Raw genomic sequence first — 144179 nt, 5'->3', positions numbered from 1 at the left:
GCGCATCGGCTGCTGTGCGACATGCCCACACAGTGGAATTCTACGCTCTACATGTTGGCCAGGCTGTATGAGCAGCGTACAGCAATAGTGGAATACCAACTCCAACATGGGCCGCGTAGAGGGAGTCAGCCTCCTCAATTCTTTACAGAAGAGTGGGCCTGGATGGCAGACATCTGCCAGGTCCTTGGAAACTTTGAGGAGTCTACCTAGATGGTGAGCGGCGATGCTGCTATCATTAGCGTCACCATTCCTCTGCTATGCCTGCTGAGAAATTCGCTGCAAAGCATAAAGGCTAAAGCTTTGCAGTAGGAACAGGAGACAGGGGAAGAGAGTATGTCGCTTGATAGTCAGAGCACCCTCATGTCTATATCTCAGCGCGTTTTGGAGGAGGAGGAGGAGGGGGAGGAGCAGGAGGAGGAGGAGGGGGAAGAGACAGCTGGGCCCAGTGCAGAGGGTACCCATGCTGCTTGCCTCCCATCTGTTCAGCATGTATGGCGTGGATTACTGGATGTACACCCTTCTCGACCCCTGGTATAAGGAGAACCTTTCCACTCTCATTCCTGAAGAGGAAAGGGGTTCAAGAGTGATGCAATACCACAGGGCCCTGGTGGACAAACTGATGGTAAACTTCCCATCTGACAGCGCTAGCGACAGAAGGCGCAGATCCGAGGGCCAAGTAGCAGGGGAGGTGCGGAGATCAGGCAGCATGTTCAGTGCATGCAGGGGAACACTGTCCAAGGCCTTTACCAGCTTTATGGCTCCCCAGCAAGACTGTGTCACCACTCCCCAGTCAAGGCTGAGTGGGAGGGAGCACTGTAAAAGGATGGTGAGGGAGTACATAGCCATGGAGAAGGAGTAAGCAGCCGATCGCACCATCGTCCTCCATGATGCCTCTGCTCCATACAACTATTGGGTGTCAAAGCTAGACACGTTGCATGAATTGCGCTGTATGCCCTGGAGGTGCTGGCTTGCCCTGCCCTGCCGCTAGTGTCTTGTCAGAGAGGGTGTTTAGTGCAGCTGGGGGAATCATCACGGACAAGCGTACCCGCATGTCAACTGACAGTGCCAACATGCTTACATTCATTAAGATGAACAAAGGCTGGATTTCCTAAGACTTCTCTTCTCCACCGGCGGAGAGCAGCGGAACCTAAAGATTCTTTTTGCTGCAACCGCAGATAAAAGCACTCTTCTCAGTCACCGGTAAAATGGGGCATTTAGCTTTGCCAATCTGTCTCTGACATTAGTCCTCCTCCTGCCACTCCTCCTCCAGAAACAACATGTCATCACGCTGAACGGCCAATTTTTCTGCGGCCCAAAAGGCTTACTACAGAAAGTTACAGGGGTCTGCCTATACTGCTGCCACTTAGATGTTACAGGGGTCTGCCTCTACTGCTGCTACTTGAATGTTACAGGAGTCTGCCTATACTTCTGCTACCAGACTGTTACTGGGATCTGTCTATACTTCTGCCACGTAAATGTTACAGGGGGTCTGCATATACTGCTGCTACACAAATGTTACAGGGGTCTGGCAATACTGCAGCTACATAAATGTTACAGAGGTCTGCCTATACTGCTGCTAATGAAATGTTACTGGGGTCTGTCTTTACTGTTACTACAGAAATGTTAATGGGGTCTCACTAGACTTCTGCAACACAAATGATACTGGTGTCAGCTTATACCTTTGCTACAGGAATATTACAGGGGTCTGTGTATACTATGGGTGCACTGAGTCTTTCCATCGCAGTGTTCTACCTATCTGGCCCGAAAAACAACCCAGACTGACCAGGGCATGGTGTGTGGGCAGCAGCCAACATGTATTTCCTCTCACGCAACCGCAGCTATCCGGGGCACTGCAATGGGATTTCCTTCTGTACCGTCTGTGTGTTCCTGCTAGCCACCCATGCTGTGTGTGCACACAGACTTGCCATAGCGGAGTTGTACCTGCCTGGCACTGTAAAAAAAAACACGAATGTCTAGGGCATGGCGTGTGGGCCGCAGCCAACATGTATTTCCTCTCACGCAACCGCAACTATCCGGGGCACTGCAATTGGATTTCTTTCTGTACCGTCTGTGGGTTCCTGGGGGGCCACCCATGCTGTGGGTGCACACAGACTTCCCATTGAGGTGTTTTACACTGAGCCCGAATTATTGCGCTAACTAATCTCTCCGGCGGTAAACTTTGGGCCGAACTCGAACCGAGCTATGTTAATAGCTGCCTCTGATTGAAAAGTGAAGAAATGTTTTATGTTCCTAAAAATTGCATCAATGTAGACTAGAGCTCATCCTGTACAAAATAAGCCCTCCTAGCGCTCCGTCGATGGGAGAAGAACAATGTTCTATCTTTTGTGATGCAGCGACACAAAAGCAAATCTTTAAAAAATATATTGCTTTAGTGCACACAAATAGCAAAACATAAACTATATAAACTTGGTATCGCTGGAATCCTGCAGACCCCGAGTGACGTAACAATGAAATACAAAAACCAATGGAGGAATGTCCTTTTATCTAATAGTATGGGTGAAGCTAATGGTGCTGTAAGCCTGTACAGAGCCCTCCATGTACTTGTGGCAGTGGCCCCTATACAAGCTCTATTAGTGGTTGTTCAGCAGTATTTTGCCACTGTTACGTCCCCTGCTACAGTGTTTTCCTCCTGCATGCTGGGAATTGGTCTTTGCACCAACGTACCAAACTGGGCCACATCCTGAAGGGGTTAAGAATAATTTACATGAGCCCCATAGCTCTCTGGCAGATTACACAAAATCTGCATGTTTATTAGTACAAGCATTGTATTTTAGTGAAAACTCACTTTTAATAACTCCCTCTTATAAGCCACGGAGGTGGACCACCCGAGCCTCGAGTGATGCAGCATTTCATCACAGCCCTCCAGCATTCCAGCACCTCTCACAGGCTGACATCGGTGATGAAATTCCAGGCTGCGTGACTCAGGGACCCAGACAGCCGAGAAAATCGTGCGAGATTTGTGCGTTGTGAGACGCACAAATATGAAACCCATTCTTACACATTATTAAAGACTAGCTGATATACCCACTGTTGTAGCTTGTCAGTCACGACAGCATCATGACATGGTGGCATCAACACAGGTCATGATCTGTCACCTTGTTATGCAGGACAAGGGTTAATGCACCATGTGCAGAGACTGCTGGTGCTGTCTGTCTTTGTTGTATGGATGCATGCTGGATTAGTCATGCCTGGAATTAGGGTGGAGATGTGGTTTTCCATTCACTCTGCCAGTTCCCAGGTGCTATATATTCTCACCCCTCCCTTTGCTCAGTGCTTCTTAATCTGTTCCATAGTGGAGACCCTAGAGTTCTTCTGTGCTGGGTGTATTTCTACTTGCAGATAAGTTGTTGCGGGTTCCTTTTCAGTTGCATTTGTCCTTTTCATTTCCACTTTGCTTTGCTGTTCGGTTCATCTCTCCAGGGGTCCTTTGAGGGACAGTCAGGGCCCAGGATGGAGATCGTGGGGCTGTCTCTAATGAGATGAATACTTCGCTTCTAGGCAGGGACCTTTCACCCCCCCCCCCCCCCCCGCTAGGTTAGGGTCAGGCTTCCTCCTCCCTGGAGTGGTGCTACTGCTCAGCATGGCATGGTGTGCAGCTAGTTCCTACAGTGTGTACGTTCCCTGTTGCCGTGCTGAGTGTTGTACTCTGGTGTTGCACAGACTTGTCATCTGGGTTACGTTTTTCAGTTGTGGTGCGCACTGTTCTTCGGTGCATATCTATCTACTACAGTAGTTGTGAACATCATCCTGCATCTGTGCTGAACGTGGTGCTTGTGAGCCGCACGAACGTGACACTCGGGCCTCACCCGAGTTAATTTGATACAGGTGTTTGCACGGAAAGATTTGCCAATACTTTTGCACTTAGCATTGGATTTTTGAGTTGTGACCCCTTTACTTTTCCTATTTAGGACCTAAAGAATGCTCCTGCCAAATTTCATGTTTGTACAACATCGGGAAGTTAGAGAATTAGATTTAGTACATTACACAGGGCGTCAATGCTTTTGCACTTGGCATTGAATTTTTGAGTTGTGACTTCTTTACTTTTCCTATTTAGGACGTAAAGAATGCACCTGCCAAATTTCATGTTTGTACGACATTGGTAAGTTAGAGAACTAGTGGCGAGTCAGTCAGTGAGTCAGTCAGTAAGTCAGACAGTCAGTCAGGGACTTAGTGAGTGAGGGCTTTCACCTTTTTATATATATATATATATATATATATATATATATATATATATAATTTTTACATTTTTCTTTAGTCCCCATAGGGGACAAGAACTTGCAAAACTTTGATTTCTTCTGTAGCATTGTGTAATGCCATAGCATTATATTATTTTGCAATTAAACAGGCATTCTATTAAGCCAAGCCACAGGCGTGGCTTGATAGACACTCTGCAATGGCTGCCCAAGGCCCCAGCTGCCATGACAACCGCATGGCAACCTGCAATCTCATCACAGGGGCCTGTACTAGAGATGAGCGAGCACCAAAATTAAATCAGTTACCTTTTCTTTCACCGCTCCAATGACTGGATTAGCCAGGAAAAAGTTCCACAGGCCCAACCTGGCGCAGTTGCAGTTCCCCCGGGACATAGGCCTCGGCCAACAGCTTCAGCAATCGTAGGCATGAAGCGGACTTCGATGCTAGCACAGCATTGAACGTCTCATTAATGGAGTAACGCTCCTCTTCTTTGGCCCAAACCAGTGTATCAGATAACTGTGGTAACACGAGAGCAAATACATGATGCCCAGTGCTGATTCCCTGACCCCAAGCAGGAGGAGGAGGTGGCCTTACAAGGCCAAGAAACCATGACCAGGACCCACTGTAGCCTGTGTGGGAAGTATGTGAGCAGGCCCTTGGTACGGCTTGGTTCCAGCAAACACACTGTGGTACCCAAGGTGCCGCGAGTTACATAGCAATGGGCAATCTGGGTCCCCTCACACTATTCATTCTGTGTTGGTGTCGGATAGCTCAATCGACACCGCAAGGGGAAAGCCATCTGCACTCTGCACCCTACCCAAGTCAGCCAGTGACTTTGTGCCTGACAGGTAAAACACCGCAATGGGAAGTCTTTGTGCACCCACAGCATAGGTGAGCAGAAGGAACCAAAAGAAAGTAATAAACATGAAGAAATGACAGTGCCCAGACATGGCAGACTTTCACTCTGCCGAGGACATAGGGCACTGCACACACCCACAGCAAACGCGGGCATAGAGCGGACTCCGATGCTAGTACAGCTGTGCATGTCTCATGAAAGCAGTAACGCTCCTCTTCAGTGGCCCAAACGAGTTTCACAGACAACTGTGGTAACACGAGAGAAAATACAATTCATGCCCTAGTCCGTGAGTGTTTTTGGGCCAGATAGGTAAAACACTGCGATGGGAAGTCTGTGTGCACCCATAGTATAAACAGACCCCTATAACATTCCAGTAGAAAAGGTATAAGCAGACCCCAGTAACATTTCGGTTGCAGTAGTATAGGCAGACCCCAGTACCATTTCTTTAGTAGAAGTATAGGCAGACCCCTGTAACATTTTGGTAGCATGAGTATAGGCAGACCCGTCTAACATTTCGGTAGCAGAAGTAAAGGCAGACCCCAGTAGTACCATTTCTGTACAAGTACAGGCAGACCCCTGTAACATTTATGGAGCAGCAGTATAGGCAGACCCCTGTAACATTCACGTGGCAGAAGTATAGGCAGACCCCAGTAACATTTATGTAGCAGCAGTATAGGCAGACCCCAGCACCATTTCTGCAGTAGAAGTATAGGCAGACCCCAGTAACATTCACGTGGCAGAAGTATAGGCAGACCCTAGTAACATTTATGTAGCAGCAGTATAGGCAGACCCCAGTAACATTCATGTGGCAGAAGTATAGGCAGACCCCAGTAACATTTATGTAGCAGCAGTATAGGCAGACCCCAGCAGCATTTCTGCAGTAGAAGTATAGGCAGACCCCAGTAACATTTACGTGGCAGCAGTATAGGCAGACCCCTGTAACATTTATGGAGCAGCAGTATAAGCAGACCCCTGTAACATGTACGTGGCAGAAGTATAGGCAGACCCCAGTAACAATCTTGTAGAAGAAGTATAGGCAGGCAGACCCCAGTAAAATTTCCGTAGTAATAGTATAGGCCAAACCCTGAAACATTGGGGTACCATGAGCGTAGGCGAAGGCCGGAAAAATTAGTTGGATAATAGTGTAGGCGTGGGCCCAAAAAATAAGTGTACCAAGAGTACAAGTGTACCTCTGAAAAATTTATCAACCAAGAGGGCAGGTGAAACCCATAAACATTTTTTGAAAGATACAGCTTGCTGGTGCTTAATTTGTAACAGAGCCTGTAGGCAGCCATGTTGAAAAAATTGGTTCATGTTATAAAGTATCAATACTTTTGAAACTGAAAAATTGTAAAAACATTGCTAGATGAGCCTTTTGGGCCGCAGAGCAAATTGGCAGTTCAGCGCAATGACATGTTTCTAGAGAAGGAGGAGTAGCAGGAGGAGGACTTATGTCAGAGACAGATTGACAAAGCTAAATGCCCCGTTGATCCGGTGACAGAGAAGAGTGCTTTTATCTGTGTCAGCCTTTATGCTTTGCAGCGAACTTCTCAGCAGGCATAGCAGAGGAATGGTGACGCTAATGATTGCAGCATCGCTGCTCACCATCTAGGTAGACTCCTCAAAGTTTCCGAGGACCTGACAGATGGCTGCCAACCAGGGCCATTCCTTGGTAAAGAATTGGGGAGGCTTACTCCCACTACGCGGCCCATGTTGGAGTTGGTATTCTACTATTGCTCTAACGGTCCATGGAATGCTTCAGCAAGGAATAATGGAATAGGACCCCAGTTGTATTTTGTTGGTTTTCGGAACTGGGGCCATGATTAAGAGGGACGGCTGGGGTCATTCGTATTGTGCCGGTAGAGGTGAAATTCTTGGACCGGCGCAAGACGGACCAAAGTGAAAGCATTTGCCAAGAATGTTTTCATTGTTGGAGGAGGAGGAGGAGGAGGGGGAGGGTTTAGAGGAGGTCGCATAGACCGCCGCAGATACCACAACCGAGGAAGGGCCCGCTATTCTGGGTGTGGGTAGGACGTGTGCGGTCCCAGGCTCTGACTCGGTCCCAGCCTCCACCAAATTCACCCAATGTGCTGTCAGGGAGATATAGTGGCCCTGCCCGCCAGTACTTGTCCACGTGTCCGTGGTTAAGTGGACATTCCCAGTAACCGCGTTGGTGAGGGCACAATTGATGTTGCGGGAGACGTGCTGGTGTAGGGCTGGGACGGAACACCGGGAAAGATAGTGGTGACTGGGGACCGCGTAGCGTGAGACCGCCGCCGCCATCATGTTTTTGAAAGCCTCTGTTTCCACAAGCCTGTACGGCGGCATCTCCAGGCTGATCAATTTAGCAATGTGCACGTTTAAAGCTTGAGCATGCGGGTGCGTGGCGGCATATTTGCGCTTGCGCTAGCAACAGCTAAACGCTGCGCTGAGAGACATTGCTGGATGGGGCCAAGGACAGCGGAGTCTGCCTGCTTATCTGTCATTTTCATGGTGTGAGGAGGCTGGGAGGAAGGAGGAGCAGCAGCCAGAGGATTCAGAGTTGCAGCAGTGGATGGCGTAGAAGACTGGGTGGTCGATACATTGCTGGATGCATTTTCTGCTATTAACGACAGGACCTGCTCACATTGCTTATTTTGTAATAAAGGTCTACCACGTGGACCCCAAAATTGTGATATGAAGCTGGGGACCCCAGAAACTTGCCTCTCTTAATCCCGCAGCTGCTGGCTGCGATTCACCTAGACCAGGAACTCTGCCTGTGCCCACACCCTCACTTGGACCACCACATCCTCGCCCGTGTCCACGGCCACGTCCTCTAGGCCTACCCCTACCCCTCAGCATGGTGTATTTTGAATACAGCAGACACAGAGCGGTGTAAAGAAATAGGCAATTATTGGCCTGCACTTGGAGGCTGACAGGAGTACTGTAACGCACACTGTAGGCCGAAAAAATAATACGCTGGCCTGCAGCAAGGCCCAGCTGTCTAATAGTGAGCCACTACAACTCCCAGCCGCCACAACAATAATGCACAGGTAGCCCTAAGCAGGATTTTTTTTCAGTTTTTTTTTTTTTTTTTTTTTTTTTTTTAACAGCAGCCTAGATAGCATGTATATGTCTTTCCCTCTATCAGCAGCTGGGGCTGTACGCTGTGCGTGAAGTTGACGGGACGAACGGAGCGGTGTAAAAAATTAGGCAATTATTGGCCTGCATTTAGAGGCTGACCGCGGTACTGTAACGCACACTGTAGGCCGAAAAAATTCTACACTTGCCTGCAGAAAGGCCAAGCTGGCTCATAGTGAGCCACTAGAACTCACAGCAGCCAGAACAGTAATGCACACGGTGACAGGTAGCCGTAAGCAGGAGCTTTTTTTGGGGTACTTGTTGACAGGATTCTACACTACCACTGTCCCTGCCTCACCAGTACTGCCCCTATACTCTGTATAATTGGCTGCAGACTGAGAACGCAATAGTCTGCAGAGCCCAAAATGAAGAAAAAAAATTTGGTGCAAACTGCTCCTAGCAGCCACAACAGTAATGCACACAGTAAGATGTGGCTCTAAGAAGGACCATTGGAGTTCTTGCAGACGCAAACATTAGCTTAACACTTTCCCTATAGCACCAGCAGCATTCTTCCTAATCTCTGCCAGCTTGTGTCTGAGGCGAGCAGCGGGCGGGATTGCCTTATATACTTGGCAGTCACTTGATCTCGCCAGCCACTCACTGCAGGGGGGTGGGATAGGGCTGGAACGTCACAGGAGGAAGTTGTAATGCCTTCCCTGCATTTCTATTGGCCAGGAAATGGCGCAAAACATGCAGGGAAGGAAATGGAATTGACTCGAGTACAGCGTGGTGCTCGTCTCGAGTAACGAGCATCTCGAGTAACCTAATGCTCGAGCGAGCATCAAGCTCGGACGAGTACGTTCGCTCATCTCTATTCTCTATATTTGGGTATTTTCATCAGGAATGTATTTATTCTCCAAGGTTTAGGATGTGAATACTGAGGTCCCAGACAAAGGGTGGTAACACTGGGAGCGTGGTCAGACCACATGCTGTTCCTAATTTAGAAGATGACAGAGCGGATAATAGTGCTCTATTTACAAGGCATAAGTCTATCCTGGAAAAGGATCTGTGGCGGGCCGAGTAATACGCTAATACTCGAGCGAGCATCAAGCTCGGACGAGTACGTTCGCTCATCTCTAGCCTGTACGAGACCTCTGAACATTGGTCGGAGCATTTAAATGCCGCTGTTAGAATTGATGGCAGCATTTAAAGGGTTAACAGCTCCGATCAGTGGCGTGGCTTATCAGAGCATTTTCGGGAGGGTGTTGGCTGTAAAAAACGGCTGACACTCACATTGTATGGAGCGTGATAGGCCCGCAATTTCCCTTCATACATACCCCGAACCTGCAGTATGTAACCGTACGTCCTGTAGCTTTAAGGGGTTAAAGAGCAGATAATATCCTAGAGTAAAAAAAAGCCACCCTTGCCTCCTCAGTCTCCCTGATCCAGCACAGATGCCCCGGTGGTCTGTGCATACAGTCGGCCAGCGAGAATTCCATGCAGGAAAAAGGGTCATCCACGCTTGCTTGCAGAATAAAATATATAATCTTCCTTTATTTAGACATATTTAAAATTGCCAGGTCTACACATCTCTAAACCAGACGCGTATCGGCTGCACAGAGCCTTCGTCAGTGGTATGATCTGAGTAGAGTGTGGGACCAGCTTAAATAGGTGGAACAGAATGAATTATTACAATGACTGTCAGCTGTACAGGTTATAGGGCAAAAGGGAATAACAGCACGTGCTACAGCTAGTCACCGACCGGAGGAGTCACCTGCTGTTCTTAGTGACATCTTTTTTAAACTACTGGACAACAACTTTACCAGGCAGCACCGAAGCTAGAAGTTAGAACACTCGTAGGCTATGGAGCGCTCCCTTGACTCTGTGTTCTTACTTGGTTGCACACAAAACCCTCAGCAAGAAGCCATCGGGAGGTAAGAAAATGACTCCAGAGTGAGCTGAAAAAGCACAAGCAGCAACACCTCAGTAAGATTGTATGTGTATACCATATATGGGGTGGCGCCATTTAGCTGTTCGCTTCAGGTTGCAGGAGGGGCAGGCGCACCCCTCTGCACATCCGCTCACAGATTACCCCCATTCCATGGAGTTTACCCTCGTACAGATCTTCTGATGCAGATTCCATGCAGGTTTTTATTCCACAACGCGGATTATAAATCGTTGTGTAGAAACCCGCGTCACATGAACTACGTCACCGATCCCAAGGACTTCTATGGGATGTAAAAGTGACTTGGATTCCAATGTGGATTTTGGTACTGAATCCACACAAACCTTCAGTGTGTTCGAGGTCTTACATTCAGTGCCGGATCCGTCATTATAACTTGTAGCATGTTCATTGTCTTGGATTATATAGCCAGCAGGTGGCGCTCTGTCACCAGTATTACTCAGTTATACCTTCAGCCACTTCATGTATCACATATAATCCCTGTACAGTCCGGTATCCGCCTCTTATATGTATATATCACTGAGTATTATGGAAGGGATATAGAGTCTACTATCTGTAACATTCAGTAGCTGGAAGATCCTGTGTGATGTGAACATGCCCTGCGTGCGCAAAAACTACAGTAAAATGTGCCGATGTGTTGTGCTTAAGCATGTGCAATTGTGCATACGTATCTATAAAGCAGCCTTTATGTAGGTGATTGTCCCATGAACACTTGTGCAGCTCCTGTACACACAGCACCGACACACAGACACGGCTGCTCAGCTGTAACTCCTTTTGAGTTTCCCTGGTCTGCAGTGTTCTATGGCTGGACGCTACCTGTAGTGGTTCCTTGTGTGACATCATTGGTGCAGCCCCTACAGCTTGCGGCAGCTGAGAAGTAACTACTGCACAGTAAGTGGGTTTCATCTATTCCTGCCCTCAGCCTGTTAGAGCCGTCGCTGTATCCTTGTATTGTCTATAACAAAGCTGCTGACTGATATTATGATTGCTGATCATTACAAATGGAATTACTGGTTAGATGCGTTCGCACTGACAGCTTGTGGCCGCTGCGCCGTCCTCCTACACACCCCATAGCCACCCGTCATATACAGCGTGCCGTCCTCCAGACACTGCAGAGTATTTGTATCTCATCCTGTTACAGCCCATTGCTGTATCCGTCTATCTGATATGTAACACGGCTGGGGATGTAGATCATACATGCACCCAGGAACTTAAAGATGGTATTACGCATAAAGAAATCAGTTTTCACCCCGCCAAGGGCCTCGGCCCACACCCTCAGCAATCGGGGGCATAAAGCGGACTTCGATGCTAGCACAGCTGTGAACGTCTCATTAAATTAGTTGCGGTTGCTTTCACCGCTCCAATGACTGGATTAACCAGGAACAGGTTCCACAGGCCCAACCTGGCGCAGTAACATTTCCCCCAGGACATAGGCCTCAGCCCACAACCTCAGCAATCGCGGGCATGAAGCGGACTCTGATGCTAGTACAGCAATGAACGTCTCATTAATGCAGTACCGCTCGTCTTCTTTGGCCCAAACCAGTGTCTCAGATAAGTGTGGTAACACGAGAGCCAATACATGATGCCCAGTGCTGATCCCCCTGACCCCAAGCAGGAGAGGAGGTGGCCTTACAAGGCCAAGAAACCATGACCAGGACCCGCTGTAGCCTGTGTGGGAAGTATGTGAGCGGGTCCTTGGCCAGGCTCGGTCCCAGCAAACACCTTGTGTGACCCAAGGTGCTGCGATTGACATAGCAATGGGGAATCCATGTGTCCACACACTGGTCATTCTGTTTGGGTGTCGGATACCTCATCGGCAATGCACGGACATAGAGCAGACTCCGATGCTAGTACAGCTGTGAACCTCTTATTAATGAAGTAACGCTTCTCTCCTTTGGCCCAAATGAGTTTCTCAGAAAACTGTGGTAACACGAGAGAAAATACCTGATGCCCAGTGCTGATCCCCTGACCCCAAGCAGGAGGAGGAGGTGGCATCAGAAGGCCAAGAAAAAATGACCAGGACCCGCAGTAACCTGTGTGGGAAGTATGTGAGTGGGCCCTTGGTCAGGCTCGGTCTCAGCAAACACCTTGTGTGACCCAAGGTGCCGCGACTGACATAACAATGGGAAAATCCATGTGCCCACACACTATTCATTGTGTGTAGGTGTTTGATAGCTCAATCGACACCGCAAGGGGAAAGCCATCTGCAGCCTACCCAAGTCAGTCAGTGTCTTTGTGCCAGACAGGTAAAACACCGCGATGGGAAGTCTTTGTGCACCCTCAGCATAGGTGAGCTGAAGGAACACAAAGACAGTAATAAACATGAAGAAATGACAGTGCCCAAACATGGCAGTCTTTCACTGCACCCTCAGCAATTGTGGGCATAGAGCGGACTCCGATGCTAGTACAGTTGTGAATGTCTCATTAATGCAGTAACGCTCCTCTTCTTTGGCCCGAACCAGTGTCTCAGATAACTGTGGTAACACGGGAGAAAATACATGATGCCCAGTGCTGATCCCCTGACCCCAAGCAGGAGGACGAGGTGGCAATACAAGACCAAGAAACCATAACCAGGACCCGCTATAGTCTATGTGGGAAGCATGTTAGCGGGCCCAGGGTCAGGCTCGGTCCCAGCCTCCACCTTGTGTGACCCAAGGTGCCCTGAGTTACATAGCAATGGGAAATCCATGTGTCCCAACACAGAAAGCTCAACACTACAAGGGGAAGTCTTTGCGTTCCTTGGGCTCGCCTATGCCGTAAGTGCACAAAGAAGGTATTAAACAGGAAGAAATCAGAGTGCCCAACCATGGGAGAGTTTCACCCCGCCAAGGAACTTGGCCTCGGCCCACAATTCTGGCCTAGTCAATCACTGTATTAATTGTGCCAGATAGGTAAAACACCGCGATGGGAAGACTTAGTGCACCCATAGTATAGACAGACCCCTGTAACATTCCTGTAGTAAAGGTATAAACAGACCCCTGTAACATTTCTGTAGCACAAGTATAGGCAGACCCCTGTAACATTTCTGTAGCACAAGTATAGGCAGACCCCTGTAACATTTCTGTAGCACAAGTATAGGCAGACCCCTGTAACATTTCTGTACTAACAGTATAGACAGACCCCTGTAACATTTTTGTAGCAGAAGTATAGGCAGATCCCTGTAACATTTCTGTAGAAAACATATAGACAGACCCCAGTGACATTTCTGTAGTAACAGTATGGACAGACCCCTGTAACATTTCTGTAGCAGAAGTATAGGCAGACCCCTGTAACATTTCTGTAGTAAAAGTATAGGCAGAACCCTGTAACATTTCTGTAGTAAACGTATAGAGAGACCCCAGTAACATTTCTGTAGCAGAAGTATAGGCAGACCCAGTAACACTTCTGTAGTAACAGTATAGACAGACCCGAGTAACATTTTTGTAGCAGAAGTATAGGCAGACCCCTGTAACATTTATGTGGCAGAAGTATAGGCACACCCAGTAACATTTTTGTAGCAGAAGTATAGGCAGACCCCTGTAACATTTCTGCAGTAACAGTATAAACAGACCCCAGTAACCTTTCTGTAGCAGGAATATAGCAGACCCCTGTAACATTTATGTGGCAGAAGTATTAGCAGACCCCTGTAACATTTATGCGGCAGAAGTATAGGCAGACCCCTTAACATTAATGTAGCAAAAGTTTAGGCAGACCCCAGTAAAATTTCTATAGCAAGAGTATAGGTGAACCCCTGAAAATTGGGGAACCATGACTGTAGGCGAGGGCCAGAAAAATTAGTGTACCAAGAGTACAAATGTACCCCTGAAAAATTGGTCAACCGAGAGGGCAGGTGAAACCCATAAATATTTTTTGAAAGATATAGCTCGCTGTTGCTTAATTTGTAACACAGCCTGGAGGCAGCCCTGTTACAAAAAATTGGTTCGTGTTAAAGTATCAATACTTTTGAAACTGAAAAATTGGAAAAAATTGTTAGATGAGATTTTTGGGCCGCAGAAAAATTGGCAGTTCAGCGTAATGACCTGATGTTTCAGGAGGAGGAGTAGGAGGAGGAGGACTAATATCAGAGACAGATTGACAAAGCTAAATGCCCCTTTTTTTCCGGTGATAGAGAAGAATGCTTTTATCTACGGTTGCAGCGAAAAGAATCTTTAGGTTCCGCTGCTCTCCGCCGGTGGAGAAGAGAAGTCTGGGGAAATCCAGGCTTTGTTCATCTTTATGAGTGTAAGCATGTCGGTACGGGCAGTTGACAGGCTGGTACGCTTATCCGTGATGATTCCCCAAGCTGCACTAAACACCCTCTCTGACAAGACGCTAGCGGCAGGGCAAGCAAGCACCTCCAGGGCATGCAGCGCAAGTTCATGCCATGTGTCCAGCTTTGACACTCAATAGTTGTATGGAACAGAGGCATCACGGAAGACGGTGGTAGGATCGGCTACGTACACCCTCACCATCTTTTTACAGTGCTCCCTCCGACTTAGCCTTAACTGGGGAGTGGTGACGCAGTCTTGCTGGGGAGCCATAAAGCTGGCAAAGGCCTTGGAGAGTGTCCCCCTGCCTGCGCTAAACATGCTGCCTGATCTCCGTGCCTCCCCTGCTAGTTGGCCCTCGGAACTGCGCCTTCTGCCACTAGCGCTGTCAGATGGGAAGTTTAGCATCACTTTGTCCACCAGGGCCCTGTGGTATTGCATCACTCTCGTACCCCTTTCCTCTTCGTGAATGAGAATGGAAAGGTTCTCCTTGTACCGTGGGTCGAGAAGGGTGTACACTAGAGATGAGCGAGCGTACTCGGAAAAGCACTACTCGCTCGAGTAATGTGCTTTATCCGAGTATCGCTGTGCTCGGGTCTGAAGATTTGGGTGCCTCTGCGGCTGACAGGTGAGTCGCAGAGGGGAGCAGGGGAGAGCGGGCGGGAGAGAGGGAGAGAAAGATCTCCCCTCCGTTCCTCCCCGCTCTCCCCTGCAGCTCCCCGCTCCGTGCCGGCACCCGACTCTTCAGACCCGAGCACAGCGATACTCGGATAAAGCAAATTACTCGAGCGAGTAGTGCTTTTCCGAGTACGTTCGGTCATCTCTAGTGTACACCCAGTATTCCGTGTTGGCCAGAATGCGTCTAACGCGAGAGTCACAACAAAGGCAGCCTAACATGAAGTCAGCCATGTGTGCCAGGGTGCCAGTACGCAAGACATCGCTGTCCTCACTAGGAAGATGACTTTCAGGATCCTCCTCCACAGCCCATACACGCTGAACAGATGAGAGGCAAGCAGCATGGGTACCCTCTGCAGTGTGCCCAGCTGTCTCTTCCCCCTCTGCCTGCTCCTCCTCCTGCTCCTCCCCCTCCTCCTCCAAAACGCGCTGAGATATAGACATGAGGGTGGTCTGGCTATCAAGCGACATACTGTCATCCCCGGCTCCTGTTCCAACCGCAAACCGTCAGCCTTTATGCCTTGCAGCGAACTTCTCAGCAGGCATAGCAGCGGGATGGTAACGCTAATGATTGCAGCATCGCCGCTCACCATCTAGGTAGACTCAAAGTTTCCGAGGACCTGGCAGATGTCTGCCATCCAGGCCCACTCCTCGGTAAAGAATTGGGGAGGCTGACTAACACTATGTCGCCCATGTTGGAGTTGGTATTCCACTATTGCTCTATGCTGCTCATAGAGCCTGGCCAACATGTGCAGCGTAGAATTCCACTGTGTGGGCACGTTGCACAGCAGTCGGTGCGCTGGCAGATTAAACCGATGATGCAGGGTCCTCAGGGTGACAGCGTCCGTGGTGGACTTGCAGAAATGTGCGCACACGCGGTGCACCTTGCCGAGCAGGTCAAACAAGTACGAGTAGTTTTTCAGAAACTGCTGAACCACCAGATTGAAGACGTGGGCCAGGCATGGCACATGTGTGAGGCTGCCGAGCTGCAGAGCCGCCACCAGGTTACGGCCATTGTCACACACGACCATGCCAGGTTGGAGGCTCAGCGGCGAATGCCAGAGGTTGGTCTGCTCTGTCAGACCCTGCAACAGTTCAGGGGCCGTGTGTCTCTTGTCACCTAAGCTGCGCCACACCGACTGCTGGCGACGGTGCTGCTCACACTTGATTTGAGAGGTAGAGGTTGCGTGGGAGTAGGGGGAGGGTTTAGAGGAGGTGGCATAGACCGCCGCAGATACCAGCACCGAGCTAGGACCCGCTATTCTGGGTGTGGGTAGGACGTGAGCAGTCCCAGGCTCTGACTTGGTCCTAGCCTCCACTAAATTAACCCAATGTGCCGTCAGGGAGATATAGTGGCCCTGCCCGCCAGTACTTGTCCACATGTCCGTGGTTAAGTGGACCTTCCCAGTAACCGCGTTGGTGAGGGCACGATTTATTTTGCGGGAGACGTGCTGGTGTAGGGCTGGGATGGCACACCGGGAAAAATAGTTGCGACTGGGGACCGAGTAGCGCGGGACCGCCACAGCCATGTTTTTGAAAGCCTCCATTTCCACAAGCTTGTATGGCAGCATCTCCAGGCTGATTAATTTGGTAATGTGCACGTTTAAAGCTTGTACGTGCAGGTGCGTGGCAGCGTATTTGCGCTTTTGCTCTAACGCTTGTGCTAGCGACAGCTGAACGCTGCGCTGAGAGACATTGCTGGATGGGGTTGAGGACAGTGGAGGTGAGGGTGTGGGTGCAGGCCGGGAGGCACTCGTGCCTGTGTCCTGAGAGGGGGTTGGATCTGAGTGGCAGGTTGGGGCACAGGGAAGGAGGCAGTGGTGTGACCTGGAGGCGGTGAATGGCCTTTGTCCCTCCTTGTGGGGTGCTTGGCCATCATATGCCTGCGCATGCTGGTTGTGGTGAGGCTGGTAGTGGTGGCTCCCCGGCCGATCTTGGTGTGACACAGGTTGTACACCACTGTTCGTCAGTCGTCCGCGCTCTCACTGAAAAACATCCACACCTTTGAACACCTAGCCCTCTGCACGGAGGCTTGGCGCGAGGGGGTGCTTTGGGAAACAGTTTGGGGATTCTTCGTTCTGGCCCTGCCTCTACCCCTAGCCACCCCACTGCCTCTTCCAACCTGTCCTGCTGCTGCACTTGCCTCCCGCTCTGAAGACCTGTCCTCAGTAGGCTTAGCAAACCAGGTGGGGTCAGTCACCTCATCGTCCAGCTGCTCTTCCTCCGAATCCTCTGTGCGCTCCTCCCTCGGACTTACTGCCCTTACTACTACCTCACTGATAGACAACTGTGTCTCATCATCATCATCCTCCTCACCCACTGAAAGCTCGTGAGACAGTTGCCGGAAGTCCCCAGCCTCATTACCCGGACCCTGGGAACTTTCCAAAGGTTGGGCATCGGTCACGACAAACTCCTCAGGTGAGAGAGGAACCATTTTTTCCCACTTAAGGCAGGTATCCGAGAACAGTTCCTGGGAGTCTGCCTGCTCATCAGAATATGTCATTTTCATGGAGTGAGGAGGCTGGGAGAAAGGAGGAGCAGCAGCCAGAGGATTCAGAATTGTAGCAGTGGACTGCATAGAAGACTGGGTGGCCGATACATTGCTGGATGCACTTTCTGCCATCCACGACAGGACCTGCTCACACTGCTCTGTTTGTACTAAAGGTCTACCACGTGGACCCATAAATTGTGATATGAAGCAGGGGACCCCAGAAACTTGCCTCTCTCCTAATCCCGCAGCAGCCGGCTGTGATTCACCTGGACCAGGAACTCAGCCTGTGCCCACACCCTCACTTGGACCTCCGCGTCCTCTTCCACGTCCACGACTCCTACCCCTACCCCTCATCATGGCGGATTACAAATAGAGCAGGGGCCAAATAAATTACCCCACTGTACAGCACTGACAACTGGGCCTTAATTCACTGCACACAGAGAATTGTAGATAGCGGAGGCTCTATGCTGCGACTAGGAAAAAAGTTACCTGCTGTCTCGCGCTGATACCTAGGGTTAATTTACTGCTCGCAGAGACTTGTAGATTATAGAGGCTGTGTGGATTGGGAGAAAACTGTAAAGGCAGTGGATAGTGCTGGTAACTGCGGCGATCTCAACCCCACCAACGGAAATGTTATTGTGGGACATTCTACACAGCGGCTGAGCTGAAATACTTAGCAGTGGCCCCGGTAATATTACAGTACTGTTTAGTGGTGAGACCGCGGTCTAATTCATTGCAGCCGGAGAACGGTATAAATAATTATGGAATTATTTCCGTTCACTTTCACGCTGAGAGTGGTATTGTAACGCAAACTCTAGCCAGAAAAAAATTATATGGAAGGCTGCAATCAGGCCTAGCTGCGTAATACTGAAGCACTACAACTCCCAGAAGCCACCCTGTAAAATGCACATGGTCAGATGCAGCCCAATGAAGGAGCTTTTTTAAAAAAAAAAAAAAGAATACAGGCTGTAAAGTGTATATCACTTTCCCTCTATAAGTGGCTGTGTTGGCCCTACGCTCTTCGCATAATTCACTGCAGACACAGAGCGGTGTAAATAATTATGGAATTATTCGCGTACACTTTCACGCTGAGAGCGGTATTGTAACGCAAACTCCACCCAGAAACAAATTGTACGGAAGGCTGCAAACAGGCCTAGCTGCGTAATACTGAAGCACTACAACTCCCAGCAGCCACCCAGTAAAATGACCACGGTCAGAGGAAGCCCTAAGAAAGACTGTTGGGGTTCTTGTAGACCGGATCCTACACTACCACTGTCCCTATCTCAGCAGCACTTTCCCTATACTCTGTATTACAGACTGCAGACTGAGAACGCTATAGCTGTAATAGCCTGCACAGCCCGAGATGAAAAAAAAAATTGTGCAAAACTGCTCCCAGCCAGCCACAACAGTAATGCACACAGTCAGATGTGGCCCTAAGAAGGACCGTTGGGGTTCTTGAAGACAGGATCCTACACTAACACTTTCCCTATCTCGTCAGCAGCACTTTCCCTAACCTCTGCCAGCATGTGTCTGAGGTGAGCCGCGGGCGGGACCGCTTTAAATACTCGGTGGTCACTTGATCTCGCCAGCCACTCATTGCAGGGGGTGGGATAGGGCTGGCACGTCACAGGAGGAAGTTGTAATGCCTTCCCTGCATGCCTATTGGCTAGAAAATGGCGCTAAACATGCGGGGAAGGAAATGGAATTGACTCGAGTAGTGGTGCTCGTCTCGAGTAACGAGCATCTCGAGCACCCTAATGCTCGAACGAGCATCAAGCTCGGACGAGTGTGCTCGCTCATCTCTAATAATAATAATCTAACTCCTTTCCAGGGCAATTTATACGGATGAACCAGGAAGAAAGTAGGTAAATTCTGATGCCAAGACTCAATAGCAGAGAGGACGGGTTAGTCTCTATTATGCTGTCTGTCTGTCCTACAAGACGACTTACCGTACTTCAAGTCGTGTGAGAGTTTCCTCAAAAATGTCAGAGAAACTTGTGGGTTTTATCCCTGAGAAGAACTGTCTGACTAATACATAAAACTTAACGTTTATTGAATGATTACCTAAAAAATATGGACGAATACACACACAAAGTATTTAAAATAATAATTACAGCACCCTAGGGTGATGGAGATGGCCTATTGTTGAGAGCCTAAAGGACTCATCTAGCCCCTTAAAGGCAAGGTGCATCTATATACACGCCACCTAATGCCTAAATTCCATACATTCGGAGTCGTGGGTATAGACACTATCCCGCTTATAGATAGTGGGTGCTAGTGCGATTGTTCCACTTTTTACCTCCAAGCGTATAATTACAATATATGGAGGGAAAAAAAAAAAAATGTCCAATGTCTTTAAAACATATAGATCAATAGGTTATGCCTTCCCCATTCTCCCTTTACTCGGGTGGGATATATCAGAATTCACTATTACAGGGTGAAGCTAGAGTCTTTGTCCCCTCCAACGTCCACGGTTAACAGAACATGGAGTGATTTTATTAGATAACAAATACTCCCAGACGTGGAAGGTGGATTTCAGTTATCTTTTAGTCCTTATGATCCACATCAACTGAGTCATCTAAAAATGCAGGAGTGTAACAGATCTAGTTTACAATTCCCCTGAGGTTTTCCACGGATATAGAACTCAGTCAGGACACCTATATCTAATATATCCACATTGAGTATGATTTTGTACTTTTCACACCTATGGGTATTTAGTCAGGATTCCTACATGTGATGTAGCCACATTGAGTCTGATTTTTAGCTCTCCACAACCATAGATCTAAGTCAAGATTACTATATGTGATGTGACCACAGACTATGGTTTTTACTCCGCCAACCCTAGATATCTGCACTAGTGTGATATTATGCGGTCTGATACTGCTGCATTGCATACACACATTCATATCACTGCACCTAATATATTGGTAGCTCTATCTTTCTGATAATTTAACACATCAACAGGTGAGTATGCCTGTTGTTTCATCAGGATTGAAATAGATACTGTAAGGCTGAGACTTTGATAAATGTCCTCTAAGCCTTAAGTAATTTTTGACCTAACTTCTAGAGTAGATGAAACTTATTTAGGTGCAGTGATATGAATGTGTGTATGCAATGCAGCAGTATCAGACCGCATAATATCACACTAGTGCAGATATCTAGGGTTGGCGGAGTAAAAACCATAGTCTGTGGTCACATCACATATAGTAATCTTGACTTAGATCTATGGTTGTGGAGAGCTAAAAATCAGACTCAATGTGGCTACATCACATGTAGGAATCCTGACTAAATACCCATAGGTGTGAAAAGTACAAAATCATACTCAATGTGGATATATTAGATATAGGTGTCCTGACTGAGTTCTATATCCGTGGAAAACCTCAGGGGAACTGTAAACTAGATCTGTTACACTCCTGCATTTTTAGATGACTCAGTTGATGTGGATCATAAGGACTAAAAGATAACTGAAATCCACCTTCCACGTCTGGGAGTATTTGTTATCTAATAAAATCACTCCATGTTCTGTTAACCGTGGACGTTGGAGGGGACAAAGACTCTAGCTTCACCCAGTAATAGTGAATTCTGATATATCCAACCCGAGTAAAGGGAGAATGGGGAAGGCATAACCTATTGATCTATATGTTTTAAAGACATTGGACATTTTTTTTTTTTCCCCCCATATATTGTAATTATACGCTTGGAGGTAAAAAGTGGAACAATCGCACTAGCACCCACTATCTATAAGCGGGATAGTGTCTATACCCACGACTCCGAACGTATGGAATTTAGGCATTAGGTGGCGTGTATATAGATGCACCTTGCCTTTAAGGGGCTAGATGAGTCCTTTAGGCTCTCAACAATAGGCCATCTCCATCACCCTAGGGTGCTGTAATTATTATTTTAAATACTTTGTGTGTGTATTCGTCCATATTTTTTAGGTAATCATTCAATAAACGTTAAGTTTTATGTATTAGTCAGACAGTTCTTCTCGGGGATAAAATTAGATTTTTTGTTTTGAAGTATACTGTTGCCACGGTGAGAGAAACTTGTGGATAGATCATTTCAGCCATTTCCAGACAATTCTTCATCCAAAGATGCTTGCTCAACCTACAGTTGGGACTTTGGGCAAAACTAAGCCTACTTAAAATCAATCATACCATTCTGACCTAAGAAAGCGTGATTTATAAGGTACTTGCTAAGAAAAATAGGTTTATCTGTGTCACATTGTGCTCCTGGGATCTGTAGTACTTTGGGTTTCCAGAATCACACTGCTGTAGGTATAGGTGATTTGGCTGGCTGATGGTGTGGAGCTCTCCAGCCAGCCAATCACCATCATGATGCACACATAAATATCAGCCTCTTACTAGCGGGTGCTGGTCATTTATCCACTATCCTTTTCCAACTCAGTGCTTGGTGTTATGCATGTTGCTATTTTGAAGTTGCTTTCACTGAAGATGGTCTGCACACCTGATCGTCTGTCTGCAGGTTCTGTGGCCCCTCCTCCCTTCCCTTTTATCAGATGTGGCCTCCAGACATCTGATGTCCTATACATTGTGCGGTGGGTGATATCTAAAATGTTCCTCTTACGTCAGTTTGGTGTCTGACGCTCTTGCCCCTTTCTTGATGTGTGAACACTTAAACTAACTCCTGTTTTATTTGTTAGGCCAGCTACCCGTGTCTGCCGCCCTCTTGCTATTCTGGGCAGATGCAGGCTTTGCTCTGCTCCTTCTATATGAATGGATTCTTAGCTGTGTACTTTCCATTGGCACTGCAGGAGGTAATCCTCCCCAGCGCTCCCAGCCCAGCTGCAGGGTAATAGGCTATTGCCCACCTATTTAGTGGAGCTGGAGATTCTCCTGCTTTGCCTGAGTGTTGTTGTCTATGACTTCTGTGTTCGCCCTGATTCCTTTTACCTGGATGTTTGTTCTCTGCCTGCCCAGACATTGCACCAGATTCTGCTTGCAGTTTGGCCTGTTTTGCGGAGCTTTGCACCGGTGCCTCTGACCTCCATGGATCAGCTGCCAACCACACCAGGACTACTCCAGGAAGTAGCAGTCTGCTCGGTTTCCTACAGTAAATTCTAGATCCCTGTACAGTGGTTAAAGAGTGAATACCGGGGAACCATCAGGATAATGCCCTTAGGATTAGCCCAGGCCAAGGCCAAACCGGTTGGTTGGCACAGTGGGTCCACACTCATTGTCCATAACATATTTCTGCATGCATGATGTTCTCAGTGGGGTTTTCCTCTGTGAGGTGAGCAGAGTTCATGTGGTAATAATCACTTCTTCAGTGTGGTCTGAAGGAGTGGACTGCTCTTGGTGTGTACAATGACCTGTTCTGTGTGGTGTTCCCTCTGTGTTGCAGTCACTTGGTGTGAACAAGGTCGTGTTCTGTGTATGTCTGTAGGTGTTGACTACACTTGGTGTGAATTGTCCTGCTCAGTGTGTGTTTTGCTGTATCTCCCCTGCCTGGTGTTCCTGTCTGTTACCATCTTGGATGAGCTGAGCCCCTAGGTTCCAATGTGGAGCCATCCCTAAAATAAAAAAATAAATAAATCTTGGTATTTGTATAGCGCCAACTTATTTCGCAGCGCTTTCGGGTAATTATTACTTATTACTCCCCACCAAGCTGGATTCTCATTTTACCGACCTCAGAAGGATGGAAGGCTGAGTCAACCTTGAGCCGGCTACCTGAATCATGCGGGGATTGAACTTCAGGTCATACACGAGAGCTTACACTCTGCACCACATGAGGCTCTTATTGAGACAATCTCCCCGATTTAAGACAATCGCCCCATTTTCAGGCAAGGTTCCCTAGGGACTCACAAGACACCGAAGACCCATGATGTGGGCTTATGAGGTTACATATTCTGGCCAAAATACAAACCAATATCTCGTACTTATTAGCAATTCCAGCTGCCTATGTGGGTTTGTACTATAGGTAAATATTTTGGCGTCTGTTGTTGTTTGTATGCATGTTTGATTTTTGTATGTTATTAGTGTTAGGGCGAGCACCCACTGGCGTTTTTTTACCTGCGTTTTGCGTTTTGCGTTTTTCCTGCACAGGCATAGAGATAACATGTGTTCCTGTCCACTGGCGTTTTTTTTGCGTTGCGTTTGCGTTTTTAACATAGGAACTGTCAGTTGCATATGTGTCCTTATTTTTCTCCATGGAAATTAATGGAAAAGCCGCGAAAAACGCCGCGAAAAACGCGCGGAAAAATCGCGGGAAACGCTGCGAAAACGCAAACGCCAGTGGGTGCTCGCCCTAAGAGTGCATATTCTTTCCCTCCTGTTTTATTTGGGTTACATTCATCTATGTCATTGTTCCCATGGCTTGCACAGATATAACAATCAGAGGTAGACACCTGAACAAAAGGTGCCTATACCTGTATAGCAGTGTTTCTCAACTCTAGTCCTCGGGACCCCCAAACAGGTCATGTTTTCACGGTATCCTATAGGAAGAACACATGTGGCAATGTCTGAGGAACTGATAATTAGATCACCTGTACAATACTGGGGAAATCCTGAAAACATGACCTGTTTGGGGGTCCTGAGGACTGAAGTTGAGAAACACTGCTGTATAGTGTTCATCTTCATAAATAGTGTGAAGGAGGAAGGCTTTTAGCAGAGAAAACCCATATTGAGGAGTGATGCTCCATATTCCACAGGATGGATTTGAGAAAGGCTAAGGTAAGACTTTAGCTAAAGACCCTTTGACAAAGTGGTTCATAATGGCCATTCAGAGACTGAAGACAGCTAAATCAACCCTTTCCCAAAATTGAAAGCTATGTGAGTACTCCTAACCTTTACAGGAAACGGACTTGCTATTCCTATCAGGAAAGGTGGAGATCCTGGTGTCACTTACATCAGCCAAACGGATCAGTGATCTATGGGCCTTGACTGTCAAAGAGCCTTAATTATCCTTCCATGAGGATAAAGTGATATTAAGGACTCTGTTTTTTTTTCAGGCCCAATTGGTTATTTTTTCTCAATATGAATCAGGTAATTGTCCTGCCGGCCTTCTGTGCTGAACCTACCTGGGAGGAGGAAAGGTGCTCGTAGACATCAGATGTGGGGCACTGTCTGAGAATAAACCTATCACAGCTGAGAGCTTGGACCGATCAGTTGTCTGTGCTCACACAGATCCCAAAGAAAGGGAGAAATCCCCCCAGCCCACCAGATCTAGGTGAACGAGAGACCCTGTTATCACTTCATATAAAAGTGAAGGTCTCCGTCCAGAAGATGTCAGACTCGCTATACCGGAGTCACAGCAACATCAGGAGCAGAAGATGCGGTATCCGGCTGAGAGCATCGGCACATGGAGCACACAACATACCTTCTGTGTAAGAAGAACCTCTCTATGGAGAAGACTTTTCCTCCTGTCCTTCAGTTTTTATTTCTGGTCCTTGCCACCCCTAATAAATCCTGCTCTCCCCCCGTATGTATATGGCTGCTGTGTGAGGATACCCAAGGAAGCCAGAAGTTATTATGCTATTATGGAGATCTAACAGCAGCACATATCTACCCAACCAATAAAGTATTTTTCTCTACATCTCTTTGTAGTCTTTAAAAACAGACAAGGGGGAGGAGCTTAGGTGCTCCTTATTATAGGGTTTGTACAGAATTTGAATTAACTCTCCAAAGCATGTGGTAGGGGAATAAATCCCCATGTCTATATGTGCTGCTGTTAGGACTACAGGAAAGAAGAACAGCATAATAAATCCTACCTGTCTGCAGTCACATTGACTGTAACAGGTCAGTGTAATGTAAGTATGAAGTCAGTTGTAAACACGCAGAGCACACGGATGTGAGAACTAGTCCGTCTGGATAAGTCCTTTATAGACTCCTCTATGAGCTCCACACATCAGCAGTCCTCCTATTACTCCTGTTCTAAACTCCTGGCTGCTACATTGTAACAAACTGCTGCTGTGTGAGCCAGACAAGAGGACGGCTTCTCAGCCTCTGAATGGCAATGTTTTCATTATCTGACAGCAAGCAGAGATCTTGAAATCAGTGAAGAAAGACAAAACATATCAGGAAGTTGTAAAATCTTTATTTCCATAAGATTCACAACTTCTTGTAGATCCGTGTAGATACCGCCGGATACTTTCTCATCTTAGACTTAGTTATTTGCTGTTTGGCTTCTTGCAGAAGTAACGGATATTCCCGTCCCTCTCACATGTAAGACCACTCGCACACGGGCAGTTAAATCTGTAGAACCCAATAGGAGGCTGAAGAAAGAGATGATAGGGTTAATGAAGACCCTTGTGACTCCTAACCACATCCGCTAGTCTTTAGTCCATGTAGACGGACTGATGTCGCTGTGGGGCGTCTTACATCAGAGTTTGTGTTTTTAACGCACAAATGTCATCTGATTGCAATCAGTGTTTTTAATGGGGGAGAAAAAAACGGAAGGCGGTCAAGATGATGTCATTTAAACCTCCCATTAAATTCAATGGGTGCGTAAATAAAGCAGAAGTTACTCCCTCGCCGTACAGGGGCGTTTATTTTAAATACATTCATTGATTTTAATGTGCGATTCTGGTCCGAGAATCCAAACATAAAGACTTGATAAAGACTGCTAAAGTCGGAGCGTCGCCTGCTGTATGGAGCAATAACACTTTATATTCCTTTGCTCCACCATTGATGCTGCCATTTGCTTCTCCACTGGATGTACTTCGCTGGGACTAAGGATCCGAGGTCCCTTAAGTGGCTGTTGCACACATCTCTTCCGTGGCCTCTTTTTTGTGCATACGGAGGGGTGCTGGGGGACTTTCTTTTTGTTACATAGAATCAAAAAATAAGACATTCAATCTGTTAAAATTCATATAAAAAAACCGCACATAAATAAACTCATCGCCTTTAAGGACTCCCGCGGGCGCACGCAGTATTAGCCCATGAAGAGCGCACCGTTGTTTCCTCTTGTGTATGTTGGATGTTTTTGCACGTTTCTCTGCTTGCATATTGCGTCTGTATTCACTGTGGTTTCCAGATGCGCAAAAAAACAAAACGCAAGAAAGATGAACTGATGTCATTTTTTCCGCACTTCCTTGCAACAAGTTTAAAAAACGCTCTTTCCTGGTGATTTTGGTCTGTAAATCGGGGTGACAGCAGGACATCCACATCACATATCTACATCTGACTCCACCCATGCAGATCAGCCATGTTGTGCGGACAGGGGATACGGCGGTGTGAATGGGCCCTGATTGCTCCAAAGTTTGTCCAAATTCTGTCCGTTTCACAATTGAACGTTAACCTCCTCCGTGTGAATAATATCGCGGCTCCTCAGCGCAGGTTTTGGCCGCGCAGCTTGTAGAGACGGAACACGAGGTTTTAGGGGGCGCCACAGATTGTGGTAATTTATAGTAGAGGCTCCTGTCACCTCACTGCTGCGGGTACAAGTAGTGTAGGTATTCATACACTGCCAGGAGCAGTAACAGAGGAACCGCAGCATGTAGAGCTCTAAGATAAGAGGCTGCAGGAGGCTTATTTTGTGGGCGATGCAAATATTTAGTAAAGCCAACAATGAAGGGAAATAACCGTATTTGTGCTATTAGGAGTGGAGGCTGAAGAATCACCACGTGTTCTATTTACGTGTCACATGAGAACAGGACATGTGATCTGTGGTGCCCGCACATCACACAACACACGGATGGGGCGCCCATGTGATGGGAGCGGCACCCGGGAATTCTGGGCACAACGAAGCGAGAAACGAATACAGCAGCTGCTTACAGATACTCACCAGAGGGTTACAGGTCGCATTTTTTGCTGCTTTTGGTTCACATCTACTTATATCAGTACCGTTCAGTAAGAATCTCTGACGACAACACCCACTGTCACATGCTGCACTTAGAGAACAGAAATCTCCATCGTCCTAAATATAAAAGAGAGACATAAATGTGATGTGATTGGAATTCTCTTTGTTTGTCTCGTTGTTCTCCTTCCTGAGATCGGCCACAATTATTACTTCACACCGGGAAGGAGAGGCTGTTAGGGACAGTTCAGGCAGTTGTTCCCCATCTGTGCTGTCCGTGTATTTCACGGCACACGGACCCATATATGACAATCAGGCTCTTCACATGAGTGTTATTTCACGTGGATCCTGTCCTGTTCCGGTCCGTGTCATGGATGAGCAGGATATGTAATGTCCGCTACCCGCCGCTCAGACATCACATGGACGTACATCCGCGTGCGGTCCGCTGCGAGTTGGGCCCTAGATTCTCACACACAACTCACAAACATCCTACCAATATATGTAGCAAGGTCTGCAGCACACCAAAAGCGTAAATGCCAAATAGGCTGAGGCAATAATAAAAGTATGCAAAAGCCAGCAGGAGGACAGAACCCCGAACCTCTGTAGGGGTCATCCAATGCGGTGATCAGCGAGTGGCAGCATGCATGGTGCAAGAATTAAAACTATCTTTATTCCTCCACTAAAATTGCGCCGATTCGACGGCCTTGGTCTTTGCCGAGCTCCATGTATGCCGCCACTCGCTGATTACTACATGGGATACCTCACAAGCATCCGTCTGAGCGCACACTTAGACCTCTATCATTTAGTGTTATGGCTCTTCTTTTCCTATAGAGGTTCTGTTGGGAACAACGTCTCCATAAACAGGAATAAGGCGCGATCACACGGGCTTTGTGGCGATTTTTTAATAGCGCAAAAGTCAATAGTACCTTTTAATGTTAAAAACACATTGCATAAAAATAACAGTTTTGTGCTTTGCGATGCAATAAAAAGGAGGCTCCATAGGGAAACACGGGAGGTTTAAAAAAACAAGAAATATATTTTTTAATGCAACATCGCAGAGTGAAAACCTTCCCAATATGAGGGAAACCATTGAGAATCATTGATTTCATAATTCTGCTATTTTACTCCCTCCACGTTGGACTGAAATCGTGCGATTTTACCGCCCATGAGAAACCCCACTAAGAGCTGTATGAGAACGGCACCCGGATTATTTTGTCAGGGCTTATAGCTCTACTGTTACTAGATGGGGGTCTCTAATACAGGGGCATTCGGTGCATAGTTATAACATAATGGGATTGGAGGAGAGATGCCTGTATACGGGGGTCATGGAGTAATGCTTCCCTCCAGCTGCTCCTCCGCCATTGTAAAACATAAGAGAAATACTCGGGGGCCGGACTCCGATGAGAGATGGCGGTGCTACATGGGTGGATGGTCCTAAGGAGCGCAGAGAGTATGGCGCCATATGGTACTGTGTGTAGAAGTAAAGGAAATCTTTACTAACAGTGCATTTCATGTTGTCTTGACAGCTCTATATGGGGGTTATTTAGTCCCCATATGGTGATATTAGAAGCTATATGGGGGGTTATTTAGTCCCCATATGGTGATATTGGAAGCTATATGGGGGGTTATTTAGTCCCCATACGGTGATATTAAAAGCTATATGGGGGTTATTTATTAGTAAAGCGGGTGAGCATGAAGCGAGAATGTCTGAAGAAAATTAAGACATAGTAGAAATAACAGAAACATGGCCTGATGATAAGTACGATTGGGCGGTGAATTTACAGGGTTACAATCTCTTCAGAAGTGACCATGGGAACCAGAAAGGGTGAGGGGTATGTCTGTATGTTAAATCCTACTTAATGCCGAGGCTACAAGAAGATATCGGTGTAGAAGATGATCTACTCCTGATCCCTGTTATGTAGGGCCTCCCCATTGGGCCCCCGATCCGGCCCTGTACTTACTTACTTTCACCATCGCTCAGCAGTGAACACTTATTTTATTTGCTTTTTGTGTTTTGAATTACTAAACAAAACTTTTACATCCATGTGTCATGTATGATAGAGCCAGTCTGTGTCCCAGATGCCAAGTTAGAGCGTTAGCCACAGCTAGAACATAGGCCATGAAGTGTTCCCCTGGCATTGTTCTGGGGCATAGCGCCACCCTGCGCCTTTCTTGACAGAAGAAGCTCAAGTTTTTCATTTTTTCATTTTGTTGTTTTAAGCATTAAGCTGTGAAATCCATATAGGAAATATATGGTGTAAAATGTAACAATTCAAAGCCCGTGTGAATGAGACCTTATACTGAATATGTGGAGGGGAAACCAGGACAGCAGCTGGTGACAGGTACTCACCGGGCCGAGACATTCCTGAGGTCGTCGTTTTGGTCCACATTCGGCAATTGCCCCGCGAGAGGTACTCCTGATACAACACCCGCTATTACACTGGTCACTAGAATAACATGAATCTCCATGGTTCTAAATATACAACAGATTTCCCTCCTGTCTACCATCAAGACAGGAGTTGCTGTTCTCACTCTTCTCTTCCTACTTTTTGCTCCGTCTCTAACCGGATTAGGGTTCATTTTTTTGTATGTGAGCAGCTTTCTCCACACATCGTGGAGTTGCTGATCTCCTGTGGACATTGTTTCCAGTCTTTCATTTTTATCCCTAAAACCCCCCCTTCTTAGGGGTTTAATCAATTTTTGGGGTTGTTTGGGACACTTTATCCTCTATTGGTGTCCCCTTCTTTCCGGTTAGGTCTATCTAGAGGAGCAAATTCCTCTTTTTCTATCTAGGAGGACTTATTTATTTAGGGAAGCTCAGGATTCAATATTTATTGCCTACTAACAGCATTACTTTTAGTCTAGGGCACCGTTATTGGTCAGTCAAATCGTGTAATAGAGAAACGTTACAACTATTAAGGACAATTCTTTTTCGTGTCTTATGACACCATTATGCATTACGGTCCCTGATGAGTCTGTGTATGACAGAAACGCGTCGAACCAGTATAAACGAACCAGTATGAATCAATTTTTGTAATAATAATTCTTTCAGAAGGGTTTTCTGAAACTTGTCCTGTATGGTTACTGAAGCCATATTCTGCATTAGAACGCATCAGTATTTTTATGGTGGTTCTCTGGTTATTTCTAGCAGAATCTGACTCTTTTTTTGACTAGTAACCTGTGGCCGATTATCCATCAGCCACTTGTGTACTCTTCCTCGGGAGGCATCAGCAGAGGCTTTGTGGTTTATCCACTCACAACTAAGCTATATACAGTTCCTGTTTCCATCATGGACAAAAATCTATCATAAACTTCTGCTGGTGTCCTTCTGTTTCAACATTTTTTACCCGGTGCTATTACCCAGATAGGGCAGTTACCTGGTCAGAACCAGACCTTTTCTCTTATCTAAGAGGTTTTGTGTACTAAGCAGACATAGACCTTATGGCCTTTTTGTCATTTTCACCTCTAATGAATCCTGGTCCTTTTTGATGAGACACAATAGACACCCGATTGCACGTCGCCATTGGAGGTGTTCTGTAAACCACTTACCTTGACGGAACGATCACCCTCCTTGTATCTTTTCGCAAAGGACGCATCCTAATATGGTCCTCTAATCTGTGTTGGGTGGCATCCATCCCCAATGGTGACTGAATAAGAGTGCATAATAGTGTCTCATTCTGCAGGTTACCCCTGCACTCTAATAAGAGGTGTCAATTATATACATTTTCTTTGGTTTCTCTCCAGGGTTTAAATTCTTGCTCTGTGTGTTAGTTCTAGTTTGTTTGCTTTTTGTGAGGCCCAATTATTTTATATTTATTTGTTAATAAAAGTTATATTTTAAGGGATATACCCAGTGAATATTTTGAAAAAGCCTTTCTTCTATATCCCTCTGCCTCTGTGAATTATATTTCAACATTTAAAGGGTTAACAGCTCCGATCAGTGGCGTGGCTTATCAGAGCATTTTCGGGAGGGTGTTGGCTGTAAAAAACGGCTGACACTCACATTGTATGGAGCGTGATAGGCCCGCAATTTCCCTTCATCCATACCCCGAACCTGCAGTATGTAACCATACGTCCTGTAGCTTTAAGGGCTTAAAGAGCAGATAATAACCTAGAGTAAAAAAGCCACCCTTGCCTCCTTAGTCTCCCTGATCCAGCATAGATGCCCCGGTGGTCTGTGCATATAGTCGGCCAGCGAGAATTCCATGCAGGAAAAAGTGTCATCCACGCTTGCTTGCAGAATAAAATATATAATCTTCCTTCATTTAGACATATTTAAAATTGCCAGGTATACAGATCTCTAAACCAGACGCGTATCGGCTGCACAGAGCCTTCGTCAGTGGTATGATCTGAATAGAGTGTGGGACCAGCTAAATAGGTGGAACAGAACAAATAATTACAATGGCGGTCAGCTGTACAGGTTATAGGGCAAAAGGGAATAACAGCACGTGCTACAGCTAGTCACCGACCGGAGGAGTCACCTGCTGTTCTTAGTGACATCTTTTTTAAACTACTGGGCAACAACTTTACCAGGCAGCACCGAAGCTAGAAGTTAGAACACTCGTAGGCTATGGAGCGCTCCCCTGACTCTGTGTTCTTACTTGGTTGCACACAAAACCTTCAGCAAGAAGCCATCGGGAGGTAAGAAAATGACTCCAGAGTGAGCTGAAAAAGCACAAGCAGCAACACCTCAGTAAGATTGTATGTGTATACCATATATGGGGTGGCGCCATTTAGCTGTTCGCTTCAGGTTGCAGGAGGGGCAGGTGCACCCCTCTGCACATCCGCTCACAGATTACCCCCCATTCCATGGAGCTTACCCTCGTACAGATCTTCTGATGCAGATTCCATGCAGGTATTTATTCCACAACGCGGATTATAAATCGTTGTGTAGAAACCCGCGTCACATGAACTACGTCACCGATCCCAAGGACTTCTATGGGATGTAAAAGTGACTTGGATTCCAATGTGGATTTTGGTACTGAATCCACACAAACCTTCAGTGTGTTCGAGGTCTTACATTCAGTGCCGGATCCGTCATTATAACTTGTAGCATGTTCATTGTCTTGGATTATATAGCCAGCAGGTGGCGCTCTGTCATCAATATTACTCAGTTATACCTTCAGCCGGTTCATGTATCACATATAATCCCTGTACAGTCCGGTATCCGCCTCTTATATGTATATATCACTGAGTATTATGGAAGGAATATAGAGTCTACAATCCTTAACATTCAGTAGCTGGAAGATCCTGTGTGATGTGAACATGCCCTGCGTGTCCAAAAACTACAGTAAAATGTGCCGATGTGTTGTGCTTAAGCATGTGCAATTGTGCATACGTATCTATAAAGCAGCCTTTATGTAGGTGATTGTCCCATGAACACTTGTGCAGCTCCTGTACACACTGCACTGACACACAGACACGGCTGCTCAGCTGTAACTCCTTCTGAGTTTCCCTGGTCTGCAGTGTTCTATGGCTGGACGCTACCGGCAGTGGTCGGTTGTGTGACATCATTGGTGCAGCCCCTACAGCTTGCGGCATCTGAGAAGTAACTACTGCACAGTAAGTGGGTTTCCTCTATCCCTGCCCTCAGCCTGTTAGAGCCGTCGCTGTATCCTTGTATTGTCTATAACAAAGCTGCTGACTGATATTATGATTGCTGATCATTACAAATGGAATTACTGGTTAGATGCGTTCGCACTGACAGCTTGTGGCCGCTGCGCCGTCCTCCTACACCCCCCATAGCCACCCGTCATATACAGTATCTCATCCTGTTACTGCCCATTGCTGTATCCGTGTATCTAATATGTAACACGGCTGGGGATGTAGATCATACATGTAATGCGAAAGCTTGTGGCAGCTTTACCTTCTCTCTGCGCCACTTCTAGCGGTCTGACATGCACAATGCTCAGTGCACAACCCCTTATATGGGACCGCATCTTATCTGGGACGGGGGGCCTTGTCAGCTCCTATCAAAATACCCTGCCATTTAGGCCTCTATCACATGGGCGACAGCGGTATCACAGCTTTGTACACGCGATTCTATTACACGCTTTTTCTTGTGAAAAATCAGGCATTGCGTTGCTGGCACCCATGATTTTACAGCAAGAAAGTTAATAGGAGTTTCTAATGTTAAAAATATAGTGCATAGCATGAAAATCGCTAATTTCTGCTATGCAATGCGATAAACAAGGAGGCTCCATAGGGAAACATGGCTACAAAAATAGCAGATCGCAGAAACTTACTGGTTGCTATAGAAGCGTGGTTTTACACGCTCGTCTGACCAAGCCCTTAAAGGGGATATTTACCCATTGGTAAAAAGGGGTCTAATGTCCTGGACAGTTCCTTCTGTAATTGGAGCAGGTGGTCAGCTGTTCTATTCCTCACTGTATATAAATATATTTATACTGCCTTCACTAGGATGATGTCTGGTGAGAACTCAGGGAGCTTTCAGCAGGAGGATCTTCTAAATGTCACCATTTATCCTGCTGAAATGAGAATCACTTCCTGATGAATGTGATGACCAACTTTGTAGAGACTGTAGAGATGGAAACTGGGAATCTCAGTTTTAGCCACCCACCAAGAGATGATCCTGGGTTTAGAACTTTGCTGGGCCCAGAACACAACTTATAGAGAACATATGGGATTGGTGTTCCTATCAAAATTGTAGATAAGGAGGAAGTTGGATCTTCTGCTGCAAAGCATTCCTATAGAGCATCAAAGGATCAGCTCGTGGGTCTATGGTTATGATGTTTTCTTTTGGTACAAGAGGTCCCGGGTTCAGATCCCAGAAGAACCTTTACAAGTATTGATCCTCTTCCAGTTGTGGTAATGGACCTCCATATCGCTGCAGCACCTAGTACTGCGTCACCCATAACTGTATTGTGCTGTGTGTTTCCAGAAGGTAGTCTCAAGAGTAAAGGTGCATTTACACTGAAAGATGATCACACAAAAATCGCTCAAACGGCATTTTGAGTGACAGTTTTGAACAATCATTTTTGCATAATTCTTAAATATCTAATTAGCTGATTAAAAAGTTGTGTAGGCGGAGCAGGATACTGTTGTAAAAGCTGAGAACAAAGCAGCTACTTGTATATGCAAACAGCTGCTTTGTTCTCGCAGTGTCCTGCTGAGCTGCTAGCTCTGAGAAACAGCAGAAGCGCTGACAGCTCCTTTGTTCTTGGAGCTTTTCCAAAGGGATACCAGCTGAAAGAATGCTATGAGTGCCGCCCCGCTGATAACACTCCTTGTTGATTTCTAGCTTGCTAGAAATCAAAGATGAATGAATAGTGCACAAGCAGTGCATGATAGCAGCGCATTCAGACACAACGATTATCACTCAAGATATGGTTTTTAAGCAATTTTTGAGCGATAATCGTTGTTTCTAAATGGGCCTTAAGAATATTATAATCCAGATTTTCCTCCAAATGTCAATACAAAGGTGAAAATATATTAGACATAATAATTAGGGATGAGCGAGCACCAAAATGCTCGGGTGCTCGTTGTTCGAGTCGAACTTTTCGCGATGCTAGAGAGCTCGTTTCGAGTAATGAACCCCATTGAAGTCAATGGGGCTTGAGCATTTTTATATATGTCTAATGCTCCGCATAGGTCTTTACTTGTGAAACTCTAGAAAACATCCAAAAGTAATGGAAACACCACAGAAACAGTAGGGAAGGGGCAGCATGCAGGGCTGCATCTCAGGCTCCCAGGTCTCACTATTAGGCCACAATAGGTGCAAGAGTATGCCCCCCCCCTAACAATCTTTACTTTGGACAAACCCTCATTAGCAAGGCACACCTTAGCTAAGCACCACACTACCTCCAACCAAGCACAATCACTACCTGTGGGTCACATCGCTGCCTCTTCTCCTGGGTTACATGCTGCCCGACCCCCCCCGCATGACCCTGTGTCCACAGCGCATACAAAAGTTTCCCTGCGCAGCCTTCAGCTGCCCTCATGCCACACGCTCGCTTCATAGCTACACCATCCTCATGTCTATTTCCAAGTGCGTCTGCGATGAGGAGGAACCGGAGGCACACACTGCAGAGGGTTGGCAGGGCCAGGCAGCGACCCTCTTTAAAGAGGGGGGCCTATAGCCCACAATGCTGTTGAGAATCGATGATAAATTGACGTACGATTATCATTTCAATCCCGTGCCACCTCCGTCGCAAAATAGTCAGGAGCTGCAAACGTGGGCATAAGGCGACTTAGGTGGCAGCACTTCCACACATCTCCACAATGCAACAATTTCTGTGTGGGAAGCACGTGAGCGGGCCCAGCGTCAGGCTCGGTCCCAGCCTCCATCTTGTGTGACCCAAGGTGCCGCGAGTTGCATAGCAATGGGAAATCCATGTGTCCCCACACAATTAATTCTGTGTAGATGTTAGATAGCTCAACACCGCAATGGAAAGTCTTTGAGTTCCTTGGACTTGCCTATGCTGTTGGTGCACAAAGATCGTATTACACAAGAAATCAGAGCGCCCAAACATGGCAGAGTTTCACCCTGCGAAGGGCCTCGGCCTACATTTCTGTCCTAGTCAGTCAGTGGGTTTGTGTCAGACAGGTAAAACACCGCAATAGGAAGTCTTTGTGCAACGACAGCATAGGCGAGCCCCAGGAACTTAAAGATGGTATTACGCATAAAGAAATCACAGCGCCCGAACATTGCAAAGTTTCACCCCGCCAAGGACCTCGGCCCAATCGTAGGCATAAAGCGGACTTCAATGCTAGTACAGCTGTGAACATCTCATTAAATTAGTTGCGGTTGCTTTCACCGCTCCAAAGACTGGATTAACCAGGAACAAGTTCCACAGGCCCAACCTGGCGCAGTTACGTTTCCCCCAGGACATAGGCCTCAGCCCACAACCTCAGCAATCACAGGCATGAAGCGGACTTCAATGCTAGTACAGCAGTAAACGTCTCATTAATGCAGTAACGCTTGTCTTTTTTGGCCCAAACCAGTGTCTCAGATAACTGTGGTAACACGAGAGAAAATACATGATGCCCAGTGCTGATCCCCTGACCCCAAGCAGGAGGAGGAGGTGGCCTAACAAGGCCAAGAAACCATGACCAGGACCCGCTGTAGCCTGTGTGGGAAGTATGTGACCGGGTCCTTGGCCAGGCTCGGTCCCAGCAAACACCTTGTGTGGCCCAAAGTGCCGTGATTGACATAGCAATGGGGAATCCATGTGTCCACACACTAGTCATTCTGTTTGGGTGCCGGATACCTCATCGGCAACGCAAAAGGAAAGCCATCTGCACTCTGCACCCTACGCAAGTCAGTCAGTGACTTTCTGTAAGACAGGTAAATCACCGCTATGGGAGGTCTGTGTGCACCCACAGCATAGGCGAGTCCAAGGAACCCAAAGACAGTATTAAATATGAAGAAATCACAATGCCCAAACATGGCAGACTTTCACTGCGCCGAGGACATAGGCCTCTGCCCACACTTTTAGCAATCGCTGGCATAGAGCGGACTCCGATGCTAGTACAGCTGTGAACGTCTTATTAATGCAGTACCGCTCCTCTCCTTTGGCCCAAATGAGTTTCGCAGATAACTCTGGTAACAGTTGTGTGACCCAAGGTGCCGCGACTGACATAGCAATGGGAAAATCCATGTGCCCACACACTGTTCATTCTGTGTAGGTGTTTGATAGCTCAATCGACACCGCCAGGGGAAAGCCATCTGCACTCTGCACCCTACCCAAGTCAGTCAGTGTCTTTGTGCCAGACAGGTAAAACACCGCGATGGGAAGTCTTTGTACACCCACAGCATAGGCGAGCAGAAGGACTCAAAGACAGTAATAAACATGAAGAAATGACAGTGCCCAAACATGGCAGACTTTCACTGCGCCGAGGACATAGGTCTCTGCACACATCCCTTAGCAATCGTGGGCATAGAGCGGACTCCGATGCTAGTACAGCTGTGAATGTCTCATTAATGCAGTAACGCTCCTCTTCTTTTGGCCCAAACCAGTGTCTCAGATAACTGTGGTAACACGGGAGAAAATACATGATGCCCAGTGCTGATCCCCTGACCCCAAGCAGGAGGAGGAGGTGGCAATACAAGGCCAAGACACCATGACCAGGACCCGCTATAGTCTATGTGGGAAGCACGTTAGCGGGCCCAGGGTCAGGCTCGGTCCCAGCCTCCACCTTGTGTGACCCAAGGTGCCCTGAGTTACATACCAATGGCAAATCCATGTGTCCCAACACAGATAGCTTAACACTGCAAGGGGAAGTCTTTGAGATCCTTGGGCTCGCCTATGCTGTAAGTGCACAAAGATGGTATTAAACAGGAAGAAATCAGAGTGCACAACCATGGGAGAGTTTCACCCCGCCAAGGAACTTGGCTTTGGCCCACAATTCTGGCCTAGTCAGTCACTGTATTATTTGTGCCAGATAGGCAAAACACTGCGATGGGAAGACTTAGTGCACCCATAGTATAGACAGACCCCTGTAACATTCCTGTAGCAAAGGTATAAACAGACCCCAGTAACATTTCTGTAGCACAAGTATAGGCAGACCCCTGTAACATTTCTGTAGTAAAAGTATAGGCAGACCCCAGTAGCATTTCTGTAGTAACAGTATAGACAGACCCCTGTAACATTTCTGTAGCAGGAGTATAGGCAGACCCCAGTAACATTTCTGTAGTAAACGTATAGGCAGACCTCAGTAACATTTCTGTAGTAACAGTACAAACAGATCCCTGTAACATTGCTGTAGCAGAAGTATAGGCATACCCCTGTAACATTTCTGTAGTACAGGTATAGGCGGACTCCTGTAACATTTCTGTAGTAAACGTATAGGCAGACCCCAGTAGCATTTCTGTAGTAACAGTATAGACAGACTCCTGTAACATTTCTGCTTCAGAAGTATAGGCAGACCCCAGTAAGATTTCTGTAGTAACAGTATAGACAGACCCCTGTAACATTTCTGTAGCAGAAGTATAGGCAGACCCCTGTAACATTTCTGTGGCAGAAGTATAGACAGACCCCAGTAACATTTCTGTAGCAGAAGTATAGGCAGACCCCTGTAACATTTATGTGGCAGAAGTATAGGCAGATCCTAGTAACACTTATGTAGCAGAAGTATAGGCAGACCCCTGAAACATTTCTGTAGCAGGAATATAGCAGACCCCTGTAACATTTATGTGGCAGAAGTATAGGCAGATCCCTGTAACATTTATCTAGCAAAAGTTTAGGCAGACCCCAGTAAAATTTCTGTAGCAAGAGTATAGGCGAACCCCTGAAAATTGGGGTACCATGACTGTAGGCGAGGGCCAGAAAAATTTGTTTACCAAGAGTACAAATATATCCCTGAAAAATTGGTCAACCGAGAGGGCAGGTGAAACTCATAAATATTTTTTGAAAGATATAGCTCTCTGTTGCTTAATTTGTAACACAGCCTGGAGGCAGCCCTGTTCAAAAAATTGGTTCATGTTAAAGTATCAATACTTTTGAAACTTTGAAAAATTGGAAAAAAATTGTTAGATGAGCCTTTTGGGCTGCGGAAAAATTGGCAGTTTAGCGTGATGACATGATGTTTCAGGAGGAGGAGTAGCAGGAGGAGGACTAATATCAGAGACAGATTGACAAAGCTAAATGCCCCTTTTTTTCCGGTGATAGAGAAGAATGCTTTTATCTGCGGTTGCAGTGAAAACAATCTTTAGGTTCCGCTGCTCTCTGCCGGTGGAGAAGAGAAGTCTGTGAAAATCCAGGCTTTGCTTATCTTTATGAGTGTAAGCATGTCGGCACTGGCAGTTGACAGGCGGGTACACTTATTCGTGATCATTCCCCCAGCTGCACTAAACACCTTCTCTGACAAAACGCTAGCGGCAGGGCAAGCCAGCACCTCCAGGGCATACAGCGCAAGTTTATGCCACGTGTCCAGCTTTGACACCCAATAGTAGTATGGAGCAGAGGCATCACGGAGGACGGTGGTACGATCGGCTACGTACTCCCTCACCATCTTTTTACAGTGCTCCCTCTGACTCAGCCTTGACTGGGAAGTGGTGATGCAGTCTTGCTGGGGAGTTATAAAGCTGGCAAAGGCCTTGGAGAGTTTTCCCCTGCCTGCACTGAACATGCTGCCTGATCTCCACGCCTCCCCTGCTACCTGGCCCTCGGAACTGCGCCTTCTGCCACTAGCGCTGTCAGATGGGAAGTTTAGCATCACTTTATCCACCAGGGCCCTGTGGTATAGCATCACTCTTGTACCCCTTTCCTCTTCAGGAATGAGCGTGGAAAGGTTCTCCTTTTACCGTGGGTCGGGAGCGGTGTACACCCAGTATTCCGTGTTGGCCAGAATGCGTCTAACGCGAGGGTCACGAGAAAGGCAGCCTAACATGAAGTCAGCCATGTGTGCCAGGGTACCAGTACGCAAGACATGGCTGTCCTCACTAGGAAGATGACTTTCAGGATCCTCCTCCTCCTCCACAGCCCATACACACTGAACAGATGAGAGGCAAGCAGCATGGGTACCCTCTACAGTGTGCCCAGCTGTCTCTTCCCCCTGCTCCCCCTCCTCCTCCTCCCCCAAAACGCACTGAGATATAGACATGAGGGTGGTCTGGCTATCAAGCAACATACTGTCATCCCCGGCTCTTGTTCCAACCGCAAAGCGTCAGCCTTTATGCCTTGCAGCGAACTTCTCAGCAGGCATAGCAGCGGGATGGTAACGCTAAGGATTGCAGCATCGACGCTCACCATCTGGGTAGACTCCTCAAAGTTTCCAAGGACCTGGCAGATGTTTGCCATCCAGGCCCACTCCTCGGTAAAGAATTGGGGAGGCTGACTACCACTATGCCGCCCATGTTGGAGTTGGTATTCCACTATTTCTCTACTCTGCTCATAGAGCCTGGCCAACATGTGCAGCGTAGAATTCCACCGTGTGGGCACGTCACACAGCAGTCAGTGGTCTGGCAGATTAAACCGATGTTGCAGGGTCCTCAGGGTGGCAGCGTCCGTGGTGGACTTGCGGAAATGTGCTTAGACGCGGTGCACCTTGCCGGGCAGGTCAAACAAGTGCGGGCAGTTTTTCAGAAACCGCTGAACCACCGGATTGAAGATGTGGGCCAGGCATGGCACATGTGTGAGGCTGCCAAGCTGCAGAGCCGCCACCAGGTTACGGCCGTTGTCACACACGACCATGCCCGGTTGGAGGCTCAGCGGTGAAAGTCAGAGGTCGGTCTGCTCTCTCAGACCCTGCAACAGTTTGGGGGACGTGTCTCTTGTCACCTAGGCTGAGTAGTTTCAGGACGGCCTGCTGACACTTGCCCACAGCGCAGCTGCTGGCGATGTGCTGCTCACACTTAATTGAGAGGTAGAGGTTGCGTAGGAGGAAGGGGAGGGTTTAGAGGAGGTGGCATAGACTGCCGCAGATACCAGCACCGAGCTAGGACCCGCTATTCTGGGTGTGGGTAGGACTTGAGCAGTCCCAGGCTCTGACTTGGTCCCAGCCTCCACCAAATTAACCCAATCTGCCATCAGGGAGATATAGTGGCCCTGCCCGCCAGTACTTGTCCACGTTTCCGTAGTTAAGTGGACCTTCCAAGTAACCGCGTTGGTGAGGGCACGATTTACGTTGCGGGAGACGTGCTGGTGTAGGGCTGGGACGGCACACCGAGAAAAATAGTGGCGACTGGGGACAAGTAGCGCGGCACGCCGCCCCCATCATGTTTTTGAAAGTCTCCATTTCCACAAGCCTGTACGGCAGCATCTCCAGGCTGATTAATTTGGTAATGAGCACGTTTAAAGCTTGTACGTACAGGTGCGTGGCGGCGTATTTGCGCTTGCACTCCAACGCTTGTGCTAGCGACAGCTGAACGCTGCGCTGAGAGACATTGCTGGATGGGGTGGCACTCGTGCCTGTGTCCTGAGAGGGGGGTTGGATCTGAGTGGCAGGTTGGGGCACAGGGAAGGAGGCAGTGGTGTGACCCGGAGGTGGTGAACGGCCTTCGTCCAACCTTGTGTGGTGCCTGGCCATCATATGCCTGCGCTTGCTGGTTGTGGTGAGGCTGGTAGTGGTGGCTCCCCGGCTGATCTTTGTGTGACACAGGTTGCACACCACTGTTCGTCGGTTGTTCACGCTCTCACTAAAAAAACTGCCACACCTTTGAACACCTAGCCCTCTGCACGGAGGCTTGGCGTGAGGGGGCGCTTTGGGAAACAGTTGGGGGATTCTTCGTTCTGGCCCTGCCTCTACCCCTAGCCACCCCACTGCCTCTTCCAACCTGTCCTGCTGCTGCACTTGCCTCCCCCTCTGAAGACCTGTCCTCAGTAGGCTTAGCCAACCAGGTGGGGTCAGTCACCTCATCATCCAGCTGCTCTTCCTCCGAATCCTCTGTGCGCTCCTCCCTCGGACTTATTGCCCTTATTACTACCTCACTGATAGACAACTGTGTCTTCATCATTATCCTCCTCACCCACTGAAAGCTCCTGAGACAGTTGCCGGAAGTCCCCAGCCTCATCACCCAGACCCCGGGAACTTTCCAAAGGTTGGGCATTGGTCACGACAAACTCCTCAGGTGAGAGAGGAACCATTTTTTCCCACTCAAGGCAGGGACCCGAGAACAGTTCCTGGGAGTCTGCCGGCTCATCAGAATATGACATTTTCATGGAGTGAGGAGGCTGGAAGGAAGGAGGAGCAGCAGCCAGAGGATTCAGAGTTGCAGCAGTGGACTGCGTAGAAGACTGGGTGGCCGATACATTGCTGGATGCATTTTCTGTCATCCAAGACAGGACCTGCTCACACTGCTCTGTTTGTAATAAAGGTCTACCACGTGGACCCATAAATTGTGATATGAAGCTGGGGACCCCAGAAACTTGCCTCTCTCCTAATCTCGCAGCAGCCGGCTGTGATTCATCTGAACCAGGAAATCGGCCTGTGCCCATACCCTCACTTGGATCACCGCGTCCTCGTCCGCGTCCACTACCCCTCATCATGGTGGATTACGAATAGAGCAGGGGCCAAATAAATTACCCCACTGTACAGCACTGACAACTGGGCCTTAATTCACCGCACATAGAGACTTGTATATAGTGGAGGCTCTATGCTGTGACTAGGAAAAAGTAAGCCGCTGTCTCGCGCTGTTACCTAGGGGTAATTTACTGCTCGCAGAGACTTGTAGGTTATAGAGGCTGTGTGGAGTGGGAGAAGACTGTAAAGCCAGTAGATGGTGCTGGTAACTGCGGCGATCTCAACCCCACCAACGGAAATGGTATTGTGAGATGCTCTGCACAGCGGCTGAGCTGAAATACTTTGCAGTGGCCCCGGTAATATTACAGTACTGTTTAGCGGTGAGACTGCGGTCTAATTCACTGCAGACAGAGAACGGTATAAATAATTATGGAATTATTTGCGTTCACTTTCACGCTGAGAGCGGAATTGTAACGCAAACTCCATCCAGAAAAAAATTATATGGAAGGCTGCAATCAGGCCTACCTGCGTAATACTGAAGCACTACAACTCCCAGCAGCCACCCAGTAAAATGCACACGGTCAGATGCAGCCCAACGAAGGAGCTTTTGTTTTTTGTTTTTTAAATAATACAGGCTGTATAGTGTATATCACTTTCCCTCTATAAGTGGCTGTGTTGGCCCTACGCTGTGCGTATAATTCACTGCAGACACAGACCGGTGTAAATAATTATGGAATTATTTGCGTACACTTTCACGCTGAGAGCGGTATTGTAATGCAAACTCCACTCAGAAAAAAATTATACGGAGGGCTGCAAACAGGCCTAGCTGCGTAATACTGAAGCACTACAACTTCCAGCAGCCACCCAGTAAAATGCACACGGTCAGAGGTAGCCGTAAGAAGGACCGTTGGGGTTCTTATAGACAGGATCCTACACTACCACTGTCCCTATCTCAGCAGCACTTTCCCTATACTCTGTAATACAGACTGCAGAGTTAGAACGCTATAGCTGTAATAGCCTGCACAGCCCGAGATGAAAAAAAAAAAACAATTGTGCAAAACTGCTCCCAGCCAGCCACAACAGTAATGCACACTGTCAGATGTGGCCCTAAGAAGGACCGTTGGGGTTCTTGAAGACAGAATCCTACACTAACACTTTCCCTATCTCATCAGCAACACTTTCCCTAACTTCTGCCAGCATGTGTCTGAGGCGAGCGGTCACTTGATCTCGCCAGCCACTCGCTGCAGGGGGGTGGGATAGGGCGGGCACGTCACAGGAGGAAGTGGTAATGCCTTCCCTGCATGCCTATTGGCTAGAAAATGGCACTAAACATGCAGGGAAGGAAATGGAATAGACTCGAGTACCACATGGTGCTTGTCTCGAGTAACGAGCATCTCGAGCACCCTAATGGTCGAACGAGCATCAAGCTCGGACGAGTGTGCTCGCTCATCTCTAATAATAATAATCTAACTTCTTTCCAGGGCAATTTATACAGATGAACCAGGAAGAAAGTAGGTAAATTCTGATGTCAAGACTCAATAGCAGAGAGAACGGGTTAGCCTCTAATATGCTGTCTGCCTGTCCTACAAGACGACTTACCGTACTTCAAGTCGTGTGAGAGTTTCCTCAAAAATGTCAGAGAAACTTGTGGGTAGATCATTTCAGCCATTTCCAGACAATTCTTCATCCAAAGATGTTTGCTCAACCTACAGTTGGGACTTTGGGCAAAACTAAGCCTACTTAAAATCAATCATACCATTATGACCTAAGGAAGCGAGATTTCTCCTGCTTTAAGGGATTAGTCATGTAAACCATGGCAGGCTTTCACCCAGACCAGCTGTTTAACAGCCTGAAGGTATTCAGCTTGTTAGCGTTAGAATTATGAGGTCCTTGCTAAGAAAAAGAGGTTTATCTGTGTCACATTGTGCTCCTGGGATCTGTAGTACTATGGGTTTCCAGGATCACACTGCTGTAGGTATAGGTGATTTGGCTGGCTGATGGTGTGGAGCTCTCCAGCCAGCCAATCACCATCATGATGCACACATAAATATCAGCCTCTTACTAGCGGGTGCTGGTCATTTATCCACTATCCTTTTCCAACTCAGTGCTTGGTGTTATGCATGTTGCTATTTTGAGTTGCTTTCACTGAAGATGGTCTGCACACCTGATCTTCTGTCTGCAGGTTCTGTGGCCCCTCCTCCCTTCCCTTTTATCAGATGTGGCCTCCAGACATCTGATGTCCTATACATTGTGCGGTGGGTGATATCTGAAATGTTCCTCTTATGTCAGTTTGGTGTCTGACGCTCTTGCCCCTTTCTTGATGTGTGAACAATTAAACTAACTCCTGTTTTATTTGTTAGGCCAGCTACCCATGTCTGCCGCCCTCTTGCTATTCTGGGCAGATGCAGGCTTTGCTCTGCTCCTTCTATATGAATGGATTCTTAGCTGTGTACTTTCCATTGGCACTGCAGGAGGTAATCCTCCCCAGCGCTCTCAGCCCAGCTGCAGGGTAACAGGCTATTGCCCACCTATTTAGTGGAGCTGGAGATTCTCCTCCTTTGCCTGAGTGTTGGTGTCTATGACTTCTGTGTTCGCCCTGATTCCTTTTACCTGGATGTTTGTTCTCTGCCTGCCCAGACATTGTACCAGATTCTGCTTGCAGTTTGGCCTGTTTTGCGGAGCTTTGCACCGGTGCCTCTGACCTCCATGGATCAGCTGCCAACCACACCAGGACTACACCAGGAAGTAGCAGTCTGCTCGGTTTCCTACAATAAATTCTAGATCCCTGTACAATGGTTAAAGAGTGAATACTGGGGAACCATCAGGATAATGCCCTTAGGATTAGCCCAGGCCAAGGCCAAACTGGTTGGTTGGCACAGTGGGTCCACACTCATTGTCCATAACATATTTCTGCATGCATGATGTTCTGAGTGGGGTTTTCCTCTGTGAGGTGAGCAGAGTTCATGTGGTAACAATCACTTCTTCAGTGGGGTCTGAAGGAGTGGACTGCTCTTGGTGTGTACAATGACATGTTCTTTGTGGTTTTCCCTCTGTGATGCAGTCACTTGGTGTGAACAAGGTCGTGTTCTGTGTATGTCTGTAGGTGTTGACTACACTTGGTGTGAATTGTCCTGCTCAGTGTGTGTTTTGTTGTATCTCCCCTGCCTGGTGTTCCTGTTTGTTACCATCTTGGATGAGCTGAGCCCCTAGGTTCCAATGTGGAGGCATCCCTAAAAAAAAAAAAAAAAAAATCTTGGTATTTGTATAGCGCCAACTTATTTTGCAGTGCTTTCGGGTAATTATTACTTATTACTCCCCACCAAGCTGGATTCTCATTTTACCGACCTTGGAAGGATGGAAGGCTGAGTCAACCTTGAGCCGGCTACCTGAATCATGCGGGGATTGAACTTATTGAGACAATCGCACCAATTATGAGAATCGCCCCATTTGCAGGCAAAGGTTCCCTAGGGACTCACAAGACACCGAAGACCCATGGTGTGGGCTTGTGAGGTTACATATTCTGGCCAAAATACAAACCAATATCTCGTACTTATTAGCAATTCCAGCTGCCTATGTGGGTTTGTACTATAGGTAAATATTTTGGCGTCTGTTGTTGTTTGTATGCATGTTTGATTTTTGTATGTTATTGGTGTTAGAGTGCATATTCTTTCCCTCCTGTTTTATTTGGGTTACGTTCATCTATGTCATTGTTCCCATGGCTTGCACAGATATAACAATCAGAGGTAGAAACCTGAACAAAAGGTGCCTATACCTGTATAGCAGTGTTTCTCAACTCTAGTCCTCGGGACCCCCAAACAGGTCATGTTTTCACAGTATCCTATAGGAAGAACACATGTGGCAATGTCTGAGGAACTGATAATTAGATCACCTGTACAATACTGGGGAAATCCTGAAAACATGACCTTTTTGGGGGTCCTGAGGACTGGAGTTGAGAAACACTGCTGTATAGTGTCCATCTTCATAAATAGTGTGAGGGAGGAAGGCTTTTAGCAGAGAAGACCCATATTGAGGAGTGATGCAACATATTCCACAGGATGGATTTGAGAAAGGCTAAGGTAAGACTTTAGCTAAAGACCCTTTGACAAAGTGGTTCATAATGGCCATTCAGAGACTGAAGACAGCTAAATCAACCCTTTCCCAAAATTGAAAGCTATGTGAGCACTCCTAACCTTTACAGGAAACGGATTTGCTATTCTTATCAGGAAAGGTGGCGCTTACATCAGCCAAACGGATCAGTGATCTATGGGCCTTGACTGTCAAAGAGCCTTATTTATCCTTCCATGAGGATAAAGTGATATTAAGGACTCTGGGTTTTTTTCAGGCCCAATTGGTTATTTTTTCTCAATATGAATCAGGTAAATGTCCTGCCGGCCTTCTGTGCTGAACCTACCTGGGAGGAGGAAAGGTGCTCGTAGACACCAGATGTGGGGCACTGTCTGAGAATAGACCTATCCCAGCTGAGAGTTTGGACCGATCAGTTGTCTGTGCTCACACAGATCCCAAAGAAAGGGAGAAATCCCCCCAGCCCACCATAGCTAGGTGAACGAGAGACCCTGTTATCACTTCATATAAAAGTGAAGGTCTCTGTCCAGAAAACATCAGACTCACTATACCGGAGCCACAGAAACATCAGGGGCAGAAGATGCGGTATCTGGCTGAGAGCATCAGCACATGGAGCACACAACATACCTTTTGTGTAAGAAGAACCTCTCTATGGAGAAGACTTTTCCTCCTGTCCTTCAGTTTTTATTTCTGGTCTTTCCCACCCCTAATAAATCCTGCTCTTCCCCCGTATGTATATGGCTGCTGTGTGAGGATACCCAAGGAAGCCAGAAGTTATTCTTTCCTGGAGATCTAACAGCAGCACATATCTACCCAACCAATAAAGTATTTTTCTCTACATCTCTTTGTAGTCTTTAAAAAACAGACAAGGGGGAGGAGCTTAGGTCCTCCTTCTTATAGGGTTTGTACAAAATTTGAATTAACTCTCCAAAGCATGTGGTTGGGGAATAAATCCCCATGTCTATATGTGCTGCTGTTAGGACTACAGGAAAGGAGAACAGCATAATAAATTCTACCTGTCTGCAGTCACATTGACTGTAACAGGTCAGTGTAATGTAAGTATGAAGTCAGTTGTAAACACGCAGAGCACACGGATGTGAGAATTAGTCCGTCTGGATAAGCCCTTTATAGACTCCTCTATGAGCTCCATACATCAGCAGTCCTCCTATTACTCCTGTTCTAGACTCCTGGCTGCTACATTGTAACAAACTGCTGCTGTGTGAGCCAGACAAGAGGACGGCTTCTCAGCCTCTGAATGTCAATGTTTTCATTAACTGACAGCAAGCAGAGATTTTGAAATCAGTGAAGAAAGACAAAACATATCAGGAAGTTGTAAAAGCTTTATTTCCATAAGATTCACAACTTCTTGTAGATCCGTGTAGATACAGGCGGATACTTTCTCATCTTAGACTTAGTTATTTGCTGTTTGGCTACTTGCAGAAGTAACGGTCGTTCCGATCCAACTGACATGTAAGTCCTCTCGCACACGGGCAGTAATCCGGGTAGAGCCCATTAATAATCTGAAGAAAGAGATGATAGGGTTAATGAAGACCCTTGTGACTCCTAACTACATCCGCTAGTCTTTAGTCCATGTAGACGGACTGATGTCGCTGTGGGGCGTCTTACATCAGAGTTTGTGTTTTTAACGCACAAATGTCATCTGATTGCAATCAGTGTTTTTTATGGGGGAGAAAAAAACAGAAGGCGGTCAAGATGATGTCATTTAAACCTCCCATTAAATTCAATGGGTGCGTAAATAAAACAGAAGTTACTCCCTCGCCGTACAGGGGCGTTTATTTTAAATACATTCATTGATTTTAATGTGCGATTCTGGTCCGAGAATCAAAAAATAAAGACTTGATAAAGACTGCTAAAGTCGGAGCGTCGCCTGCTGTATGGAGCAATAACACTTTATATTCCTTTGCTCCACCATTGATGCTGCCATTTGCTTCTCCACTGGATGTACTACGCTGGGGACTAAGGATCCGAGGTCCCTTAAGTGGCTGTTGCATCACATCTCTTCCGTGGCCTCTTTTTTGTGCATACGGAGGGGTGCTGGGGGACTTTCTTTTTGTTACATAGAATCAAAAAATAAGACATTCAATCTGTTAAAATGAATATAAAAAACCGCACATAAATAAACTCATCGCCTTTAAGGACTCACGCGGCGCGCGCAGTATTAGTCCATGAAGAGCGCACCGTTGTTTCCTCTCGTGTATGTTGGATGTTTTTGCGCGTTTCTCTGCTTGCATATTGCGTCTGTATTCACTGTGGTTTCCAAATGCGCAAAAAAACAAAACGCAAGAAAGATAAACTGATGTCATTTTTTCTGCACTTCCTTGCAACAAGTTTAAAAAACGCTCTTTCCTGGTGATTTTGGTCTGTAAATCGGGGTGACAGCAGGACATCCGCATCACATATCTACATCTGACTCCACCCATGCAGATCAGCCGTGTTGTGCGGACAGGGGATACGGCGGTGTGAATGGGCCCTGATTGCTCCAAGTTTTGTCCAAATTCTGTCCGTTTCACACTTGAGCATTAACCTCCTCCGTGTGAATAATATCGCGGCTCCTCAGCGCAGGTTTTGGCCGCGCAGCTTGTAGAGACGGAACACGAGGTTGTAGGGGGCGACAAAGATTGTGGTAATTTGTAGTAGAGGCTCCTGTCACCTCACTGCTGCGGGTACAAGTACCTGAGTGTGTAGGTATTCATACACTGCCAGGAGGAGTAACAGAGGAACCACTGAATGTAGAGCTCGGAGATAAGAGGCTGCAGGAGGCTTATTTTGTGGGCGATGCAAATATTTAGTAAAACCGACAATGAAGAGAAATAACCGTATTTGTGCTATTAGGAGTGGAGGCTGAAGAATCACCACATGTTCTATTTACGTGTCACATGAGAACAGGACATGTAATCTGTGGTGCCCGCACATCACACAACACACGGATGGGGCGCCCATGTGATGGGAGCGGCACCCGGGAATTCTGTACACAACGAAGGGAGAAGCAGATACATCAGCCGCTTACAGATACTCACCACAGGGTTACAGGTTGCATTTTTTGCTGCTTTTGGTTCACATTTATTTGTAGGAACACGGAACTCTGTGGATGTCCTACGACAACACCCACTGTCACATTCTGCACTTAGAGAACAGAAATCTCCATTGTCCTAAATATAAAAGAGAGACATAAATGTGATGTGATTGGAATTCTCTTTGTCTCGTTGTTCTCCTTCCTGAGATCGGCCACAATTATTACTTCACACCGGAAGGAGAGGCTGTTAGGGACAGTTCAGACGGTTGTTCCCCATCTGTGCTGTCCGTGTATTTCACGGCACACGGACCCATATATGACAATCAGGCTCTTCACATGAGTGTTATTTCACGTGGATCCTGTCCTGTTCCGGTCCGTGTCATGGATGAGCAGGATATGTAATGTCCGCTACCCGCCGCTCAGACATCACATGGACGTACATCCGCGTGCGGTCCGCTGCGAGTTGGGCCCTAGATTGTCACACACAACTCACAAACATCCTACCAATATATGTAGCAAGGTCTGCAGCACACCAAAAGCGTAAATGCCAAATAGGCTGAGGCAATAATAAAAGTATGCAAAAGCCAGCAGGAGGACAGAACCCCGAACCTCTGTAGGGGTCATCCAATGCGGTGATCAGCGAGTGGCAGCATGAATGGTGCAAATATTAAAACTATCTTTATTCCTCCACTAAAATTGCGACGATTCGGCGGCCTTGGTCTTTGCCGAGCTCCATGTATGCCGCCACTCGCTGATTACTACATGGGATACCTCACAAGCATCCGTCTGAGCGCACACTTAGACCTCTATCATTTAGTGTTATGGACTTCTTTCCCTATAGAGGTTCTGTTGGGAACAACGCCTCCGTAAACAGGAATAAGGCGCGATCACACGGGCTTTGTGGCGATTTTTTAATAGCGCAAAAGTCAATAGTACCTTTTAATGTTAAAAACACATCGCATAAAAATAACAGTTTTGTGCTTTGCGATGCAATAAAAAGGAGGCTCCATAGGGAAACACCGGAGATTGAAAAAAACAAGAAATATATTTTTTAAATGCAACATCGCAGAGTGAAAACCTTCCCAATATGAGGGAAACCATTGAGAATCATTGATTTCATAATTCTGCTATTTTACTCCCTCCACGTTGGACTGAAATCGTGCGATTTTACCGCCCATGAGAAACCCCACTAAGAGCTGTATGAGAACGGCACCCGGATTATTTTGTCAGTGCTTATAGCTCTACTGTTACTAGATGGGGGTCTCTAATAGAGGGGCATTCGGTGCATAGTTATAACATAATGGGATTGGAGGAGAGATGCCTGTATATGGGGGTCATGGAGTAATGCTTCCCTCCAGCTGCTCCTCCGCCATTGTAAAACATAACAGAAATACTCGGGGGCCGGACTCCGATGAGAGATGGCGGTGCTACATGGGTGGATGGTCCTAAGGAGCGCAGAGAGTATGGCGCCATATGGTACTGTGTGTAGAAGTAAAGGAAATCTTTACTAACAGTGCATTTCATGTTGTCTTGACAGCTCTATATGGGGGTTATTTAGTCCCCATATGGTGATATTAGAAGCTATATGGGGGGTCATTTAGATCCAATATGGTGATATTAGAAGCTATATGGGGGTTATTTAGTCCCCATATGGTGATATTAGAAGCTATATGGGGGTTATTTAGTCTCCATATGGTGACATTAGAAGCTATATGGGGGGTTATTTAGTCCCCATATGGTGATATTAGAAGCTATATGGGGGTTATTTAGTCCCGGTGATATTAGAAGCTATATGGGAGATTATTTTATCCCCATATGGTGATATTAGAAGCTATATGGGAGATTATTTCGTCCCCATATGGTGATATTGGAAGCTATATGGGGGGTTATTTAGTCCCCATATGGTGATATTGGAAGCTATATGGGAGATTATTTCGTCCCCATATGGTGATATTGGAAGCTATATGGGGGGTTATTTAGTCCCCATATGGTGATATTGGAAGCTATATGGCGGGTTATTTAGTCCCCATATGGTGATATTGGAAGCTATATGGGAGATTATTTCGTCCCCATATGGTTATATTGGAAGCTATATGGGGGGTTATTTAGTCCCCATATGGTGATATTGGAAGCTATATGGGAGGTCACTCCGAAACTATATGTGGGGTTATTTAGTCCCCATATGGTGATATTAGAAGCTATATGAGAGATTATTTCGTCCCCATATGGTTATATTGGAAGCTATATGGGGGGTTATTTAGTCCCCATATGGTGATATTGGAAGCTATATGGGAGATTATTTCGTCCCCATATGGTGATATTGGAAGCTATATGGGAGGTCACTCCGAAACTATATGTGGGGTTATTTAGTCCCCATATGGTGATATTGGAAGCTATATGGGGGTTATTTAGTCCCCATATGGTGATATTAGAAGCTATATGGGGGTTATTTAGTCCCCATATGGTGATATTAGAAGCTATATGGGGCATTATTCAGTCCCCATATGGTGATATTGGAAGCTATATGGGAGATTATTTCGTCCCCATATAGTGATATTGGAAGCTATATGGGGGGTTATTTAGTCCCCATATGGTGATAGTGGAAGCTATATGGGAGGTCACTCCGAAACTATATGTGGGGTTATTTAGTCTCCATATGGTGATATTAGAAGCTATATGGGGGGTTATTTAGTCCCCATATGGTGATATTAGAAGCTATATGGGGGGTTATTTAGTCCCCGTGATATTAGAAGCTATATGAGGGGTTATTTAGTCCCGATATGGTGATATTAGAAGCTATATGGGGGTTATTTAGTCCCCATATGGTGATATTAGAAGCTATATGGGGGTTATTTAGTCCCCATATGGTGATATTAGAAGCTATATGGGGGGTTATTTATTAGTAAAGTGGGTGAGTGTTAAGCGAGAATGTCTGATGAAAATTAAGACATAGTAGAAATAACAGAAACATGGCCTGATGATAAGTGCGATTGGGGTGAATTTACAGGGTTACAATCTCTTCAGAAGTGACCATGGGAACAAGAAAGGGGGGGGGTATGTTTGTATGTTAAATCCTACTTAATACAAGAAAACAAAAATCAGCGCCTACTCACACACAACGATTTTCAAAAGAATGTGAGTTACTTTTAAGTACTCACCTGGTGCTCGGCCAAAACTCCTGTCCAGGAGATTGACCGGCACCTTATATCCAAGTTGGCTTGTAACGTCTCTGGAGTCCCGGATCCGATTACCGGAGAGAGTCTCTGGAGTTTACAGCCGTGACAGGCTGTTTGCATACCTCTCGTGTCAAATGGAAAAATTTCCCCGGCGCTCGTCGGTTCCAGCAGAAATAGAGGACACAATGTCCGTGAATAACTTTAAATAATTTATTGATTCGTCCGCTACGCGTTTCTGCGGGTTATCCCTGCGGTTGTCGAGGCTACAAGAAGATATAGGTGTAGAAGATGATCTACTCCTGATCCCTGTTATGTAGGGCCTCCCCATTGGGCCCCCGATCCGGCCCTGTACTTACTTACTCTCACCACCGCTCAGCAGTGAACACTCTCTTATTTTATTTGCTTTTTGTGTTTTAAACTACTAAACAAAACTTTTACATCCATGTGTCATGTATGATAGATCCAGTCTGTGTCCCAGATGCCAAGTTAGAGCGTTAGCCACAGCTAGATCATAGGCCATGAAGTGTTCCCCGGGCATTGTTCTGGGGCATAGTGCCACCCTGTGCCTTTCTTGATAGAAGAAGCTCAAGTTTTTCATTTTTTCATTTTGTTGTTTTAAGCATTAAGCTGTGAAATCCATATAGGAAATATATGGTGTAAAATGTAACAATTCAAAGCCCGTGTGAATGAGACCTTATACTGAATATGTGGAGGGGAAACCAGGACAGCAGCTGGTAACAGGTACTCACCGGGCCGAGACATTCCTGAGGGTGGCGTTTTGGTCCACATTCATCAACTGCCCTGCGAGAGGTACTCCTGAAGCAACACCCGCTATTACACAGGTCACTAGAATAACATGAATCTCCATCGTTCTAAATATAAAACAGAGGAGAGATAAGTTTTAGGAATCCATTTATAAGGTCTCACATTTATGTCACATAAAGAAGTGCGTTTTCTAAAAATTACTGACACATCATAGGGACACGCAAAAAGTTTTGATCGCTGGGGGTGCAGATGCTGAGACCCCACTGATTGCTAGAATAAAGCAGCTAAAGCCTCATCCCAGCGCTGTCACTGCTGGTTCGCTGAGGATGGGCCTTAGTCTTTATATTGAGCCCGTCTTCAGCCAGATAGCAGGGACAGCACTGATGAGATCTTTAGCTGACTTGTTCTAGTGATGGGTTGGGGTCTCGGCACTCAGACCCCCAGTGTACAGAAACCTTTGACAAGTCCATATGTAATGACAAAACTATATGAAATCCCATTTAGGGCCCATTCACACCTGCATTTAGGGCTTCAGCCACAATTCTGTTTCTCTTTCATTTTTGGAGCGGAAAAGTGAAATTAAAATGGAAATAATCATTTCCATTTTTTTCTTATTGATTTTATTGGGTTTTCAAATTAAAGGAAAACAAACGGAAAAAATCGATGTTACCTCCATATCATTAGGTTTACATTTTTTAAAAATTAACAAATAGCGCTGCAGACGGCATTACTTGTTCCAGTGGGGAAAAAAGAAACCAACGAAACAGAAGCAGATAGAAAGCTTTCCGTTTTTTGAAAACCAATTGAAATCAAGGAGAAAAAAAGGGAACTTTTATTTACATTTTCAATCTGTTTCTCTGCTCTTAAAACAGAATTGTGACAGAAGCCCTAAACGCCGGTGTGAATGGGCTCTCACATCGCTGAAGAGTATTCTCATCCAGGGAAAGCATTCTGCACATTGAGGGTACATTTACACATAGCGGAAATGCTGCATCACCTGACCAGCGGTGCTGTGCCCACTAGAGACCGCCGAATGAAGGGGTACGCTGCAGTGCAAGGAAGTGCGAGGTGAGAGGGAGAACTGTGTGAGCCGCTATGTGTAAACATCCCCTAATTACCACTCAGCCCAGCTGATAGTGGGCAGAGCTGACAGGCACACACTGTGATTTAGGAATGCTCTTTATAACTTGTGTTAATCATCGTGATTGGCTGGGCGATAAAATTGGGTCCAGTTTTGCTAAATTGGATTGGATCATCCTGATCTAATTTTTGCAAAAATTGCCAAATTATTAACTTCCTACTTAGAGGAGAGGGGACGGGTGTGCTGGTGCTGTGCGGCTGCCCTGCAGTGCTGGAGATCTAGATTTCCATCAGCAGTGCTGCCCACTGGGCCACCACCACCTCCACTGTTGTTCCAGGGACATTTTGAAGGCCAAATTAGAGAACCCGATTTTTGCTGCCTTTGATTTTAATGAAGGTTGGAAGAGGGAGTCTCAATTTGGCAATTATTTTTTTTAAATCGGGTCAGTCGGTCACTGCAAAACCAATTACAGTTAAATCTCTAGATTTGTTGGTAATCCGTCTGAAAGCAATCAGCCAAACATGAAACCAATGAAAGTCGAGGTAATTGTTTCCATAGCAATCAATGTAAATCCAATTAATTTGTTCTAGACATTCCAGAAAACACACCCCGCCTCCCAGCAAGAGATTGCTCTAATTGGCTAAATTATGACTAGCAAGCAGAGGTTTGTTACAAAAGAGTTAAAACAGACAGAAGGAAAGGCAAATAATTATAGTAAAGTAATTGTATTATGATTGAAAAGTATATAGGAGAGGAAAAATGTATTGTATAAGGAGCAGAGTCAGATAATCAGTTACCATAAACCCATCATATAATCTCCATGTAGATACGTGTAATACAGTTACTTTATTGTAATTATTTGCCTTTCCTTCTGTCTGTTTTAACTTTTTTGTAACAAACCTCTGCTTGCTAGTCATAACGTGATGCAATTAACTTCTGAACACACCCACCACACCATTCCCCAGCTGTTCCCCTCTTGACAAGCTAGCATACACAGGTATTGCTTTTTTTACTTTAATTTCTATTCTGTCTATAAATGTTTTGCGTATCTCATACCTCAGAGCTGTTGACAAAGGCTATCGTAGCCGAAATACGTTCAGCGCGGACCTGTGAGCTGTATGCTTTCTATTCAATAAAGGACATTTTTTTTAATGGTAGCAGCTCCTCTCCACTTCTACTTTTCTCAACTGGTCACTAAGGGGTAAAGATACAGGGCACCTAATTACCCTGATCAACCCAGTCCCTTGGCAAGACTCCTATATATGATGCACACTAGACCTTAAGTCTCTCTACTCTACTATCCCAAATGATCTAGGGATTAAGGCAGTTGAACACTTTCTGAGTGGAGATTTTCTAACATCGCACCAACAAAAACTTTTTATTTACCAAGTTTGCACCCAGCTATGCCAACCTTTTTCTGGGTGCATCTGAAGAAAGTAATTTTAATGATTCCTGCATTGTATTTTTTAGGGGATTTATTGACGATATCTTATTGACCTGGAATGGGGACTTGGAGGATTTAACATCTTTTATTGTTAATTTGAATAAAAACAACTGGCCTCGAGTTTTCTGGTACTATGAACCCTGTTAGTGCGGCCTTCTTAGACTTGGAATTATTTATTCCTAAAGGTAACATCCAAACTAAACCCCATTTTAAGCCCACTGATTTAAATAGTTACCGAAACTCTTGCAGCGAAGAACTGGAAAACTAATATCCAGTATGGACTGTTAAAAATGGATTAAGAGAAACTGTTCTTCTACCCGAACGGACAGTGAACAGGCTAAAATCAGGAAAACAAGATTTAAGAATAAGGGGTATCCTAAAACACTTATTGCATCGGCATATACAAAAGCCTTGGAAGAAGATCACCATGGTGACAAAAATAGAAAAGACATGATTCCGAAGAAAAATGACTTTAGTTTGAAAACTCTGTTCATTACCCGCTACAACTCCCAGCATGCCTCTATAAAATACATGCTTTTTAAGCAATGTGGAATCCTAAAAGGAGACCCCTTTTTACTTAACGATACCCCAGATAACCCTAAAGTTGTTTTCCACAAAAAGAACCCTAAAAACATCCTTGCAACTTTGTGTCAGGATCCGCGGCCCGCGGGTCCTCCGTGCCCACATCTCTGGTCATGTCACCCAGCATTTAAACGTCTATGCGCTCCTGACCTTGCCAGTGTTAGTGTGGTCTTCCTGCTGTACCCGCGTTTCCTTGTATTTGACTCCTGTTTTGATTCTCTGCTTTCTGGACCCAACTTGCCTTTGCCTGACCCTTTGTACTGCGTACCCTCCTGTTGCCGACCTGGATAGCTTGGCTTGCCTGAGTGTTTCGTTTGTTCCAGTGTCTGTCTGTTGTCTGTCCCCATGTCCCACTTCCCTAGTGAGTGTAGGGACCATCGCCCAGTTGTCGCCCTGGGGCTTAGCCCAGGGGGCAAGTAGGTAGGGACAGGGGTTGCGGGCGGTTTTCAGGGACTTCCAGTATCCCGGTTCCTTGACACATTGTGTTCTCACATTAATCTACCTACTTTGAAAAACACATTTCTGAAACCCTTCATAGGCTCCTTAGATGTGGCTTGTAAAGGTGCAACTGCTGTCCGTATGTGCAACATGGAAGAAAGGAGATTCCTATAAACCCGGATCAGGACCCAATTAAATAATGGCCGTTTTTAAACTGTGGAGTAAGCGATGTCATTTATCTTGTTGAGCCCCCTGTGGCCTCAAGTATATCCGACGAACTATAAATGCTTTAAGAACACATTTTATCATTTCTAACAGATATACAAAACATAGTGTTTCTCGATAATTTTTACATGTCCTCGACAGATACGTGACAGAACTCTGTGTCACCTCAATGAAATATGTAAAGTCAAGGTTATTCTCACGATTAAAGTCAAAAGAAATGTCCTGGATTTTCAGACTTTATACTTTTGTTCCAAATTTCTTAATGAAGTCCTAGAGAAATAGTAATGTATTGTTATTTTTATCATGTTCCCGATATATTTATATATTTCTATCAATATTATCTTTTTTATATCTTTTACATGACTCCTTTCATGCACCCATGATGTATTATGACCCTGCGTGGTGCTGCGGTGACATCATCACGCTCTTGGACCTCACACAGCTGTGCACACTGGGCACTTGCCCCCAGATGGAACACAATTAGTCTGCGGTGCCATGGTGTGCTAGACACTAGCATCCATGCTCCGTGTGGCTGCCTTTGATAACTTGTCCATGTCCACCGGTGTCATTCGGTGGGGCGTGCCGCCTGATGGTTCCACCATTGTGGTGAGTCTTTATAAATATCTCTCTCTCCTTTATGTCAAATTCTTCATGATAAAGGTGCATGTTAGCACCAGAACGTGTTGCATCTAACCTTGTGCTCCTTACCCCACTCCTTGTTACCGGATTACAGAATTTTATCACTGATCATTTAGACTTCTCCCTGATGTGTTTGGTCTAAGAAAAGGGGGTGGGGAATGGGGGGGGGGGGGTATTCTTAAGCTAGGGTCTGTACCCCCTCCTCTTCATGTAAGTCATTTAGCCTAATTCTCCTACTAACTCTTTAAAGTGCAGAGCATTTAAAGGGGTTAATAGTGCTGATCATTCACTCGGCTAATTGCAGCTATTGCCCGCAGTTGTCAGCTGTAATAAACAGCTGTAGTCCACTCTGTATGAAGAGAGGTCACCCTGCGATCTCTCTTCATACTTACCCCAACGCTGCAGGACGTAAATGTACATCCTGGAGCATTAAGGGGTTAAGTTATATACATCAACAATGCCTTGAGGGTCAGATGTCTTAACCTGAGCATCATGAAGAAAGAGTTTGCATGTTTTAGCTGTACGAGTTTTTGCTTGTTTCACTAATGTAGATCCAGTTTTATCGCCTTGCCAGTAGTATGTTAATAGTTAGAAATGAGCAAACGTACTCGTTTAGGGCGATTTCGCAATCAAGCATCGCTTTTTTTCGAGTAACTGACTACTCGGGCGAAAAGATTCGGGGGGTGCCGGGGGTGAGCGGGGGGTTGCAGAGGGGAGTGAGGGGGGGGGAGAGAGAGAGCTCCCCCCTGTTGCCCACTAACCCCCGCTCCACCACACCGCCCCCCGAATCTTTTCACCCGAGTAGTCAGTTACTTGAAAAAAGCGATGCTCGAAATGGCCCTAAACGAGTATGTTCGTTGATCTCTATTAATAGTAATTCTCCTAGAGCTAGGTCATGTTCATAGACATGAAGCTCCTGGAGTTGCTGGTGTAGGGCCAATATCTCTCTAGCTCTATCCAAGGAGTAGGATGCTTTGTTTAATCAGTGCAATGTGCATAGTTGTGAGGACAGTAATAAGTCATTGCTATGTTTTTTATCGTAAGATGCTTGCTTGATAAAATGACCCTTGATAGTAGCTTTATGTGCGCACCAGAGTTGGGTTAGAAACCTCAGCATTGCCATTGAGATTTAAGTAATCCAGGAGGTCCTGCAGTGACTGAAAGCCCATTCAGACAAAACGATTATCGGCCAAAATTAACTCAAAGGCGATCTTTTAAGCAATAATCGCTGTGTCTAAACACGCGGCCATTATGCACGGTTCGTGCACAATTCATTCATCGGTGATTTCTAGCAAGCTAGAAATCACCAATAACTCTTATCAGTGCTGCACGCTGATTTTCTTAGCAGGCAGCGCTGATACCATTCTTTCAGCTGATATCCCGCTGGGACTTCTCAGCAGAATACCAGCTGCAAGCTCTGAGAACTAAGCTGCTGTCAGCACTCCCGCTGCTTCTTAGAGCTATCAGCTCAGCGGGATACCGCTGATAACTCAGAGAGCAAAGCAGATATTTGCATATACAAAGCAGCTGCTGTTCTCAGAGTATCAGCGGTGTCCTGCTCCACCTGCATTTAACTCTTTAAGTAGCTAATTAGCTACTTAAGAGTTATGCAAAGATGATCGCTCAAAACTGTCACTGAAACTGTCATCTGAGCGATCATCTTACAGTGTAAATGCACCTTAAGGTATATATTTTGGGTGCTGTAATATGTAATTATTCAGGCACCAAGTAGCAGTGGGTGGTTGATTAAATTATTCTTAAAGTGTCCATGCTACCCCGGCATGCTTTGGCCAGGTTATGGTCGCTACTGTCGTAAATATAACATTTTTTTTATAAGGGTTTATGTCTATTAGAGTAAAATCAATTCTGCTGTGTACTTTTTGAGGATGTGGAAAAAAATGTATAATTTTTAAATATATAATGTATTAGTGGTCTGGATGGAGCAGTCGCAGGTCTCTGAGCTCTGTGAGATTCGGCCCTGCAAAGCGACAAGAAGAAGGAGACCTGAGAAAGGGAAAGCTTACAGAGACTCCCTTTGGCGATGGCTGCAAGGAGGAGAATGAAAACCGGACTGCAGGGGCTCACATCGTTCTGCACCACTCGTACAAGCGGAGGAGAAGAATAGACTGCCGGCACACAGGAGAAGTGGACCGGAGGACATCTTGAAGAAAAACAAGGGTAGGAGACCTTCTCCCATTCCCCCACTTTCGGGATCCCATAATGCGGCTGCAGCGGAAAATTGGGGATCAGGTCACAGCAGAGAGGCGCAGGCAGGAACTTCTAAAATGGTGCCTGCTTTCTCTGATGCAAGTAAAACTCCCGCCCTTTAATTACAGCAGCGACACTCCACAGCGATGGGGTCTCCTGCAAACCACCCAAAACCCCGAGCTGCAGGAAAGAGACTCTGATGCAGTCTCAGGAGACCCTGAAGACCCCATTCTAAGTATTTCTTGCTCTGAACAAGCAGCATCAGAACTGTTTATAAAAGAAATGATCCTAGCCCTGAGGGGGGGCGCTTCAAAGAGATTTATCATCTATCTCAACATTACTAAACTCTTACATGGCAGAGCTAGGAAATAGAGTAGAACATCTGGAAAGTAAAATGGTGCAAATCACACAACGATCTTATTGATGCACACTATAATGTGGTGGGAGAGTTAGAAGCATTAAAGTGCAAAGTGGCAGATATAGAAGACAGGAACAGGCACAGCAATCTAAAAAGCAGAGGAATTGCGTGGTCAATCCCGCGATCTGAGTTAAAAGAATTTATCCAGCAGCTCATAAAACATCTGCTGCCAGGCACCCCCTCAGAGGAAAGAATAATCGACAGAGCGCATAGACTGCCACATCCAAAATCAGCCTGATCATCTACCTAGAGACGTTATAGTGAGGATTCATTTTTTCCATATCAAGGAAACCATACTGTTCGCAGTTAGGAAGAATGCATCCCTGCCTGTACCATATGAGCAAATAAAACTTTTTACAGATCTTTCCCAGATGACTATTAAAACTAGGAAAACGTTCTGCAATATCACCCTGGCCCTGCGGGACAACAAGATCCCTTACAAATGGAGATTCCCACCTAAAATGATTATAGCCAAATAGTTAATTTTATACAAAATCCTGAAGACGGACAACAACTCTTGCAAAAGTGGAAAATTCAATTGTAAAACATGAGCGCTCCGTCACGCCTTAATCCAGATTGGGTCAAAATCCTTAACCGCTTTATTAATAGGAGAGCCTTTCAATGTGCTCCTTGCTTCATGGTCTCTCACTATGAGGAGTCGCCTGTTGAAAATATTAAGGTTCCTTTCTTTAAGGTTTGATTTAAGAAGGTCCTGAGTCTTGCAATGGCTGGACATTTTTCCCCCTAAAACAAAGAAGGGTGTCCTTTTTTGATGACGTTTGAGCATTCAGAGAAGGACATTGTAGCTAAGATTCTCCAAAGTTTGTGGTTCCCCACCTGGTCAGGTGATTCTCCTCTATCCTGTCAATTTCCCCTATTTTGGAGGTATATTCTGACCGCTAATTTTTCCTCAGTAATACTGGAGCACATTCTGGAATGGGAACCTGAGAGAGTTTCTTCCTGCCGGACCATTTGGAACTGTTTGGAACTAGGTAATAAAAACCCATATATAAAACGGTAAACAGACCTGCCATCATGAGTATGAAACTTATGTCCTTTAACGTGAAGGGGCTTAATTCTCCATACAAACGAGCCTTCCTATGGAAAGATGCTTAAGCAGCTTGGGCAGACATCATTTGTTTGCAAGAGACTGACTTTACAAAAGAGAGACACCTAAGGTTGTCCCACCCCAAGTTTCCAATGATGTTTATGTCAAATACGGAAAAGAAGGCGAAGCCTGACCGCTGTGCTTAATGGCCGCTTGAGAGCAGAGCTCCGGCGGCAAGACACCTTCTGGAGGTCACAGCAGCTTCTTAAAGCAACGAAATGAGAAGAGTCGGAAGGGAGAGAGCCGCGGAACACGCTGGGACGCCGAGGGGAAGCGGAGGACAAGCCGGTATGCAGCGCTTCCTTAAAGAAAAAAGCCCCCGTTCACCGCTGTTCCCAGCCAAGATGGCGCCGGCTGCAGCTCACAGTAAGGAGGGGGAGGAGGGAGCTAGCTCCGATAATGAAGATGGGGAAACAGTCTCAAAGGGATTCATGAAGGATTTAATCATGAAAGCCCTGCAACCGATAATGTCTGAGCTGGGGGAGATAAAAGAAGACATAAGACACCTGGGGAGAAGAGTAGAGGAACTGGAGACATCCACGTCCTCTTTAACAAGCCACGCTTCTGAAATGGCCCAGATTCTGCAGCTGCATCAGGATCACCTTAACAGAGCCCTCTTGATGCAGGAGGACTTGGAAAATAGGAATAGGAGATGTAATATTCGCATCAAGGGGCTTCCGGAGTCTTGGGCCACGGAAAGTCTTTCTAAGGTAGCTAAAGAAATCTTCTCTTCCCTGCTTGGCCCAGAGAGGGCCGCCCCAATATCAATAGAACGGATTCACAGAGCCCTCAGGCCCCTCCCGGCGAACGCTGACCCGCCAAGGGACATAATTTGCAGTTTGTTGTCTTTTCAGGACGCGTTCGCCATTTTGAGAGCCGCCAGAAATTACAAAAATTTAAAATATGCCGAGGCTCCTCTGCAGATTTTTCAGGACCTTGCCCCTACCACCCTAACCAAACGTCGCCTACTTCGGCCACTGCTGGAGATACTCAAGGAAAAGGGTATTAAGTATGCTTGGCTGTTTCCATTCGGCCTGGGTTTCTCCCACAGGGGTCACAGGATAAATATCAGAGACCCTGGAGACCTGCAGGCGTGCTGGCGACTACTTGAAATAGAGCCGCTGGATCTCCCGAGTTGGTTGCCACTCCCGGGGCTGCCTGACCTACCAAAGCTTCCCTCCCCGTCTGCTTGGACATCAGTTGGACCCGCTAAATCTCCCAGAAACAAAAAAAAGAAGAGTCGTGACAACACACCCGCGGGTGACTGAACCTTAAGCAGCAGTCTTTCAGTTGGATGCTTTTACCCAGAGCCCTTAGGGAGAGTTTGGTGATTCACCCTCTCTAAGCCATCCCAAAATGCTTGAAAACGTTTTGTATCTACGACAGGCTGAGGATCAGGCCAGGAAGTCTTTGTGTTTGGACTTGAGGTTCCGTAAAGAGCATCGGGTGGACTTGTTTGGACTTATAGTTGTCCAGTCGCTCGTGCGGCTCGCAGGGATCGCGGTTGACCCTCTCGTTTCGACTCATGATAACCATACCCTTTGAAAGTTTAAATGCTTGCTTTCGTTTTAAGTTTCTGACCTCCAGGGATGTCTGTCAGGGCAGGCTTGGTGCAGTGCGGCTTCTCTGCCTGGTGGCGTTTGTTGCCGGTATCGCTCCCCTGGAGGAGTTTATCGTACTGCACACCGCCTCCACTGACCGTCCTTGGACTGACTGGTCTTGTTGATCACTTGTTCACATATTCAGAGTTCGTATTACTCTTTCCTTGTGTTTCTTTCCCCCTCCTTGTATATCCTCCCCCCCCCCCATCTCGCTTTCCTTACGATACAGAAAGCTCATATAAAATACTAAGGAATTACTCACGTGTCAGCCTTCTCTACTCTAGGTCACCCTTTTAGTCTGCCATGCCTCTCTCTCAACAGCCGAAGACGAATGAGCTCCTCCGCGTCTCCTCATTTAACGTGAGAGGGATCAACTCCCCATTCAAGCGTCACAGTGTGGCTCAGCTTCTTCGAAAATATGGCACAAAAATCGCCTTTCTTCAGGAAACGCATTACAAGAGGGGTAAGTGCTTGGCCCTTCCGGGCAGACAGTTCTCATTGGGCTTCCACAGTTCACACACAACCTCAGCTTCTAAGGGGGTCTCTATCTTTTTCCATAGCTCTGTCCCCTTCACATGCGAAGCACAACACACCGACGAGGAGGGTAGGGTGATTCTCTTGAGGGGACACATCCAAAACTTTAAGATTACCCTGGCCAATTTTTACGCCCCAAATTCTGGTCAGGTTCCCTGGCTGGTCGGGCAGTTAGAGACCCTTAAGGAATTCGCTGTGGGCCCCATCATCTTAGGGGGTGACCTAAATTTGACGATGAACCCTTTAGTAGACTCGTCAACTGGACGTTCGCAGATCTCACAAATTAAACTGAAGAGGCTACATCGAGCCCTTTCTGAGTTGGGCTTGGTGGACGCCTGGCGCCAGTGTTCCCCCTCCGCAAGGGATTACACTTATTTTTCTCAGGTCCATGCTTCTTTTCAGAGGCTCGATTATGTCCTAATAGCCTCTGAACTCCTGCCTTTTTTGGTAGATTCAGTGATTGCTACCACCACTATTTCTGACCACGCTCCGTTACATGTGAACCTTACAATGCTCTCCAACACCCCTAAGGAGTGGAGGTGGCGGTTAAATTCTGCCCTTTTAGACTCTGAGGACGACAGGATGATGCTCTCCAAACAACTGGAGGAATTTTTCAGATTTAACTCTGGAAGAGACCAGTCGGCGGCCCTTGTGTGGGAAACGCATAAAGCGTTTATCAGAGGCCATTTAATAGCTTTAGGTTCCAGATAAAAGAAGTTACAACAAAGGGAAATAGACAACTTGCTGGGGCAAATCGCGAAACTAGAGCACTCCACTAAACTTAAGCAATGTAAAGAAAACCTGAATAAGCTGAAGGCGCTCAGGAAGGAACTAAATTTATGCCTGAGGTCTAGATTTAACAAAAGATGTCTTCATCTAAAACATATAGTGTACGTCCAAGGCAACAGAGGAAGTAAATATGTCATCACAGATAAAGAAAGCCCGCGCAAAAAACCAGATTGATATAATAAAGGCCCGTTCGGGAACTAAAGTCACATCTTCCACTGACATTGCGGTTGAATTCCAACATTTCTACTCCCAGCTATACAATTTGCGACCTCGGAGGAATCTGGAAGAGATCCTTAAATCTAACACCCAGATCGCAAACTATTTACAAAAACTTAAACTCCCCGGATTGGAGAGGGAATCAGCTAACTCTCTCCTTGCCCCAGTAACAGAAAAGGAAGTAAACGAAACCCTTGATTCACCCCCTCCGGGTAAAAGCCCCGGTCCAGATGGCCTCCCCCTCATATATTATAAATCCCTACGTCCCATTCTTGTCCCGAGACTAACAGAACTGTTTAATAATCTCATGAATGGCGGCTCTTTACCAAGGCAGGCCCAGGAAGCCCACATCACGTTGATTCATAAAGAGGGCAAGGACCCGGAGATGTGTGGCAGCTATAGGCCCATTTCTTTGATAAACTTGGACGTCAAGATGTGGGCTAAACTTCTCGCCAGGAGAATGGAGAACTATATCCCGCTCTTGGTAAATAGAGAACAGGCTGGCTTCGTGAGGGGCAGGGAGGGAAGGGACAATAGCACACGTATTCTCCATGCAATCCAGTATGCTAATGCAAAGAAAATCCCCCTCGCTCTGGTCAGTACTGATGCCGAAAAGGCTTTTGACAGAGTTGATTGGGGATATATGAGATCTGTCTTGCTACATTTCAACTTCCCTCCCTCCTTTGTAGAAGCCATCTTTACTCTATACGCTGAGCCTCATGCTAGGCTAAAAATTAATAACACCCTTTCCCCTCCATTTGAAATAAGTAATGGCACGCGCCAGGGGTGTCCGTTGTCCCCCTCCCTGTTTATATTAGCCCTGGAACCCCTCCTGCAGGAAGTGAGACTGGACCAGGAGATTCGGGGACTAAGAGTAGGGGACTGTGAATTATCGGCGACGGCGTTCGCAGATGATGTTATTTTTACAATTATGAATCCGGAGAGTGGGCTACCGAGACTGATCACCTGCCTAGAGCATTTTGGAGCACTCTCGAACTTCAAAATTAATTTCAACAAATCAACAGTCCTGGGCGTCGCGATTCCAAAAGCTAGGTACGAAAGGCTGAGGGTGGGCTCCCCGTTCTCCTGGTCCAGCTCATCAATAACTTTTCTGGGAGTAAAGCTAACTGGGAGGATAGAGGATCTCTACCCTGCAAATTTTCCCCCGCTGCTAGCTAAAATAAAGTCCCTGCTCCAGAACTATGATGTACCGTACATCTCCTGGTTTGGGAGGAAAAACCTCATAAAGACCTACATACTCCCCATCGTCCTATACCAGATTAGATCCCTTCCGGTTCACTTGCCCGCCAGCTTCTTTGACACCCTTAGATCCTTGTTCATAAAGTTTATTTGGAGACAGAGGAGCCCCCGGTTGGCGTATAGTCTCCTGATCAGAGGAAGAGATGAGGGGGGAATAGGAATGCCGAACGTATATGATTACTACATAGCCTACCACATTAGTAACTGGCAGAGACTCACCCTGACAGGAGAGGACCCTCTCCTATATCAGTTGGTAGCAGAATTGTATGGGACCTCTGCATTGGCGGATCTGTGGTTCACTAGGAAGAATACATATAGGAGCAAAGGGTTCAATCCTTTGCTGAGAGGACCCTGTGAGGCGTGGGACCTGCGGAGGGAGACACTGGCGCCCACGCCCTCTCCCATTACTCCCATAGGCTCTATCCCAGCTCTCTTGGGACTGCCGCCGGATCCCTGTACGAAGAGACTCTGGATGACACTTAGCAATAGACCTCTCAGCGAGCTCCAGGCTATGAGACACTTGGGACCGAGAGAGATAGTGGAGTCCCTGCTGCCCGCCCAGCCACTGTCATTCCTCCAACGGGCTCAGATTGAGGGAGTGATTAAGAAATTTAACCAGACCTTCACGTCTTCCAGACCTCTTACCGCATTTGAGAGGGCAGTGAAAGACAGTAGAACAGGCAGCAAGAAAATTGTGTTCATTCGCAAATCCTGTTCTTCTTCCTTACAAATTGCAAAGCCAGCTTTTCTATACTCCTGGGAAAAAGAGCTACATATCACACTGTCACCCCATGAAACACACATAATCTTGAAATTTGCCTACGGGCTTTCCCCCTGCATCACCTCGCAGGAAGCCCATTATAAGCTCCTTGCCAGGTGGTATAGGACACCCCAGTGGCTCGCTGACCACAAACTTTCCCCTGACAATAAGTGCTGGAGATGTGGGGGCGACACGGGCACCTTTTTACACATTTGGTGGAGTTGTCCGGTACTGGAGGCTTTTTGGCAGGAGATCACGGTGTCGTTACAAAAGATTTCGCCAGGCTTTACACTCTCACCTGAGGTTTTGTTTCTGTGGAGGCCCACGAGTAGCTTTAATCCTCGCAAGCATAAATTGCTGGCCCACGCAATTGATGCGGCCAAGGCACTTATCCCTCTTCTCTGGTTGCAAAAGTTTCCCCCCCTCCTGAGTCAGTGGAGGGACAGAATGGACCTGACTTACAACTTGGAGGAGCTCTCTGGCTGGGCCACTGGCTCCCATGAAAAATTCGTGGAGGTCTGGGGTCTGTGGAGGGAGGTACGTGATCAGGTAGGCCACTGAGCACCTCAAAAGGCTGGCTGGCTTGGCAGCGCCGTGGCTGAGCTCACTTGGACCCCTCCCCCTTCTTGTCCTCCCCCCCCCCTCCCCACCACACCCACGAACCGATGTATGTATCCCCCCGTCTTCTTTTGTTAGTAGGATGTCACCACACTATGCTAGATAGACCTTTGTTACGGTTTGCATTACTGCCTGTGTGGCGCCGTCCTTGCCAGGATCACATGTGATGTAATTAAGGTTTCAGGCAATTTGTTATTGTATGTTTGGCTGTGTTAAAATTAATAAAAAAATTGGATTTGAAAAAAAAAAAAAAAATACGGAAAAGAAAAAAGCAGGTGTTCTTATAGCAATTAGAGATTCTATTGATTTCAAACTTGTTAAATCCAAAATAGATGAAAAGGGGAGATATATAATACTAATTTGTGACGGTAATGGGTTTCCTGTAACATTGGTAAACATGTATGTACTGAGCAATGCTCAAATACGATTTCTTAATATGGTGATGAGAAAGGTTTTAATTTCTGATAGAAGTATAGACACCAACAGCAGAGGCAGAACGGTAGCACCTACACTAGCACCATGGCTGCTAAAAGAGGAACTCTATGATACAACGCAAACGCAAAAAAGTACTCCTACTCCACAAGACATAGAACCTGGACTAAGACTGACATGATCTTAGTGGATTTTTTTTTGTTACCAAGAGTGAAGGAGGCCTCGATTGGAACCACTCACCGAAGAAGAAATTTAATTAAAACTACTGATTTTATTGAAAATTCTTAAAAACTTATTAATGGACAGACTGAAACATATATTTTTCAAAAATGAGGGGAATTTATTGATAATTTGTGGCCAGAAAATTCCCCTACCCCAAAAAGAAACCCATTCTCTTTGATCGTACTATTGTTCCAAATACAGAGTATCAATCCACTTTATTATTAGTGTTTGTACCACAGGTGGAGACACCCCCTAGGTGTTAATTCAGTAAGATCAACAGATCGGGAAGGTCATTCCCTTTTAAAGTTTATCTAAGAGCCTCTTTGCGGTCTCCTAGATTAGTAATAGTCACAAAAGGGAGTTAAGATAGTGTGTGATGACTACTGAATATGTACACTCTTAGATACATTAAAAAATGCACCTCTTTAATACTTCATTACCTCTGTATATGATATTGCAAAACGGGGAAAGAGATGCATAATACTGACCCCTCTATGTCCACAGATACGGCCCATTGAGCAAGTGTGACCCAGAATTAGGGAATCAAGGTGTGCTAGGTAGAAAATAAAACACTCCTAATGATTCCCTTAAATGGCATGTAGTAGTGGAAAGGATAGGGTTAATTATAAGCAGGACAGCTATAGCAGGCACACATATAGTCCTTTTAGGATTCTATATATGTTGCCCCATAGTCCAAACACAGTGCCATCAATATATTGCAAAGTGTATGTTTTCTTAAAAGAAAAAAGAGGGTCCAGTGCACAAGGGGTTAAGGTTCACCTATGTATCTGAATGTGAATCAGCTTCTCCGATCTCAAGCAGTGTATTCCATTCCTTGCAGTAAATGGGTTTTGATGCATAAATTCACCCAAATTGCTAAATGGAACTCCCTGCTAAGTATTCTGGCATTAATTGCCGTAATAGGAGATAGCTGACTGTCTGGGCATTGTTGTAGCCGCCCGATGAAAGGTAGCAGGCAGCCGGCTAACACTGTACTAGCTAACTCGCTTTGGAGATGAACTGACTCACTACTCTTATAACATCAACGCGTTTCTACACTCTGCTACGGCAGACTGTGTCATCAGGATGTGTTTAAATTCATTAGCTTGAGCGGCCGTGATGACCGGCGGCTTTCCCAATAGTGAGTGCCACGCGTCAGGAACTGACAGCGCTTATATGTGAAACACCCCTCCTTCCCTCATTCCCAGAGTTACTCCCCTTTTTCCATCTATCCCCTATCCTGATTGAGATCTGAAACACTCCCCTCTTTTGCTCCCTCGCGATATATTGCAGGGAGTGTCTTCACTGACAGAAGTTCAGCACTGGACAGCTCCCCTGCTGTTACGATATCAGGCAGCAGGGTGGTAGTGCTTAATAATCAGTACTGGACAGCTCCCACACTCAAAATGCAATGTATAGGCATAATGAGCACCTTCCCATGCTTCAGGGGTTTTTTAGAAGTTTTTTTATGATGCCATAAATTCTCTCATCAGGATCATTAGATGGTGGGGGCTATTTAAATACTCTAGAGGGATTGTTTGAGTTAGTAAAACTGGAAGCATAAAAGTCTATGTGTGTCTTTTAATTTTTGGTCAAACTCAGCATGTACACCAAATCCAAAATTTCAAAATTTATAAGAGGTGGAGATCAATTAGAGGAAGTCATTTTTCATTCGGGAATTTCTCTTTTTCTTTGATCTTGAACCTTTCTCTTTTTCCTTCTTTTCTTCTTCCTGCTTCTTTTTCTTTTCCTTTAATCTCATTCTCCTCCAGATCTTAGTGGGAGATAGGAAGCTTTACACTTCTTTTTGTCACATGATTATTCCCACTGGAATTAGTCTGATAAATGACGTATAAGAAACTTGGTCGTTCAAGCCTTTGGGGGAGCAGGTCTGTAATCTATGGATCCACATGCACTCTTTTTGTAGTAATTTTCTATCAATATTCCCCCTTCTTCAATTGCACCTGATCAGCTCTATGCCCTGAAACTTCAGGACACTAGGGTTGTTATCATGGTGGTCTCTCACATGGTTCGCTAAACTGGTATGCTCATTTCTCTGCACATTTCCCACATGAGCCAGTATTCTTCTCAATTGTTGTTTCATTTTGCCTACATATTCCATGGTGCATGGCCAGGTGGCCAGATATACCACCCCTGACATTTTGCAGTTTATGAAATCACCGATGTCATATGTCTTTTTGTGTTGGAACCTGCAAATGTGGTGCCTTTCCCTATAAATTGGCACGCTGCACAGTCGGAGCAAGGGTACGCCCCCTTAATTTTTTTGGAGTTTAACCATGTTTTCTTAGGGGACTCAGGGGGTGAAATGACTATGAACCAGATGGTCCTTGAGAGGTCTACCTCTTCAGTATGTGATAGAAGGCCTACTTCCCAGGCAATCCGCCGAGTCCTTATCCTTAAGTAGGATATACCAATATTTATGAAGGATCCTATCCACATTTTTGGATTAGAACCACCTCCTGGTCTGATCACGCACCAGATTTCCTTCCTTGGGATTGTTTCACTCTGAGTATATACAAAAAGTTTGGCGGATTAACTCCTATTTAATGAATGTTGACCCTTACAAAAGTCAATTGTGTACAGCTATCCAAGAATATTTTGCAATTAATGATTTACCTTTTACTGTGTGGAATGCTCATAAATCAGTAATTAGGGGACTAATGATCCAACAAGGGTCCCGATACAAAAAATAAAATCCTAAATGACCTGCTATCATAATTAAAAAATCTAGAACTAAAGGTACAGAAAGACACGACAGATAGCATACATAGGAAACTACTCTGTGTAAGACAACAACTGAGGGACCACTTACTATTGGAACATGAAAAACAACTGAAAGCCTATAAAAAAACTACCTACTATACAGCTAACAACAAATTCAATAGCTATATGGCTGGGAGAGTAAAACAAATAAGGATCAAATCCAAGATTCCATTTATAAAAGAACCAGGCTCAGAGCATAAGCTTTGCAACCCAACAGATATAGTGAAAGCTTTTAATCTGTTCTACACAAAGCTTTATAACTTAAAAGACTAACCTCTAACAATTCAACCGAATGAGGGGAGTATAAACGAATTTTTGAGCAGTATTAATCTCCCGACAATTAGTCAGGAACAATTAGAGACACTTAATAACCTGATTACAGTACAGGAGGCCTTAAAAATAATCAATAGTCTTAAAAAAGACAAAGCCCCGTGGCCCTGACGGGTATTCTTACAAGTACTACCACATTTTTGGAAAAAACAACTGTCGGTAAATCTCACTAAAATGTTTAACGAAGCTAAAAAGATAGGCAAACTACCTGTGGAAATGCTTCAAGCCACAGTAGTAACAATTCCTAAACCAGATAAAGACCTTACTTTCCCGGCGAATTTTAGGCCAATCTCTCTGTTGAACAGTGACACAAAAATATATGCAAAAAACCTAGCCTAAAGATTACTGGAAATGATCCCATTACTAGTACATAGTGACCAGGTGGGGTTCACTCGGGGCCGTCAAGTGTCAGATAAAACGAGAAGAATAATAGACCTGCTGGCTCAGGTCTCTGGTTTGTGGGCACCTTCTCTGCTCCTTACGGTGGATGCGGAGAAGCCATTTGATAGGATTCACTGGGGCTATGCGTTCGCGGTTTTGAAAAAATTTGGATTCAAGGGAGAGATTCTTAGAGCTATTCAAGCTGTATACTCCTCCCCATCTGTGAGAGTATTAGTTAATGGAACCCTTCCTAGTTTTTTCCAGATCACTAATGGTACTCGCCAGGGCTGCCCCCTTTCACCTCTATTGTTTATTTTGGCAATGGAACTGTTTGCAGATAAAATAAGAACAGATTCTGATATTAGGCGGATCCCACTACCACCTCGTCAACATAAAATAAGCTTATTTGCAGACGATGCTGCGCTGCTTATGACCCATCCAATATCTTCTCTTAGGCTGGTAACAAGGATTATAAATAGTTTTGGACGTGTTTCATACTGTAAAATTAGCTATCTCAAGTCTCAGTTATTGGTGATTAATATCCCTAAAAATCTTAAAGGTTATCAAAAGAGAATTTATTTTTTGTGGGAAATGGGGTCGATCTGAAATCTAGGCTTAAAGATTGTCCTTTCCCTTAGGGTGGGTTCAAACAAGTGTGTTTTTGTGCGCACCTAGGTCCGAGCAAAAAAAACGCATGAACATAGCTGCGTGCTTGTTGAAAACAATGCTCTGTTGGCACCCCTGCATTCTTTTTCAGGGAATGGCTTTATATATAAGTTAAAAAAAAGTAAAAAAAAAAAAAACTTACCTGCCCGCCGCTGCTGTGTCCCCGCGGACGAAGAACACATCTGCCGCATGCGGCAGATGTTTCCTGCATCCCTGCAAGGAAAAAGAATTCCCTGCTGCACCTGCCACATCTGTGACAGATGCAGCAGAGGAATTCTACATCCCCGCGGGGAATAAAGGATTCCCCTCCGCAGCTGAAATATAGTAGAAAAAAGATCCGCCCGTGCTTTTTCAGGATAAACCAAGGAAGACGTCTCCATTCCATCAATGACTGAAAGATAGTTGCTAGTTGATCCCCAGTTGTCTGGTGTGAAGGCACAATCATTTGGATTTCAATGACTTGCGAACAAATTTGCATGAAGATCCCGTCTGTGAATGATGAGCTGGCAAATCCTGACAGCTGCGGTGGAGGATCCTGCTGCCGGCACCCCTGAAATGCTTTCAGGAAAGGGCTTTAAATATAAGTCCTTCCCTGAAAAACAAAAAAAAAGTGTTAAAAAAACCCCAAACATACTCACCTCCCTTCGGCTGCCGTGCTCAGCCGCATCTTCTCCTGGCTGTCCCCGACTCTGTAGTACTGAGCTATCAGCAGCCGGAGATTTAAAATCCCGGGCTGCTGATAGCTGAGCACTATAGAGCTGGGACAGTGGCAGAAGTCGCCGCTGAGCCCCGGCAGCCGGCAATAGCTTTTCAGGGAAGGGCTTCATAAACCCTTCCCTGAAAAGACATTTAAAAAAGTGTAAAAAAAAAAAAATCCATACTCACCTGCCGGGCTCAGCAGCGCCTTTTGCCGCTGTCCCCGGCTCTGTAGTACTGAGCTATTAGCAGCCAGGGATTTGAAATCCCCACCTGCTGATAGCTCTGATTGTGCTTGGCTAATTGAGCATTGTTCATTTGAAAAATTATTTGCAATAAGACAGGATAGAGTATCCAGTTTTAAAGAAACTTGGCAACCATGGATAGACGGGGTAAAAAAAAAGAGTAATTTCATAAATAGTGGATCAATATGAAATATTGTAGTAAGGCAGTATCAGAATGGCCTATAGAGGGTGCTAAATATGCAGTCTGATACCTGGAAAAGAAAAAAAGAGAGGGTTAACACCTGATGGGTGTAGCAGAAATTGGTTGCATATAAGCCAGTTCCTGTCAGAAGCAAAAGAGATGATATTGGCTGAGAGAGCCAGAGAGGTGGTGAAGGGAGCCGCATCAGGGACTTGAAGCCTGAGGTCCAGTGTGGAGCAGTTGGGTCTGTCACCCTGACTGACAGAGGAAGACGCCCTGCAGACGCCCCAGGCGGGGTTAGTGACAGGACTATGTGGGTTGTGAACCCTAAAGCTATATGGACTGTTTATGATTTATGTTGCAAATAAAGGCTGCCAGGAGCCAGATTTAAAGATGTTTCAGAGTGCTGGGGCCTATTTTCGTGTAAGATGCGTCACTACTAGAGATGAGCGAACACCAAAATGTTCGGGTGTTCGTTATTCGGAACGAACTTCCCGGGATGCTCGAGGGTTCGTTTCGAACAACGAACCCCATTGAAGTCAATGGGTGACCAGAGCATTTTTGTATTTCGCCGATGCTCGCTAAGGTTTTCATGTGTGAAAATCTGGGCAATTCAACAAAGTGATGGGAATGACACAGAAACGGATAGGGCAGGCGAGGGGCTACATGTTGGGCTGCATCTCAAGTTCCCAGGTCCCACTATTAAGCCACAATACCGGCAAGAGTGGGCCCCCCCCCCCCAACTTTTACTTCTGAAAAGCCCTCATTAGCATGGCATACCTTTGCTAAGCACCACACTACCTCCAACAAAGCACAATCACTGCCTGCATGGCACTCCACTGACACTTCTCCTGGGTTACATGCTGCCCAACCGCCCCCCCCCTCCCCCCCCACAGCGCACACCAAAGTGTCCCTGGGCAGCCTTCAGCTGCCCTCATGCCACACCACGCTCATGTCTATTTAGAATTGCGTCTGCCATGACGAGGGACCGCAGGCACACACTGCAGAGGTTGGCACGGCTAGGCAGCGACCCTCTTTAAAAGTGGCGGAGCGATAGCCCACAATGCTGTACAGAAGCAATGAGAAATAGAATCCTGTGCCACCGCCATCAGGAGCTGCACACGTGGGCATAGCAATGGGGAACCTATGTGCCACACACTATTCATTCTGTCAAGGTGTCTGCATGCCCCAGTCAGACCGGGCTTTTTAATTCATAGACACAGGCAGGTACAACTCCCTATTGTGAAGTCCCTGTCGACCCACAGCATGGGTGGCTCCCTGGAACCCACCGGCGGTACACAGAAATATACCATTGCATTGCCCAACACAGCTGAGGTAGTAATGTCGTGCTTAATGCAGGTGGGCTTCGGCCCACACTGCATGCCCCAGTCTGACTGGGGTTCTTTATAAGTGTACAGATGTAGTAAAAACTCCGTGTGCACCTACAGCATGGGTGGGTGCCAGGAAGCCACCGGCGGTACATAGAAATATCCCATTGCATTGCCCAACACAGCTGAGGTAGTAATGTTGTGCTTAACCCTTTCCAATCCAATTTGTATATGGTTTTCCTAGGGGGCTTACTCTTTTTCTGCTGTTATACAACGGCGCTATATGCTGGCTAAAGCCAGTACTGCATGAGCTGACACGTAGGATAGGCTCCGACAGCAGAGAGGCTGGCAATATACAGTAAGAGAACCCCGACGGACGTCTACCAACAACGGAGCTGTACAGCCTTAAACCCTAATGTCTTCACAGGTCACACAGTGGACTGGAAAGGGTTAATGCAGGTGGGTTTCGGCCCACACTGCATGCCCCAGTCAGACTGGGGTTCTTTACAAGTGGACACATGTAGGTTAAACTCCCTGTGGACCCACTGCCTGGGTGGGTGCCAGGAAGCCACCGGCGGTACATAGAAATATCCCATTGCATTGCCCAACACAGCTGAGGTAGTAATGTCGTGCGTAATACAGGTGGGCTTCGGCCCACACTGCATGCCCCAGTCAGACTGGGGTTCTTTACAAGTGGACACATGTAGGTTACACTCCGTGTGCACCTACAGCATGGGTGGCTCCCTGGAACCCACCGGCGGTACATAAAAATATCCCATTGCATTGCCCAACACAGCTGAGGTAGTAATGTCGTGCTTAATGCAGGTGGGCTTCGGCCCACACTGCATGCCCCAGTCAGACTGGGGTTCTTTACAAGTGGACACATGTAGGTTAAACTCCCTGTGGACCCACTGCCTGGGTGGGTGCCAGGAAGCCACCGGCGGTACATAGAAATATCCCATTGCATTGCCCAACACAGCTGAGGTAGTAATGTTGTGCTTAACCCTTTCCAATCCAATTTGTATATGGTTTTCCTAGGGGGCTTACTCTTTTTCTGCTGTTATACAACGGCGCTATATGCTGGCTAAAGCCAGTACTGCATGAGCTGACACGTAGGATAGGCTCCGACAGCAGAGAGGCTGGCAATATACAGTAAGAGAACCCCGACGGACGTCTACCAACAACGGAGCTGTACAGCCTTAAACCCTAATGTCTTCACAGGTCACACAGTGGACTGGAAAGGGTTAATGCAGGTGGGTTTCGGCCCACACTGCATGCCCCAGTCAGACTGGGGTTCTTTACAAGTGGACACATGTAGGTTAAACTCCCTGTGGACCCACTGCCTGGGTGGGTGCCAGGAAGCCACCGGCGGTACATAGAAATATCCCATTGCATTGCCCAACACAGCTGAGGTAGTAATGTCGTGCGTAATACAGGTGGGCTTCGGCCCACACTGCATGCCCCAGTCAGACTGGGGTTCTTTACAAGTGGACACATGTAGGTTACACTCCGTGTGCACCTACAGCATGGGTGGCTCCCTGGAACCCACCGGCGGTACATAAAAATATCCCATTGCATTGCCCAACACAGCTGAGGTAGTAATGTCGTGCTTAATGCAGGTGGGCTTCGGCCCACACTGCATGCCCCAGTCAGACTGGGGTTCTTTACAAGTGGACACATGTAGGTTAAACTCCCTGTGGACCCACTGCCTGGGTGGGTGCCAGGAAGCCACCGGCGGTACATAGAAATATCCCATTGCATTGCCCAACACAGCTGAGGTAGTAATGTCGTGCGTAATACAGGTGGGCTTCGGCCCACACTGCATGCCCCAGTCAGACTGGGGTTCTTTACAAGTGGACACATGTAGGTTACACTCCGTGTGCACCTACAGCATGGGTGGCTCCCTGGAACCCACCGGCGGTACATAAAAATATCCCATTGCATTGCCCAACACAGCTGAGGTAGTAATGTCGTGCTTAATGCAGGTGGGCTTCGGCCCACACTGCATGCCCCAGTCAGACTGGGGTTCTTTACAAGTGGACACATGTAGGTTAAACTCCCTGTGGACCCACTGCCTGGGTGGGTGCCAGGAAGCCACCGGCGGTACATAGAAATATCCCATTGCATTGCCCAACACAGCTGAGGTAGTAATGTCGTGCGTAATACAGGTGGGCTTCGGCCCACACTGCATGCCCCAGTCAGACGGGTTCTTTAGAAGTGTACAGATGTATTAAAAACTCAGTGTGCACCTACAGCATGGGTGGCTCCCTGGAACCCCCCGGCGGTACATAAAAATATCCCATTGCATTGCCCAACACAGCTGAGGTAACGTCAGCTGTAATGCAGGTGGGCTAAAAATTAATTTGATTACACTGTAGGTGAGGGCCCACAAAAATTGCTGTATCAACAGTACTAATGTACATCCCAAAAATTGGCCATGGCCAGCCAAGAGGGCAGGTGAAACCCATTAATCGCTTTAGTTAATGTGGCTTAAGTGGTAACTAGGCCTGGAGGCAGCCCAGTGTAACGAAAAATTGGTTCAAGTTAAAGTTCCAATGCTTTTAAGCGCATTGAAACTTATAAAAATTGTTCTGAAAAATTATTTGAGTGAGCCTTGTGGCCCTAAGAAAAATTGCCCGTTCAGCGTGATTACGTGAGGTTTCAGGAGGAGGAGCAGGAGGAGGAGGAGGAGGAATATTAGACACAGATTGATGAAGCAGAAATGTCCCCGTTTTGGATGGTGAGAGAGAACGTAGCTTCCATCCGCGGGTGCAGCCTACGTATTGCTTACGTATCGCTGCTGTCCGCTGGTGGAGAACAGAAGTCTGGGGAAATCCAGCCTTTGTTCATCTTGATGAGTGATAGCATGTCGGCACTGTCGGTTGACAAGCGGCTACGCTTATCTGTGATGATTCCCCCAGCCGCACTAAACACCCTCTCCGACAAGACGCTAGCCGCAGGACAAGCAAGCACCTCCAGGGCATACAGCGCTAGTTCAGGCCACATGTCCAGCTTCGACACCCAGTAGTTGTAGGGGGCAGAGGCGTCACCAAGGATGGTCGTGCGATCCGCTACGTACTCCCTCACCATCCTTTTACAGTGCTCCCGCCGACTCAGCCGTGACTGGGGAGCGGTGACACAGTCTTGGTGGGGAGCCATAAAGCTGGCCAGGCCCTTAAAGACTGTTGCACTGCCTGGGATGTACATGCTGCTCGATCTACGCACATCCACTGCTACCTTGCCCTCGGTACTGCGCCTTCTGCCACTAGCGCTGTTGGCTGGGAATTTTACCATCAGCTTGTCCGCAAGGGTCCTGTGGTATAGCAACACTCTCGAACCCCTTTCCTCTTCGGGAATCAGAGTGGGCAGGTTCTCCTTATACCGTGGATCGAGCAGTGTGTACACCCAGTAATCCGTCGTGGCCAGAATGCGTGCAACGCGAGGGTCACGAGAAAGGCATCCTAACATGAAGTCAGCCATGTGTGCCAGGGTACCTGTACGCAACACATGGCTGTCTTCACTAGGAAGATCACTATCAGGATCCTCCTCCTCCTCCTCCTCCTCCTCCTCAGGCCATACACGCTGAAAGGATGACAGGCAATCAGCCGGTGTACCGTCAGCAGCGGGCCAAGCTGTCTCTTCCCCCTCCTCCTCATACTCCTCATGCTCCTCCTCCTCCTCCTGTACGCGCTGAGAAATAGACAGGAGGGTGCCCTGACTATCCAGCGGCATACTGTCTTCCCCCGCCCCCGTTTCCGAGCGCAAAGCAGCTGCCTTTATGGTTTGCAGGGAATTTCTCAAGATGCATAGCAGAGGAATGGTGACGCTAATGATTGTAGCATCGCCGCTCACCACCTGGGTAGACTCCTCAAAATTACCAAGGACATGGCAGATGTCTGCCAACCAGGCCCACTCTTCTGAAAGGAATTGAGGAGGCTGACTCCCACTGCGCCGCCCATGTTGGAGTTGGTATTCGACTATAGCTCTACGTTGTTCATAGAGCCTGGCCAACATGTGGAGCGTAGAGTTCCACCGTGTGGGCACGTCGCACAGCAGTCGGTGCACTGGCAGCTTAAAGTGATGTTGCAGGGTGCGCAGGGTGTCAGCGTCCGTGTGGGACTTGCGGAAATGTGCGCAGAGCCGGCGCGCCTTTACGAGCAGGTCTGACAAGCGTGGGTAGCTTTTCAGAAACCGCTGAACCACCAAATTAAAGACGTGGGCCAGGCATGGCACGTGCGTGAGGATGCCGAGCTGCAGAGCCGCCACCAGGTTACGCCCGTTGTCACACACGACCATGCCCGGTTGGAGGCTCAGCGGCGCAAGCCAGCGGTCGGTCTGCTGTGTCAGACCCTGCAGCAGTTCGTGGGCCGTGTGCCTCTTATCGCCTAAGCTGAGTAGTTTCAGCACGGCCTGCTGACGCTTGCCCACCGCTGTGCTGCCACACCGCGCGACACCGACTGCTGGCGACATGCTGCTGCTAACACATCTTGATTGCGAGACAGAGGAGGAGGAGGAGGAGGGTGCTTTAGTGGAGGAAGCATACACCTCCGCAGATACCACCACCGAGCTGGGGCCCGCAATTCTGGGGGTGGGTAGGACGTGAGCGGTCCCAGGCTCTGACTCTGTCCCAGCCTCCACTAAATTCACCCAATGTGCCGTCAGGGAGATGTAGTGGCCCTGCCCGCCTGTGCTTGTCCACGTGTCCGTAGTTAAGTGGACCGTGGCAGTAACCGCGTTGGTGAGGGCGCGCACAATGTTGCGGGAGACGTGGTCGTGCAGGGCTGGGACGGCACATCGGGAAAAGTAGTGGCGACTGGGAACTGAGTAGCGCGGGGCCGCCGCCTCCATGATACTTTTGAAGGACTCAGTTTCCACAACCCTATACGGCAGCATCTCAAGGCTGATGAATTTTGCTATGCGGACGGTTAACGTTTGAGCGTGCGGGTGCGTGGTGGCGTACTTGCGCTTGCGCTCGAACACTTGCGCAAGCGACGGCTGAACGGTGCGCTGAACTACACTGCTGGATGGGGCCGAGGACAGCGGAGATGAGGGTGTGGGTGCAGGCCATGAGGCGGTAGTGCCTGTGTCCTGAGAGGGGGGTTGCATCTCAGTGGCAGGTTGGGGCACAGGGGGAGAGGCAGGGGTGCAAACCGGAGGCGGTGAACGGCCTTCGTCCCACCTTGTGGGGTGCTTGGCCATCATATGTCTGCGCATGGTGGTGGTGGTGAGGCTGTTGGTGTTGGCTCCCCGGCTGAGCTTTGCGCAACAAAGGTTGCACACCACTGTTCGTCGGTCGTCAGGCGTCTCTGTGAAAAACTGCCAGACCTTAGAGCACCTCGGCCTCTGCAGGGTGGCATGGCGCGAGGGGGCGCTTTGGGAAACACTTGGTGGATTATTCGGTCTGGCCCTGCCTCTACCCCTGGCCACCGCACTGCCTCTTGCAACCTGCCCTGCTGATGCCCTTGACTCCCCCTCTGAAGACCTGTCCTCCTGAGTAAGCGTTGCACACCAGGTGGGGTCAGTCACCTCATCGTCCTGCTGCTCTTCCTCCGAATCCTCTGTGCGCTGCTCCCTCGGACTTACTGCCCTTACTACTACCTCACTGCAAGACAACTGTGTCTGATTGTCATCGTCCTCCTCACCCACAGAAAGTTGTTGAGACAGTTGGCGGAAGTCCCCAGCCTCTTCCCCCGGATCCCGGGAACTTTCGAATGGTTGGGCATCAGTGACGATAAAGTCCTCTGGTGGGAGAGGAACCGCTGCTGCCCAATCTAAGCAGGGGCCCGAGAACAGTTCCTGGGAGTGTTCCCGCTCCTGAGCAGGTGTTATTGTAGTGGAGTGAGGAGGCTGGGAGGAAGGAGGAGCAGCAGACAGAGGATTCGGATTGGCAGCAGTGGACGGCGCAGAACTGCGGGTAGACGATAGGTTGCTCGAAGCACTTTCTGCCATCCAGGACAGGACCTGCTCACACTGCTCATTTTCTAATAACCGTCTCCCGCGTGGACCCATTAATTGGGCGATGAATGTGGGGACGCCAGAAACGTGCCTCTCTCCTAATCGCGCAGCAGTCGGCTGCGACACACCGGGATCAGGAGCTCGGGCTGTGCCCACACCCTGACTTGGCCCTCCGCGTCCTCGGCCGCGTCCACGTCCTCTAGGCCTACCCCTACCCCTCAGCATGCTGTATTACCAGTGATTTGATTTCACAGGCAGGAAATAAATTGGCGCAAGACTGCAGGCCAAATATAATTTTTGCCCTTTTTGGAAAACGAAAGGCCCCACTGCCTCTAGTGAATGAATTATCTAAGTTTAATAACTGTGCTGTGTCCCTGCTAATGTGTCACAGAACGTGAGGGTAGCAGAGTTATTATAACTCTTGGAGAGCAGGTATTTTTTTCCCAATTAAGGAAAGCAAATGGCGAAGCCAGCAGTAAAACGTAGCTGGGTGCGTCTGATTTAGCAATGTTGTTCACGCAGCTCACACGTGTCCACAGCCCTTAGGACGGACAGAGGCTGGACAAATAGATTTGTTTTCAGTTTTTTTCCACCAAAAGGCAGCACTGCGTATATTCAATGAACATGAGAAGTTTAATAACTGTGCTGTGTCCCTGCTTATGTGTCACAGAACGTGAGGGTAGCAGAGTTATTATAACTCTTGGAGAGCAGGTATTTTTTTCCCAATTAAGGAAAGCAAATGGCGAAGCCAGCAGTAAAGCGTAGCTGGGTGCGTCTGATTTAGCAATGTTGTTCACGCAGCTCACACGTGTCCACCGCCCTTAGGACGGACAGAGGCTGGACAAATAGATTTGTTTTCAGTTTTTTTCCACCAAAAGGCAGCACTGCGTATATTCAATGAACATGAGAAGTTTAATAACTGTGCTGTGTCCCTGCTTATGTGTCACAGAACGTGAGGGTAGCAGAGTTATTATAACTCTTGGAGAGCAGGTATTTTTTCCCAATTAAGGAAAGCAAATGGCGAAGCCAGCAGTAAAGCGTAGCTGGGTGCGTCTGATTTAGCAATGTTGTTCACGCAGCTCACACGTGTCCACAGCCCTTAGGACGGACAGAGGCTGGACAAATAGATTTGTTTTCAGTTTTTTGGCACCAAAAGGCAGCACTGCGTATATTCAATGAATAACAACTGTGTTGGGGCCCTGCCTATACAATTCTTTCCCTGCAGTATCAATGGAGGGTGGAATGCTCTGCAGAAGCGATTTTGAGAAGCAAAAAAAAATGCAGCACAGCTAACAGCAGCCTGGACAGTACTGCACACGGATAAATATGGCCCTAGAAAGGACCGTTGAGGTTCTTGAAGGCTACACTCACTCCTAACACTCTCCCTGCCTATGCAGCACTTCTGTCCCTAATGCCAGGTGCAACGGTCTGCAGAGGCGATTTTGAGAAAAAAAAATTTGCCACTGCTAACAGCAGCCAACACACAGCTATCAGTGGCCCTAATAAGGACCTTTGGGGGGTCTTGAAGCCTACACTAACTACCAATTCTTTCCCTACAGCAGCTCCGGTACAAACAGCACTGTCCCTCATCTAACTCACACCGCATCTGAGGCGAACCGCGGGAGGGGCCGACTTTTATGTTCGGGTGACACCTGATCTTCCCAGCCACTCACAGCAGGGGGGTGGTATAGGGCTGGGACAACACAGGGGGAAGTTGTAATGCCTTCCCTGTCTTTCAATTGGCCAGAAAAGCGCGCTAACGTCTCAGGGAAGGAAGTGAAAATAACCAGAACACCGCATGGTGTTCGTTACGAATAAAGAACATCCCGAACACCCTAATATTCGCACGAATATCAAGCTCGGAAGAACACGTTCGCTCATCTCTAGTCACTACCTAACCGTGTGGATGGCGATCCAGAGGTGAGTGAACCCTGACTTGTTACATATGGCAGAGGATGTGCTGGGACAAAGTAGAGTGAAGTACAAAGCAAAGTATGTAAAGAGTCAGGAGGCTGAATGAGCAGTTACCATGAGGCGACAAAACGTTGCAGGCAGCTGGTAAAGAGCCAGGAGGCTGAAGATGTGGCTGCCTTAGTGGTGACAAACGTCTGCTTGAAGCAGTTTAAAGGGCCAGGAGGCCGAATGTACAGTTGCTGCTGGAACAGTATTTAAAGGCCCAGGAGCCCGAAAAACTGCGGTTGCTATGGGAGCAACAAAGGACCAGACTGAGGACATCTGGGAGGCAAGTTAGTGAACTTGTTGCATATGTCTATTTTTAGGACTGAGAAATCAAAATAGCGGTCATTGCGGGAGGCAACCAAAAAGAGCCATGCTGGGGGTGTCTAATGTGATTGTTCCCAACAGTCCTCACAAAAGGACTGTGACAAAAATCCAGAGAAGACTCCATGGAGTGCTGAGGCCACTAAAAAGACTGTGGGTTCTGTGCGGTATGGACTTGACAGTGAAAGAATTGATGCCAAAGTAGTTAAAATGCTGCATAATACGTCTTTGTTGAAGGTCTGTGCAGAGGAATCTGCACAATGTTAACTGTCATCCATTAACCTTGAATTGTCATGTGTGGGAGATTGTGGGATGTGTTTGCTATATGACGTGCCTAATATGTGGTGTTATGTTCCCCGAAGTAAGTCAGGGTGTAAACAGGTTTCTACAGGCAGTGCAGCCAACACCCATGGGGGAGTTAGCACAACTACTCCTCTAGTAATAGAGAGGAGTAGTGAAAGCAAACTAAAGAGTGAGTTGACAAGTAGTACTAAAGATGCAAAAAAGAAAAAAAGGGCTGCTCCTAGTGGGACAGGTGAGGTTCTCAGTGCAGTTCCTGAGGTCCAGAGTGAGATAGAAATAGAACGCTTGCTTAATATTCAGGAAAAAGAAAAAGCTCAAGAGAAAGCTGGAAATAGAGTAAGCTGCTTGCAGTCAGGCAGAGAAGCAAGCAGAGATCCTGAAAGACAGACTGGATTACAAAGAAAACCAGGAAGCGCTCCATGAGAGACTGGTGTCGCAGCTACAGATGAGCTTGGATGAGAAAGCTGAACTACAGGAAACCCAGATCCAGGAGCTGGAACGGAGTCATGCTCTAGTTATGGGGGCAGTGTCCAAGCAGTTGGCGCAAAGTGAAAAAGTGAAAGAAACATTGAAAAGTGAGTGTGCTAATCTGACCGAAAAGGGGAAGGGATTGTTGGAAGACAAACATGAATTTGAATGCAAGGAAAATGCAGTAACCGCTTCAAGAGCTACAAGTAAAAGTTACTGAAGGTGACCAAGTGCAGATAGAGCTGTCTGAGAAGCTGAATAGACTGCAGGTGGAGTTGAAAGCTCAGACTGAGAAGTCTCAGAGGCTGGTGCAAGAGGAGACTCAGCAGAGGCTTGGTCTTAGTGCACACTTGAAGACTATGCAAGATGAGAGAGATGTGTTCCTCAAGCAGTAAGAGAAAGATGCAGAAACTAAGAGGAATCTGTCAGAACAGATTGCATCACTTCAGGCGCAGGTGTCAGTTCTGGAAAAGAAACTGGATGAGAACCCTGCATGCTGGGTCACGGTTGAAGAGCAAGACAGTGAAATCCTAGAAGGAGTGAAAGTGAAAAATCAGTTGTTTTTTTTTTCAAACTGATATCTATGATTAAATTGAAACATTTACAGTGAGTCTTCAGCAGGAAGTAGAAGACATTAGTGTGGAGCTTGGTTATCAATGGCAGATGGTGTCCAACTGGAAAGTCATTGAGAAAGTGAGAGCTGAGCTACAGATGGAGGGTGAGCAATCCTCTGAATTACAAGAGGCCAACGAGAAGGCAGAAGGTGAAACTGCTGAAGCAGAGCAGGCCACTAAGGTAGCAGAGACTGGGGAAAAGGCCCATATGGACCGTTTATCATTTGTGATGTGCTGCGAATAAAGGCTGGCAGGAGCCAGATTTAAAGAAATTTCAGACTGCTGGAGCCTATTTTTGTGTGAGGTGCGCCACTTCCTAACCGTGTGGACGCCGATCCAGAGGCGAGTCAACCCCGACTTGTTACAATACGCTTCTATATAGGTTTGGCAATTGGAGAGCTTTCTTCGGTTAGAATGTATGCAGATCTCAGAACATACTTCCCTCCTTGCCCCACCCTTCTTTCCTACTTTCCTGCTCCTTATGTTGTTTGATATGTTTATGTTTAGGTATGGAAAAGAAGGAAAATGTGATGTTTAGGCCTGCAACTCTATGACAATGTAAAACTGTTACTATGCTACCCAACAACATACCAAAGATTTATTGAAATTAAAAAAGGTATAATTGCACTTAGTTGGATGCTGTAGATGCCCAATATCAAAGAGATTCTTACTGTTTAGTAGGGGAACAATGGAAGCAGGTTGGTCTGTAATTTGAGTAGTGGATGATGTGTCCACTAAGGGCCATAGAGTTTTATTGAAGTCACCCAATAGTCCTAATGGACCAACTTTAACCTGGTCTATAGTTTTTAATGATAGTATGCTGCTTAGAATTAGGGGCATGTATTGAGGCTAGAGTGTACTTAGTCCTGTTAATAGAGTATATCAGTATAGCGTAACGCCGATTGATATCCAAGATCACTAAATGGACAGAAAATACAATTGTATCCTTGATAGCTATGGACACTCCACATTCACTATGTATTGCAGAAGAGGAAAAACATGGGGAAACCACTTGTGTGTTAGCTTAAATACATCTTCTTTGTTTAATGTGTTTCCTGAATGTATAGTATGTCTGTATCAGTTATGCAGCCTCTTTCCACACCATTAATCGCTTAAAGATCCAATTGTGCAAACAACGTTCAGAAAGCGCCTTCAGGTAAGGTTGGGACATCAAAATAAGGTTTGCTGCAGGCAAATCGACTCTCAGAATAGTGGGGTCTTCGGCCCCTTTTCCACAAGCGTTTGTTCATTGCGTTAGACGCAGGCTCTGAATGCTTGCGTCTAACACGATGGCTGTGGGCAAAGCTTTCTAAATGAAAGCATTTCCACATGCAGATGGAGGACTGCGCTGAACGTGCAAAGGTCGCGTCCAGAAAAGGAGACGCGACATGTCGTGCATTCAGCATCCAACGCCAACGCAGTGCCCAGAGAAAAGATAGGAGGCCCGTCTAGCGGAATCACAATTGCATTCGGGGCACTGCCTTTGCCTTACCAGGCCCTGCATTGCTTGCAAGTTGCCATGGAGACCGTTGGTCCCTCAGCGGCAACTTGAAAAAATGCAGGGCACGCAGCCCCACAAACACACAGAGATCATGCTCACATCCCGCCAGGTCCAGCGGCCAGCTTCTGGCTTCCTTGTCTCTGGCAGGACCTGGTTTCAGTGTGTTTACCGCCATCATCTTTCTGCACTCCCGGTCAAGCTGGGGAAATTCTGTCTCCTCGAAGGAGCATTGTGAAGGGAGAGCATGCGAGCAAATTAATATTACTTGGCTCATTAGATAACGATTATTGGGGCCAATGATAAAAAACCTCTTTTCATATTCCTAATTTTAATTCTATGTTTCATCTGTAATTGTTTATTTTCATTCGTACTTTAATCTATTTTCCTGTTATTAATAGTTAGAAGTTAGTAATAAATTCAACAGTTTAAAGCTTTATAAGAGATTTATAATGTTTGTTGTTGATTGATGCTTTATTAACCCTAAACCGGTTTTATTTTTATACAGCATTTTAAAAAGTCGATATATCGAAATATTGATATTTTTCCACCGATATTTTACAATAATCGATAGTTTGTTCAGCGATAGGCGATACTATTGCCTATCGATGTTTTTGTGTCGATGTCCCGACCCTACCTTCAGGTCACCAATTAGTTAAAGGAGATGTCTCGAGGAAGCAGTTAATTTTTTTTTTTGCCCAGTCCCCCCCATTAAACACACATTACTAAGCCCCCCTGTAAATGACATTTCTAGCTGGTTCGTACTTACCGTTCCAGCGTTTCAGCAAGTTATAAAAGTTTCCTCAAGATGGCCGCCGGCTCTTTCCCAGTCGCTCGCTGCAGCCCGACGTGCGCGCTCCCGAGACGCCGCCAGCTGTGTCTCCATGGCAACCGGACGCATCGCAGCCGCCGACCAGACGCCCCGCAGCCGCCGACCAGACAGCAGGTAACCGGCGCTAGCCCCCGGCTCCCCAGCGCTAGCTCCCCCGGCGCAGCGACAGCCCCCCCCATCGCAGCGACAGCCCCCCCGGCCTAGCGCTAGCTCCCCCGGCGCAGCGACAGCCCCCCCGGCCTAGCGCTAGCTCCCCCCGGCCTAGCGACAGCCCCCCCGGCCTAGCGACAGCCCCCCCGGCCTAGCGACAGCTCCCCCGGCGCAGCGACAGCCCCCCCGGCCTAGCGCTAGCTCCCCCGGCGCAGCGACAGCCCCCCCGGCCTAGCGACAGCCCCCCCCATCGCAGCGACAGCCCCCCCGGCCTAGCGCTAGCTCCCCCGGCGCAGCGGCAGCCCCCCCGGCCTAGCGCTAGCTCCCCCGGCGCAGCGACAGCCCCCCCGGCCTAGCGACAGCCCCCCCCCATCGCAGCGACAGCCCCCCCGGCCTAGCGCTAGCTCCCCCGGCGCAGCGACAGCCCCCCCGGCCTAGCGACAGCCCCCCCCCATCGCAGCGACAGCCCCCCCGGCCTAGCGCTAGCTCCCCCGGCGCAGCGGCAGCCCCCCCCCCCCGGCGCAGCCCGGCGCAGCCCGGCGCAGCGGCAGCCCCCCCCCGACCCATCACTTACCTGGGAGGCTTCTCGGGGCTGCTGGGCTGGGCTGGGCTGGTCTTCTCCGCTGGGCAGCTCCAGTTTCTGCACCTTCCTCTAACAGAGGATGGTGCAGAATGGCCGCTTCAGCGCGCTCCCGAGCAGTGACAGCTCGTCTGCGCATGCGCAGAAGAGCTGTAGCGGGGAGCACACTGAAGCGGCTCGTGCTGAATGGAGAAGACCGGACTGCGCAAGCGCGTCTAAAAAAGCAAGCTGCCAGCGAATTTAGACGGAACCATGGAGACAAGGACGCTAGCAACGGAGCAGGTAAGTGAATAACTTCTGTATGGCTCATATTTAATGCACAATGTACATTACAAAGTGCATTAATATGGCCATACGGAAGTGTATAACCCCACTTGGTTTCGCGAGACCACCCCTTTAATTGCTGGACAGTTCACATCCTCTAGAAATAGGGAGAGCTGCAGAGCCAATTGGGGGGTTCTCTATATAGAGGATCTCCCCCAAGAGGAAAATTGAAGAAAACTGTAAATAAAAAAGTTCTGCGCTCTTGAACTGTAAAGCATGAAACCAGACTTGTCACAAGAAGTTCATAAGAGAGAGAATGGCACTTACTCGAGAGGAGGGGGGTATGGCTTCCAAAAATCCCCCTCCTGCGGGGGGCCCGGGGTGTCAGTGCTTTGTACACTTAGGATATACAGGACAGCCCGCCTTATATAATAGTAGGGGTGTCACTAATAGTCTGTAACCCTGAATGGTGCACTACACGTATCTGAGACTGGCACCCTATACAAGCCTTATATATGTGCAGGTATAATACTAGCAGCCCACCAGTGTACGGTAGGTGTGAGAGCGGTCGTACATCAGTATTCTGCACTGGTGCCCCTCCCCCATATACCATTTCTGCCTGCTGCGGGGACCTGGGGTGTTCCTGGCCTTCTATCTTTGGATCAGTAAGTTTGGTTGTTTTCTTTTGTTTGGAGAATGTAATATCAGCGTGAGGCCGGGGGTCCTGTTACCGAGAATGTCTCGTCTGACGTTACATCGCAGCACATGTTGCTCTGCTGGCTAACACTACGGCTTATTGCTTGTACAGATGAAACACGCGGTTATAACATGTTTTATCTGTGATACCCGTGTGCCCAAAAACTGCATTGAAAATGCAGCAAAAAAAGCGTCATACACTATTGTTATGTGTACAAGTACCCGGAGTGTGTACTTATTCATACACTTCCAGGAGGAGTAATGGAGGAACAGCATCATATACGATCCTCAGGATTATTATTTTATGGCCAATACAAATAGTTACTTAGATCTGTCTGCAGACGGACGGACGGCTCTCGGGTCTCCTTCTCATGGCAGAATGTTGCCACTGAATTGAGCACAGATTCCACACCCGATTTTGCGGTGAAATGCGCCATTTTAGTGTTCTATCGCTGCTCCCCAGATCTGTGCTGTAGCTCATATAGTAGATTTTTCTTCATGCAGATCTTCAAATCCGTAATGCGGCAAAAATAATTGTCCTGACAATTACCGCAGAGACGAGATCTGCTGGCGAACACGGATTTGTCCCGCCGACAGGAGATAAATCCATCTGTATGCAAAAAGATCACAGAACCCCAAAGCTCAGCCGCAATATTCCACCGAGGGTTAAACAGTCAGATCTACGTGGATAAATCTGACCCGGATCTGACGGATTATAGACCGTGCGAATGAGACTGTACTGTATGCAGAGAAGAAACCAGGACAGCAGCGGCACGCAGGTACTCACCGGGCCGATGCATTTCGTATTCGGTCCTCTTTTTGGTATGCATTTGGCTATGGAATCCTGAATCCGAATTCCACAACACCCGCTGTCACATTCACTGCTGTTAGAACATTCATCTTCGATTTCCTTAAGGTAAAAGAGGAAATAAATGATTAGTGAATTTGTTTCTAAGGCGTCACATTTACATCACAGGAGGAAGTAAAGACTGTTACAGACTTGCCAACTCTCCAGTAACATCGGGGAGACTCCCAGGCAGAAGGGAGACCTGATTACCGGAATAGTTGTCAAATCTGCCGTACGTCACTGAAGTCTCTCGGAAGGGACCCTATACAAAAATATTCCTCTCCCCCGGGCCGATGGATGTATGGCAGGCAGCCAGGGACATGCTGATGCCCTGCTGACCTTGTTTGCACATAAATCCTGCCCTCCCTTTGGAGATCAGTGGCGCCCCTGCAGGCAGATCCCATAGAAACACCAGTACATCATGATGAGTGAGGCAGAGGCCCTCAGGAGGCAGAGCTATGTGCCAGGAGGTGCAGTAGAAGTGTGCCTTTTTTATTCCATGTTTGGGCATAAACATCTCAGTAAGTGAAGGCATCAGCTGATCCCCCGGCTGGAGTATCATCTCCATGACAGATAAGGGGGGGGGGGGATTCTTGTCATCCAGTAGTTATTTCTGTAGGGAGCAGTAGGGATTCCTATAATGGAAGTGTATAATCACTGCCACCAGGATCTTTGTGTGGATTTCATTCCTTTACAGTGAATTATCTGTAAATAGACGCAGCGTGAGGCCGGAGGTTCAGGGTCCGAGAATGTCCTGTCTGGCGCTACACCTCCCGCCGCACGCGGTTTTACCTCAAATTGTATCAGTTGTTCAATGCAGTTTGTCGGTGAGGCTCGTACAGATAAAACACGAGGCGGTAAAGGTTACCTGTGGAACCAGTGCGTCCCAAAACATGATTAGCAGTAAAGAGCGGCGCACTACTGCTATGTGTATCAGCACCGAGGAGGTGTTTATCATACAGTTCCAGGAGAAGTAAAGGAGGAACAGCTGTAGGGCTATAAGATAAGACGCTCCTGGATTTACATTCTATGGACAATTTAACTAGTTGTTAAACAGACAGTCAGGAGGCGGATCATTCAGATGTTTCCTTGTGCAAATTTTCAAGTCTGCACTGCGGGAAAGATAATTGACCCGTCATTTCTTGGTGATGAAACCACGTCAGGCGGCCGCACATGGATGTGTCCCGTAACAGAGGTTACATCCACGTGCGAATGCACACAAGAATCTGCAGCAGAATTCTAGAGCTCAGTCTCAGAGATCTGTCGTGGGTTAAATTGTCAGAGCCGCATCAGGAAAATATGGCGCTAATCTGACAGTTTAAGGTCACTCTTACACACAGCATCACATTTTGCCGGGATAGTTTAACGTGATTTCTGAACGCACCCCACCATTGTGAGGGTGATGAGGTATGCTAAAAATTGTGAAAATGAACGGGGGCGTGGCCTAGTCTGAATGGTGAACGGTTGGGCTTCCAAGAGCTCTGTCCCTGCCTTACAAGATCTATCAGCATCCTGCCTCTGCTGGACCTGAGCCAGGCTCCCAAATCCCTGCATCTTACCCTCCAGCGTTAGGCCCAATGCCCATGGACAGAAATTCTGCAGCATTTTTTCCCACTGAAATCTCGCCATGGCACGCTGTACATAGGATGGCATTAACTTAATGCCATCCTATGCTCACTGCCCTGATTTGACCGCATGAAAATCCGTGCGGTAAACAAATGGAGGCATGTTCTGTTTCTGTGCGGGCCTCGCAGAAGCCCACACAAAAATGGCACTGATGATGTGCTGGCTCCGCTCTGCAGAGCGGAGGAGAAGATGCCGGACGAGTGAGTTTGAGGTCAATTCGAGGGCATGAGTCGCCTCCCACTACATGAATCTCACAGCGAGATCTGACCTGGCCGTGGGCATGAGGCCTTAGGGAAACATTTAGAGACCAAACAGACCGGAGATCCACTGCGCTCGCAAGGCCCGAACATCCCCGCAAGGGCGAGCACCGGGTGCTAACACCCGAGGAGAACCCAGCCTAAGCCTTCCTCATCAGGTGGTCCAGAGTGGGGACCAGCTAGAGGTTCCTAGATTGCTGAAGCTGCAGCCTGCTCCTAGCTCCTCGTGGCCAGGTGACACTGCCGCCAGCGGCAGCTCCATCCGACAGCTTCTGCCCTGTGGGGCCTCGGCCACCGCGGGCTCCCCATGCAGCTCACTGCATCCTCCTGGACAACCCTGTACCCCAGGAAGCTAAGACCATCATCGCCAGCCGAGCAGACACCATCTAGTGTGAGCCCCCTGCTGCAGCGGGCCCCCTGCAAAGCGGGACCGGCTTTCCTTAAGTCGCTGCATCCCCAGGAAGAGCCTGACCGTGGGGCGATCAGACACTCCCCACCCCCTCCCCGTCAGGCGGCCGCAATCTTGAGCCGGGGGACAGCGGACAGCGTCCCTCCTGTTGTACTCCCGCAGCTGCAGGGGGTAGAGAGAGGGCACAAAAAGTGAAAGGAAGTAGCAGGGGAGAGGAACTGCGGAAGGAGGGCAGTCCTCAGTGAAGTGCCCCTGGGTATACAACACCTATAGCCCAGAGGGGTGAAGCTGCCTGGCCTCCCCCTATTAGTGAGGGGAGAAATAGAAACCTGGTCTTCAGCTGGCAGGACTTTGTTGTTCTCTGCTGTCACCCAGTGGCCAACTAAGGGAACAATATCTTACAATATATTCTTGCTAGACTGAAGTGGCCTGCAAGAATAGACCCCCTTTCATCTGCAACACACACAAGCATGTACAGGAGAGGACAAATAAATCAGTGCAGGACTGCCTCCTAAAAAAGCAGTGGGATCCCCTCCTCCCTTCCTCCCCAGAAAAATAATCCAATAACCACGATGGACATATCAGGCTCCTGCCTCCGGTCATCACTCAGTAAAGCAACAAGTAAAAATCTTGTAAATAATAGAGGAACCCATGCTGTAATTGGCCTGAGCCCCTCCATCACCCCGTGGGATGAGCTCATACATGGCCTTTGGGATGACTGCCATCCTCCCTTGATCTGTGCCCTGACTCTGTCCTAGACAGCTGACTGGAATATTTCAATCCTCACTCCCCAAGCTATTCCCTCCAGGTTATGGCTTCAGAATGACAAAAACAAACAGAACAGAAAAAAATTGCTTACAATGTCAGCTCAAAGTACCCTTCCAGAACTCTTCTCAGGATCTCAGCCTATTGTTTCCACCACTATGGCTCTCTCTCCTCAAAACTCTGATTCCAAGCTAGTGAACCAGTGAAAAACACCCAAATTACAGACCTCTCCACTGCAGACTCAAAGCTCTTTAACCACGTAAAAAAAAAATGTTTCAGGGCGAGCTGCAATCAGCATTTCATGATATATCTAAGCAAATCTCTGACCTAGGCCATCGTACAAATAACCTTGAACAAAAAATGGATGAGATAATCGATGCATTGGACCAAGAGCGAGCCAAATGGTATGAACAATCAACAAGGGTTGAAGCTTTTGAGCTGAAATGTGAAGACCTCGAAAACAGGAGCAGAAGTTCAAATTTAAGGATTCGAGGCGTCCCCGAGAGCATTACTAACTTAAAAGAAGTGGCCACCAACCTCTTCTCTGCACTTCCTCCGCCGGCTGACAAGGAAACCCTCCATATGGACAGAATTCATCATTTCCTTACTAAGCCTGCCCAACTCTGACCTCCCAAGAGACATTATCTTGAAGCTCCACTACTCCGAGATGAAGGACCAAATCCCATCCTCCGCTCGCAACTCACCCTCACTTCCAGGCGTTCCACCTTCAATCCAGTTGTACCCTGACATTGCTTCCTCTACCCTTGCAAAAAGAAGATCCTAAAACCCATCACCTCAGCACTATAGCAGGTGAACATAAAGTATAGATGGAACTTCCCGTTTGCACTATCTGTTCGCATTAACCTGGAAGAAGGGAAATGTATGCTAGAAGAGGAAGGAATTCCCTACGATCCTGGCAGTAACCCACCGCCTAGACCTCAATGGCCAACCTGCACCTGGACGAAAGACCACGTTGAAATGAGCCAGTTCCACTGCAACGCAACCAGAACCTATGAAACAAGATACGTATGAACAGACTTTGTTTAAATACTGAAAGGTTAAGGTTTTCTAATTCTTGGCTTACTAAATCCCGGACATAGTTAAATGGTTTACTGACCAGCTCTTCCGGTCAGCTGGTTATTTAGTTTAAATCTTACATATTTTAAGAACTTGCTAGGACAGAGAGATTTGATGCTCCTTCCCATTGAGAATTTAGATGCGCCTCACATATTTATTTGGAGGTGCACTTAGCCTGGGCTACCTTGGGTCCATAGACCTAATATTGTTTTTTTTATTAAGTTTGCTCACATATTTCATTCTGCTGAGTTACTTATGTTTGATGTTGTTTCCACACAAGTAGCGAACGACCTTCGCCTCTTCTTTGGGAAAACTAGGCTTACTCAGCTCCCAGCTTACCGCCACAATGGTCTTAATAATTTCCCATAATGTTAAAGGGTTTAATTCCCCATTAAAAAGGAGAAAGGCTTTCTTTCAGTATCTTAAATACAAGCCAGATGTCATCTGTCTACAGAAGACCCACTTATCCACCACTTCAGCCCCTAAATACTTCCACTCCCAATACACACAAGCATACTCATCAGTAGCCACCAAGACGCACCAGGTTGTTTCTATTATCCTACACAACTCACTCCCCCCCACCATAAACAAAGCAGAGATAGACCCACATGGCAGAGTCATCATCTTACAAGATACCCTGTGATGGGTGATTTTAACACTGTACTCTCCCCTGCTCTGGATCGTTCCTCTTCCAATCCAGACAAATTAAGTGCATCACAGAGGTCAACACTGGCCTCCATCCTGGGGAACTTGGCTCTGGCTGATGTGTGGAGGCACGCAATTTTAAAAGAGGCTATACCTTTTCCTCAGCCCCACCTAAATCATATTCTCGTATCGACTGGACGCTTGCCTTCACTCACCTTCTGTCAGCACTAGCACAAGTGGAGCACATTCCCTGTGCGTGGCCAGAACATGACATGGTCATATCCCACTTTTTGAACCAAGGTACCCCATTTTTCCCCAGGAGATGGAGGCTCAACGAATTTCTGCTGAAAGGCCCCATATCTCTTGCAAAGATAACAAATCAGCTCATGACATATTTTGCAACAAACAATAATGGCAACTTGCAACCAGTTTGGATTTGGCTGGCCCATAAGGCTTACATGAGGGGTCAGATCTCCCAAATTGCTTCCCATAAAAAGAGAAAAAAAACAAACTCAACTTGTGCCGGAGAGACGTCTCGCTCTGCTGGAACTAGCCAACCAGCAAGAACCTAGCATATCATTAATAAAATACATTAAAGATACAAAATTAAAACTTAACCTCCTGTATACTTCCTTGGCAGAAGAAGCCCTCCACTGGACCCAAGCTACCTATTTAAGATTTGCCAATAAACCGGACAAAATTTTAGCAACGAGACTAAGGACAAAAGAAAGAATTTGCACAGTTCATTCCATCAGATCTGAAAATGGCTCTTCCACCTCGAACTCAGATAAAATTTCTGAAACATTCTACAATTTCTATAGCGCCTTATATAAATACAAACCTCAAAAAACTCTACTACGTCAGATTTACTGAAAACTATCTCACTCCCGAAAATTACCTCACAACAAAACAAACAGCTTAACCATCCAATCACTGAGGAGGAGGTGGAGAAGACTATGAAAAATCTCAAATTAGGCAAAGCACCCGGTCCAGATGGATTGACAGCCCTCTACTACAAAAAATGTTGTACATTTCTATCCCATCCATTAGCACTCTTTTATAATGACATATTATCTGGAAAAGATACCCCTAAGGAACTTTTGAGGGCCCACCGGATAAAGACCCTGCCTCCCCTAAAAATTACCGTTCAATCTCATTACTAAATTGAGATTATAAAATCCTCACAAGTATATTTACCGCCTGACTTAACTGCTATCTCCCCTCTTTGATACATAGAGATCAGGTCGGATTTATCCCAGTTTGCCAGGCCCCAGACAATGTAAGAAACATACTAAATGTCATCCATGCCTCGCATCTGCAAAAAGTCCCACTGGTAGTCCTAGCTTTGGATATTGAAAAAGCTTTTGACAGTCTCTCTTGAGACTATCTTTTTGCGGTACTAAAGAAAGTTGGTATCCATGGAGCTTATGTCACAGCCTTACATGCCATATACTCTATTCCTTTTGCACAGCTGAAACTTCCCTGTTCAAAATCTCCGACAATACCCATACGAGGAGGTATATAAGAGGGATGCCCTCTGTCCTCTGCCCTCTTTGCCCTGACAATGGAAGCCCTGGTCTGTATTATTTGAAGTAACCCAAACATTTCAGGCATTGAAATAGGGAAACAAAATTATAAATTTAATCTATTTGCAAATGACATTCTTCTCACCCGTACCAAGCCCCTCACGTCACTCCCAAACTTAATGGCTACACTTGATACCTTTGCCGAAACGTCTAGCCTAGTAGTCAATATTGATAAAACAAAAGCCCTTTTAATAATCTACCCTCACACACGCAAAAACTCATAAAGCTTAACTTTGGCTTTCAGACACCCCCACACTACATTACCTATTTAGGTATCAAACTCTCTCTCTCCCTAGACTCACTATATAAATGGACCCCTGCACACACACACAATCAAAGCTGGTATGAAAAAATGGGACCAACCCACCCTCTCCTGGGTAGGAGAAATGCCATCAAAATGACAGTACCATCTTGCCTCCTCTACCTTTTCAGATGTCTCCCCATCATTGTTCCCAGCGCCAACCTAAAGGAAATGCAACAGGCAATCTTGGTATAACGAGAGACCCCACATCAAACAAAAAGTTATGCACCTCCATAAAAGTGTTGGAGGCCTATCAGTCTCTAATCTGCAAAAATACTTCTTGGCAGCCCAGTTGTCACAAATTCCCCCCATGTCCTCTGGCCTAAGGGTTCCTCTATGGGTAGAAATAGAAACATCTCTTATAGCCCCAATCCACCCAACACCTATTACCACTAACATACCATCTCTTTCTCATCTGGGGGAGGTGCAGATTCAAGTTCCTGCTGATGTCAAATATTCCCCCTTGCTACCCATTATCCTCAATCAAGTGTTTGACTTAAGTTCCCAAGAAAACAGCCTCCTATAGTGGTGAAACAGAGGCCTAACTTTATTCTTCCATTTCATGGCACAGTGCAAACTCCTTACACCACAAGAACTCCTAGATAAATACTGCATCCCAGGACGTCTCTGGATGAAACTATTACAAATATACAGTTTCATTTGAACCCTAAAAAGTAACAACAACCACGCTGTAAAGCCCACTGGCTTTGAAAGACTTTGTCTATGGTCCCCCCTTCAGTCCAGCGTGATACCCTCCCTGTACACCAATATGAACAAGCCAGCACTGGGAAGTAAGCTTCCATTTATGCTACGCTGGGAAACAGATCTAAACATCTCACTCTCCATACCTTGATGGCATCACTGCTGCACCTTTATATCAAAGAGAAGCCATCAGGTAACTCTTGCTGAAACATCATTAAAAATACTTCACAGGACATATTTGATTCCATCGATAATCCGCAAGTATTCCCCAAGTACTGCACCAAATTGTTTCAGGAGCTATAACTCCCTGGGGATGCCCTCTCACATATGGTGGACATGCCAGGGGGTGAGGTTCCTCTGGAGGCAGATGCCTAACCTTATATCCAGAGTCCTGGGCAAACCATTCCCCCTCTCTCCACCCCTTTGTCTCCTGGCTGACAAACCCATGGGGTTCAATGATCAACAGCATTACCTCTCGCAGTACACCTGTATGGCTGCTGGAATATACATTGCCTCTTAATGGCTTTTACCCACTCTTCTAGTTAACCCAATTGTCGCCAGGGTTTCAAGAATGATGCTATATGGAAAACTGTCGGCCATGAGAGAAGACAAAATGGAGTTGTTCCTAAAAACCTGGCAACCATGGTGTGCTTCTTTGGCTATACCTGGGCTTCCCAGAGTACTCATTATGAGATAGAAAACAAGCAGAAGGAATGTGTAGAACGGGACATATGCCGAAACCGTAGTCCTAGTCTTAGTCTCACATTCCCCTCAAAAGAAGAGAAAGAAGAATTTTTAAAAATGTAACGGAAATACTTTAGATTTCGTATAAACTGACCTGTGGAAGTTAATTGTTTAATTGTTTTGTTTTCACAGTGATATTTCTTTATTGCACCCCCTGCGAGGGGAATTTTCTAGCTGAACAGCTCGTAATAATTTGCATATTATTTCTCAATAAAACCAGTTGAACCAAAAAGTTTGAAAACACGTCAAAATAGAGCAGTCAGCACACAAAAATCGCGTTTTAGAAAATGTATTCGAGTGCAGGTCTGAAGGGCCCCATTGAAATCAAGGGGAGTGTTGTATCTCAATTATCGGGGCGTTCAAAACACTGCATTAATAACAGTATAAAGCACGTGTGTGAGAGTGGCCTAAGGCCGGCATGAACGGGGAATCGTACTAGTCTGTCCTCTGCGCACCATATAACAACCGGGTACAGGTACTCACCAGGCCGATACAGCTGAGATCTGGCAAGTCGCGTGGAACACATAGACCGACGCCCAAAAATCTGAAGCAACATCGGCTCCTACAGTCAGAACTTCTCGTACATTGATTTGCGAAGGGCTAAATGTAAAACAGAGAAAATAAATATTCAGTGAATTTGTTTATAAGTTTTCACATTTATTTCACATGAGGAAGTAAAGACGATTCATACTTGTCACCCGGGAATATCCTTAAGATTTCCAGGATTAGGGGAGATCTCTGGGATTCACAGTTGTCAATTCTACCGCATGCTGCTGAAGTCTCTTGGAAGGAAGCCTTTTATAGAAGACTAGTAATTATTAGGACATTATAGCAGCAGTGTTTCTGGTGGCACATCACACATACAGCAGCTTGATTACCACACAAGACAAACACAGCTGGAACAAACACAGCAGGGACATCCCCACAGGTCCTTCAGCCTACCAGATCCCTGTGGTGGAGGTAGGTCAGTGTGTTCTGTCAAGACCGCTGAGTTGTGTCTGACATAATAGTGGCTTAGTTGTATTCTCAGTGTTTTAGGACCTGCCGTAATGGCGCCAGGGAGCGAAGCTATGGCATAGCCAGGAGCAAGGCTATGATGTCACCAGGGGTGGGGCTATGAAATCGCTAGGGAGCCAAGCACTCGCACTCATACAAACAGACAAGTGGTCATTACATTCCATAATAACACAATACAGAAGCTGCTGCTGCCACATATAATAACTGACACAAGTGTCGGCGTCTATAAGAGAACAATAGCTTTTTAATGGCTGAAAACAACATAACTTGTAGCAGAAAGTTATTACAGACAAGTTAAACTTTGCTACATCTGTAGACGCCAACTCTACCAGAAAACCCAGGAGGCTCTTTGGAAAAAAGGAGACCTACCAGACTCCCCGGAGAATTGCCAAGCGTTCTGAAAGGGCTTGGGCTATTAGGCCTCCATCTCACAAGATGTATGATTCCCCTGTAAGGGCTCCCACCCACTGGTGAGATTTTCTTTCTTGCGCTGCGAGAGCACGAGAAAAATCTCGCAGCGCAAGAAAGAGGCCGGTATAGAACCGGCATATTGCAAATGGTTTCAATGGGGCTAGCGACAGCAGCGACAGCTGTGGCAGGAGTTTCCTTCATCCCCGTGGATGAAGCATGTAAAAATGTGACCTTAAAAAGACACCCAAAAAAGCCGTCTTAAAAACACAAGTGAGGAAATTTCAAGCTTTTTTAGTTATGTTTTTAGGGTCAGAAATGCTTCCAAAAAGGGTGTGACGCTGCCTATTCGCTCTTGCAGGTTTTTCTTTTTAGCTTTTAACTCCTTCCTCTCGCAGCTTGCTTTGATCTTATTGACAGCACAGTTTGTTTTTTTAAATCTGACATTTTTCATTAGGGTAAATGTCAGGAAAGGGTTAAACACTGTAAATGGCTCCTATGAAACGTGTGCATTTCTCTAAAGTTTCATTTTCATACTATTTTAGTGCTGTTTAACAACATCTATTTGGTATATGTGTTTAGATGGTATATACAGTGTGTGATATGTATACATGCGTGTGTGACATATACTGTATTTTCTGGACTAGAAGTGGTGGGGTCTTTTACTCTGAAGTGACCTCACCAAGCGTCTCTGCCTCTCTCTGCTGTGATCCTGCTCGGCTCTCTGACTGCTCCCCATCCTGGTCGGCTGATTCCCCAACACTAACACGAGAGACAGAGCCCCTCAGAGTCCTGACCATGGAGCTCGGCCTCCTATAGCGGAGGCGCCCTGTTTGTTTTCTCTCACACTCTGCAGCTGCTGGTGACGTTAACGGTACAACCTCCATTCTCCATCTGGCGGCATTGAGCAGCCTGCGCTACTTCTGATTGACTGAGCTACGGTGGCTCAGAGTTAATGCAAGTAAGCTGGGTTGTTGTAAAAAGGAGGGCAGAAGTATGCCTATTTTAGAGTAGGAGATGACAGCAATTGTATAGTTAAAGAATTACTGCGCCTGTTTAACACTCTAGTGAAATGTAACCAATTAGTTTGCTTTTAGATGGAAGAATGTCTCTGCGTGGATTCCTTTTGTTTTGGTTCAGTCTTTTAGAAACTATTCCAACTGGACACATATATATGGATGTAATAAAGTGTCTATGCTTTCTGAAGAAACAGCCAGGTGTCATTGGACTCTACCACATTTCTGGGGGATCATCTGGAATTTGGAGGGTCAGAAGAGGGTGATTTCACCTCCTGCTAGCTCTTAGGTTTTAAGACTGATTGACTGAGAGAGAAGATCCACTTGGGTGCCAAAGAGCTATTTGCTTCATAGCGGGAAAACACACTCCCAAAGATTCAGACTGTAACTGCGACGTATAGGAACCGTCAGAGGCATGGAAAACATAGACGAACAGGTGGGAATTCAAATTGTAAGGTAGGGGACCTACTGTTTGGTACGGCAGAAGTAAGAGACCGATCATCTTTTTAAAAACTGACTTCTTTTAGTAACCTTCATTGGCGAAGCCTTGTTCTTTATGGGAATGTTGGTAGGGTTGGAATTAGTAACTTAGAATTAGAGATGAGCGAACACCAAAATGCTCGGGTGTTTGTTATTCGAAACGAACTTCCCGCGATGTTCGAGGGTTCGTTTCGAATAACGAACCCCATTGAAGTCAATGGGCGACCGGAGCATTTTTGTATTTCGCCGATGCTCGCTAAGGTTTTCATGTGTGAAAATCTGGGCAATTCAAGAAAGTGATGGGAACGACACAGCAACGGATAGGGCAGGCGAGGGGCTACATGTTGGGCTGCATCTCAAGTTCACAGGTCCCACTATTAAGCCACAATACCGGCAAGAGTGGGCCCCCCCCCCTCCCAACAACTTTTACTTCTGAAAAGCCCTCATTAGCATGGCATACCTTTGCTAAGCACCACACTACCTCCAACAAAGCACAATCACTGCCTGCATGACACTCCACTGACACTTCTCCTGGGTTACATGCTGCCCAACCGCCCCCCCCTCCCCCCCACAGCGCACACCAAAGTGTCCCTGCGCAGCCTTCAGCTGCCCTCATGCCACACCACGCTCATGTCTATTTAGAATTGCGTCTGCCATGACGAGGGACCGCAGGCACACACTGCAGAGGTTGGCACGGCTAGGCAGAGACCCTCTTTAAAAGTGGCGGGGCGATAGCCCACAATGCTGTACAGAAGCAATGAGAAATAGAATCCTGTGCCACCGCCATCAGGAGCTGCACACGTGGGCATAGCAATGGGGAACCTATGTGCCACACACTATTCATTCTGTCAAGGTGTCTGCATGCCCCAGTCAGACCGCGGTTTTTAATTCATAGACACAGGCAGGTACAACTCCCTATTGTGAAGTCCCTGTCGACCGACAGCATGGGTGGCTCCCTGGAACCCACGGGCGGTACACAAAAATACCCCATTGCATTGCCCAACACAGCTGAGGTAGTAATGTCGTGCTTAATGCAGGTGAGCTTCGGCCCACACTGCATGCCCCAGTCAGACTGGGGTTATTTTCGAATGTGTACAGATGTAGTAAAAACTCCGTGTGCACCTACAGCATGGGTGGGTGCCAGGAAGCCACCGGCAGTACATAGAAATATCCCATTGCATTACCCAACACAGCTGAGGTAACGTCAGCTGTAATGCAGGTGGGCTAAAAATTCATTTGATTACACTGTAGGCGAGGGCCCACAAAAATTGCTGTATCAACAGTACTAATGTACATCCCAAAAATTGGCCATGGCCAGCCAAGAGGGCAGGTGAAACCCATTAATCGCTTTGGTTAATGTGGCTTAAGTGGTAACTAGGCCTGGAGGCAGCCCAGTGTAACGAAAAATTGGTTCAAGTTAAAGTTCCAACGCTTTTAAGAGCATTGAAACTTTTAAAAATTGTTCAGAAAAATTATTTGAGTGAGCCTTGTGGCCCTAAGAAAAATTGCCCGTTCAGCGTGATTACGTGAGGTTTCAGGAGGAGGAGCAGGAGGAGGAGGAGGAGGAATATTAGACACAGATTGATGAAGCAGAAATGTCCCCGTTTTGGATGGTGAGAGAGAACGTAGCTTCCATCCATGGGTGCAGCCTACGTATTGCTTACGTATCCTTGCTGTCCGATGGTGGAGAAGAGAAGTCTGGCGAAATCCAGGCTTTGTTCATCTTGATGAGTGTTAGCCTGTCGGCACTATCGGTTGACAAGCGGCTACGCTTATCTGTGATGATTCCCCCAGCCACACTAAACACCCTCTCCGACAAGACGCTAGCCGCAGGACAAGCAAGCACCTCCAGGGCATACAACGCTAGTTTAGGCCACGTGTCCAGCTTCGACACCCAGTAGTTGTAGGTGGCAGAGGCGTCAAGGAGGACGGTCGTGCGATCGGCTACGTACTCCCTCACCATCCTTTTACAGTGCTCCCGCCGACTCAGCCTTGACTGGGGAGCGGTGACACAGTCTTGGTGGGGAGCCATAAAGCTGTCCAGGCCCTTAAAGACTGTTGCACTGCCTGGGATGTACATGCTGCTCAATCTCCGCACCTTCCCTGCTACCTTGCCCTCGGAATTGCGCCTTCTGCCACTAGCGCTGTCGGCTGGGAATTTTACCATCAGCTTGTCCGCAAGGGTGCTGTGGTATAGCAACACTCTCGAACCCCTTTCCTCTTCGGGAATCAGAGTGGGCAGGTTCTCCTTATACCGTGGATCGAGCAGTGTGTACACCCAGTAATCCGTAGTGGCCAGAATGCGTGCAACGCGAGGGTCACGAGAAAGGCATCCTAACATGAAGTCAGCCATGTGTGCCAGGGTACCTGTACGCAACACATGGCTGTCTTCACTAGGAAGATCACTTTCAGGATCCTCCTCCTCCTCCTCCTCCTCCTCAGGCCATACACGCTGAAAGGATGACAGGCAATCAGCCGGTGTACCGTCAGCAGCGGCCCAAGCTGTCTCTTCCCCCTCCTCCTCATCCTCCTCATGCTCCTCCTCCTCCTCCTGTACGCGCTGAGAAATAGACAGGAGGGTGCTCTGACTATCCAGCGACATACTGTCTTCCACCGCCCCCGTTTCCGAGCGCAAAGCAGCTGCCTTTATGCTTTGCAGGGAATTTCTCAAGATGCATAGCAGAGGAATGGTGACGCTAATGATTGCAGCATCGCCGCTCACCACCTGGGTAGACTCCTCAAAATTACCAAGGACATGGCAGATGTCTGCCAACCAGGCCCACTCTTCTGAAAAGAATTGAGGAGGCTGACTCCCACTGCGCCGCCCATGTTGGAGTTGGAATTCGACTATAGCTCTACGCTGTTCATAGAGCCTGGCCAACATGTGGAGCGTAGAGTTCCACCGTGTGGGCACGTCGCACAGCAGTCGGTGCACTGGCAGCTTAAAGCGATGTTGCAGGGTGCGCAGGGTGGCAGCGTCCGTGTGGGACTTGCAGAAATGTGCGCAGAGCCGGCGCGCCTTTACGAGCAGGTCTGACAAGCGTGGGTAGCTTTTCAGAAAGCGCTGAACCACCAAATTAAAGACGTGGGCCAGGCATGGCACGTGCGTGAGGCTGCCGAGCTGCAGAGCCGCCACCAGGTTACGGCCGTTGTCACACACGACCATGCCCGGTTGGAGGCTCAGCGGCGCAAGCCAGCGGTCGGTCTGCTGTGTCAGACCCTGCAGCAGTTCGTGGGCCGTGTGCCTCTTATCTCCTAAGCTGAGTAGTTTCAGCACGGCCTGCTGACGCTTGCCCACCGCTGTGCTGCCACACCGCACGACACCGACTGCTGGCGACATGCTGCTGCTAACACATCTTGATTGCGAGATAGAGGTTGCGGAGGAGGAGGAGGAGGGTGCTTTAGTGGAGGAAGCATACACCTCCGCAGATACCACCACCGAGCTGGGGCCGGCAATTCTGGGGGTGGGTAGGACGTAAGCGGTCCCAGGCTCTGACTCTGTCCCAGCCTCCACTAAATTCACCCAATGTGCCGTCAGGGAGATGTAGTGGCCCTGCCCGCCTGTGCTTGTCCACGTGTCCGTTGTTAAGTGGACCGTGGCAGTAACCGCGTTGGTGAGGGCGCGTACAATGTTGCGGGAGACGTGGTCGTGCAGGGCTGGGACGGCACATCAGGAAAAGTAGTGGCGACTGGGAACTGAGTAGCGCGGGGCCGCCGCCTCCATCATACTTTTGAAGGACTCCGTTTCCACAACCCTATACGGCAGCATCTCAAGGCTGATGAATTTTGCTATGCGGACGGTTAACGTTTGAGCGTGCGGGTGCGTGGCGGCGTACTTGCGCTTGCGCTCCAACAGTTGCGCAAGCGACGGCTGGACGGTGCGCTGAACTACACTGGTGGATGGGGCCGAGGACAGCGGAGGTGAGGGTGTGGGTGCAGGCCATGAGGTGGTAGTGCCTGTGTCCTGAGAGGGGGGTTGCATCTCAGTGGCAGGTTGGGGCACAGGGGGAGAGGCAGGGGTGCAAACCGGAGGCGGTGAACGGCCTTCGTCCCACCTTGTGGGGTGCTTGGCCATCATATCTCTGCGCATGCTGGTGGTGGTGAGGCGGTTGGTGTTGGCTCCCCGGCTGAGCTTTGCGCGACAAAGGTTGCACACCACTGTTCGTCGGTCGTCAGGCGTCTCTGTGAAAAACTGCCAGACCTTAGAGCACCTCGGCCTCTGCAGGGTGGCATGGCGCGAGGGTGTGCTTTGGGAAACACTTGGTGGATTATTCGGTCTGGCCCTGCCTCTACCCCTGGCCACCGCACTGCCTCTTGCAACCTGCCCTGCTGCTGCCCGTGCCTCCCCCTCTGAAGACCTGTCCTGTGTAGGCGTTGCACACCAGGTGGGGTCAGTCACCTCATCGTCCTGATGCTCTTCCTCCGAATCCTCTGTGCGCTGCTCCCTCGGACTTACTGCCCTTACTACTACCTCACTGCAAGACAACTGTGTCTCATCGTCATCGTCCTCCTCACACACAGAAAGTTCTTGAGACAGTTGGCGGAAGTCCCCAGCCTCTTCCCCCGGACCCCGGGAACTTTCGAATGGTTGGGCATCAGTGACGATAAACTCCTCTGGTGGGAGAGGAACCACTCCTGCCCAATCTAAGCAGGGGCCCGAGAACAGTTCCTGGGAGTGTTCCCGCTCCTGAGCAGGTGTCATTGTAGTGGAGTGAGGAGGCTGGGAGGAAGGAGGAGCAGCAGACAGAGGATTCGGATTTGCAGCAGTGGACGGCGCAGAACTGCGGGTTGACGATAGGTTGCTCGAAGCACTTTCTGCCATCCAGGACAGGACCTGCTCACACTGCTCATTTTCTAATAACCGTCTCCCGCGTGGACCCATTTATTGGGCGATGAATGTGGGGACGCCAGAAACGTGCCTCTCTCCTAATCGCGCAGCAGTCGGCTGCGACACACCTGGATCAGGAGCTCGGCCTGTGCCCACACCCTGACTTGGCCCTCCGCGTCCTCGGCCGCGTCCACGTCCTCTAGGCCTACCCCTACCCCTCAGCATGCTGTATTACCAGTGATTTGATTTCACAGGCAGGAAATAAATTGGCGCAAGACTGCAGGCCAAATATAATTTTTTCCCTTTTTTGAAAACGAAAGGCCCCACTGCCTCTATTGAATGAATAATCTAAGTTTAATAACTGTGCTGTGTCCCTGCTAATGTGTCACAGAACTTGAGGGTAGCAGAGTTATTAACTCTGGCAGAGCAGGTATTGTTTTCCCAATTAAGGAAAGCAAATGGCGAAGCCAGCAGTAAACCGTAGCTGGGTGCGTCTGATTTTTTAACGTTGTACACGCAGCTCACACGTGTCCACAGCCCTTAGGACGGACAGAGGCAGGACAAATAGAATTCGTTTACCTTTTTTTACACCAAAAGGACCCACTGCGTATATTCAATGAATAATAACTGTGTTGTGGCCCTGCCTACACAATTCTTTCCCTGTAGTATCAATGGAGGGTGCAATGCTCTGCAGAGGCGATTTTGAGAAACAAAAAAATATGCAGCACAGCTAACAGCAGCCTGGACAGTACTGCACACGGATAGAAGTGGCCCTAGAAAGGACCGTTGAGGTTCTTGAAGGCTACACTCACTCCTAACACTCTCCCTGCCTATCCAACACTTCTGTCCCTAATGCCGGGTGCAACGCTCTACAGAGGCGATTTTGAGAAAAGAAAAAAAAAGTCACTGCTAACAGCAGCCAACACACAGGTATTACTGGCCCTAATAAGGACCTTTGGGGTTCTTGAAGCCTACACTAACTGCTATTTCTCTCCCTACAGCAGCTCCGGTACCAGCAGCACTGTCCCTCATCTAACTCACAAGGCATCTGAGGCGAGCCGCGGGAGGGGCCGACTTTTATATTCGGCGGACACCTGATCACCCCAGCCACTCACAGCAGGGGGGTGGTATAGGGCTTGAACGTCACAGGGGGAAGTTGTAATGCCTTCCCTGTCTTTCAATTGGCCAGAAAAGCGCGCTAACGTCTCAGGGAAGGAAGTGAAAGTAACCGGAACACCGCATGGTGTTCGTTACTAATAACGAACATCCCGAACACCCTAATATTCGCACGAATATCAAGCTCGGACGAATACGTTCGCTCATCTCTACTTAGAATAAGTTAAGGATTTGGTGTATTTGGAGCTGTTTCCAATTGTTTTCGCTGTGTCCTTATGGGGTGAGTTTTTGAAAGATAACAAGGTCTGTTTTCACTGCACTAATTAGGACGTGGTTCAGGCCATTACCAATTTGGCGGCATCTTCTTCCCAATGGTGAATTTATTGTGACATGCGGTATTACAGGCACTGTTATTAAACATGTGGGTAGTGGTTGTGCATATACCAGGCGTACAAAATTTAATAGTGAATACTCTCTCTCGTTTTCAGTGTGAGCAATTCCGAAAGGTGGTCCTGAGCAGAATGTGTCCGGCTTGGCTTTGGAAACTGGTTGGCAAGTAGCGGAGCACCTAATAAGTGGATAATTTTTGAACAGAGTACAAGGAGAGCATACAAAGTTGCGTGGCGGGAGTAGAAACAGCGGGTCGAGATGTTAAGCGACATAAGGACCAATAAGGATAAAGAAGGAGCTGTTTTGCAGTGGTTTGGGATTGTGCATATGTTGGGTGTATCTGTGGCAATGGTAAATCAATTTTTGGCCGGCCTGTCTCTTGGTTTTAAACTTACGATGTTTTGGGATGTGATAGGCCTTAGAAGGCTTTCAAAAGAAAAAAATTAAGCCCAGATAAACGTAGGCCTGTGTCGTTTTCAGTTTTTGAAAGAGGTGGTGGTTGCATTGGAAATAATCTGTGCGGGGCGTTTCGAGGGGGCCTTGTTCTATTTGGCTTTTATGTTAGCATTTTTTTGAGCATTAAGGTTGGGCGAATTGGTTTTGCCTAGCAAGAAAAAAGGGAGGAGACTACTAACAGAGGATGTGAGAGTTGGGGAAGAACAGCTTGAGTCTTTTATATGAAGGTCTAAGACAGACCTAAAAGAAAAAGGAAGAAGGGTATTGATTTGATAGGTTCATAGGGTATAGATGAGCCTTGTTGCATGTTGAAAGCACTATGACGAGTTGGCCAGGGTGAGGATGGGGCAGTTTTTTATGACATAGGTCTTTCCTATCCAGGTTTCAGTTTGTGGTGGTTTTTCAAAAGGCCCCATCGCACCTCAGCTGGGACAGTACTAGTTTTGGGCCCCATTCTTTTTGGATTGGGGTGGCGATAGAGGCTGCAAGAGGGGATCTGAGTGTTGATGTAATTAAGAGGAGTGAGAGATGGCAGTCGGGAAGGTTTAAATCTTATATTTAGACCACGGTGGTCATGAAGTGGTCTGGGAATTTAATGAGTAAGGTTCATTTAGGGGCGGAGGAATTTTTTATGTTGCTATGGTTGCCTTTGTTTTCCCTTTCAGATCAGCGACAGGCCCTAGTAGAGATTCTGGGGCATTCATATGTGTATTTGGGTGGGGAGAGAGCAAAAGTATGATCAAAAAGGAGACAGTTGGGTTTTGAAGAAAGATCGGCGGTGTTGTGATGCATAGGAATACGAGGAGTGTTGTGATGGAGGGTTTTGCACGAGTTTCATCATTTTGTGGATTTGGACAGGGCACCAAATAATCTGGTGCTGCATGCAGGCAGGAACGATTTAGGTAAGAGGCCTTTTCGCTAGGTATCTTGAGATATCCGGTATGATATCCTACATTTCCAGGGTCGGTGGTTATTTATTTATTTAATAAAGTGTGAATTAAACTGAATAGGGAAGTTTCCAGTTTTGTGGCAAGAAATGGGGGTATGTGGATTTAGAAAAAGGCCAAGGCAATTTTTGGGAGATTGATGGTGTTCACCTAAATGAGGTGGGCAGCGCAGATCTGAGGTGGTCAGATCGTGTTTGCAGTAGCGGGTCCTTGGATTTAGTCACAAATTATTGGTTGGGGGGGGGGCAGGGGCTGGATAGCCACCATCCCCCTTGGTTTATCTCTGGTTAATATTGGGTCTGTAGCCTCCAAGGAAATATTATTAAATGACTGGTAAATAAGGATTTTTTATATATTTCCAATCTGTGTATCTTTTTGGTGTTGGAATGAGAAGGTGACAGATGTCTGGACTCCAAGGACCTCCCCTCATATTGGAGGGGAAGATTAATTCAGGGTTATGATTATTAGTAATGAGTGAATAAATGTTTTTGTCTTGTAATAAAATTGTCTGCTTATCCAGGGAAAGGTGTATTTTTATGAATTCAAGCTACAGCAAGTAAATGAACCAGTCTGTTATACCCGGGTCATGTCTATGGGCATGGCTAGCAGGATGGTTTATTTTCCTCCTCATACTATGAATGGGGGATTAGTTAGTGAAAGCAACAGTTTTTTTTAACTTTCATGTGATTGCCAATATCTATTGGATAATGGCGATCACGTGATCAGAGACCACTCACAGCAGTCCTTGGTCACTGCCCCAGGGCCCAGTAGCCAGGACATTTTAAATTTCACGAGTCCTCGCCAGCTTCTGCGCTTGCATCCGCCATTTTGCAGATGGGTGAATGGGTCGCATCCAAGCTGGGGAGAGGTTTGCTGATAAGGATTAGAGATGAGCAAGCCTACTCGCTAAGGCTAACTACTCGAGCGAGTAATGCCTTATTCGAGTATCTGCCCGCTCATCTCTAAAGATTCGCCTGCCGGCGCAAGTGAGAGGTGAGTTGCGGCGGTGACCAGGGGGGGAACAAGGGGGAAGAGAGGGAGAGAGAGAGATCTCCCCTCTGTTCTTCTCTGCTCTCCGTCGCCGCTCCCCGCACCCCGCCGGCAGACGAATCTTTAGAGACGAGCGGGCAGATACTCGAATAAGGCAATACTCGCTCGAGTAGTTAGCCTTATCTTGTATGCTTGCTCATCTCTAATAAGGATCCCATCAGGGGACATCACCAGAGGCCTGAGGTAAGTAATTTCACCTCTCCTCACGGTTTGTATCTGTGTCGGGAGATGAAACTTTAGCTTCTTTTAATTTTACGTGACCGCTGTTATCAATTGGATAGCGGCAATCATGTGACCAAGGGCTTCCTACTGCCTAATGCGGCCCCGCATGAAATCTTCAGGCTTTTGGATACGTTTGGTAACCAGGAGCAGGGAGATTTTAAATTACTCCGGCAATTCACGGCTTTTGCACATGCCAAGTTAAGGTCCGTGGATAAATCTGAGGGTCTTAAGTGGGGAATTTCATCTCCCCTTATGGATATGATCCATAACAGAAGAGGAAACTTAAACTTTTTAAACTTTCTTTTTTTCTGCAGTTACACTTTCTTCTTTACTTTTACATGATGAATAGAGACGAGCGAGTATACTCGCTAAGGCACATTAGAGACAAGCGGGGAGATACTCGGCCAAGGCACTGCTCGCTCGAGTAAAGATTTGGGGGCCGCCGCGTATGACAGGTGAGTTGCGGCGGGGAGCAGGGGGGAGCGGCAGGGGGGAGAGGGAGAGAGAGATCTCCCCTCCGTTCCTCCCCGCTCTCCCTCGCCGCTCCCCGCTGGCCCCCGAATCTTTAGGAACGAACGGGGAGATACTCTGCTAAGGCACTACTCGCTCGAGTAATGTGCCTTAGCGAGTATACTCACTCATCACTAATGATGAATAATGCCGATCATGTGACTGGGAATCGCATACAGTGACGGTATAACGACATGTTGCCTTTAATTGGACATCAAGGCACATGTAAGTAATGCTTATGTCACAATAGACAGCCAATGGGGTGCTCGGAACAAGAACACATGACCCCAGAGGCAAAATACAATTATAAGGAAACAAAGTAACAATGAAAAGTCCAGTCGGCGGTTCAAATATGCATCCAAATGCCTATCTAACAATAAGCTTGAGGAGATGATCTCCACCCCATAATGGGCGGTTAACTCTTTCAATACCACAGACTTGTAGAGAGGAAAAATCTCCTTTATGAACCAAAAAGAAATGTGATGAAACGGCCGATACATTCTTCCTTCCAGCGTGTTCACTATCAGATCTGTGTCTCCTTATCCTAGTTTGTAGTTTTGCACATGTTGCACTTGGCAGGACAGACGTGATGAGATAAACCACAGAAGTCGGATTACAGTTTATATATTGACTTATGCTGAAAGGTTTCATCGTGACACAAAGTGTTTTGTAGTGTGAACAATGGAGCAACAAATCCATCTGTTCTGGCCACATTTCACACAGCCCGAGGGTGGGTTCACACAAGCGTGTTTTGTGCATACTTAGGTGCGTACGTATGTGTGCACCTAGGTACAAGCAAAAACGCGCGTGAACACAGCTGCGTGCTTGTTGTCGTTAATAGGGCCGCGGCTGCTGCCAGCGGTTCTATTGAAAGCAATGCTCTGCCGGCACCCCTGCATTCTTTTTCAGAGAAGGGCTTTACATATAAGCCATTCCCGGAAAAAGAAACATTTTAATGCAAAAATAAATAAAAAAACGTACCTCTCTGCCGCTGCCGTGTCCCCTGCGGGGATGAAGAACACATCAGCCGCATGAGGCAGATGTTTCCTTCACCCCCACTAGTTAAAAGAATTCCCTGCTGCTACATCTACCACATCAGATGCAGCAGAGGAATTCTTCAATTCTCAACCGCAGCGGTCACAGATGACAGCTGCAGTAGAGAATCCTGCTGCCCGCAGCCCCATCAATGGCTTTTCAGGGAAGGGTTTCATAAGCTAGCCAAACCACAATCAGAGGTACCAGCAGGCGGGGATTTTAAATCCCCAGCTGCTGATAGCTCAGCAGCGCTACAGAGCTGGGGACAGCGGCAGAAGTTGCCGCTGAGCCACGGCAGTTGTCAATGGCTTTTCAGGGAAGGACTTCATAAGCTCTTCCTGAAAAGAGTGTTAAAATAGTGGGGGAAAAAATTAATAATACTTACCTGCCGGGGCTTAGCCGCGGCTTGTACAGCTGTCCCCGACTCTGTAGTTCTGAACTTTCAGCAGCCGGGGATTTAAAATCCCCGCCTGCTGGTAGCTCTAATTGTGATTGTGATTGGCTGAAGCGCTCAGCCAATCACAATTAGAGCTACCAGCAGGCAGGGATTTTAAATCCTCGGCTGCTGATAGCTCAAAACAGCAGTGACAGCTGAGAACTATAGAGTCAAGGACAGCGGCAGAAGTTGCCGCTGAGCCCCGATAGCCTTCAATGGATTTTTAGGGAAGGGCTTACGAATACTGTTAAAAAAAAAAATAAAAAAATACTCCACTGTCGGGGCTCAGCCGCGGCTTCTGTCGCTGTCCCCGACTCTGCACTGCTGTTTTGAGCTATCAGCAGACGGGGATTTAAAATCTCTGCCTGCTGGTAGCTCTGATTGTGACTGGCTGAACTGCTCAGCCAATCACAATCAGATCTACCAGCAGGTGGGGATTTTAAATTCCCAGCTGCTGATAGCTTAGAACTACAGAGCCGGGGACAGCGGCTGAGCCCCGGCAGCTGAAGAGAGGCGAGTATTGATTTTTTTTTTTAATACACTTTTTTAAATCGCTTTTCAAGGAAGGGCTTATGAATCCCTTCCCTGAAAAGCCATTGACGGTGATGCCGGCAGCAGGATTCTCTACCACAGCTGTCATGTGCTGTTGAGAATTGAAGAATTCCTCTGCTACATCTGCCACAGATGTGTTCTTCATGCCCACAGGGGTCACGGCAGCAGCAGAGAGGTAAGTTTTGTTTTTGTTGTTTGTTTTTTTTTACACAAAAATGTTTCTTTTTCAGGGAAGAGCTTATATGTAAAGCCCTTCCCTGAAAAAGAATGCAGGGAGCCAGCAGACCATTGTTTTTAATGGAGCCGCAGGCAGCAGCAGTGCCTCCATTGAAAACAATGCGTGCATTTCCAATGGTGCACGCATGTCCTATCTTTGCAGGCACACACCTGCAAAGTACGAACGTGTGAACACACCATAGGGAATGCATTGTTGTAAATACAAGCGTGTTTTTGTGCATGCGTATGAACGCACAAAAACACGCTTATGTGAACCCACCCTGAATACTGAAGCCTGGAGGATGGTTCAAACTGATGGTCAATAATCATACTGATTGATAATAAATGTCGCACGCTGTGAACTTTTATAGCTACAAATTTACAGCCGAAATCAAGAATTCTGGCAAAATCCCCGTCAGCATGCAATAAAGGAAGATATTTCTGCATAATCTGACAGATAGAGGGATATTCTACACTATATGGGGGTGAATAGATCATCATGCCCCCCATGGATGTGGTTTAACTCTCAACAAGCCAGTATAATTTTTTTCAGAAGAAATTTTTGGGCCCCAAAACATCCATTGTGGGTAATTGTGATGCTGTAATCTCTCCATAACTTATTGTTCCTCCATCTGGTAAGCCAAATCAGAGGAACAATTTGCTTGTCACGCAGCAATTCTCCCACTGGGACACTATTACACACATGAATAGGATGACATGATATGGCATATAATATAGTGTTACCAGCAGGCGGCTTGCAGTAAGTGGACGTTTCCACCAGAGACCGCATTGCATTGCCTGAAACCATATTAGCAAATGTAATGTCCTGCAGCTACAAGTGGAGGGATCTGCTCCATGCGGAAATGGTAATCTGCTCAGGAAGGTTTATAGCTGGTAAATTAGAGCAGTGAAAAATAGCTTTTTTAGTTTTTGCAAGAAATATCCCCTATTGTTAACAGAGAGAAGCTGCATATAGAAGCCTGAAATATCTACATAAATGCAAATATACAACATAGGAAATACATAATCTGATATAAAGAATACACCTTACCTCTAACTGAGACTGTGCGACCTCAAAGCAGAGCGATAGGCACACAAACAGCAAGATGGACATAATGCTATGCTGTGCCATATCTGTAGTGATGGAAGCTGCAGCAGAAGATTGGAGTGTTTACCCAGCGAGCCAGCAAGCAGACAGGGAGACTGAAGAATGCTGGGTGTAGATGGGACATATATAGTTCCCTCAGTCACACGTCACAAAGATATATGATGAGGAAGAAGGTAAACGCCCCGGAGCTTACTGTCACACGCTGCATCCAGCCTCCTCATCCATTTACTAAAGTCTATAGATTTCTTGGCTATGTACGTACTGGGCAAACAAACACGTGAAGCTTCATGGCCACGTGTACTTATACAGTGTTTCCCTGAAAATAAAATCCTGTCTTATGTTATTTTTGCCCCAAAAGAACCACTAGGTCTTATTTTCAGGGATGTCTTATCATACTTACCTAGCATGCTTGGTCCAGGTCCCTCCCGCTGCTCTCCGGAGCTCTGATGTGCTGAGCAGCGGCATTGATTGGCCAATTTAAAAATCCCGCCTCCACAGCACGATAGTCGTAATTAGTTCTTCGACCGATGCTTAGCCAATCAAAGCAGCACTCGATAGCGCTGCATTAGTTGGTTCTTGAGTGCTGCTCAGCCATTCAGAGCCATCACTTCTTGGAGGTGAGACTTATGAATCCTGTAACCAGGAAGTGATCAGTGGGTGAACAAGGACTGCAGGACACACGGCGGAGCTCCGGACAGCAGCAGGCGGACCTGGACTGTGCCAGCTAGGTAAGTATTCCCTTTTTCTATGTAATGCAGCTAGGGCTTTTATTTCCAGGGTAGGGCTTATATTTCAAGCCTTTCAAAAAACCCAAATAATCAGGGAAAGGCTTATTTTTAACCCTTTCCGATCCAATTTGTATCCTGGGTTTTCTAGAGGGCTTACTCTTTTTTCTGCTGTTATACAATGGCGCTATATGCTGGCTAAAGCCAGTACTGCATGAGGTAACACATTGGATAGACTCTAACAGCAGAGAGGCGGGCAATATACAGTAAGAGAACCCTGATGGACGTCTTCCAACATCGGAGCTGTATAGCCTTAAATCATAATGTCTTCAGAGGTCAGACAGTGGATTGGAAGGTGTCAAGGGAGATCTTTTTGGAGATCACATGTGCTGTCAGTATAGCAGGAACTGTAAACTTACATAAGAATCCCATATACCTATTACTTACAAGCCTAAATAATCTGGTCAGTTTCTCAGGGAGAGAAGATAAAGTACGGGTAAGATACCCCTCCGCCCTTTGGGCCCTGGACAAAATTTTGTCCCGAAACTGGAGGGTTGCTTTAACCAAATGGCAGTCGGCAGTTCAAAATAATCCATGTCTTCCTAGATAATCTCTCTGAATAATCCTCTCAATTAGGTGCCGATCATTAGCTATTGGGCGGCACTCAAACGAAAATATAATTCCTTCATTCTCATCCCTGTTCCCATTTACATATATTAAGGTGTTACCAGAGGAGCCACCAAATGCTGATGTGAATTCCAGATTAACTCAGCTCAGACACTGGATGTGGGTCTGCTGGGCCACAAAACCAATTTAGCCTAGGATAAAATTGAGGGGGCAGCGCCCGATGTTCTCTGGTTTTCATCCTTTAATGCCACCAATGAAGCTCGAGCATTCACTGCATTAAAGAATCTCCTGCCACCCCTGTGCCAAAATAACGAGATGTTCTCCATTTCAATGGAGCCGGCGCTGCCGGAAAAGTTGTAAAAAGTAAAATAAAGTTTAAAAATACATCTTCCCTCATGGATTAGATCCATGAGGGGAGGTAAAAATACTCACCTCTACCCTCAGTGATGTCCCGCGGCGATATGGTCCTTCCAGGCCCTTACGTCGCCTTCTGCACAGAAGGGCTCGCGCCCCAGGAAATTTTTAAATATCTCTCTACTCCCGGCTAGCATATGCTGCAGGCGGTTCCTGGTCACAATGGATAACAATGATCATATAAAGTAAAAAAAAAAAAGTATAAAAATCCGTGAGGGGAGATGAAATTACGTACCTAAGGCCCCTGGATTTATTCGCAGACCTTACCCCAGCTTCTGCGCATGTCACCAAAATGGCAGCCGCATACACAAAAGCCACGGATTACCCTGTTTCTGGCTACCAAACGTAGTCGAGAGCCTGAAGATTTGACCTGGGGCCGCAGTACACATTTCATGGTCACGTGATAGTCGCTATCCATTGGCATAAGTAAAGAAAAGTTAAACTTTCACCTCCTGTCATGGATAGTCATATGACAGAGCCGAGGACACAGCAGGTGGAAATCTTGCATAACAGTAAAATCAGGCGGCAGGTCTGAGCAAGCAGCAAAGTAAGGGCTCATGCCCACGGGCGTATGTGTAATGTACTGCGGGTCTCCGCACAGCATTTTGCCCACTTGACAAATATATGCTTTGCCAGCAGAGAACTGGCAGCGACCCCGTACGGCTGCATATGGCATTACACATGCCCACATATCACATGCACAGGTATCACACGGACATGCGCATTATGATTTTTAAATTTTATTTAATACCTTGCTGTTTCAGACCTGGATATGTATGAGAAGACTGTCCATTTATTGAGTATGGAGAACATATCATACACAGCCTATACAAGTGTATAAGGCTCACACTGCCATTTATTTCTCTTGCGTATCGATACGCAGTGTCCACCGCCGGGGTGCATGGATCAATCTAAGTCCATTCACATTCATTTCCTCCATTCACCAAGTTTCATGCCTGCATCACATGCCTAATATGTGGTGAGAACACGGTCGTGGACATGAGCCCCAAGTGTGGTAAAGAATAAGCCAAAGGCAGGAGTGGAAAAGATGGGAAAGGAGAGTGAAGCAAGCGTCATGTGTGACACAGGTTCAGGATGGCGCGGTAGTGATAGACAATGTTGGCATATGTTTTTATATATATATATATGTGTGTGTGTGTGTGTAAAGAAGAACGCCCTCACTGACTGACTGACTGGCCACTAATTCTCCAACTTCCCGATGTAATAGAAACATGAAATTTGGCACGAGCATAGATTATGTCATAAATAGGAAAAGCTAATGGGACCCAACTCTATTATTTAATTCTAAGTGCAAAGAATTAATATCCAAATTTTCCTCGGTATCTCTAAAGTAACAACGACTTCATAAGATTTTCCATGTGAACACCAGATAAAAACCAGTACCAAATTAACTCAGGCGAAGCCAGGTATATCAGCTAGTTACATATATACACGAACTTTACCAAACAAACTGGTAATGACTAGGCATGAGCGAGCGTACTCGCTAAGGCACTACTCGATCGAGTAATGTGCCTTAGCCGAGTATCTCCCCGCTCGTCCCGAAAGATTCGAGGGCCGCCGCGTGGGCGGGGAGCTGCGGGGGAGAGCAGGGAGGAACGGAGGCAAGATCTCTCTCTCCCTCTCTCACGCCCGCTCTGCCCCGCTCCCCGCCGCAACTCACCTGTCAGCTGTGGCGGCCCCCGAATCTTTCGGGACGAGCGGGGAGATACTCGGCTAAGGCACATTACTCGAGCGAGTAGTGCCTTAGCGAGTACGCTCGCTCATCCCTAGTAATGACCTGTCATTTTTAGGGTGACTACTCACTACAGTTTTTTTTCACTGCAAAATTCGCAACATAAAATTTAAAGATTATCTGCAGTGCATCTGCTTCAGAAATCTGCATTAAATATCTGCTCGGGCTGTATATTCCTCATGGACATGAGGCCTTAAGGCCGAACAAAGGCGAGGAGCACACTAACAGAAAAAAAAAATACCTCGGTCATGAAAGGTTACAGAAGTAAAAGGTCTTGATTCTAACGTTACATTCTGGATGAGGCGCCCTTAAGGTTTCTAATAATATTTTTACTACTGTAGATATTTACTGTGCAAACAGATAGAGGAGAAGATTCAAGTAAATGTGCAAATATCCTGGAACATCAGCGAATGCCGGGCAATCTAAGGTAACCTGAAAAAAAAAAGAAATCACGTTACATACAGACCTAAATCATTCCTTTACCTCCCTGCACACAAGGGGTCTGTCAGTCATCACAGATGGCCACTTACCTCCAGTATAATAAATAGCACCACTCGTGATACAATTAAAGTCACCACTTACCTGCAGTACAATAAAAGGCGCCACATACAGTATATTTAATGTCACCATTTACCTCCAGTATAATAAATAGAGCCACTCACAGTACAATTCATGTCACCGCTTACCTCCAGTATAAATGGCACCACTCACAGTACCATTAATGTCTCCACTTACCTCAAGTATAATAAATTTAGCCACTCACGGTACAATTAATGTCACCACTTACCTGCAGTACAATAAATGGTATCATTTACAGTACATTTAATACCACCTATCTTCTGTATAATAAATGGTGCCACATATGGTACAATTTATGTCACCACTTACCTCCAGTATAAATGGCATCACTCACAGTAGCATTAATGTGACAACTTACCTCTAGTATAATAAATGACATCACACACAATATATGTAAAAGGAATCTGTCACCAGACTTATGGTGCCGGATTGGAGAGCTGCAAAAACTGGTGGCAGAAACTCTGATAATGACAAATTACTGGTTTTCTTTCATTACTTCCCCATAAAATCAGTGTTTTCTGTGCCAGTATCAGCAGCTCTTCAGGAACATGGCACCTCGCCACTTCCCACCCCATCAGACTGATTGCTGGGTTATACGGTGCCCCTTACACATTCCACAACCCAGACAGCGGAAACGCATCTCGTCTCTTAATTCCTGGATCTGCTCACTCTGCGGCAATGGGGATGACACCATTCTCTCCGAAAAATAGGGGATAAGTTAAGTTTTGTCAGTTGTATCCTCTGTACAGCGTCCCATAGGGTGACCCTGGACATGGGGCAAATGTTTAGAAGGGAGGATTAGATGCTGGCTTGTTACAGCGGCACTTACCACTCTCCCTCCCAGTGGGACACATGTAGCCTTGGCCAGTGCAGCGTTGGGCCTCTTTCGGGCACCCCCGACATAGGGCTGCCCAATAGATTGTGGAAAAGGTGCAAGGGCTGTCACGGATGACGCCACAGTTCTGGTACCTACTGGCATGAACATCGGCGGGGAAATAATGGAGCCACAGACAGTGATATAGTACCTCAGGTCACCAGGAACGATGAAGTCCTGGAATAACTTTACTTAATGGTAACTTTAGCAATAGACAAGGCACAAATGTCAAGGTTGGAAAGTGCAGGAATTACATAAGCCAGAGTATCTCAAAGTGGGAGACCCAGACTTTAGGCCGTGTGTGCGTGACCTAATAATTGTTTACTTTTTTTTCTTTTCCCTTTAAAAATTCAAAAAATTCAGAACTTGACTTGTAATAATGTTGCCATCCAATAGGTGATGCTGCATTTCCTTCAGTGTGCAGGTTGAAGGAGAGATAAGACACATCATAAAACTGTCCTGAGCTCAGTGGTCTGATTTACGATTTACTTCTCAGCTTTGTTTGTCTAATGTTTTAAGTTTTGATTGCAAAACAGTCTTAAATTTCTATGTGTGAACATTTATTTAGATCAATAGCTATTTGTTCTCCTCCCCTCTGCATCTGTATGTTATAGTTATGTGTCACCCAAACTAGTTTCATTCAATAGCCTGACGAAGGGGGCGAGATATCCCCGAAAACTTGCTGTAACATCATGCATTTTTGTAAGCCATTGAAATGTATCATATTTACAAGATTACTGGGTTTCTCTCACTGAGAACAATCACACATTGACCTAAAAAGGACGCGCACCTCCACATAGCAAGACCCAGACTTCAGGACGCTTGAGGATGAGCAATGAAGGTAGAATACCTCCACCTGGCAATCCCAGACTTCAGGACGCACGGGTCTGAAATAATTATAAATGTTCTCCTACCTACCCAACCACCTCTGCACTAGGCCTTGGAAGAATGCACTCACTTGTTGCTCACTTGCTCTCTCTTGGGGGGGGAGGCCTCACTCCATCATCATTACCAACACAAGCACTCCGGGAAACCTCTCTACCTCTATTCTTCACTACACGAGGGTTAAAGGTACACCCGTGTAGCTGGCATTCTTTAGCAGAAACCCAGGAGACATGGACAAGACCCTTTCCTGCTCTCAGGCACTCATTTATATCTTCACTCATGCCACTTGACAGGATAGAATTTGTTACAATCACACTTTGCAGACTTTAACTCTACATTTGCTGCAGCTGTGCAGTACACATAACTGAATGACAAGACAGGCTTGCACAGTGCATCAACATAAGACATGACATGTATGACATTTATGGAGATGACAAGATGATGTACTGGGCCACTACAGTTTCCCCACATACTTAAGAATAAGCCGCCCCTGCGCCTCCTAAACAGAGTGTGTGAATCCAGAGTCCGGTCATCTTCAGTGTTTGACTTCCTATTTACCTCTGCACAGTCATGGAGTGTGCAAGGCTAAACCGATAAACACATGTCCTACCCCCAGTTACTTATGTGAAGGTTCAACCCACTCCAGGTGTACAGAGACTACTAGAAGTGTAATTTCTGTGTATGGCTTTTCTATTATGACAGTATGTCAGGAATATGACTTGCAAGTACATTAAGGAATTTCTACTAGGCTGAACAGAATTCAGGAATACTAGTATAGCTATGGGGGTTATTCATTACTCTTTCCTCTAAAGAAAAAAGAATTGAGACAAGTGGAATGAACATCACTTTCTCTTTTGAAGAATAAAACAAACTACAAAAATATGAGGGGGGCGACTGGCAGTAAAGAGAAACAAGAGACCAGTGGAATGACCATCATTCTCCATGAAAAAGTAGAACTAGGTGAAAGGAAGGCCCTGCTAGCTGGAACAGACCAGATGGACAGCCAGCACTGTTATCAACTAGATCACAGCTGGGCAGCATCAATATAAACAGGTGTAGAGAAACACTCACCCATCGGTCTGCTGTAGAGACCAGAACAGTCTGCCTCTACAGCAGACCGATGGGTGAGTGTTTCTCTACACCTGTTTTAGATGTCTGTGCTTTTATGTGATTGGTTGTGTGCCCTATTTAAGGATGGGTGGGGGTTAGTAGTGATGAGCTTCACAAAGACCCGTGTGGGGTTGATACATGGCTTGTACATCCCCTCCTATCATGGACGATTAACCCCTTGAGTGGCGGGTTTCCTTCCACCCTGTTGTACCCACTAGGGCAGGTTTTTTAAAATGGTCTAATCATTAAATTTCAACTAATTTTGCAGTTGCGTCTCAAGAGCCATAACTTTTTTCATTTTTCCATTGACATGGCCATATAAGGGCTTGTTTTTTGCGGGACAAGTTGTGATTTTTTTAAACAGGGGGAGGAAAAAAAGAAATGGGGAAAAAAGAAAAAAAAGGGGCCATGTCATTAAGGGGTTAAATAATTAATTAACTTCCTTCTCTGGGTCATTACGACGCATGGATACCACATGTGTGATTGTATTTTTGATTTTTTTACCAAGTAAAGGGAGACAAGTGTCTTTATAATTTTTTTACTTTTTTTTTTTGTCCCTTTAGGGGACTTCCACAGGGACCCATCAGGACCCCTGATCACATTCCGAGGGTCCGATGGTGACAGCCCTTTACATGCTGCAGTGACAGCCCTTAGACTGCAGCATGTAAAGGGTTAACACAGCAGAGATCGGAGGTTTTCTCTGATCTCTGCTGTAAGAGCTAGTACCTAGCTGTCCTCTGACAGCCAAGCACCAAGCTCTCCCTGCCACAGAGACAATCGGCTTGCTTCTGACAAGCCGATGGTCTCTATGGCAACTTGTAAACAAAGCAGGAGATTGCCGGCATATCGGCAATATCTTCTGCTGGTTTTTCAAAGCCCTTGCACTGCTCTGTGTGGGTCTGTGCAGGCAGAGCACACTGCCACAGCTTGTGGCATTGTGCTCTGCAGCTCCCATAGTGATACATAGCCCGGAAATCTTCCGGGCTATGTCGCTATGAGCAGTGGAGCTCGTCCCGGAAAATTTCCGGGCGTGCCACTCAAGGGGTTAAAGGAACTTCTTTTATATATTGATGCTGCCCACTTGTGATCTATTTGATACCTGGAGTCTGGTTCCTTTCTGCGCTTTGCATCTGAACGAATACCTTGCACCAGCGGTGTTACACAGGGAGGTGCTGCTGCTTTTTCTACTTTTGTCTGCGGGACAGCCAGCAGTATGACATGACATAGGGGACCTAAGAAAGCTCCAGTCATACACATAAATCATACATACCATACATACAGTCTCATGCACACAGTGGCATATCTAAGCTAAACATTTCTACATTAGTACATTAAATTAATAGGAGAATATATTACTTTGAATTAGACTTTAGCAGGTGCAATAAACAATAAGTGCTGTATTAAACATCCTCCTGCACATTACTTTAAATGTTACCATTGGGCGGTTGCTGGTCCTCCCGGGGCGGCGGTATGTGGGGTCCCGTGGTCGGGGCGCATCCCTTCAGGTTGTTGTCCAGCTGCCGGGGGCGCAGGTGCCCGGCCGGTGTGGTGCACGGCACCGTGCGCGCGTGCACCTGTAAGTGCAGCTGCCGTGCACGAGCTCCCTTTTATTATTTTCTGTTGGGAGTTGGCAGTCTCCCTCTCTCTGCCCCCGGGTGGAGGCTTTTGTTTAAAGGTCGGGCAGAGATTTGCAATCACTGGCAGTTATTGGTTTCCCTCAGAGTGCTAGCTAGTCTGCCTCTCTTGATCTACAGCCTCTGACATCTTCTTTGCTATACTTTGCTATTGTCCGCCAGGTTTTTCCATCTGCCTCAGCTCTGCTTAGTATTGTTTGTGTTAGTTGTTTACATCTGCCTTTTCTGTCGGTATTCTACCCTTTCCATCCAGGTACGCCAGTGTCCCTTTTCAGTCCCTAGTGAAAGTAGGGACTGCCGCCCAGTTGCCCGCCTGGAGGTAGCCAGGAGTGGAGGTAAGCAGGTAGGGAAAGGGGTTGCGGGTGAGATCTAGGGCACCCGGGCTGGCATATCAAGGATAGTATACCATAACATAATAGCTGGCCCTTAAAATTGCTCTCCAATGGAGGCCATGAGTACCCTCGCAAGTCAGTTGCAGGATTTAGTGGTCATGATCCAAGACCTGTCCGGTCGTATGATGGCCCAGGAGCAGCAGGAGTTAGTGCATGTTTCTACTGCCCCTTCTATTCCCGAGCCCAAGTGTCCTCCTCCTGAGGTATTTTCAGGCAGATGAGCAGTTTTTTTGTTTTTCAGTAGGCATGTAGATTGTATTTTAGGATGCAGCCCCGCTCCTCCGGCTCAGAATCCCAGAAAATTGGATTGATTATGTACTTACTTCAGGGTCCCACCCAGACATGGGCCTACTCCTTGCCGGAAAGATCAACTTGCCTGCAGTTAGCTGACTTGTTTTTTTCAGGAACTTGGAGGTATTTTTGATGAGCCAGACTGTGCGGGGTTGGCGGTATCTCATCTCATGTCTCTCTGTCAGGGGCAGCAGTGGGTAGAGGACTATTGCTCTAAATTTAGACTGTATGCAGGTGAAACGTCTTGGAATGAAAGCGCCCTTAAAGATGTGTTCTTGTTGGATCTTTCTAACGCTGTCAAGGATCTACTCATTTCTCATCCCGCTCCCGTGACATTCAATGATACAATGAAACTGGCGATCAACGCTGACAGGAGGCTGAGATCTAGAAAAGAGGAATGTCAGGCCCATAAGGCTAGGGAATCCGGCAGGCTCGCTCCTCCTTCTCCCATGTCAACTTATGGTGCCGAGCCTATAGATGTGGATCAGCTAAGTCCTGAGGAACAGCGACGGTTCCGGATGACTCATTGCCTCTACCTCTATTGTGGGAAAGCCGGACATCGGGTAGTGACCTGTCCTCAGAAGCATCTACAACATCAGGCGATCTTTGGGAGGATCGCCTAGGATCACAGGTACTCCCTAAATTGTTGGTGCCTTGTCAGATTGGCTTCCGGAATTTCACTCGGTCCGGTCCAGCCTTTATTAATTCGGGTGCAGCCGCCAATTTGATTAGTTTAAGTTTTGTCAGAACTCTGATGACTGAATTTTCTGCGTTAAAAATTCCCATACGCTTCACTAGTATTGATTCTACCCCTCTATCTGCAGGGGTTGTACAATGGAGGACTCCTATGTTACAGATCACTGTGGGTGTTCTCTATTCTGAGAATCTGTTGTTCTTGGTAATGGGAAGGATGTTGGTTCATGTAGTGCTTGGTATTCCCTGGTTGGCACTGCACAATCCCTGATTTGATTGGTCCACTCGGGAATTGACACATTAGGGGTTGTCCTGTCATAGTCACTTAGCTACTATTTCTGGGTGTTCAGCAGATACCATACTTATTCCTGAGTATTTGTCTGATTTTCATTATGTATTTTCCCAAACACTGTCTTAGACTTTACCTCCCCATAGGGAGTGGACCTGTGGTATTGATTTGATCCCCAACAGTCCCATCCCTAAGAGAGCCATTTTCAATTTGTCTGGGCGTGAGCACGAAGCCCTTAAGTCCTATATCTCAGAGTCTCTGGCCAAACGACATGTCAGGCCGTCCAAGTCCCCTGCCGGGGCAGGTCTCTTCTTTGTGGAGAAGAAGGATAGGACATTGAGGCCTTGTGTGGATTATCGGGCTTTAAATAAAATTACAGTGAAGAACCAGTGCTCCTTGCCCCTGATTCCTGACTTATTGAATTAGGTTGTAGGAGCCCACTGGTTTTCCAAATTGGAATTAAGGGGTGCTTACAATCTAATTCACATTTGAGAGGGAGATGAGTGGAAAACCACCTTCAACAACTCGTTGGGACATTTTGAATGTTTAGTCATGCACTTCGTACTTTGTAATGTCCCCACTGAGTTCCAGGGATATAGGAACGCGGTCCTTGAAGACTTTCTGTGGGTATTTTTGGTCATATGTCTCAGTTACATTCTGGTGTGTTCCCCAGACTGGGACTCACATGTGCAGCACCTGAGGCTGGTTCTGACCCGTTTGCGTGAGTACCAACTTTTTGTCAAATTGGAGAAATGCATTTTTGGTAGTAAACAAGTGTCTTTTCTTGGTTATATGATTTCACACACAGAGATTCAAATGGAGTCTGGTAAAGTGGCAGCAATCTCCCAATGGATCAGACCAGATAACCTGAAAGCTCTCCAGCGGTTTTTAGGTTTCGCAAATTTCTACCGTAGATTCATTAAGAATTATTCTGTTATTGCTCAACCCCTGACCGATCTAACCAAGAAGGGTTCCTGAGGCCCTAGAGGCGTTTAGTCATCTCAAAAGTGTGTTTACTGCTGCCCTGATGCTAGTAGAGCCTGACACGCGGTGACCATTCTTCATTGAGGTCGATGCGTCTGAGGTGGGGGCGGGGGCTGTACTGTCTCAGGAAGTCAGCGGGAGACTTGGGTATAGTCCATGAGCATTCTTCTCTCGGACGTTCAGTTTGGTGGAGCGTAACTATGACATGGGTTATCGTGTGTTATTCGCGATTAAGTGGTCTCTAGAAGAGTGGCGTCACCATCTTGAGGGGGTAAGGAATCCCATTACCATGTGTACTGATCATAGAAACTTGGTATATCTCACCAATGCTACGAGACTCACAGCTCGTAAGGCCAGGTGGGCGTTGTTTTTTACCAGGTTTAACCTCGTCGTTACATATATTCCAGGGGAGAAGAACGTGAAGGCAGTTGCCCTCTCACGGAGTTTCAGTTCGCCGGAAAGTGAGATAGTGGCTCCCGAGAATATCTTGGCACCTGGGGTGGTGGTGGCAGCTGCAGAATCTGATCTTGTTCCTCATCTACAAAATTGTCAGCAGAACGCTCCCTCGGGGGTGCCAGAGGGCCGATGGTGTGTGCCAGAGACCTTGCGTCTCAGAGTCATTGAAGAGTCTCACTCATCTGGTCTCGCAGGCCATCCGGGGGCTCAGGGGACTCTGGATCTTTGTACTAGAAACTACTGGTGGCCAGGCATGTCTCGGGAGATCCACGACTTTGTTAAGGGATGATCTGTCTGTGTACGTGGTAAAAGTAGCCGTCGGCGTCCGGAGGGGCCTCTGAGACCATTACCGGTGCCTTTTCATCCGTGGTCTCATTTACCGGTGGATTTTATCACTGATTTACCTGAGTCTCAGAAGTTCAACACTATCCTAGTTGTTGTAGACCGTTTCTCAAAGATGGCCCATTTTGTGGTGTTAAAGAAGCTACCTTCTGTGATAGAATTTTTGTAAAAGAAATCATTCGTCTACATTGGGTTCCCAAGAACATTGTATCTGATCGTGGGGTTCAGTTTGTTGCGCAATTTTGACGAGCCTTCTGTAGAAACCTGGGAATTTCGCTTTCCTTCTCATCAGCATTCCACCCGCAAACTAATGGTCAGATTGAGTGGAAAAAACAGGATTTAGTGCAATATTTACGGTTGTTTGCTAGCAAAAAGGCTCATCAGTGGGCAAAATTCCTGTCGTTGGCAGAGTTTGCACTGAACAACCGTACTTGTTCTTTCACTGGGGTGCCTCCATTCTTTTTCATATATGGTCAGCATCCTCACTTCCTAACAGCTATTTCTACTGCGTCGGTCTGTCCTGCAACTGTTGCCACCACAGATACACTGCAGGGGGTACGGAAAGAAGTACAGAAGAACCTGGAAGCAATGGGGGCTCATATGCAGTTGCGTAGTGAAAAAAGTCTGTCAGTATCCGACATGGCAGTCAACCTTGGAGGGTGCAGTTCCCTCAAACGGGAGAAATGTTTACGGGCCTGGAAAAAGACTTTACCCTGGGGTCTTCAAAATCCCGTATGAAGGGATGCAACTCTGGGGGTATAACAGCGTGGGCCACCCTGTTGGCCTGATTAATTATAATCCAGGGGAGAGATGGCTCCTCTCCACCATAGGGTAGCACCCGTGGCACCAGTCTTGCCCGTAGAATGTTCGTGGACAGGACTGCAGGCAGAATCGCGGACACACTCGCCTCATTTAAAAGTTCTCCGAGGCCTAGCCAGCTGGAGGGGTCCCATGTGGAGCCTCTGCTTTTTGATTGTGGCCTTTTGTTCCATCGAAGGTGGCGCCATGGGGGCATTTGCTGGGTCTTGTTTCTGAAGGTCCTCTGGATCACCCCAATAGAACTGCGGCCTTGATGGTGGGTAGCTGTACACCACACCAGCAATTAAACGACTAGGGGTAATGCTGGAGGATACATCTCTACTAGAGATGAGCGAGCACCAAAATGCTTGGGTGCTCGTTACTCGAGTCGAATTTCCCGCGTTTCAAGTAACGAACCCCATTGAAGTCAATGGGCGACTCGAGCATTTTTGTATATCGCCGATGCTCGCTAAGGTTTTCATTTGTGAAAATCTGGGAAATTCAAGAAAGTGATGGGAATGACACAGAAACAGATAGGGCAGGCGAGGGGCTACATGTTGGGCTGCATCTCAAGTTCCCAGGTCCCACTATTAAGCCACAATAGCGGCAATTTTTACTTCTGAAAAACCCTCATTAGCAAGGCATATCTTAGCTAAGCACCACACTATCTCCAACAAAGCACAATCACTGCCTGCATGACACTCCGCTGCCATTTCTCCTGGGTAACATGCTGCCCAACTGCCCATTTCAGTAATAGTAGCAGTCAAGACAGGCCCCAGTAACAATTTCAAAGCAGCAGTATAGGGGGAGCTCAGTATTAGTTCAATTTCAGTAGTAGTAGCAGTATAGACAGGCCCTAGTAACATATCACTAGCAGCAGTATAGGGGGAGCACAGTATTAGTTCTATGTCAGTAGAAGTAGCAGTCAAGACAGGCCCCAGTAACATATCACTAGCAGCAGTATAGGGGGAGCACAGTATTAGTTCCATTTCAGTAATAGTAGCAGTCTAGACAGGCCCCAGTAACATATCACTAGCAGCAGTATAGGGGGAGCACAGTATTAGTTCCATTTCAGTAGTAGTAGCAGTCTGGACAGGCCCCAGTAACATATCACTAGCAGCAGTATAGGGGGAGCACAGTATTAGTTCCATTTCAGTAGTAGTAGCAGTCAAGACAGGCCACAGCAACATTCCTGTTGCAGCAGTCTAGGGAGATAACAGTCTCTTTCACATTTCAGTAGCTGCAGTATAGACAAGGCCCCAGTTACATTTATGTAGCAAAAGTGTAGGCCAACCCCACACACCTTGCTGTACCATGAGTGCAGGCGAAGCCCATAAAAATTACTAGGATTACACTGTAGGCGAGGGCCCAAAAAAATTGGTGTACCAACAGTACTAATGTACCTCAGAAAAATTGCCCATGCCCAACCAAGAGGGCAGGTGAAACCCATTAAATCGCTTTGGTTACTGTGGCTTAATTTGTAACTAGGCCTGGAGGCAGCCCAGTTAAAATAAAAATTGGTTCAGGTGAAAGTTTCAACGCTTTAATTAGAATTGAAACGTATAAACATTGCTTACAAAAGTAAAATGACTGAGCCTTGTGGGCCTAAGAAAAATTGTCCGTTCTGCGTGATTACGTGAGGTTTCAGTAGGAGGAGCAGGAGGAGGAGGATGAATATAATACACAGATTGATGAAGCTAAAAGGTCCCCGTTTTTTATGGTGATAGAGAACGATGCTTCCATCCGCGGGTGCAGCCTATGTATTGTTTAGGTACTGCTGCTGTCCGCTAGTGGAGAAGAGAAGTCTGGGGAAATCCAGGCTTTGCTCATCTTTATGAGTATAAGCCTGTCGGCACTGTCAGTTGACAGGCGGGTACGCTTATCCGTGATGATTCCCCCAGCCGCACTAAACACCCTCTCTGACAAGACGCTAGCCGCCGGTCAAACAAGCACCTGCAGGGCATACAGCGCGAGTTCAGGCCACGTGTCCAGCTTCAACACCCAGTAGTTGTACGGAGCAGAGGCGTCACGGAGGATGGTCATGCGATCGGCTATGTACTCCCTCACCATCCTTTTACAGTGCTCCCGCCGACTCAGCCTTGACTGGGGAGCGGTGACACAATTTTGCTGGGGAGCCATAAAGCTGGCAAAGGCCTTGGAGAGTGTTCCCCTGCCTGCGCTGTACATGCTGCCTGATCTCCGCGCCTCCCCTGCTACCTGGCCCTCGGAACTGCGCCTTCTGCCACTAGCGCTGTCGGATGGGAATTTTACCATCAGTTTGTCCACCAGGGTCCTGTGGTATAGCATCACTTTCGGACCCCTTTCCTCTTCGGGTATGAGAGTGGAAAGGTTCTCCTTATACCGTGGGTCGAGCAGTGTGTACACCCAGTAATCCGTAGTGGCCAGAATGCGTATAACGCGAGGGTCATGAGAAAGGCATCCTAACATGAAGTCAGCCATGTGTGCCAGGGTACTTGTACGCAACACATGGCTGTCCTCACTACGAAGATCACTTTCAGGATCCTCCTCCTCCTCAGACCATACACGCTGAAAGGATGACAGGCAAGCAGCATGGGTACCCTCAGCAGTGGGCCCGGCTGTCTCTTCCCACTCCTCCTCTTGCTCCTCCCCCTCTTTCTCCTCCAAAACGTGCTGAGATATAGCCAGGAGGGTGCTCTGACTATCCACTGACATACTGTCTTCCCCCGCCTCCGTTTCCGAGCGCAAAGCGTCTGCCTTTATGCTTTGCAGGGAACTTCTCAAGAGGCATAGCAAAGGAATGGTGACGCTAATGATTGCAGCATCGCCGCTCACCATCTGGGTAGACTCCTCAAAGTTTCCAAGGACCTGGCAGATGTCTGCCAACCAGGCCCACTCTTCTGTAAATAATTGAGGAGGCTGACTCCCACTACGCCGCCCATGTTGGAGTTGGTATTCCACAATAGCTCTACGCTGCTCATAGAGCCTGGCCAACATGTGGAGCGTAGAGTTCCAACGTGTGGGCACGTCGCACAGCAGTCAGTGCACTGGCAGATTAAACTGATGTTGCAGGGTCCGCAGGGTGGCAGCGTCCGTGTTGGACATGCGGAAATGTGCACTGACCCGGCGCACCTTTTCGAGCAGGTCTGACAAGCATGGGTAGCTTTTCACAAACCGCTTAACCACCAAATTAAAGACGTTGGCCAGGCATGGCACGTGCGTGAGGCTGCCGAGCTGCAAAGCCGCCACCAGGTTACGGACATTGTCACACACGAGCATGCCCGGTTGGAGGCTCAGCGGCGAAAGCCAGCAGTCGGTCTGCTCTGTCAGACCATGCAGCAGTTCGTGGGCCTCTTCTCTCCTAAGCTGAGTAGTTTCAGCACGGCCTGCTGACGCTTGCCCACCGCTGTGCTGCCACGCCGCACGACACCGACTGCTGGCGACGTGCTGCTCCTGACACATCTTGATTGCGAGACAGAGGTTGCGTAGGGGGAGGAGGTGGAGGAGGTGGAGGAGGTGGAGGAGGAGGGTGGTTTAGTGGAGGAAGCATACACCACCGCAGCTACCAGTACCGAGCTGGGGCCCACAATTCTGGGGGCGGGGAGGATGTCAGCGGTCCCAGGCTCTGACTCGGTCGCAGCCTCCACTAAATTCATCCAATGTGCCGTCAGGGAGATATAGTGGCCCTGCCCGCCTGTGCTTGTCCACGTGTCCGTTGTTAAGTGGACCTTGCCAGTAACCGCGTTGGTGAGGGCGCGTACAATGTTGTGGGAGACGTGGTCGTGCAGGGCTGGGACGGCACATCGGGAAAAGTAGTGGCGACTGGGAACTGAGTAGCGCGGGGCCACCGCCGCCATCATGTTTTTGAAACCCTCTGTTTCCACAAGCCTATACGGCATCATCTCCAGGCTGATCAATTTGGCTATGTGCACGTTTAACGCTTGAGCGTGCAGGTGCCTGGCGGCGTACTTGAGCTTGCGCTCAAACAGTTGCGCTAGTGACCGCTGGACGCTGCGCTGAGAGACATTGCTGGATGGGGCCGAGGACAGCGGAGGTGAAGGTGTGGGTGCAGGCCGGGAACCCGTCGTGCCTGTGTCCTGAGAGGGGGGTTGGATCTCAGTGGCAGGTTGGGGCACAGGGGGGGAGGCAGTGGTGCAAACCAGAGGCGGTGAACGGCCTTCGTCCCACCTTGTGGGGTGCTTGGCCATCATATGCCTGCGCATGCTGGTGGTGGTGGCTCCCCGGTTGATCTTGGTGCGACAAACCTTGCACACCACAGTTTGTCGTTCATCTGCACTCTGTGAAAAACTGCCACACCTTTGAGCACCTCGGCCTCTGCAGGGTGGCATGGCGCGAGGGGGCGCTTTGGGAAACAGTTGGTGGATTATTCAGTCTGGCCCTGTCTCTACTCCTAGCCACCGCACTGCCTCTTCCAACCTGCCCTGCTGCTGCACTTGACTCCCCCTCTGAAGACCTGTCCTCAGTTGGCTTAGCACACCAGGTGGGGTCAGTCACCTCATTGTCCTGCTGCTCTTCCTCAGAATCCTCAGTGCGCTCCTCCCTCGGACTTACTGCCCTTACTACTACCTCACTGATAGACAACTGTGTCTCATCCACATGATCCTCCTCGCCCACTGAAAGCTCTTGAGACAGTTGCCGGAAGTCCCCAGCCTCATTCCCCGGACCCCCGGAACTTTTCAAAGGTTGGGCATCGGTCACGATGGGAGAGGAACCATTGCTGCCCAATCTCGGCAGGGGCCCGAGAACAGTTCCTGGGAGTCTGCCTGCTCCTCAGAATGTGTCATTTTCATGGAGTAAGGAGCCTGGGAGGAAGGAGGAGCAGCAGCCAGAGGATTCAAAGTTGCAGCTGTGGACGGCGTAGAAGACTGGGTTGTCGATAGATTGCTGGATGCACTTTCTGCCATCCACGACAGGACCTGCTCACACTGCTCAGTTTCTAATAAAGGTCTACCGCGTGGACCCATTAATTGTGAGATGAATCTGGGGACCCCAAAAACTTGCCTCTCTCCTAATCCCGCAGCAGTCGTCTGCAATACACCTGGGCCAGGAGCTCGGCCTGTGCCCACACCCTGACTTGGGCCTCCGTGTCCTCGCCGCCATCCACGTCCTCTATGCCTACCCCTACCCCTCAGCATGGTGTATTACGAGTAGAGCAGAAAACAGAATGCTGTAATTAAATGTGCCGCTTATTGGCCTGTGGTTGCAGGCTGACTTCCCTTACGGAACGCACAGCAGACCAGGAAACAATTATGCGCAAGCCTGTAGTGAGACCTAGGTGTGCATGACTGAGCTACTGGAATTCACAGCACAGAACCAGTCAAGTGGCCAAAGGCCAGTGGTAGGCCTTAAGTATTTTGCTTCAATTTTTTAAAATGGTGAGGTGAAAAACCAGACAGACACCGTATGCAGCGTATATATGTATACTCTTTCCCTCTGGTGGGATGACGGCGATCATGTAACGGACACAGCAGAGCCAGGAAACAATTATGTGCAAGCCTGCTGTAACGCTTAGCTGGGTAATAATGAGTGACTACTACCCCCAGCAGACACGCAGTAAACTGAAGACGGTCACAGGCAGCCCAAATATAGTATTTTTCCCAATTTTTGGGAAAAAGCCCACTGCCTATATATCCTATATTTGGATTTCCCTGTTGGAGGATGACTGTGGTTATTGAAAGCACAGTGCAGCCAGAAAAAATTATGCGCAAGGCTGCAGTAACACCTAGCTGGGTAATAAGTGAGCGACTACTACCCCCAGTAGACACGCAGTAAACTGAACACAGTCACAGGCAGCCCAAAGATTTTTTTCCAATTTTTTTGAAAAAGCCCACTGCCTATATAGCCAGTATACCTCTTTCCCTGTACCACTGTCCCTGCCTCACCAGTACTGCCCCTTTACTCAGTAAAATGACTGCAGACTGAGGACGCTATGGTCTGCACACCCGATATACAAAAAAAGAAAAATAGCAAAATTGCTAAAAGCAGCCTCAACAGTACTGCACACGGTCAGATGTGGCCCTAAGAAGGACCGTTGGGGTTCTTGAAGACAAATATAACAGCCTAACACTCTCCCTATAGCAGCTACAGCAAGACAGCACTTTCCCTAATGTCTCTCAGCGTGCATCTGTGGCAAGCCACGGGCGGGCCCAGTTTATATACTCGGGTGGCACCTGATCTCCCCAGCCACTCACTGCAGGGGGGTGGGATAGGGCTGGAACTTCACAGGAGGAAGTTGTAATGCCTTCCCTGTGTTACTTTTAGCCAGAAAACGGCACAAAATTTTCTGGGAAGAAAATGGAAGTGACTCGAACACCTCGTGGTGCTCGTCTCGAGTAACGAGCATCTCGAGTACCCTAATACTCGAATGAGTATCAAGCTCGGACGAGTACGCTCGCTCATCTCTAATCTCTACTCCATGAGGTCCGCCAATGTTATGTCTCATGGAGTCTGCAGCAGCAGATAACTCCTTCCTCTGTAGTTTGTCCTGAATTATAGGTAAAGTTCTTTTGATAGGGTAGTCCTCTCTCTTACTTCACGCACAGCCAGGGTGCAGTTCTTTTCATACCAAAAACTTGTTGGAGTATTTTGGTGTGAGAGAGTGAGCCAGAGAGGAGCTCTGATGATTGAGCACCACATTAAATAGTTCCTCTCAGATCATGCAGAGCACACACTTGTAAATTATTTACACATTCCTTCTTTCTTTGTGGCGCAGAGGATTTAATCCTGTTCCCAGTGATACCAAAAAATAGGGTCCTGCAGCGCCCCATAGGGTGACCCCGAAGCACAGGGCATACGTTGAGGAGCAGGGAGAGTAAGATGCTCGTTTGTCATGGTGGCATTTACTGCGTTCCTTCCCAGATAAACACATGTAGCCTTGGCAAGGGCAGCTCTGGGCCTCTTCCGATCACCCCAGCCATAGGGATGCCCAATAGACTGGGGAACAGGTGCAAATGTTGTCACGGGTGATGCCACCATTCCGGTACCTATCGGCATGAACATGTACTTGTAGAGAAATATCGTGAGATAAAAATCACAATTCTCTGAATAATTTAACACACCAGTGCAAGAAAGACAATGATGGAGGTCAGGGAGGAAAACACAGGATGACACCAGCCCTACAGTTGAGTTATCTGTATGACACACACTCCAGAGGAGAACTCGAACACTCCACAGACACTCACTTTCTGACGGTTTCTAAACTCTGCACAGTGAATTCCTTTCTCTTTTTTTCTTTCTTTCTTTCTCTCACACTCTCTTAGGGTAGGGGTCCTGGGCATGAACCTCCAGGGTATCGCTCCTCTGCTTCTATTCACATGAGGGTTGAAGATACCCCTATGTGGCTGGCATTAACTCTCCGACTGACTGGAATGGAACTCTCTGACTTGCACCTTGCAGTCACATATATCTTGTATACTTACATGACAACACAAATTGTTACACTTTCCAGACATATCCCAGACATTCACAGACATTAACCTCTCACATGCTGAAGCTGTGCAATACACATAACTGGTATCAGGACAATCTTCACAGTCCATCCACGGTGAAGACATGACATGTGAGACAAAGACAGTTATGGAGGGGCCAGATATATGTATTTCGGGCCACTACACTATCACAAGAAAATAAATATGATGTCATAGATCCAGACATTTCTTGGGAATCTCTCTCAGGCAAAAGTAATGGGTCCAACAAATTCTTATCCGCTCTTGCAGAAAACCTTATCTTCCAAAATGCAGAAGAGAAAAAGCTATCTGTTATCTTGGACCTAATTATTACCAACAGGGAGGGAATGGTTGAGAAAGTTAGGGTGGCTGGGACCTTAAGAGGCAGTCATCATGCCATTCTGAGGTCCCACCTCCCCTTAACAAGGAAAATACAGACCAGTGAGCCTGACTTCTATACCAGGAAAGATCTTCGAACAAATTATTAAACAGCATGTATGCACGTACTTGGATGAGAATGGAATAATTAACCAGAGCCGGCATGGGTTTGAAACAAACAAATCATGCTGGAGAAATCTAATTTTTTCTATGACATAATCACTGACGTCGGCGCAATCATTTGGCATCATCCACAGCGGGACGATGTGTTCCATTGTGCGTTCCAACTAACTCGGTCATGTGACACGTCACGTGGTGATGTGATACATCGAGGCGCACATCACATGAGGACACAGCAAGATGGCGATGCGTTCCACTGCGCGTCTCAGCTGACGCCAGTCACCAAGATCAGAATGTCCAACGCTGTCTGCATTCTACATGTATTTCAGAGCAGGCATCTTATCTGATAGAGTAAATGTGTACATTTATGACAGATTGGAAAAATACTAAATACTCTCTTTTCAGAACTTACAGATATAGTTAAATGTCTGATCCATGTTATGAAGAATATTTGTAAAAGCACATGAGTGAATCTTCACTTATTCATATGTATGTAAACACAATATATTACAAGATTAGAAAATTAAAGAAAATGATTATGTTTTTGAATAGACCCATACTCCCGATATATCTATCATTACAGGAACTCTATGGATTTTTGGTTCCCATTTGTAATAACTATTAATATAATCCTAAATATTCATGTAAAATTCTGCTATCTATAAGTATACGCAATATATTACATTTTAAAACATTATGTATTAACCCCTTAAGGATGCAGCCCTTTTTTTCCTGACATTTTAGTTTTTTCCTCCCCTCTTAAAAAATTGTAATTCCATCGATGTAGCTGTATGAAAAAGTCATGATTGGGTTAACGGGGAGGAAAGTAGTTAAGGAACAGGCTGCATGCTCGAAGCAGGGGGAGAGGAGGATACAATTGAAGAGTGCACGAAAGGCAGGGGAGGAGCCAGTTCCAGCAGTAAGGGAGAAGGAAGAAGAAGAACCTGGAGCAGGACGGAGAAGAGGAAAGTAAGTAACTGACTGAGGTAAAGAAGCTGGCTGGCAATCAGAAGGAGGAAGAGGAGAAGTAAGAAGAGTAGATGCAGAAAAATGCTGTCTTCACAGAGATAGTGTCCACAAGTCTTTGTTTTTATGTAGCACTTTATTCAATAGTCAGACGTCTACACAGAACGCGTTTCCACTTTGTGAGGAGTCTTGATCAAGTCTTGATCAAGACTCCTCACAGAGTGGAAACGCGTCCTGTGTAGACGTCTGACTGTTTTTATGTAGCACTTTATTCAATAAAGACTTGTGGACACTATTTCTGTGAAGACAGCATTTTTCTGCATCTACTTACCTGTGTACCGCAATGGGATGGAGCGGTTGAAGCAGTCTGAAAGCGATCCCAAGCCAATGCATAATTTTTCCAAAGGAGAAGACACCTAGGCAGTGGACGAGCAAAAATATTTCCAATACATATCGAGAAGTAAGAAGAGCCTGAAGAGGAGAAGAAGGAAGAACCCGAAGATGAAGGACTTATTGAGGAGAAGATGGAAGCATTGCTGGTACGCATCCTGGTGGCAGCAGAAGAACAGGGCCTGACCTGGCTGGAACAGATCTCCGGAGCGGCCCTTGGAGCAGCAGAGACAGAGCCAGTGGCAGGTCTGAAGAGGGAGTGGAGGCTACGGAGGGTGCATGCACCCACAAGCGTTAGCCCCGAGCACATGCCAATGCGCCAACGCCAGAGAGGGAGCGCATCCCAGGTCCCTTCAGGCAGGCTCTTCCCTGCATCAGCACCAAGCAGAGATAGCAAGGCTGGGGGGAATCCCGCTCAGTGGCATGGGGCGGCATCCACTAATGGGTCCCATGTGGAGAGGGAGGCGGGGACTAGTGCTGGTCTGGTATCCATGAGAGCTGAGAGAGGGGGGCTGCTCTCCTGTTCCAGGACCGATCGGGGAGTAGTCCCACCACAGACACAGCCCAGCAGAAAGAGGAGAGAGACAGGCTCCACTGGTTGGTGGAGGCAGGTGGCATGGAGAAGTTAGTGTGGGATGGCGTTCGGCCGGTTCAGCACAGAACAGGAGGATCTCAGCCCCGGAGCATGCATCGGTGGCTGTGTGCACAGGTGGGAGGAAGCAGTCCGGAGAAGAGATGGTGGCGCAAAGCAGAAACGTCATGGACTCGAAGGGAGATCGGCAGGAAGACGGGTCCTATGCAGCCTGGTGAGTTAACATTCATGTCGGTTTTGTCTAACATAGTTAGCTGGGTAGTGCCTGCAGGGAGTAGTTTTTCAGTGGATGGGTGGTTTAGTGATGCCTTTGCAGCTGTGTGCGGTGCTAGCAGTGAGGTTAGGGCATTAGTAGGGTGCATGGTGGAGTTTTTGCAGGGACAGGAATTAGGGCCTGGTCCACAGTCTGTTTCGCTGTGTCACATGCCGTTCAGCACATCATCCAGTAGGGAAAGCCTTCCGAATGGCAGCTCAGTCAGTGGGCCTGGGGTAGAAAGGCGGGGGGGGGGGGGTCTGAGGTGTGGCCAGTCCCGTTGCTGACAGCAGCATGAAACTTGCCGATGCGAACTTCATCCAGCAGGAATGGTACTCTGGCTGGAAGCTCGGCTGGGAGGGGGGGGGGGGGTGAATGGTCAGGAATCGCTAGTGGGGGTTACAGTGGCAGTACAAACAGAAAAGGATGGGGATGGGGTTCGCCGGGATGATAGGGTGAAAGGGGAGGTCTATGTTTGCTTTGAGGGGCCATTATGGGCTCACTTGAAGAAAGACGTTAGGGAAAAGATCTGGAAGGATGAATATTTGGAAATATTCTCCCTCCTTCTATTGGAAAAATTAATTTAGATAAAGTGAAGAGGACAGAGTGCAAGGAGGAGAAAAGACATAGGTGGCATATGATTCCTCAGACATTCACCAATTGGCTACAAGCGTTTGCCATTTTGGCAAGGGTAATTGGGGAAAAAGAAAAAAAAAAAAAAGCATGGGAAAATTGCTCCGGCCTTTTTGTTATTTGTACTCAATAGGAGAAGCATATCGAGTATACAGGGGGCAGACTTGGCTGCGCTATGATGAGCAGTTCAGGCAGTGGAAAGCAGTCCGGCCATCAATCAGATGGCATGAAAAAAACATCGGTTTGTGGCTGAGGGTAATGGCCTTAATGCATTCTGGACAGCCCTTTCAGGCAGGTGCCGCTTCTAATTCGCAAGCTGGAAGTCAAGGAGACCGGGCAGGAGGTAATAGATTTTGTTTTGTTAGCAATTCCATGAAGGCCAATGTAAATTCGGGGCGGGTTGTAGGTTCAAACACGGCTGCTCCCTCTGTAATGCAGGGTCACACAGAGCAGCTAAGTGCTTCAGGAAAGGAAAGGGGAAAGCTTACAGGGGTTTTGAAAAAAAAAGATGACCCCGGTGATGCTAGTTGAGTTGGTGTACTTCCTAAATAGATACCATGACAGGGAGAAGGCCGAGTTATTGCTGAGGGGTTTTAGGGGCGGTTTTGCCATTTCGCCCCGTTGCATAAATTACCATTTTCTACAAAGAACTTGCTGTCGGCACTGAGGTGTCCGGAGATTGTAACCGAAAAGTTGGCCAACGTGGTTAGTTTAGGCCGCAAGGCAGGACCTTTCAAGGACCCTCCTTCACAGGAATTTGTGGTGTCACCTCTGGGGGTACTTTCAAAGAAGAAACTAAACAAGTTTCAGTTAATCCATCATTTATCCTACCCAAAAGGGGGCTTCAGTAAACGATGATATAGATCCTGTGCTATGTTTGGTGGTGTATACCTCGTTTGACACTGCGTTATGAGGGGTCAGAAAATACGGAAGTGGGGCATTATTGGCAAAATCTGATATTGAATCAGCTTTTCGCCTATTGCTGGGGCTCAAGACAGCATCCAGTTACTGGGGTAATAACGGGGGTTATTTTGCAGGTCATCCTTTTTAGAGAGGGCAATAGGAGATCCATGATAATGGATGACTTGAGCGAGAATGTGAATTGGGAATTGTTGAGGTATATGGCAGGAAGCGCGGGTCTTCGCGCCTATTGCCAGGGGCAATGGTGCATGGGGAGAGTTGCCAGAGGAGTGCATAACTTCGGGTTTAGTACGCAATCTAGTACTATTGGAGCTTTTCCCAATAGTTGTGGCTATTGCACTTTGGGGCACTCATTTTCAAAACAAAAAGGTGAGGTCCCACTGCAACAATATGGGGGCTGTACAGGTCATTAATTCCCTGATGGCCCCAGCTCCCCCTGGGATAAATGTGCTGCGCCATTTGGTTTTGGAGGCACTGTCCTTGAATATGTGGGTAGTGGCAGTGCACGTTCCATGGGTCAAAAACTTAATTGCGAATGCTCTCTCTCGATATCAGTAGGAGCGGTTCAGGACATTGGCCCCAGAGGCGGAGGAAGAAGGAGACCCCAGAAACCCCAAAGAAGGAGGAACAGGGAGACTGACCAGTGAGCACCGCGTAGCTGACTGGAAGCAACAAATGAACAGACCAGAGAGTAGTCGTGAAACAAGCAGGGTCAAGCCGAAAGACACCTGTGGAGTACAGCAGGGCAAAACAGAGGTGGAGTCAAATGAAAGGCCGAAGTCGAACACAGAAAAAGTCAGGTCAATAATTGCGGTTGTAGGCAGAGAAGTCAAACCAAACACTGGCAACCAGAGTCTGGGCCAGCAAGGTATAAGTGCAGAACTCCCCGCCCAGAAGAGCAGAGCGAAGTCACATGACGAGTGGAGGTAATCATAAATCTGCCTCCCCGCAGCGGCGCGCACCGGCCCGAGCACCACACGGCAGCTGCGACCAACCACCAGAGTGGGGGAACCTAGGACAGAGCTGCCAGCTTGGGCCCCCCCAGCGCAAGGATGAGCAATTTTTATCAAAGTTTCAATTTATATCAGTCTTTAATAAGGCGGTGGAGAGTTCAGGTTTAACCCATTAAGGATCAAGCATGGTAAATATACGGTGCCTGGTCCCAGGCTAAAGCCCAGCCAATAGTGAAATTATGGAGTGTTTTTAAGACTCCTGCCTCTGCAATAAATCATGTGATCGCCGGGATTCTCCGTTACAGTAGAGCTACAGGGTCCTAGAAGACCCTGACTAGGTCTGCCAGTGACGAATGTCAGGGGATGTTTTTCTCTGTAACTGGGGCTCCTATGGATGCCCCAACTACAGTGGAAAAGTGTCAAATAAAAAAAAAACATGTGAATGTCCCCCAGAGGTCTTTTTACGATGTCAGGGGGGACATAGATAGTAAAAAACATAATACATATATAAGTAATTAAAAAATTACAGAATAAAACAATATATACATAAGAATGAAAACGACCCAAAGCCGACGCCAACCAAAACCGTCACCGTATGCGCCCTGTACACCAAGGCCATACATATATATCAAAACATCCAAAACAAATAGAGGAACCCGTTCCCGTACTTTATTTTAGCATAAATATACCCATGAAAGGGTTTAAGAAAGTAAAAGGTTTTGGGGAGTGGCTTGAGAGCCTGAGGAAGATGGTGGTGTAGAGGAGAGCTCTGTGCTGCAGCCTCCTTTCTAGAAACATCCCAGCCTGTAGAGGGAGAGAACTTTGTCCTAATCCACAACAGAGAACTTCCTAATATAGATGGCTACTATATCAAGAGCATCCAAAGCTAGGGGGCGTGGCCTGAATGCGGGGGCGGAGGCAGACGTGCAGTCTTGAGCTCCGTGCTCCACTAGCCTTACAAGCAACTAAAAAAGCATTTCCAGCCTCACAAACTTCATAGAAACCTCTTGGAGAACCGTTAAGCATCCCAGCTAACCATGCCTAAGAGAAAAACGTCAAAGGCTCCGCTCTCAAAGGTCTCCGACTTCTCTCCTGCGGCGCGGGGCAGAAGGGGCCAACAAGAGAAAATGGCTCCCCTCACTCCACATGCTCCGAAGTGAGCGCTGACAGCTTACAGGCTTCTACAGCTACTCACCACAGCAGAGCTGCTTCTGTCGGTGATCCGAAGGGACATGGGGATGAGATGTCAGGTGTTCTCCTGCAGTGTCGGGTGAGGGAAGACTTTGTTAAGTCAGACATACCCCGCAGGGCTGCATCTAAAATGGCACCTGAACGCAGTCACTCCACCTCTGCCCCCTCCACCCCTTCTGCAAGCCCTGAAAAACAGAGACCACGTCTCTCATCTTCCCTAAATTCATACCAGCAGCTATCCCATTTGGAAGAGGACCTTATCAAGGACCTTCCTTCATCAAACCTCCCTGCTTCAGAAGATTTTATAAAAAATATGATTTTAGCCCTCCGTGGCTCCATACAAAAGGACATAAAATCTCTTTCAAATGCGCTCAACCTTTCTATGCAAGATCTAGAAATGCGTACTGACCATATTGAAAACAAAATGGGAGAAGTTGCAACCTCCCACATCAAACTAATCGATGCGCATTATACACTGGAGGACGAAGTGGAACAAATTGACCGATCTAGAAGATAGAAGCAGACATAATAACGTCAAATTTAGGGGTATACCTGAAAGTGTCGCCCACGCTGATCTGAAAAAATTAGGGAGGCATGATCTGAGACCAATTTAAATTTTCTACCCAGTAGGTAATATCTCAGCGCATCTAGTGCCCATTTGATTGTCAAAGCCTCTTTCTCCACTATTACATTTTTTTTCTCACAGGGGGTAGGCTTCCGACTTAAAAACATGAAAGGATGCTTTTCCCCCATTAACCTCCTGTGAAATAACGGCTCCCAGACCCACATAAGACACATCTGTATGGACTATAAACATTTTCTTGAAGTTAGGAGCCACCAACACGGGCTGCTGACACAATGCACGTTTCAACTCTACAAATGCCTTTTCTGCTCCTGGCAACCATTGTGCCATTACCGAATTTCTCCCTTTCGTGAGTTCTGTTAACAGGGCTGCCATAGAGGCAAAAAAAATCAGGGATGAAACACCTGTAATAGCCCACCATCCCCAGGAAGGCTCTCACTTGTTTTTTTTGTCAAGGGTTGGGGCCAATTCTGTATGGCCTCTACTTTATTGCATTGAGGTTTTACCAAACCCCTTCTGACTATGAAGTTGAGGAATTTAACTTCCTCCATGCCTAAGGCACACTTTTTGGGGTTTATCGAGAACCCCGCTCTTCTGAGAGAGTCCAGTACCGCCTGAACTTTACTGAGGTGGCTCTCCCAATCCCGGCTAAATATTACGAGGTCATCCAGGTAAGCGGCTGCATATTGTTTGTGAGGACCTAACAATCTATCCATCGCCCTCTGAAACGTGGCAGGGGCATGTTTCAACCCAAAAGGCATTCTCCTATATTGGAAACAGCCGCTTGGAGTTGAAAAAAACTGTCTTCTCTTTAGCTTCCTTTGTGAGGGGAATTTGCCAAGACCCTTTCGTCAAATCTTGGGTGGTAATGTACCTGGCTGGGCCTAACCTCTCAATTAGTTCATCATGGGCTAGGCATCCGACTTTGATATCTCATTGAGCTTCTGGTAATCATTACAGAATCGCCATTCCCCTGAGGGTTTAGGCACCAGCGCTATTGGGCTTGACCATCCACTCTTAGACTGCTCGATTACCCCCAGTTCTAGCATTCTTTTTATTTCAGCGGACACTATTTCCCTACGAGCCTCCGGAATTCAGTACAGTTTTTGGCAGACTTTTACTTGGAGGTCTGTGAGAATCTTAGGTTCAATGACCCTGGTGCGACCAGGCAGGTCAGTAAATAGGTCCTTATTGCGCTGCAGAAACTCTTTACATTGTTGTACCTGGGACTTTGACAATGCCTCAGCTATTGTCACATCATGGATGTCACTCGATGACTCCATAACCAAACATGGTCTGTCCAGAGAGTCAGTCTCCTTCCAGGCTTTCAACAGGTTAACATGATATATTTGTAGAGGTTTTCTTTTCCCCGGCTGATGAACTTTATAGTTGACCTCACCTACTTTTTCTCCGACCTCATAGGGCCCTTGCCACTTGACCAGGAACTTGCTCTCTACCGTGGGGACAAGCACCAGTACCCGGTCCCCCGGACTGAATTGCCTGACCTTTGTCATTCTATTATACACCCGGATTGGCTCTCCTGAGCCCTGAGGAGTTACTGACTTTAGCCATTCTGTCTTGCATCTGGGCCACATGTTCCACCACACTTCTATGCGGAGTAACCTCGGCCTCCCATGTTTCTTTGGCAATTTCAAGCAATCCACGGGGTTGTTGCGCATAAAACAACTCAAACAGTGAGAAGCCCGTGGATGCTTGTGGGACCTCTCGGATGGAGAAGAGCAGGTAGGGAAGCAGACAGTCCCAGTCTCATCCATCCTTCTCTACTACCTTTTTAAACATACTTTTTAAGATTTTATTAAACCTCTCTACCAACCCGTCGGTCTGGGGATGATAGACAGAGGTACGTAACTGCTTAATTTTTAGCAGTTTGCAGAGTTCCTGCATCACCTTGGACATAAATGGAGTCCCCTGGTCCACTAATATTTCTTTTGGTATGCCCACTCTAGAAAATATATGAAACAATTCTTTTCCAATACTTTTGGAGGAAGTATTCCTCAGGGAAACTGCTTCTGGGTACCTGGTTGCGTAGTCAACTACTACCAAAATATACTGGTGACCCATAGCCGACTTTACCAAAGGCCCTACAAGGTCCAAGGCAACCAGTTCGAATGGCACTTCAATTATTAGTAACGGGACCAATGGGCTCTTAAAATGTGGAGCAGGAGCTGTCACCTGGCAGGTGGGACAGGATTGGCAAAACTCTGCTATTACCTTGTAGCAGCCTGGCCAGTAGAATCTCTGCAAGATGCGCTCCTGCGTTTTTTCGACCCCAAGTGGCCCCCTAATATGTGCGTGTGTGCCAAGTGTAAGACTGTCTAAAGGAACCAGGTACTAGAAGCTGCTCCACTACCTCATCTCTAATTTTGGTCACTCAGTACAACAACTCATTTTTAATGGCGAAGTGAGGGAAGCTCTCTGCCGCCTCTGTACTCTGCGGTGCACTATTTATAACAGACACATTCTCAAAAACATATTTCAAAGTCTGGTCATTAATCTGGGCAGATCCAAAATTACCCGGTGCCACCTCAAGATCAATCATCTGTGGTTCTGACAGCTCCTCTTCCTCGGTTACCCCTGCAAAAGGCAACTCATCATTAGTGACTTCACTGCCCTGGTTACCCGGCGGTAACAAATTGGTCCATAAGTTCCAGAACAGGGGGAAGACTCTCCCAAGGACAACAGGGTGGATCAAATTTTCCACCACCCCAACCTTGTGTGCACACACTCCAGAGTCAGTGTCTATGGATACCTGGGAAACTGGGTACCCTCTTGTGTCCCCTTGTATGCAAATGACCCCCAGTTTTTCCCCCTGTAGCAACACATGGGGGATGGAGGCCCTGATTAGTGTGATCAAGCTCCCGGAGCCGAGCAAAGCCGACACCTTGACCCCGTTGACCGTTACCTGGCACCTCTGGGGCTGTGAGTCTTTGGTCGGTGTCACACTGCATACTGGATGTGCAAATCATGAACATCACCGACCATGTGTACAGTCCATGGGCTCTGTTTTCGCTGGACAGTGGGCTGCAATATGCCCTGGCTCCGGGCACTCCCAGCACCACAGCGGGGTGACTTGGCTCCTCCTGATGGGCACCGCTCCCTACGAACTCTGTGGCTTCTCCTCCATGCTGACCCGGGATTCCTTCCTCTGGGCATTCAACCCAGAGTTGACACCACGAGATGCTGCTCTTGCAGTGGGAAGCGCCTCCTCCGCTGTGAGATATCTCTCTACAAGGCCCACCAACTCATCTGCATACTTGGGATCTCCTTGGACAACCCAATGCTGCATGGGCCTAGACAGGGACTGCACAAATCAGTCCATCACCACTTTTTCAACAATCTGAGTAGGTGATAAGTTTTCCGGCTCTAGCCATTTTTGAGCCAGATGTAGCAGGTCAAACATTTGAGACCGGGGCGGCTTCTCTGGAGAATACTTTCAATTATGCACCCGCTGTGCTCTGACTGCCGTGCTGACTCCCAGGCGAGCAAGGATTTCGGCTTTTAACTTGGTGTACTCTCGGGCATCCTGCTGCGCCAAATAATAATACACCTTCTGGGGTTCTCCAATTAAGTACGGGGCCAACATCTCCATCCACCGCCCTTGAGGCAATTCCGCCCTCTCTGCCACCCGTTCAAAAATGGCGAGGAAGGCCTCCACGTCATCTTGTGGCATCATCTTTTGTAATGTCCCTCTTACTGTTTTTAAAGTGTCCATCTGGGCATGTTGCCTGGAGAGATCTACAGTCTCTTTGGCCTGCACCACCTCAGTTAGTATGGCCAATTGCCTTACCAGGAGTTGGTTTGTCTCCTGTTATGCTAGTTGCTGCTGGGCGACTGCTTTCTGTTGCACTTGCATTACCTCTGCTTGAGCCTTCTATTGCTGGGCCATCATTTGTTGCTGCTGAGCAAACGTTTGTTGTTGCTGCATGTTCATTTGCACCAGCTGCTTTATCGACTCCTCCATGGTTGTATTGGCCGCCTGCATGCTCACCGCTGATTTCACCCAGGACATGTACCCGTGCGTCTTTTACTGCCGGCGCATCCTCCACCAATTGTAGCAATGCAGGGGAACACA

General features: G+C 47.3%; 1 protein-coding gene across 1 annotated transcript; it reads right to left on the bottom strand.

Annotated features, from left to right (window-relative positions):
• Positions 1–47590: 47590 nt before the first annotated feature.
• Positions 47591–112899, bottom strand: LOC136614330 (leucine-rich colipase-like protein 1). The gene is made up of 6 exons (XM_066594108.1): positions 112759–112899; positions 97512–97628; positions 88857–88979; positions 53228–53350; positions 49307–49438; positions 47591–47788 (listed from the first exon to the last, which is right to left on the bottom strand). Exons 1-6 carry the CDS (start codon positions 112837–112839, stop codon positions 47699–47701), a joined length of 666 nt encoding a protein of 221 aa, XP_066450205.1. The 5' UTR covers positions 112840–112899; the 3' UTR covers positions 47591–47698.
• Between the last annotated feature and the right edge of the window lie 31280 nt (positions 112900–144179).

The sequence above is a fragment of the Eleutherodactylus coqui genome, chromosome 1 (genome assembly GCF_035609145.1).
Source record: "Eleutherodactylus coqui strain aEleCoq1 chromosome 1, aEleCoq1.hap1, whole genome shotgun sequence".
NCBI classification, from domain to species: Eukaryota; Metazoa; Chordata; class Amphibia; order Anura; family Eleutherodactylidae; genus Eleutherodactylus; species Eleutherodactylus coqui.
This window is presented reverse-complemented; position numbering and strand designations above follow the sequence as displayed.

What these genes read in the sequence shown, in the direction of transcription:
- LOC136614330 (XM_066594108.1), bottom strand. Translation starts at nt 112,839, where the DNA reads ATGGCACAGCATAGCATTATGTCCATCTTGCTGTTTGTGTGCCTATCG. An exon ending in ATACGAAATGCATCGGCCCG is followed by an intron (nt 53,351 to 88,856) that starts GTGAGTACCTGC and finishes TTTTATATTTAG; the next exon opens with AACGATGGAGATTCATGTTA. An exon ending in ATGCAACCTGTAACCCTGTG is followed by an intron (nt 47,789 to 49,306) that starts GTGAGTATCTGT and finishes CTCTTTCTTCAG; the next exon opens with ATTATTAATGGGCTCTACCC.